The following is a 144,179-nucleotide window of genomic DNA, read 5'->3' on the forward strand; positions in this document are numbered from 1 at the left end:
CATGAAAAACTGTGAATATTTCAGAGTACTCTTAGTAAAGTAATATGGGTATTGAAAAAAATTTTACTATCTTTTTTTGTCAGGGATAAATATTTCTTTTAATTTTTTTCATACAGGTATATAGGGTAATAATGTCTGTCTCATTCTACTGTCCTTCCTATCCCCACAACCCCATAACTCCCCTCATTCCCCTCTGCACAATCTAAAGTTCCTTCATTCTTCCCTCTCCACCCACCACTACGGATTAACATCTGCTTATCAGAGAAAACATACAGCCTTCAGTATTTTGGGATTGGCTTATTTCACTTAGCATGATATTCTCTAGTTCCATTACTTACCTGCAAATACCAAAGATTTCATTCTTCTTTAAGGTTGAGTAATATTCTATTGTATATACATAACACATTTTCTTTATTCATTCATCTTTTGAAGGGCATCTAGGTTGGTTCCATAGTTTAGCTATTGTGAGTTGAGCTGCTATAAACATTGATGTGACTGTATCACTCCAGTATGCTGATTTTAAGTCCATTGTGTATAAAAGGAAAAGTGGGATAACTGGGTCAAACAGTGGTTCCATTCCAAGTTTTCTTAGGAATCTCCTTACTGCTTTCCGTAATGGTTGCACCAATCTACAGTCCACATCCTTTTCCTCCACATCCTTGCCAACACTTAACTATTGCTTGTATTCTTGATAATTGCTATTCAGACTGGAGTGAGATGAAATCTTAGAGTAGTTTTGATTTGCAATTCTCTAATTGCTAGAGATGATGAACACTTTTTATATGTTTGTTGATCAATTATATTTCTTCTGTGAAGTGTCTCTTCAGTTCTTTTGCTCATTTATTAATTGGATTATTTGGTTTTTTGGTGTTAAGTTTTTTGAGTTCTTTATATATCCTGGAGATAAGGGCTCTATCTGAGGTGCATAAAGATTTTTTCACATTATGTAGGCTCTCTCTCCATGTTATTGATTGTTTCCTTTGATGAGAAAAAGATTTTTAATTTGAATCCATTCCATTTATTGATTATTGCTTTCATTTCTTGCACTCTAGGAGTCTTGTTAAGGAAATCTGGTCCGAAGACAACACGATGAAGATTTGGGCCTACTTTTTCTTCTATTAGGTGCCGGGTCTCTGGTGTAATTCCTAGGTTTTTGGTCCATTTTGAGTTGAGTTTTGTGCAGAGTGAGAGATAAGTGTTTAATTTCATTTTCCTGCACATGTGTTATCTTTTCTCCAATGTATATTTTTGGTACCTTTGTCTAGTACAAGATAACCATATTTATGTAGGTTTGTCTGTGTGTCTTCAATTTTGTGCCATTGGTCTACATGTCTATTTTGGTGCCAGTGCCATGCTGTTGTTGGTACTATTGCTCTATAGTATAGCTTAAGGTCTGGTAGTGTGATGCCTTTTGCTTCACTCTTCTTACTAAAGAATACCTTGGTAATTCTGGTTCTCTTATTTTTCCAAATGAATTTCAAGAAAGCTTTTTCTATTTCTATGAGGAATGCCATTGATATTTTAATAGGAATTGCAATGAATCCACAACACTTTTGGTAATATAGTCATTTTGACAATATTAATTCTGCTCATCTACAAGTGTGGGAGATCTTTCCATCTTCTAAGGTCTTCTTTAATTTCTTTCTTTAGTATTCTGTAGTTTTCATTGTAGAGGTCTTTTACCTCTTTTGTTAGATTGATTCCCAACTATCTTTTTGAGTCTATTGTGAATGGGGTAGTTTTCCTATTTCTCTTGCAGTGGATTCATTGATTATGTATAGAAATGAATTTGTTTTATGGGTATTGAGTTTACATCCTGCTTCTTTGCTGAATTCATTTGTGAGTTCTGGAGGTTATCTGGTGAAATTCTTTGGATCTTCTACATATAGAATCATGTTATTAGCAAGTAGTGATAAGTTGAATTCTTTTCCTATTTGTATTCATTTAATTTTGTTCATCTGACTGCTCTGAGTAGAGTTTCAAGGATAATGTTGAATAGAAGTGGTGAAAGAGTGCATCCCTGCCTATTCCAGTTCTTAGAGGAAATGTGTTCACTTTTTCTCCATTTAGAATGATGTTGGCCATGGGCTTAGTATAGATAGCTTTTACAATGTTGAGGTATGTTCCTACTATCCCTAGTTTTTCTAGTGTTTTGAGCATGAAGTGGTGCTGTATTTTGTCATATGTTCTTTCTGCATCTATTGAGATAATCATAAGATTCTTGTCTTTAACTCTGTTGATATGATGAATTATGTTTATTGATCTCTGTATGTTGAGTGAACCTTGCATTCCAAGAATGAACCAACTTGATCATTGTGCACTATCTTTTAAATATGTTTTGTATGTGATTTTCCAGAATTTTATTGATAATTTTTGCATCTATGTTCATGAGGAATATTGGTCTGAAGTTTCTTTTTCCTTGATGTGTCTGTGGTTTTGGTATAAGGGTGATACTAGCCTCATAGAATAAATTTGTAAGGGTTCCCTCCTTTTCTATTTCATGGAATATTTTGAGAAGTATTGATGTTAATCCATATTTGAAAGTCTTATATAACTTGGCTAAGAATCTGTTGGTCCTGGACTTTTCTTGGTTGGTAGGCCTTTGATGGTGTCTTCTGTTTCATTGCTTAAAATTTATCTTTTTAAATTGTGTATGTCCTCCTGCATCAGTTTTGGTACATCACATACCTAGAAATTTGTTGATGTCTTCAAGTTTTAATATTTTATTTGAGTATAACTTTTCAAAATAGTTTCTACTTGTCTTCTGTATTTCAGTAGTATTCATTGAGATATTTTCTTTTTCATCATGAATTTTAGCAATTTGAGTTTTCTCTTTTTCTTTGTTAGTGTGGCTAAGGATTTATCAATTTTATTGATTTTTTTCAAAGAACCACATTTTTGTTTTGTCAAGTTTCCAATTCTTTATTTTGTTTCAATTTCATTGATTTTAGCTCTGATTTTAATTTTCTCCTGTCCTCTGCTGCTTTTGGTGTTGATTTGTTTTTATTTGTCTAGGGCTTTAAGATATAATGTTAAGTCACTTTTTGTTGACTTTTTATTCTTTTAATGTATGAACTTGATGCATTGAACTTTCCTCTTAGCACAGCCCTTCACCCAGAGATTTTGATGTTGTAAAGGTGTTCTCATTTACCTTTAAGTATTTTTTCTTTTCATCCTTGATTTATTCTACAACCGATTCATCATTCCTTAGTGTATTGTTTTGTCTCCATGTGTTAGAATAACTATTTTTTTATTGATTTCTAATTTCAGACCATTCTGATCTGATAGAATGCAGAGTATAATCTCCATTTTTTTATATTTACTGAGAGTTGTTTTGTGGCATAAGATATGGTCTATTTTAAAGAAGAATTCATGTTCTTCTAAGAAAAAAATTATTCACAAATTGATGGATGAAGTATTCTTTATATTTCTGTTAAGTGTAAATTATCGAATGTATTATTTGGTTCTAGTGTTTCTTCATTTAGTTTTTTTTTGGAAGATCTGAGAGAGTAAAAGTCACCCAGTAGTATTGTGTTGTGTTCTATTTGATTCTTGAAATTGAGAAGGGTTTTTTTGACATACATAGATGCTTCATAGTTTGGAGCAAAAATATTTATAATTGCTATGTCTTGCTGATGTATAATTCCCTTCAATATAATGAAACAACCTTCTTTGTCCCTTCTGATTAACTTTGGTTTGAAGTCCACTTTATCTGATATGAGGATGGAAGGCCCTGCTTGTTTACACACTCTATACTGGTGATATGGTTTTTCCCATCATTTCACTTTCAGTCTGTGGATGTCTTTGCCTATGAGGTGAGTCTCTCTGAGACAGCATATTGTTGGGTCTTGCTTTTTTTTTTAATTAAATGTGCAAGTCTATGTCTTTTGATTGATGAGATTAGTCCATTAATATTTAAGGTTATTAATAAGATATGACTTGTATTCCTGGTCATTTTGGTATATTTCTGGCTTTTAATATGATTTAGATTATCTTTTAACTATTCCTTTAGTGTAGTTTCTCCCTTTGTTGGTTTTCACTTTTTTCCCCCCCATTTCGTCCTCATGGAGTATTTTGTTGAGAATGGTCTGTACTGTATGCTTTTTATTTGTGAATTCTTTTAACTTTTGTTTATCATGAGAAGTTTTTATTTCATCTCCATATCTGAAACTTAATTTCAGTGGATATAAAATTCTTGGTTGACATCCATTTTCATTCAGAGCTTGAGATATGTTGAACTATGACTTCCTATCTTTGAGGGTCTAGGTTGAGATATCAGTTGAGATTTGAATTAGTTTTCTCTTCTACATAATTTGCTTTTTTTCTCTCATGGCCTTTAAGATTTTTCTTATTGTGTATTTCAGTCATTTTCATTTTAAAGTGTCTTGGTGTGTGTCTGCTGCAGTTTTGTACATTGGGGTTTTATAAATCTCATGTATTTGATTTTCCATTTCATTCTTTAGATGTGGGAAATTTTCTGATATTATATCATTGAAAACCTTGTGCATTCCTTTGGATTGTGTCTCTGCTCCTTCTTCTGTCCAAATAACTCTGATTTGGGCTTTTCATGTTACCCCATAATTCTTGAAAGTTTTTCTCATGAATTCTTACCATGTTCTCTGCATGATCTCTTCATTTTCAATATTAAATATTTTTACATGATTATCTAAGGTTCTGTCTTCCAAATGGTCTAGTCTGTTGGTGATGCTTTCCATTGGATTTATAATTAGAATTATTAATCCAATCATTTTGAGGATTTCTCCTTTTTTAACAATTTATAACTCTTTTTTGAAGTGATCCTTCACTTTCTGTATTTTCTGCTTGATTTCACTCTTTACACCATCCTTTACTTTGCATATCAGGTTAACAATGTATATTCTAAACTCTTTCTTGGACATTTCTTCTATTGTGTTGTCAGTAGCTACTGTTATTGGGGCATGTTGGTTTGTTTGTGGCACTTTGTTCCCTTATTTTTTCATCTTGCTTGTGTGTTTTTTCATCTAGTTGTAGGTCTGAGGCAAAACAGATTCTACCATGTAGGGCTAAATTTTCACTGAAGACATCCAGTAGGCTTCCTTTAAGAGGGAGACTGATATGAATAACACCCAGTGCAAACAATACACAGCCTCAAATTGAATAGCTCCCTGAAAGGTGTCTATTGCCCTCTCACTATAAACAGCAATAATGAGTTCAATCACTGTTCACAATAAAAACAGAAATTTGCCAAATGGATTTAAAATCTCAAATAGTGGACAAAGAAAGAACAGAAACAGTGCAGGACATGGTGCTTTTGAGTGAGAAAGAGAAAAGCCAGAAACAAGAATCCATAGGAAGAGTGGAAGAGGAACCAACAGAGAACGGCTGCTATATGGAGAAAATATAGAAAGGGAATCTAGGAAGACAGACAAGAGGAAGAATATATATAAAGAGAATAAAAAATTAAAAATATAAGAATATACAGAATATATAGCAGAATTGCAAAACACCATGCATATATTTTCATCTTCAACCAACTGATGCACATAATATACCCTGCTCCAAATATGGTGGAGTTAAATGCCAGAGAAGAAAATAAAATAAAATAAAATAAATCTCAATGGAAAATTGAACAACTGTTTCTGTTAGTGTCCAAAAGCTTCTCAGTCCTGTGTGTGAGTTCCCACAAGCCTCCCTGGCCCAGACAGGCCCTGGGGGACTCAGCCACTTTCTCACCAATCTGGGCCTCAGATATCCTGAGTTTGGCCATGTTGCAGTCCAAAGATCTCAATTCCACTGGAATTTGGAGAGAGACAACCAAGGATGAGCAATCCTGAGAAACAGTAACCCACACACCCAGGAGGAATACCCCAGCAGAAGTCAAACTCATAGGCACCCTGAAACTGAACCTCCAGGCCCTGGCTGGTGTCCCCAGGCAGGAGAAGCTGCACCCTTATGAGTTGCAGCAAACCTAATGACACACAAAACCCCAGGCTCTATACATCATCTCAAAATAGATATGTCCATGTGCAACTAGATCCAGAGTCTCCTTGATTGTGGACCTCTGGGCAGTGGTGATGTGATAGTAGCAGGAGTCAGTGGCAGCAGGCAGAGGGTCAGCAGCAGCTGCAGACATCTGTGGTGTTGGCAGCAGTTGGTGGGTCTGTGGCACCAGTTGGACTGGCACCAGCTTTGGCTACAGCTGCAGCAGCATCTGAGAGGAGACCTCCAGGGAGTTGCAGCTTTGGCTACAGCTGTGTCAACAGTAGCAGCAGCAATGCAGGTGGCAGCCAGGCATCCAAGGCAGCATGGAGAACAGCAGACCTCTGGGTGATGGTGACTGAGACAACAGTAGTAGCAGCACCTGGAAAAAAAAAAAAACACAGAGCACCTGCAGCAGCAGTGTCAGTGATGGCTGTGTACCAAGAGAAAACCTCTGGCTGATGGTAGTGGTGCCCATGACAGAGACACCAGGGGAAAAGATCTCCCAGCATCCATGGCAGCATGAGTAGCAGTGGCACACAGAGAATACACCTCTGGGCATGTGCAGCAGGGGCCTCCTCAGAAATGTTTAGAGTACCCAGTCTACCTCATGTTCTGCAATTATCTAGTCTTTACTTACATGTTAAAAGGAGGAACATGGGGTTTTATCTTAGCTTCCATTCTTTCAGTAGGCATAGTGATCAAAGAAATGAGGAGGTCTCCCTTCTGCTAGCTTGATAACCCTGCATGCAGGAATCAGGAAGACTGTCACTGATTGGAAGGTCTTGCTGCTCGGTGTCTTGTTTTTGCAATATTTTTGGAAAAGTGTTGACCCTGGAGTGCTCTCCTGACAACATGGCCCTCAAGCATGTTCACATCCTCTAGGTTTAGGCACATAAATGTAGCCTAATCAAACCAGGCAGATGGTGCTCTGTAGTAGAAAGAGCTTGGGCCCTGGAATCAGGGAGATGGGATGAATCCCATGCCTTCTGGACACTTGCAAAGGACAAGCCAGCCTCTTCCTCACAGGTAGAAGTGGGTAATGACAGGATTGATGAACAGCATGGGCCTTGGGCATCTGGCAGATACTGTTGGACTTGATGGACAATGTTCTTTTCCAGTTCTGTGACTATATGTGTAAATTTAATGAGAATTCAATGCACATACACACACATATACAGATACATCCAATGAAGAACGTCATTCCAGCTACCCAGTACTGAGCAAAAAATGGTAGCCTGAGCTAAAGTCCAGTGAAGGGGCAGAATGTGTAAACCAAAGTTGTCACTCTGCAATCACTACAAGTATTTAATGCAAATTTTTTCTATACCAATATTTGGAAGCAATATTTCTTGGTGAAAATACCAAAGACTAGAGGAGGGTATGGTCACTTAATCTTCTTTACTTTCTTCTAATTCTGTGGTAAATGAATTAACCTCATTTAAAAGGTGAGCAAGTGAGAATGTGGACACCACTTGTCCCCACAAAGAGAGCACTGCTATCACTGTGTGAGCGCACAGCCTGCCTGAGATATGCAGGTGCACATGTTTATTCATGTGTGTGCACAGGCAACAGGACATCAGAATACCTTCCAAATGGAGGATTGTGTCATCATGGTAACTATCAATACCACGGGCCAGGTGCTCTGTCTCACCTTCCTATGTACAGGTGCTCAGGAAGTGACTGTGTGCTGTCCCAGGGATAGCGTCAGAGAGGAGACTGAGAATTTTTATGTGGAGAGAGTCACCACTGTACAGAGTCACCCATCCTAGGTTCTTTGGGAGAGGAAGGCGGGGCCCCACCTCCCACCTAATTCTGGCAGGAGGTGTTTTCATGGGGCATCATTCTGAAAGCCTCAAGTGCACCCTGGAGTCAAGAGAGGGCCTTAGAAGACTGAGCATGACCCTGCAGTTAGCCTCCCTGTCCACCCTGCCCCTGCTCCACAAGGGTGCCAGGTTGCAGAGGGACTGGTCTGAGCTGGCAGAATTTCTTGGGGTCAGGAATGCAACAGTGTCTCCTGTGGGCCAAATGTGGCCCATCTCAGGTTCTGCCTAATAGAGCCACCAGCAGAGGCCAGTGGAACTGCACTACATGCCAAGGACCCAGAGGAAAAGCACACTTCCCCCAATCCAGAAAGCAGTAGGGCCAAAAATTCAAGCCTCTGTTTTAACCATCTACCAGACCCTTAGTCCCCCCAAAGCCAGCTATCTAACCATGACTCAGTACTATTTCCTTACCTCTCTCCATCCAACCCTGGGGGCAGCCGTGAGTGAGTGGGGAGCAGGTCCACCCACCCTCTGCAGTCTTCCAGCCCAATCAGCCCAGGTGGGCAGGGTGTCCACTTCTCTGTGGCAGTAATGGGAAAGACCCAGTATTGAACTCATTCAACTTGATGGAAAGAAGAATTTAAGCAGTCTTATAATTTCTTTGATCCAAAAAAAGATCTTGGTCTTGGGTTTTTCTTCTTGTCCAAGAAATCATATAACTCTCAGGCATGGAGGGAGAAAGGAAGGTGCCTTGGCCTCTTCCTAGTGTCAGGCTTTTGCTCAATTGAAGAGTAAACCAACTGCTGCTTCTCCCTCCTCAGGATGAGAGCCTTCACCCCAGTCACCAATCTGAGCCATTGGATGCCCATGTGGGAAAATTCTTCTGAGTGAGCTCCTTGTCTCTGAGCAGCACTGGTGAGGTATACAACCCACCTAGCCCAGAATGGAGTGTAGCATCCTCCTGGACTTCTGGGTGGCCTTCAGAGTGCTGGATGACACAACAGAGCCCACCCCACCAAGGCTTCAGGAGCTTCCAGCTCTAGTGGGAGGCAAATGTAGAAAGTGGCCATAAGCCAGGATCTTCTAAGTGTCCTAAGCACAAGGGCCATGAAGCAAGGGCAGTGCCACATGCTTAAGGAGTCCCTTCCTGTCTTCTCAGAGAGAGTGACACTTGAGAGGAGTCAAGGAATGACTGAGGATTGGGGTGGGTGAGGGTGACAGAGGAAGAGATCAAGGAGGAGTAAACAGCAAGAGAGAAATAGAGGTGACCTTAAGGTAAAATCAGACATTTTCAGATCAATCTGAAAGCCAGCACCCTAGCTGGTTCTCAACTGCAAGATTCCCCAGGGACCATCCACACCCAGTGCAGTAGCATGGAATCAACACCATGGTCATCTTTTAGATTGGACTTGTGCCATTATGTAAGAGAAGCTGGCCCTGTCCAAACCAGTGACCCTTCTTTCCACAGAAACATGTGTACCCATGCTTTGCTTCAGATGGAGCCCCCACTCCATCAGACCTGGACCATCATGTGGAACCCTGACTGGACATGTGGAACAGATGCCTCACTCTAAGGCCAGTGTTCTTCTCTAGAGAACACCCAAAGGCCTCTGTCCATCATGAGCTTTCTTTTCTGTGAACCTCCTTTGCTGGTAGGTGAGCAACCTAAGTTTGAAGCCCTGAGGACCATGCAGCCTGCTCATCTTTGCCCCTGGCTAGATGGCCAGGTGTGGAGTCAGGGTCCATCTCTGGTCCTCACAAAGCCTAGCATGGGGTCCAGTCTGTGGCAGAGCCCAGAACAGGTGGTGTGGGGCATAAGGACTCTGGAGGGCCTCCCTGACCTCAATCCCAATGCCTCAGAGACTCGTCACAACCCCAACACCCAGGCTAAACTTCATCATCTACCAGAACAGTCCAGCAGATCTCTGGAAAATCAGAATATGCCCTTTAAGCAAGCAGTGAACACTCTTCCTGTGAGGTGCCCAGAGAGAAGGTGGATTTTTACACAAAGACTTAATTTTGGGGGGGACAGTTTTGCTTGGGGTCAGGTTTCTGGAGCATTACGGGACACTGTACCCTTGGACTCTGGTCCCAAACCCACGGCATATGGTTTTCCTTTCCCCAACTTGGCTGGCGACTATATGCAGGCTCCTGATGGCCTCACTTTACTTCACCATGGTGCATGTGTGTAAAGAAATCAATAAACATTCATCACACCAATAGTCTTAAAGACAAGAATCATATGATCATCTTAATAGATGCAGAGAAAGCATTTGACAAAATACAACAACTCTTCATGCTCAAAACACTAGAAAAACTAGGGATAGTAGAAACATATCTCAATATTGTAAAAGCTATCTATTAGCCCAAGGTCAACATCATTCTAAATGAAGAAAAACTGAAAGGATTCGCTCTAAAAACTGGAACAAGACAGGGATGCCTCTTTCTCCACTTGTAGTCAACATCATCCTTGAAACTCTCCTCAGAGCAATCAGATGAAAGAAATTAAAGGGATACAAAAAGGAAAAGAAAAACTCAAACATCACTATTTTCTGTTAACATGATTCTATATTTAGAAGATCCAAAAAGAAAAAAAAAAAAAAACCACCAGAAAACATCTAGAACTTATAAAAGAATTTTGCAAAGGAGCAGGATATAAAATCAATACCCATAAATCAAATGCATTTCTATAATAAAGGATAAATCCATTGAAAGGGAAATTAGGAAATCTACCCCATTCATGATAGCCTCAAAAAAAAAAAATACTTGGGAATCAATTTAACAAAGAGGTGAAAGTTTTCCACAATGAAAACTATGGAACACTAAAGAAAGAAAGTCTTCGAAGATGGAAAGATCACCCACGATCTTGGATAGGCAGAATTAATATTGTCAAAGTGGCAATACTACCAAAAGTGCTGTACATATTCAATGCAGTTTCTATTAAATTCCCAATGATATTCTTCACAGAAATAGAAAAAGCAATCATGAAATTCATTTGGAAATATAAGAACTAGAATAGCCAAAACAATCCTAGCAAGAAGAATGCAGTGGAAGGCATCAAAATACCACACGTTAAAATATATTACAGATCAATAGTAACAACAGCATGGTATTTGCACCAAAATAGACATGCAGACTAATGGTACAAAATTGAAGACACAGAGACAAACCCACATAAATATTGTTATCTCATACTAGACAAAGGCACCAAAAACATGCATAGGAGAAAAGATTGCCTATTCAACAAATAGTGCTGGGAAAACTGGAAAGTCACATGTAACAAAATGAAATCAAACCCTTATCTCTCACCCTGCACAAAAGTCAACTCAAAGTGGATCAAAGACTTAGGCATTAGAATAGAGACCCTGCACATAATAGAATAAAAAGTAGGCCCAAATCTTCATCATATTGTCTTAGGATCTTAGTTCCTTAACAAAAGTCCTGAAGTGAAAGAAGTAAATTTAAGAGTCCATAAATGAGATAGATTCAAACGTAAAGGCTTCTTCTCAGCAAAGGAAAAATCAGTAATGTTAAGAGAGAGCATACAGAATTGGAGAAAATCTTTTCCCACACACACAGCTCAGAAGCAGCACTAATCTCCAGGATATATAAAGACAAAAATCTTAACAACAAAAACCCAAATAACCCAACCAAGAAATGGACTAAGAAACTGAAGAGACACTTCACAGAAGAAGAAATACAATTAATCAGCACATATATGAAAAAAAATGTTCAACATCTCTAGCAATTAGAGAAATGCAAATCAAAACTATTTAACATGTCATCTCACTCCAGTCTGAATGACAATTATTAAAAATATAAGGAAAAAAACTTGGTGAGAATGTGGGGAAAAAGGTACACTCATACAATGCTGGTGGCCTACAGATTGGTGCAACCAATATGGAAAGCACTATGGAGGTTCTTCAGAAAGCTTTGAATGAAACCTCCATTTGAACAAGCTATCCCACTCCTCTTTATACCCAAAGGACTTAAAATTAGAATACTACACTGATGCTGCCAAATCCATGTTTATAGCATCTCAATTCACAATACCTAAATTATGGGGAACCAACCTAGATGCCCTTCAACACATAAATGGATAAATAAAATGTGGTACATATACACAGTGGAATATTACTCAGCCTTAAAGAAGAATGAAATTATGGCATTTGAAGGTAAATGGAAGGAACTAGAGAATATCATGGTAAGCAAAATAAGCTGATCCTTCAAAAACAAAGGCTTAATGTTTATGATAAGTGGATGCTGATTCATAGTTGGGGATGGGGAGGGAAGAATTAAGGATTATGCAGAGGGCAGGGGTGGGGCAGTGGGGATGGGAAGGACAGTTAGAATAAGACAGACATTATTACCCAATATACATGTATGATTACACTGTGTGACTCAGCACCACGTACGGTCAGAAGAATGGGAAGACATGCTTTATTTGTGTACAGTGTGTCAAAATGCATTTACTGTCATGTATAACTAATTAGAACACATTTAGAAAAAATTAAAGAAAAGTTAAGACTAGTTAGCATAGCTAGACTTTCAGCAGTCTAATTAAATAAAGTTGATTTCCTGTCCATGTAAAAAACTTACAGCCAAAGGCAATCACCAAGTGTTGGGATCCTCCTCACATATGACCATCAGTCCTGTGGCCCAGCTGGGAGGCATATCATTCTATCTTTGTTACCACGCCTAGCAGGAGACTCCAGAGTTCAGGCACTTGTCTAGGACACACCCAGAAGTGAGTTGCAGAACTGGGCTAGAAGGAGGGGACTTGAATCCAGGCCTGTGTTTTCCCATGACACTTTCCAGCCTCTGAGGACTCAGGAGCCCATCCAAGATTACATTTCCCAGGGCAATCAGAGGCAGGGAAACTCAGGTTCACAAAAGCATCACTGTTTTATCAACTCTCCCTGCAGCTCCAGCCGCCATGGGCCATGAATGCTTTGCAATTTCATTGGGTTCCATGTTCCTATGCAAAACAGCAGGCTCTTACAAATGAAAAACAGTCTCTAAGGTCACTATTAGGGCCATTTCCCTTGTCCAGTAAGAGCCAAGGCACTCTGGGAAGAGCACAGGGCTCATGTGCTGAGTACTTAGGAGTCTTCCAGCATAGAAGGTCTAGGCTGTGGAGGATGGGCATGCTTATCACCAGCTGAGCCAGGCAGGCCTGCTAGTCAGCATGTCAGTGTTTAAGGACTTCCGTCTCTTACAATTGCACTAATACAAGTTATATTTAAAAGATGACTGGCCCCTTTAACAAATGAAAAAGAGAAGAGGGTGGATGTTAATGAGAAAATCATAGCACAGTTCCTACTGGGCCTACTTATGATGGCTTACCCTCACAGATGCTGAAGATGCTCCCTCAGCTTTGCTCTAAATACAACATATGTCTTAATGAAATGTGTGATCCCCTTAATAAGGAAAACCAGAGGACTGTGCAGCAATTCTACTTATAATCCTCTAAATCTAGGTAAATTGCACACATTTAAAATTTCTCTACAAATAAAGCCATGAGTTACTAAACCAGTCTGTTTGTTCTCCATAATGAGACCACTTAACAGAGAGCACCAAGGTGTGCCCAAGTGCTAGGCAAAGACTGGGGAGAAAGGCTGTTGGCATAGATGGTGCAAAACCCATAGCTGGCTTTCCTGATCTTCCTGAGACCATTCAAAACTGAGAAGAGACAGGCAGAAGGGGTGTGACACCTGCACCTCCAAGAGGAGTTGTGGACACCCTCTGCATCCCCTTGGTTTTTGAACAGTTGTATTTTGGAACAGTCATATTTTTTAATGTCTAAATTGAAATTTGGGTGGAAATGTTTGCTGTTTGCAGTATTTGCTTCCTGCTTTCCAGAAACAGTGGTTTTTCAAAGCAAGTCAAAGTAATAAAGGATTTTCCTTTTTTAATATTGAGGCCTCTTACACTGGGGGGGAGTCCATTTCCTCTGTCTCCCCAAAGCATATTCCTTTCTCACTCTAATTGGATTTTCTGAAAGGACCTCTTTCCCCTTCTCTCTTCCATTTTCTGAAGATACAGCACTTTTCTGAAGAAAAGCCCATGGCTAGTGTCGCTCTTGTCTTTTTCTGCCACACTAACATGGTAGAAGATTTAACAGAGATTTTGAAAAGCTGCTGTCAAGTCATGAAAGACCCCAACAGTAACTTATATAAATGGCTATTAGCTGGTGGTAAATGTCCCCTGCATTCTAATACCTCCATTTAAATAACAATAATAAAGAAAATAATAACAATAATAGTAAACTCCATGCCTTTATAGGCATGATTATACCCTACCACTCACAGTCTGCTCTGGGCCTTGTGAGGACAGGGCTTTTGGCTTGGTGGACATGCCTGATTTTGCAGACAGTGAGCAGGGGAAGCCCAAGTCATTGTGCAGCTCAATCTGAGCTTCCATGACATTGTGGATAATTTCTAAGACATAGACAAAAGAGCCAAGGGGATATCTTCCTCTATTAAGAGCCCTGAAATACATGTATTTGTTAGATGGACAGATGCAGAATTAATTCAAAAGGGGATGGAATTTGTATTCCTCAGTTCCCTTGGGGTTTTATAATTAATAGATATTTGTGAAGCCTTTGATAAGTATGAAGTGCCGTATACACACTAAACAAAACACGCATCTTTATTACCCTTTTGAGCAAGGGTAATAAGAACTGAAATTTCTGCAGGGTTATTTTTATTGCATGAATTGTAGAAATATTAAATGAAGAAAGGCAGATGCCCCTTGAGTGGAATCACTAAAACTCTGAACTAGGTCCTCTCCTGGCTGTGCAGTGCTGGGCTGGTCATCTGCCCTTGGCTGCACAGAAGCCAGCGGCCCTAGAGTATAGGAAGGAGCTTACAGGGGCAGCTGCATTTGTTTTTGACTTTCAATGATTAGAAAGAAAAGGAAAAAGAGGGCAACAGTTCCTAGAAATAAACAGAAGCAAACTGTTTTGGAAAGACAGGTTTTACCAGGATAAAGTGCACACTGGTTCTTTAGAGCACAAGGTAGTGCCACTGAGGGACACTTGATTTTAGGGTTCTTAAGTATATATGATATTGGCACAGTGGCCCATGCCTGTAATCCCAGTGTCTTGGGAGTTTGAGGCAGGAGGATCCTAGTTCAAAGCCAGCCTCAGCAACTCAGGGAGGCACTTTGCAACTCAGTGTGGCTCTCTGTCTAAATAAAATATAAAAAAAAGGGCTGCGGACATGGCTCAGTGTTTAAAGACCCCTGGGTTCAATCCTCAGAACCAAAGGAAATAAAAGAATATATCAAAAGATTCTTCTTATTCTTATTTTAAATATAAATGTGTACTGATGCTTATTAGCCAGGAAAAGGCTCAAATAATTTTCTGATGTATTTGCAGTGTCTAAGGGATGATCAGGGTTAGAAACTACATAGGGTCCCCATTAGGGAAGAAAGGGCATATAGGCAGGGTATTAGCCCTCCTGAAAAGAGGGCAGGATGTATTCCTGCAGCTGTTCCACAGGATCCAGAAATGTTGTGATGAACTAAGGGGGAGGAATGATGACACGAACCAAAGGAGGGGCTGTGGTGATCCCAGGATGGCCAACGTGTGGGAGATTGCTGGCCCAAGTGAGGACTCCTAATGAGTAGCTTGGACTGATCTGCAGACATGGAGACATCAGGCTGAACCTGTCCTAAGAGTTCACCTGGGTTTGGGGTCATCTCAGTTGGAAGCTATGTGTGCCACGTGCACATTGTAAAACAAACATTTGTGGCTGCAATGTAGAATTCCAAATGCGTCATTTGAATTGTATTCTAAAGTCACCATTTGAGCCATATCTCTGGTCCAGATAAAAGGAGGAAGGGTTAGGGCCAAATCAGGGATGAGATGGGGTGTTGCAAAGGACAGAGCAGCAGGAGAATGGAAATGGCCTTCAACCCATCCATGTGCCATCATATCCCCTGTGCATAAGCGATCATCCTGATGTGCAGCCAGACACCATCCATGTGATCCCTCCAGCACAGATCCACCACCATCCCCAACCCAACTTGTGTCACTCTACACCCTTGGAATGTTTCACCCTCTAGAGAGCCCACATCTCTCCCTGCCACTATACACTGCTTAAAGTGAACCTGCTCCATGAAGACCACCCACACCCCTAAGCCCTATTGGCTCTGAACATACAGATTCTTTCATCTAAACTGCAGCATTCCAGGGTCTGATCCCATAAAATCTCAGTTCACTTCCAGCCCTCACCTACTATCCACAGTTTAACAGAATAGTTAGCTGAGAGTGCACCCACAGTGAAGAGGGACCCCTGACTTTGAGTCCATTGCGCAGTGCACACCCCACTGCAGATCTGAGATGGTCTCATACCATCACATCTGTTGGTTTGAATACTTCAGTGAGTCTGGCACTATGGGATGGTGGATAAAGCAAAGACAGCAGTGTGCTCATTGTGGAGAGCACTGAGAAACAGGTACTGAATATTCGTTCATTCATTCCTCAAATATTTGCTGAGTTCCTTCAAAGTGGGGTCAAAGTCATAACCTGACACAGTCTCTACCTTCCTGCAGCAGGTATAGTATGTATAGAAAAGTGATCTATGGGTATTGGTTATATATCCTGATACTTTGCTGAATTCATTTATTATTTCTAGAAGATTGGGGGTGGAATTTTTTGGATCTTCCAAATATAGAATCATATCATTGGCAAATAGTGATAGTTTGATAATGTTTCCTTCTGGAATATTTTTAGTTTTCTCAAATTTCAGCTATGGACTATTATGGAGTTAATTTTCATTGGAGGTTCATTTTGTGTCTACATACATTTCACTCCATACAGTTTGCAAACACTTGTTGCACCCTCTTCTTTTTGAAAATTATCATGGATAATTGGTTCATTTGAACTTGAATGCTACTTGTGTAGCAGTCCCTCACTAGAAAATTGTGTACTTAGCAAAGACTAAATAGTATGGTTACAAATGTGGGCAAGGATATTATAGTAAGATGACTTTCCTCCTCTCTCTCTATTGGCAAGCAAAGAATTTATATGACAAGTCTTTGAAATATTTACATCCCTAGCATGCTGCTATTGATGGCTCCTGCTGCTATCCTGAGATCCATGTGGTTCTGCCATCTACAAGAGCATCTGCCCCTCTGCTGAAGAGACCATTTACACAGAAGGATCTGACTCCACACTTCATAATGTACTTCTCAAAAGAAATGAAGGTTCACTGGTACCACAAGTGAGTATGTGAGCAGCACCTGTGACCCAGGCAAATGGCTAGAATAGGACTTGGTGGCCAGTGCCACAGCATTGCTTGGGTTCTCACTTCAGTTCTGAGCCATCTTGACAGTATTGAACTGGGGCTAGGGCAGAGCTGTCAGTAGGGAGGGCTTGCAAGTGGTGAAGGAAAAATGCCTGTAGGTGAGAGAGTGTCTTCATGTCCAGGGCTGCTCCCAGTGTGCCTCACCTGGAAGCAAGCAGGGAGAAAAGACAGAGTACCACCTTGAAGCCATGCAAGTTCCCAGCATGTTCCATTAGAAACACAAGGTCCCAAACATGCCCAACAACTGAAATGGTGCAGAAAGCAGCCAATCAAGCCACATAGGAAGCATGGTCTCACCCCATTCTCTGGGTGGGTCCCATAACTGATGAAAGAACTACATGGAGCTGTCCCTCAGACAAACACAGGTTTCCCTGTCCCCCAGGTTTTGCACCTTCAGATCTGAGCTGCAGGCTTGCACCTGAGACCAGTCAAGTGGCACCTAAATCCCATAGATTGTGTGTCAGGAACACCATTCCCCAAACACACAGCTGCAGATATGAGGACCTGAGGAGGGACAGATGGAGCCCACACTGCCTTGCTGCCCCTTGAGAATCTATTTCCCTGTACCCATGATCATGACTTCTGTAAATCTTTCACTTATCCCCAACTCACAATGACATTGGGAAATGGTCTATGCATGCCTGTCCAAACAGGTTGGCCTCACAAATGTGACAAAGAGCTCATGATGACTTGGGAGGCAGGACTGGCACCTTGTCCTTCAGTCAAGCTTTAAGAATCCATGTGAGGTGGAGTTTACCATTTCACCCATTTCCCAGTACACAGCACAGTCACACTGGAGTGTGGCTGGCCCAACCATCTTCCTCCAGTTCTTTCACATTGTGAAACTGATGCTCTATCCCCACTGAACACTGGCTTCTGGTCCTTGCCAAGTCCCTGGATGCACCAACCTACCCGCCTCTGGGTCCTCCTCTGAGTGGGACCCCACTGTGGCTGTCTTCCTGTGTCTGCTTCTTTCACTCAGCATGGCATCTTCAGGCTCATTTATGCTGTTTCTGGGTCAGAATTTCCTTTCCCTTTAGGGCTGTGTAAGTTCTGCCATATGCACAAGCCTTGTGCTTATCCAACCTCTCCCAGTGCACATAGTTGCACACATCTGCTTGTGTGCATGGTGCTGCTGTGAGCTTGGTGCACACATACCTGCTTGCATTCCTTCTTCCAAGTGTTTTCAGTATATTCCAGGGAGTGCAATTGCTGGGGCATATCAGTTTTATTTTCAGGTTTTTGAGGAGCTGCCATTCTATAAGAAGTATTTTTAAGTTTATTAAGTTGTGACAAGTTGACAAGTGTATTATATACTAATGTATTTTTTAAATTAACTACAGTTTAATTTTAGCAGTCTGAGTTACAGATGTTCTTGGTGAAATTATAGTAGCCAGAACGTCTCCTATGACATTGGCATTAGGAAGCAAGACCACACCACAACATTTGTAGTGTTTCCTCAGCACTGTGCTTCTGACATGGAAAACAAATTAAAATGGTGTTGTGGTTTCTCTACAGAGATGCTAAGATCTCATCCAGGGAGAACATGCAGATATGAGGTAGTAAGGAGATATCCTGGCTGCAGATCTGTGAGCCCCTGAAGAAGGACAAAGGGAAATACACTTTCAAGATTTGTGACAGTATAAAGAATCATCATCACAAACTCAACATCTCTGGACAGGTGAGAGACATGTGTGTTAGCACCCCATGCTTTGTTCTCAGGGATTCATCCAGATCCAGAAATAGAGAGGTATGCCAACAGTTGGGATTTTCATTCAGAGAAAAATCACACCTGGACAGTCCATAACTCATTAGGCCAAAAATCAATACAGAAACTCATCAGTCACTGTAAAGGAAGGACACCTTGTCTCCAGGGTGAGAGATTAAGATATCTCTGGGGTTCACCTGCAGCATGCAGAAAGCAATCTGAGTGAGAGTGGAAGTCACTGTATGTTTGAGCAGAGTAACACCATCTATTCTTAAAAGGATCATTCTGACTACTGATAAAGATGGTAGTAACTGAATAGTAACAAGGGGCCAAGTCAGGACCACTGGTACAACATACTGGGAGGCTGAGCTAATCTTGATTAGAAAATAGCTTTCAATCTGAACTGGTCATAAATGAAGCAAGCTGCCTCAGGGGATGGTAAGCAAGTCCCTGAGTCAATAGAACCATGGGAGTTGGGTTACTGAGTAGGGAAGTTGTGCCATCAGTATTCAAGCATATGAAAGGAATTAGATTAGACAAATCTCCAAGTCTCTGTCAACTGGAGATGATGTTCTGGGAAATCACCTGAAGGAACCGTTTGCCTCAGAGTAGGGATAGCTGACTACCTGGGATGATAAGGAGGTGTTCAGTGGTGGAAAATGGGGAGAGTCAATACTGAGTGAAAGAAAAGCATGAGCCAAACTCCAGAGGTGAATGAACAAGGTCTTGGGGAATTTAGCATAATAAGAGGGGAGAGGTATATGAAGAATTGGAAGGGAAATGAAGCTGGAAGAAAATGCAGGACCTCATAGGGGAGAGCTCCCACTGGGCCTGATGCTCAGAAAACACTTTGCCAGCCCTTGTTGAAGAAGCAAAAGATAGACTGTAGGAGCCAAAGAAGGAGGTTTTGACTACTTGGTTCCCCTAAACAGTTTTTTCCCTGACAGCTTGGTCAGAAACTTCTTGAGGGCAGGTCTCCACAATGTTCACTGTATTCCCTACCCAAATCCCTATGGGAAAAGGTATACAGAAATGACTCCCTAACAACCAATAATGTAAATGTAAGCTTGTGAGGGCCCTTTCCTGGTGGCTGTCTTGTGAATTCACCATAAGAAGTTGGGAACAGACAATTTTGGGGACAATTTTGGAGAGAACCAGTGTTTGATGGAAGGGAACTATGCTCATGAGATGCCACAAGATGGAGTCCTTATCTTCCATCAACTCAGAGCCACTCCACAAGCACCAGACCTGGAATGCTCAGTGCTCAGAACCCAGTGACATCATCTTTAGGCAACAACGGGGCTTGGGTCTTCTGAAAACTCCCATTGGTGGACAGATTCATGGGGCAGTTGATTCTTTGCTGAGCCATGGGTCTGGTAACAAGTCTCAACAGTATGGATCCTCTAATGGAGAACCTGGGTCTTCCTGGTAGTAAGTATTCCTTCAGTCCTTTAAGTGTAGAGACAAACTTTCAGGGAAGATGCTTTGTATCAATGGAGTGATGGCTGCCTCCATGGAGTGCTAAGTAGTTAAGAGACACACTCCTCTAGGTAACCAAGGAGTTTTAGAAGGCAGAAACCATGTTCTGCCCAATCAGAAAAGATACATTGGTGTCCTTGTAAAGCGGTTTCTTCAGGGTCTTGCCCTTAAATTTAGTTTATCAATCTGATGAATTGGATGGGTCCTGGACTGGAAACTAGAGGTCTGACTAAGTCTGGGCTGGTCATGTTTTCTCAAGACCTAGTGTCCCTTATCTCTAAAAGGCTAATGTGGACTCTTACACTCCCTGCAGACCTAGCTATAATGGAACAATAAAATGATGAGGTAGGTCTTTAAAAAGGGAGGGAGGGAATGGATGGATGAATGATCCAAATCAAGGAGAGGAATGAGAAACAGTTCAGGTCCCAAGCTAGAGCTGTCAATCAGCTGCCTCTTTTCTTTCTTTTACTGCCTCAGCCTTGGTCTTACTATACTTTGGATTCATGGGACTGTGTTGTGTGGCAACTAGTGGCTGCATTATATTTATTCACTGGAGGAAGAAGCTGCAGTGGGACAGCTTCAGTGTGCCCAACAGTGGATGGAAGTGATGAACGGTTCCACCTTCATTTACAATTCACTCTTGTACTGGATAAATATGCAGAGACACCATTGTATCAATGCAGCTATCAAAATTGACCCTCCCACAGCTGTTACCAACACTGAGATAAAAGACCATATTCCAGATTGTCTGTGAGAGTCAGACACCCCTGAAGCCAGGGTTTATAGCCTCAGAGGCAGCATCCCCAGGGCAGAGACACCTGTTGCTATGCAAGCTGCTCTGGTGGTCTCAGGGCAGCCCATATCTAATCATATACTACAGCACCAGACCAGATCTCCATTCCTGATTTCCATCTTTCAGGAGATACCCTTTGCTCCACCCCTCCACAAAATGCCTCTGATGCTGGAACACACAGTCTCCTACCCGTTGGACATCTATCCTGAAAGGAATGGCCACTACCATTCCCTTCCCACACTAGCCCTGAAAAGAACTGTTTCAATGCGAAGCTATTGCTTTATATCTGTAGCCTCCACTCACTGAAGGTGGGAGTTTCAGGTACCAGGGGTATGATTAGAAAATGGAGCTAACTTCATGGCAGTCATGTTGACACAGAGGGCCCACTTGGATGTTATGTTATTAAAGATTTTTGGAAAAGTCAGTCTGTTGTGTCTCATTTGGAGTAGGAGGGCAATGTCCCTCCCGTTTGATGGTGGAAGAAGTCTAACCAATATAATGAGAACTGGAGGTTAGCTTTGAAGGGACACATTGAATCAATACTTGTGAATGAGCTCAGTTCCCTCCATCCAGGATTTAAGCTCAAATGTGTGCAAGATAGTGGGCTAGTTAAAATTTATTTCCTACTAGGGAAAAAATCTCATCTGAGAAAGTTGTATCAACCTTGAAAAACAATGTAAATATGATTTATTTAAGAATGTAAGCCAAGTGCCTGTAATCCTAGCAGCTTGGGAGACTGAGGCAGGAGAATCTTGAGTTCAAAGCCAGCTTCAACAAAAGTGAGGCACTAAGAGCTCCATGAGATCCTGTCTAAATAAAATACAGAAAAGAACTGGGGATGTGGCTCAGTGCTTAAGTGCCCCTCTGTTCAATCCCCAGTACACAAAATAAGAAAGTCTAAGTCACTAAGGTTTTAGCATTTGATCTTTCTAAAATTGTCAATGTAACTCAGACAGATAGTAAAATTAATTCATCAAGCCAGTTAAGTTACTCCATATATTACCCTATTTTAGTATGTGGGATACTGCTATATGTATTTTCTTTTAAGACGGAACCCTTTCTAGTAAACTGTGATCTTCTCAAGGATGAATGCAACTTTATGCTTATTTTCATCTCCAGTACCTAGGCAAAATGTCTGGTACAGTTTAAGTAGCCAACTGATTTAAGAATGAGGGTGTGAAAGGTCAACAATTACAGTGAGTATATTTTGTACCAGGAGATGTTTTAAAATTTTCACATCAATGTTTCTTGAATTCTGGCCATAAACCATCAGTCAGAGCATCACCTGAAATTTTTCTGAAGTATAAAATCTCAATCAGAAATCCTCTTACCATCATCTGTTTTCCTCATTCTCCCAGGTCAGTGTTGAATTAATGTTAATAGTAACTGTTCAATGCAGAGAGGAAATATATGGATGCACTATAAAGTTCAATGAAAGGTTTATTGCCTTAAGATTTTTTTTCTGTGATGTTGGGAATTGAACCCAGGGCCTGCAGAATGCCAGGCACTGAACTATATCCTGAGACCCTTAAGATTTCTTTTTCCAGAAAATATAAACTTTATTTTTTTCAAGTTTACAAGATAGTTCTCATTACATATAACATTATGGTCAAGAATTCTACAGCCACAAATGCCCACAGTCACTTAAATATATCTAATCCATTTGATGCCTTTCTAGCTAAAAGAGGCATCTGAAATCCAGAAAATTATGTTTGGAGTACAGGTCATCCTTAATGGGATGGCACCTGTCTGTGCATTAGGGAGCATCCAAGGAGCCTTGTTTGATAGAGCTGACTCAGAGCAGAGGAAGGGACAGACAGCCCTACAACACAGTCTTTTTGATCTCCTGGATTCCCATTTTAGAATGGGATTGGAGAGACAGGGCATGCCATGGGTGTGATTACAATCTGATCTCCAGTTCCAGGCAGGCAGAGATCTGGGTACTTATGTGCCTGGGATGCCCTGCATGTGGCTGAAGGGCTTCCTTGAAGAAGCAGTTATAAGTCTGTGCTTAGACTTAATTTGAGTTGAGTCTAATGGGAAGGGACCAGCTGGAGATGCACTAAAGTGGATGTGAAGTGCAGAGAGCAGGAAGGGGCCAGAGCCCGGCATCTGAAGACCAAAACATAAAAGGCTGCAGGGTGACCATCTAGTTGGAAGGGTGCTTCTCCTCAGAAGGAATAGATGGAGTCTTCCTATATCAAGAGCAAGGAAGGAGAAATTCCAATAAACCTGTGTCCCTTCTCTCTGGTTTGGAGGCCAAGCCTCTTGGGATTAGCCTTTCAACAAAGTTGAAGGCTTAGGATTTACTCCCTGAAGGAAGGAGATTCCAGGGTTGTGCTATATGGTTAAAAGGAACAGGGGCTGGCAAGGGGGCTGAGGCATGAAGGATGGAAATGCCAAAGTCCAGAGCTCCAGAGACAAGAAGAAACCATCCTGGAGAGCAGACTATGGAGTGGCTGTGGAGGGAGTGCTTACAGAGAAGGTATTTTAGGTATTTCAACAACTATCTTAATGAAAACACTACATGACCTGTTCTTGCTAGATAAAGAAAAGTGGGGGGCATCCTGCTTCAGACCCTTACCTATAAAAAAGACAGGTAAGAAGATCTAAAGACTGCAAGAGAAGTTCTTATAAAACTCTGTTACATTTATCCTATCAAGAATAGCCCTCAGTCTGGTCATAGACTAAGGCTACAAGTCTGCCCACAAGGATTTCCTTTTCATTTCATTCTTTGAAACAAAACAGAAGCAATAGTACTGTAGCTGAGTAGGTCCACCGTGCTCTCATCTGACTCTCTCCTGCATCTGTACAAGGATAAACACAGGGCTGCTACTCACTCATATCAAAAATTGCAGTTGTTGGTTCTGGTTTTCTGGTTGTGTTCTCACCAGCATTCCATACAGAGAGAAAATAGAGAGAGGTGGTGGGAGAGAAGAATGGAAAGAAAACTTCTAGTTGGTTCTTCTCTCTACCTCCCTTCAGGAATGAAAAGGAGTTCATGAGGAAGACTCCTAATTTCAATTCTTAGAGAAAAATCAAACTCCAAAGTCTGGTGAAAGGACACTAGGTCTCCATGGTTGTGATCCTCCAGAAATGAATGTTGTGCTGTTTGGTTTTGAGGGCCATCTTGGACCAGATAGTGCCTGGCAGTGAGCCAAAGGGCATTGGCTACCAAAATAAGGAAGTACCTAAAAACATTGCTTGCTTACTAGTTCCTTGGAGACTTATGACGTGTTAACACCAGGCTCTAGGATTGGCTATCTAATATCATGCCGCACGTGGACAGCTCGTGATTCATATAGTGCTATGCTGACATTCCTCTACATGCTCTCCTGAGTGAGAGAAAGCTTTGCTATAATTGGCTGATAAGCTAAGAGTCTGGGGGAGGAGAAAGGGAGAGGGTAGGAGAAGGGAGATAGTGGCAGAACAAAGGAGGCAGGAAAACAGGGAGGATGCAATAAATCTCATCAACTAAAGATTGGTGGTGTCTCCTTTCTCTGCACCAGTTCTGCTGGATGGAACAAGTGGTGGCCCGTATGGGGAACTTTTTTCTCCTTCTGTGTCCTCCCAGATAATTAACTTAAGGTAAGCTATAGGAAAACTGTAGGATAACCTCCCGGAAATCTCTGGCCAGAGTGTATAAGGGGGAGGTCACACAGTCCCGGGGAAGGGACCCCACAGTCCTGGTGAAAAGGACACACAGTCCTGGTGAAAGGGACCCCACAGTCCCAGTGAAAGGGACCACACACCTCGTTAAAGGGAGTCTACATTACCCCAGTAAAGGAGGCCACATAACCCTTGTAAAGGGAGGTCTCATAACTCCAGAACGGGGTCACAAGTGTCTAGAAATCAAATGATAAGAATCATACAAGATGTATTTAAGGCTAATGGGACTTCAGTAAAATGATCTACTGTGACAGCACATGTAACCATGTTGGCCAAGGTTAGTCCTTGGCTTTTGGAAGAGGGAGTCCTAAATATTCCACAATGGGAATATGATAAAGAGGATCTTATTAAAGCAGAAAAGCAATCCCCATTACCTAGAGGTACTTTTCCCATGTGGCAGCTCATTAAGGAATGTCTAACATCTAAAAAAGGTAAAATAATAACTTTAGTAAAAAAAGGAAATATGTGTCTGGAAGAGATAAAGAAACAACTTCTCATAAAGAGGAAGAAGAGGAGGAGGGGCTTACTGGGGAGGAATTAGAAAGAGCATCAATGACACAGTCGCCCCCATCAGTTATATCAGGAAGGAATACCAATCCCTTCCTGGAGGCAGCAGCTCCCCTCCAAGCAGCCTGCCCCTTATATCCCCCAAGGTACCCTTGGGAGGAGTTAGCTCATGCTATAAATCAGATGAGTTTTCCACCACGGGGAGAAGAAACCCCCCTTAAGGAAACCTCAGCAGTCCCACAATTCTTCCCTGTACTAGAGAACCAAAATGGACAAAGATTCCACCAACATCTGGATTTCAAAACAGGAAAAAATTTTAAGGAGACAGTGGCTACATACGGTCCACAGGCCCCATTTACAATTAATATGTTGGAATCAGTATTGGGACTAAATCTAGTGCCAGAAGATTAGAAAAGGCTATGTAAAGCTGTGCTATCAAGGGGGCAGTACCTAGTGTGGAAAACTGCATGGCAGGAAGCCTCATTAGAAACAGCACACCATAACACTGCCACAGGCTTTCCCCAACGAAATGTAGAAAAGCTAACAGGAGAAGGAAACTATGAAGGTATTCAACATCAGATTATTTATGATCCTGTGGTGTATGCACAAATTGCTGCTGCTGCCACTAAAGCCTGGAGGTTAATTCAAGGGATAGGAGATTTACAGTGACAGTTGTCCAAGGTGATTCAGGGGAGTAACGAACCATTTGCAGATTTTGTTGATAGATTAATCCAAACTGCTGTTAGAGTATTTGGGGATTCAGAACAAGCTATGTCCTTAATAAAACAATTAGCTTATGAGCAAGCAAATAGATGGTGTAAAGAAGCTATAAAACCATGGAAAAATAAATATTTAAGTACCTATATAAAGGTCTGCAGGGATATCAATGATGCAGTCATTACAGGACAAGTAATAGCTGCTGCTCTTCATGGGCCAAATCAGGGGCAATCAAGAGCTAAAGGAATAATATGCTTTAAATGTGGGCAAGGAGGGCACTTCAGAAAAGACTGCCCTGAAGGACCCATAGGATTAAAGCCTAGGGGAACACCTAAGACTGGAGAACAACAAAGGACAAATCAACCTGCCCCAGGTCTATGTCCCTGGTGCTGAAAAGGCAGGCACTGGGTGAAATATTGTACATCAAGATTTGATAGAGATATATCCGATGCTAGCCCCATCAAAAAATGTCCAGGGGGGCCCAACCTGGGGCCCTCAAATATACGAGGCCTTTCAGAATTCCATAGTCCAGATCCCCACTCACAATCCTTTCTGACTATCTCCTCATTGTCCCAAAGAACATCAGGGAGAGGGAGATTGGACCTCTGTGCTTCCGCCCTACTCGTTCTAACCCCAGAGATGGGAGTACAAGTGGTCCCCATGGGCATACATGGACCACTCCCTGAGGGCACAGTAGGATTATTGTTGGGGTGGAGTTCCAAAACTCTGTCAGGATTACAAGTATTTACAGGAGTCATCAATTCTGATTATTCTGGGGAAATAAAGATCATGTTATCCTTCCCTCAAGGGATATCTGTTGTTTCTCCAGGAGATAAAATAGCACAAATATTGATATTGTCTAGCAATCATGGGGCCTTTCCCAGTTCACAAAGGACTGGAAAAAACAATGGGTTTGGATCCACAGGATCAGGTGCCTTTTGGGCACAATCAACAAAAAATAGACCCATACTTAAATTAAAAGTTAATGGTACTCCCATAGAGGGTCTAACAGACACAGGTGCTGACATCTCTATTATAAGACAGAAGGACTGGAACAAATCATGGCCTGTTAAAACATCCAGTACTACCTTACTGGGACTTGGATTTGTCCAAACCCCATTACAAAGTTGAGCTGTATTATCTTGAGAGGACCCTGATGGGAAAAGGGGAACATTCCAACCTTATGTATTAGCTCACCTGTCTGTCACTCTTTGGGGAAGAGTCATTTTAACACAGATGGATGTCATTGTTTCTTCCTCAGTTGAGCAAAATATGTCCTGTCTAAACCCAACTGTTTTGCCAGTCATGGTGAGACAAGGTTATATCCCTGGAAAAGGACTAGGCAAAAATTTGCAAGGTGTTACTTGCCCCATTCAAGCTGAAGAACAAACAGGGACTGAGGGGCTGGGTTTTCTGGAGGGCGGAGGGGCCACTGAACCATTAAAGATAACATGGAAATCCAATAATCCTATCTGGGTCCCCCAGTGGCCCCTTTCTAAAGAAAAAATAGAAGTGGCCCAGGAAATAGTTTATCAACAATTGAAGGAAAACCATATCATTCCTTCCACTTCCCCTTGGAATACACCCATTTTTGTCATAAAAAAGAAGTCGGGAAGTGGCGACTTTTGCAAGATCTGAGAGCCATAAATTCCAGTTTGCAGATTATGGGCCTGGTGTAACTGGGTCTCCCCTCGTTAGCTGCTGTTCCAAAACATTATCATATCATCTCTATAGATATAAAAGATTGTTTCTTTTCCATTCCTGTTCATCCTGAGGATAGCCCTCAATTTGCTTTTCCATTCCTTCTTTAAATAATGAAGGGCCTAATATTAGAAACCAATGGGTGGTCCTTCCCCAGGGAATTGCAAATAGTCCCACTATGTGTCAAATATATGTTGGCCAGGCTATATCACAGATTAGACAAAACTATAAAGAACTTTATTGTCTCCATTATATGGATGATATTCTTTTGGCTCACAGAAAACAGGAGACTTTATTTAGGGAATTTAACAATATTATTGATACCCTAGAAAAATGGGGATTACATGTGGCCCCAAAAAAGGTGCAAACCCACAGCCCTATTACCTTTCTAGGACATCAAATATTAGATTCCTGTGTTAGGCCACAAAAAATTCAATTAGCCACGGAAAAGCTTAAGACTCTAAATGATTTCCAAAAATTATTAGGCGATATAAATTGGATAAAGCCAAATTTGGGAATCACCACTGGAAAACTTAAGCCTCTGTTTGATATTCTCCAAGGAGATTCAGACCCTACATCCCCCAGAAATTTAACTTCTGAAGGTAGAAAAGCCTTGAGGTTAGTAGAACAAGCTTTAGAAAATGCTCATAGTGATAGAGTTGATCTATCCTTGCCTTTTCATCTCGTAGTATTAGATTATGAATATACTTCTACAGGTCTATTGTGGCAAACTGGACTCCTGATATGGATCCATTTGCAGTGTCCCCCAAAAATGTTGTTTCCCCATATCCTGTGATGGTAGCAAATCTAGTTACATTAGGACTTAAGACAGCCCTTCGAGTTTTTGGAGTTCATTCTCAGACAGTTGTTGTCCTGTGCACGGCAAAACAGATTAAAATACTAGTTAACAATAATGAAGATTGAGCAATTGTCTATTGTTCCACCAAGGCCACATTTGATAATCACTTGCCAAGTTCACCTATTGTCAGCTTCTTCAAAAGACACCCTGTTATTTTCCCTCAGGTTGTTAAGGCTCAACGTATCCCAGCAGCAAATACAATCATTACAAATGGCTCCTCCTCCGGTACAGCTACAGTAGTTTCTGATGAAGTACAGACTATTATTATTTCTCATAAGTCTGCTCAAAAACCTGAACTGGAAGCAATAATAACTGCCTTACAAACATTTCCTGAGGAACCTTTAAATATTTATACTGATAGTCTCTATATTGCCCAGCTTGTGCCATGGCTTGAGACATCTGGACACAATAGTCCTCAATCTACCTTACAACAATGCTTTTATCAAGTACAAACTCTTCTGTGGGCTCGCAAAGAACCTTTATATATAGGCCATATCAGAGCACATTCATGCTTACCTGGGCCTGTAGCTCAAGGAAATTCTACTGCAGACTCAGCTACTCGAGATCCTTATGTGTTTAATATTGTACAAGAAGCAATTAATTTCCATAAAGATTTTCATGTCAATGCTACTACTCTCAAAATAATATATAAAATTACAAAAAAACAAGCCAGAAATATAGTAATGCAGTGTCCTGCTTTGTGTGCCTCATTTATCTGTTCCTCATTTTGGAGTCAATCCTAGAGGACTATTTCCAAATCATCTATGGCAGATGGATGTCACCCATATCCCTGAATTTGGTACTTTAAGATTTGTACATGTAACTGTAGATATCTACTCAGGATATATATTTGCTACCGCCCATACAGGGGAAAAGACAAAAGATGTAATCAGTCATTGCCTTCATGCCTTTGCTACTATGGGAAGGCCAAAATCATTTAAAACAGATAATGGGCCTGTGTATACTTCTTCATTTCAACAGTTTTGCTCAAAGTTTAATATCTAATATTCTACAGGATTGCCCTACAATCCACAAGGACAAGCTATCGTGGAAAGTTCTAATCAAATATTGAAAGTCTGCTTAACTAAACAAAAAGGGTATAGGGGCATTAGCCCCTCCCAAGAACAGACTTAACCTTGCTGTATTCACCCTCAATTTTTTAACTTTGGATGCTATGGGCTGTACTGTGGCTGATAGACATTTTAGTGAAAAGTCTGGTGGCCATCCACAAGCAATGTGGAAAAACATCTTGACTGGGTCCTGGAAAGGACCTTACCCAGTATTAATTTGGAGGTGAGGATCTGTTTGTGTTTTTCCTCAGGACCAACAACAACCTATTTGGGTCCCGGAGCGCTTGGTAAGAATTATCCATAAGAAAGAAAATATCACTGAAACACAAAATGATGGTGATGGTGGTAAGCCTGCTGTCGTTAGCTCTTCCTAAAACTTTTGGAAATATATCATTCATGGCACACAACTTTATTTCCTAGTACAGAACTTCTAGGTATCCCTTACCTACCAGCTGGTTCCACTGTAAAGCCAGGTATTACTAGTCTAAATTTCAAGTTAAGAGGTAGTCTTTGCTTCCTCTGGTTAGCCACCTCAGAAACCGCCATGATACTGGGAGGCAATCTCTCTCTCATTCAATAAAGGTGCAGTCAAAAGCAAGTCTACATAAAGGGAAGTAATACACCTGTTTATAGTTATACAGGGTGCAAGGCCAATTACTCTTCCTTTTATCAGTCTTTCCCCCCTACTCCTGTATGTGTCACATCTCCATTTGTGTTCATTCTGTCTAACAGTTCTAAGTTTAATATTAACATTACTACTAACAATGATAATGATACTGAGGTCCTTAACTGTGCTAACCAAGAGTGTTATGTGTCTAGTTGTTGGGATGCTTCACTATTTCCTCTGGCTGTGATTGCCAGGATTCCAAAATTCATTCCAGTCCCAGTGACCTTAATTCATAGTGTGTGGAATTTCCTACCCGTGAAAGCAAAAAGAGATTTTGGTATTTCAGTCATTATAGCCATTGCTGTTGCTGCGGCGGTGGCTGCGGCTGCTACCACTGCTGCTGGACTTCCCTAGGAACTGCTATTCCTACTGCTCACATGCTCAAAAATCTGTCACAAGCCACTGCCAAAGCATTGACAGTCCAGGAAAACATCAATGTGCATCTTGCCATGGGAATCCTGATTCTAAACCAAAGAGTGGACTTACGACAAGAATAAGTGGACATGTTGGCTGTTACCACACAGATGGGCTGTCTAGTGCATGCCCAAGCACTATGCATTACCCCAATACCCTATTCTAATATTACTGCTGCTGCCAATCTGTCCAAACGGCTTGGTAGCATGCTTAATGGGACATGGACTAAAGAGTTTACTAATTTGACTACCCTATTAAGAAATTCTATATTTGTGGTAAATAGTACTCAGGTCAAGGTCCCAGGTATGCCAGAAGCCATTAGTTTCTTACAGTCAGGGTTACAATTTGGTAAACAATGGATGCGAAGTTTTGCTATGATGGGATTGTTGTTCTTGCTGTTATTATTGCTCCTCAGATATCTGTTGTCTCTAAGGAGTCATCAAAGATGGCAAGCCTTAGTGGTATGGCAAACCCTTATGGCCATGGACCAAGGCTCTGATCCTCAGATTTGGCTCTCCCAATTACAGAACTGGTAGTCAAAGATGAGTAAGCACAGGGTGGACTTTATATCAACCTAAAACAGGGATCAAAGCATGCCAACAGCTCTTTGACTCCCAGTGATGGGTAAGGATAAAGTCTGACTCTGGCACCTAAGACAGGCACGTCACTGTCCTTTCCTATTTATAACTAAAAGGGGGAGCCTGTGAGGGACATCTTGGACAAGATGGCACCTGGCAGTGAGCCAAAGGGCACTGGCTACCAAAATAAGGAAGTACACAAAGAGGTTGCTTGCTTACTAGTTCCTTGGAGACCTATGACGTGTTAATGCCAGGCTCTAGGATTGGCTATCTAATATCATGCTGTGCATGGACAGCTCATGATTCATATAGTGCTATGCTGACATTCCTCTACATGCTCTCCTGAGTGAGAGAAAGCTTTGCTATAATTGGCTGATAAGCTAGGAGCCTGGGGGAGGAGAAAGGGAGAGGGTAGGATAAGGGAGATAGTAGCAGAACAAAGGAGGCAGGAAAACAGGGAGGACACAATAAATCTAGTCAACTAAAGATTGGTGGTGTCTTCTTTCTTCGTGCTGGTTCTGCTGGATGGAACACTTTGGCTGCAATTTCTTCATCTTGCCCTCTCCAATCTCTACATATGTGACTTTCTATTCAAATCTTGACACAATTCCTTCAAAGCAACTCTCCTTACTAATTTTAGTAACACTATAGATGCTTTAAATAGGAAATATTTCTCCTAATCCATACAGGGAATTTTGGCCAGGGCTGGAACCAGCTGGTGGGTGTGATCAGAACATTTACACAATTCTTCTGAATTGGATTGAAAGTAATGATTTTAATGCATTTCCTAACCAGGAATCAGTTAAAACCTCAATTTCTGCTCTTTGTCTCTGTAGTGCTTTCTTTCTCTGTGGACTGAGGAGGCCACCCATGTTGCTTTTATGCTTATCATAAATTTCTCTCTCACTTTTCTGTAGTGCAAAGAGAGAGTCTTTTCATCCAGTTCATAACTCCCTGGATACCCACAGAGGAACCACAGCTACTAATGCCTCCTGAGCCACTGAAGTCATCTGTTGAGAAACTGTAGTTACTAAATTATTGGTCACTGTCATCAAATGACATATTCTCCACATGTACCTGGTCACATTCTTGTAAGTCACGGAAAAATAGATGTGTATCAGACACTTCAAAAATCATTTCTTCCTGTGCTAAGCCTGAGTCAGTCACTACTCTTGGGTCCTTTCCAAACTTCTGGGCACAGGATCCAGTAGGAAGGGAGTGGAAGTGTCTGCCAAGTTCCTTGGTCCATTTATTGATTGGGTTCTTTGTATTTTTGGTGTAAAGGTTTTTAAGTTCTTTATAAATTTTGAAGATTAGTGCTCTGTCTGAAGTGTGTGTGGAAAAGATTTTCTCTCATTCTGTAGGCTCTGTTTTCACATTATTGATTGTATCCTGTGCTAAGAATAGGCTTTTCAGTTTGAATCTATCCCATTTATTGATTCTTACTTTTATTTCTTGCACAATGGGGGTCTTGTTAAGGAAGTCTGGTCCTAAGTCAACATGATGGAAATTTGGGCCTACTTTTTCATCTATTTGGTGAAGGGTCTCATGACTAATTCCTAGATCCTTGATCCATTTTGAGTTGAGTTTTGTACAGAGTGAGAAATAGGAATTTAATTTCATTTTACTGCATATGGATTTCCAGTTTTGCCAGCACCATTTGTTGAAGAGGCTATCTTTTCTCCATTGTATGTTTTTGGCACCTTTGTCTCATATGAGATAACTGTACTTATGTGAGTACGTCTCTATGTTTTCTATTCTGTACCATTGGTCTACTTGTCTATTTTGGTGCCACTACCATGCTGTTTTTGTTACTATTGCCCTATAGTAGAGTTTTGCAGTCACATCAATGTTCATAGCTGCTCAATTCACAATAGCTAGATTGTGGAACCAACCAAGATTCCCTTCAATTGATGAATGGATAAAGAAACTGTGGTATATACACACAGTGGATATTACTTAGTCATAAAGAAGAATAAAATTATGGCATTTGCAGATAAATGGATGGAGTTGGAGAATATATGCTAAGTGAAATAGGCTAAGCTCTGAAAACCAAAGGTCAAATGTTTTCTCTGATAAATGGATGATGATACATAATGAGGTGGGTGGGGGAAGAGAAGAGTAGAGGAACTTTGGATGGTATAGAGGAAAATGGGGTGAGGGGATGGGGGAAGGAAAGATAGTAGAATGAGACAGACAGTATTACCCTTCGTATATGCATGATTACATGAATGGTGTGAATCTACAATTTGTGTACAATAGATCAAAATAAAGTCTGTAAAAGTAAAATTTTAAATTAGAAAAAGAAAAAAAAGGGAGTGGAAGACGATGATGATTTCATCCAAGTCCCACAGAAATACCCATTCTGATTCACTGTATTGGGAAGAACTGATATCAGCTTTTCTCCTGCCCCCAGGTTCTTCCCAGTCACACTTTTCCTGGACTGGTCATCAGCATCTTACTTGATGTAGTCTGAGAATATGACGGGCTTGTGGAAGCATCTCCAGAGGAAAGTCTCTGTGCTATCAGTGCAGGTATCATAATACTAGGCTTTTCCATCTGGCATGGGGTAGTTGCTAATGTGGTACTCTTAGCATCACTATTAGTCTGGTCTGTGACTTCAAAGCTGGAGTTGGGGTAGCAGATCTGGTACTGACTCTGACAAATAGTACAGGAGGGTAGTCCTGGTTTAAGATGCCTGCAACTGCTGCTGGTGGAATATTGGCAATTTGGGATGAAGTGGATATCAGACTGGTGTTTGAACGTGAAAGATGAATAGAATAAGAATAATGCACTGATCTTGGCTGGCTTGTGGTTAACACTATAGTGCAGGTAAGAACACAGTGTTGATTTGGAGATGGAGTCTGAATCACACCACTGTCAGGTTTTATACCTGGCCCCAAGGCACTAAAAAGAGGCAGTCCATACATTTGTGTTACCTGAGGATGGACAGCATAGGGTTGAGCCTGCAGTAGGGTCTGGTACTAAGTCTGCCCAGGATAAGCTATTTCCTAAACAGGAACTGACAGAATAAATGCATGAAGTTTTGCAGAATACATTTGTGAGGTAAGGTCATTAGATGAGCAAGTGATATACCTGGAGCATGTTATAATTTCCCCAGACATGGTAAGGTCTGAAACAAGTCTTGATGTTCCAGATTTCTGGTCACTGACATCCAGGCTGCTCACTTGACTTCAAGTGTGTTCTTCTGGTTCCTTCATCTGACCTTTTTTCACTGGTACTCTGGTAAATCCTGTTTTTCTTCCATGAGGGCTAATATTTCTATTTTATACTTATGTGATTAAATTACAAGTCTCTTCCCACAGTCTTCACAATCCAAAGGCTGCAGAAGCTCCACAGCAAGACATGGGGACCAGTCCAGACCCAGGGTAAAACCAGCAGAGAGGAGGAAATCACAGCATTACCATAATCCCTACCCCCAAGATTTCTTATTAAAGGAACATTTCTTAAAGTAATTGAGAAGTAAAAAAAAAAAAAAAAAAAAAGAGCACAGGAGAATGAGCAGTGAGCCACACCACTGAGTGCCAGCAAGGGAGACCAGCCATTGAACTCAGCCTCCTCCCTCAAGCAGGAGCCCCAACCCCTCCCTTGATCTCATGCTTCAAGGGTAGCACAAGGGATGGAGAGCAGGGTAGTCAAGGAGCACTGGGGGAGGCAGCCTGGCAAGGGGAAGCCACCTGCCACCCCCTCTGCCTTCCCTTCTTTCCCCTCCCAGTTTCTGCCCAGATGGAAGAACACCTTGGTGTAGGCATCACAGCCAGTCAGCAAAAAGAGCTCAACTCCAACCATGACAGTGCAACAAAACCTCATAAAAAGAACAAGCAGCAACTGAACATACTGATGAAGTATAAGATGAAACAGACAAGACTTGATAAAGTCAGAGAGAAGACAGTGCAAGTAGGACAGGAATATCACAGACTCTGCCAACCAGTTTTTCAGGCAAGATCAGAATTGATCACCAAAATCCCAAATTTGAGGATAACATTTGTCAACCATCCACTGGTGTCTGTATTGCTTGGGGAGAAATATGAACAGGTGCTGCATTATTTGACTAGAATTGAAGTGGCAATTTGAAGCTATCAAATCAGGTTAAAGAATAGGTTTTTATTTTGATGAAAATCCTCACTTCAAAAATAAAATTCTCTCCAAAGAATTTCATCTGAATAAGAGTGGTGATCCCTCTTCAAACTCCACTGAAATTCATTGGAAATCTGGAAAGGATTTGGCAAAATGCTCAAGTCAAACAGAGAATCAAGATAGCAGGAAGAGGCAGCATGAAGAGCCAGAGAGCACCTTTACCTAGTTTGTTGAGCATTCTGCTGCAGGTGCAGATGAGTTTGGAGAGGTCATCAAAGATGATATTTGGCCAAATCCACTCCAGTTCTATTTGGATTCTGATATAGATGATGAAGAAAGGGAAGGAGAAGAAGATGAGGATGAAGGATTGGAGATATTGATGAAGGAGATAAGGATGAAGGTGAAAATGAAGATGATGATAAAGGGGAGGAAGGAGAGGAGGATGAAGATGTCTACTTAAATACTGAGGATTCCAGCCCTGTTTTCTTTAGTTCTTTCTTTAAAAAAAAAAAATCAGTCCCTGAGAACAAGTTGCAGTCTCCTTCCACACTCCTTGTTCAGCCCTGTTCTTGGGCTCTCTTTACTCAAACCATGGTTCTCAACTTATTTGGGGGGTGGGTGGAAACACCTTTAGCAGAATAAAATGGGAAAAGAATCTCTATTCCCTTCTGTTCTAAATTCATTTTTATCCGTTTTTTTTTTTTGGTACTGGGGATTGAACTCAGGGGCACTTGACCACTGAACCACATCCTCAGCCCTAATTTTTGTATTTTATTTAGAGTCAGGGTTTCACTGAGTTGCTTATCACTTTGCTTTACCTGAGGCTGGCTTTGAACTCTGGATCCTTCTTCAGTCTCCCAAGCCACTGAGATTACAGGTGGTCACCACCATGACTGGCATTGTTTTTTCTCAGTACTGGGGATTGAACCCAGGGCCTTGTGCTTGCGAGACAAGCAGGCCATTTTTATCCCTTTTTATCTCAAAAGAAAAAACTCTATGGAATCACCACCACAATGCTCTCTTAACTCTGCTGGAGTTAATAACCTGCTCTTAATAACCTGCTCTAAATAACCTGCTCCCTTCACTCTCCTGGAATCAGGAGAGTGATAGACCTCTGTGTTGCAGTGTATAGAATGTTAGCTTTTTTCCACCTTTCTCTGTATATTGGGCTCAGAGATTACTCTGTGTCTCTATGTGAATATGCAGTTAGCATTTACCAACATGTACTGATCTACTTTTTATTTTTTATAAAAAGAAAAGAAAACTTTAAAAACAGGGTTAAAGAAGGTCAGTAAAGGGTGGTTTTGAGACATTTGGTGGGTTAAGTGGGTATTTTGACAATGTGGCTTCTCCATTGGCATGTTTAATTGTGATGTTTAATGGACATCCTTGCAGTTTAAGATGAAACTTTTAAAATAAAATTCTCTCCTAATGATGACTTTAGCCCTGCCACTGGATGCAAGAAACAGCAGAACCGCTTATTTGGAACTGACATTCTCTATTATAATTTCATTTGCTTATTTTTAAATTTTATTTCTTTTGTTTTCACTAGAAAGGAAAGATGATGTATAGTTTTGAACATTAAAAGTGTACAAGTTGCTTTGTTACAATAAAACTAAACGTGTACACAAAAGAATCAATGATTTTCTCTCAGAATATACTTTTAATATGACCTTCCAAGTTTGACTTGTATAATAACATTAGCATCAAACTTTGTCACCCTAACTGTGCTTTTTGATATATATTTTGCAGGATGACCTCAGGGCAATGTGGATTGAGTAAAGGGATTTGAATCAAAGTCTTAATGCCACCATAGCTGGGAACCATAGATACAACTTGCTATTGATTTCTGAAAATTACATGTCATTTGGGATACTAGAAACTCAAAACTGAGTTCTGAATTATACTGATTTTTATCTGAAATTGGCAGTTTTTAAAGTGGGCCTTCATTTACCTGGATATAGTAGCACCTGTCACCACCATCAAACAGACCTGGTGCTGTAATGTCAACTTGTACATGGGACTGTTGCTGGCATACCTTCATTGGCTTTTAAAAGTGTGGTCCAGGAGATGGGCCTTCAGATTAAGAAGTTCAACCCAGGAACCAGGAAGATGTTTTTTTTCTGTTAAGTCCCAGGTACCTGGCATAAAACTCTCCAACACCAATGTGTGGATCTGGGTGGGATGATGGACTCCGCTCTGTCTGCTGAATGCTGCTGTGCAGAGTAGAATTTTGAAAAGCTACCTAATGAATAAGCTTTTTAATGTAAAATATAGCTGAAAATAAATACTTTTTTTTGGAGGTGAATTAATGGACAGTCTGGTCAAATTCAAAGATTTTGATGTATAAAACTTTATATATGGAACTGTTCCATCAATAGGTAAAGTGTAACAAAACCTGTCTAGATGGACAGTGTATAATTTCTTCACAGGTGCCTGCTTATAAATACATCACTTTATACCAGGCAGGAATCTTGCTCCAGTACTGAAACATAAAGATTTGGGGGTGGGGGGAAGAAAAACAGGGAAAGGGAGGAAATAGTGGTAGAAATTTATTTATATGTATGTTGTCTCACCAACTAACACTAGAGCTATAGCCTCTAATTTTTATATTCTTCATAGCTGTCTGGGGAAGCAGAAAAGTCAGATGCACTTAAAATTTATGCTGTCTTTAGTTTTCAAAAATTCAAGGTAAAATAGTAGTTATTTTGAGAAAATGTTATACACATGAACCAGACATAGTTAGCAAAATAACTAAGAATAATATTAGATTACTCTTCTTTTTCCTTTCTTATCTACAAATTGAATCATTACTATTTTGAGCATGTTCTATGTGTTAAATGCCAGATCCTTGTCTCGCCTATCCCACCTCTATAGAACTTTTTCAGTGAATTCAAAGGAATTTCTGTGGTCAAGAAGGTATAAGCATGTATAAGAGAAAAATGAGGCTTCATTTTTATTTGGTATAAAGGAGATATCAATGGAACAACAAAGATAAAATAAAAGGAAATGGTTCATCATTGCAAATGTAGGTACTGGTACACTGTTAAACACAATGAAATAAAATATAAAATAAGAACCTAAACTTTTAAGGCATAAAAGGTGAGTGTTTTATGCTAGTGTTAGTTTGAAAATATACTTATGTATCTGTTTTTCCATGGCATCAAAATAACCTTGAATGCAGTAACACAATAAATATTTGATTTCAATTTGGACCACAAGCAAAGTAAAAAATATTTCCAATTTCAATTTATATTGTTTTCTTTGAAATATATTAAATTAATAGCCATTTTACCTTTTCCATTTAATAATTTTTAAAAAATAACCAACATTCTTGTTTTAATTTATTCTTTTTTAGTTTTACCTATTCCAGAACTTTACCAGAAGCTTATACCTGGATTTGAGGAACTGTGGTGAACAATATCAATAAGATGTTCATTTTCCATAAAGTTGAATAGTGTAAGGCTCCACCCTGAAGTGATTGTAGCACACAGGATTCAGCAGCATCTCCCAACATCTTGCAATATGTTTATACAATGATACAAATAAGAGGTAAGCAATTCCAAGACACAGGAATCTTATTCCCTCTCTTATGTTTAATACATTAGCATACATTTGATAATAAAATTTTGATTTTTTTTGTTTATGCTAGCCCATTTTATTTTTAATCAATTCTTACAGGAAATAATAATTATATGAAAACTCAGTTATTATTTCTTGTCACAGAGGTGAGGGGTGACGATAGATGCTTGCTAAAAAGTATTATTTTTAGCTGGCACAAGTTCTGTTCTGGCACAAGTCCATTTTCTTTCAAAAACAAATATTATTTCTTAAAATAATATTGACTACTTGCTACAAATTTCTTGAAAACTGTTTTTAAAAATAAATGGTTTTAAGAAAATGAATCGAATCTTATGGGTAATTTCAAACACTATAAAAACTTTTCACCTTTCATGGAATTTAAATTATTTACCATGTGATAATATGCAGTCCAAAAAAATAAATAAAAAGAACAACAGAAACAGTCTATGTTGAACTAGTGATTAGTACTCAAAATGTCCACGCTAAAGAGAGTATTTCCTTTGTTTTATCTATATAACTTATTTAGTTGTATGGACTATAAAATGTTTCTAATTTTGAAATATCTATTTTTAAAATCCTATGTTGATGATTTTCTTAGTCCCAATTTTGATAACTGATTAGCAGTATTCCCTGTGTAAAATGTAGCACAACTTAATTCATTGCAAAATCAATTAGTCTTACTTCTTTTCTTCAAAATAATTAAGAGGCAGTATAGAGACAATCTCCATTGACCAACTTAGTTCATACATTTCAATTTAATTTCTCTGTTATTTCTCCCCCTCACTGAACAAAATACAAGAAAAAAGTAAGGATTATTCTCAAGTTTCTTTTCTTTCCTATATTTGTGGATTCAGATGAAAATCAATATTTAATAATTAATACAAGTACTTAAAGAAGAAAAATTATATTAAAAGAGTTTGATTTATCTTCTACATGAAAGAAGCCAGACTCAGAGAGTCAAAGTTTGAATGTGGAAGCTCAGGATTGGGGGAATAAGAAAAAAGATATCTCAGGCAAATAGAAAAAGGCCAATAGAAGAGAAGATGAGAATCAAGATGGAGGGAGGAGAGGAGGACATAAAGAAGTCTTGGGTACAAAATCTACCAAATGATGCTATGTTCATGTATAAACATACTACATTGAGTCATTGTGTGTGTGTTTATAACTATAATGCACTAACTAAAATAAAAGCAATAATAGAAGAGAGATCAGTAGAGTACTGCAAAAAGGTTGGGAGGAAAGTAGGGAGGGAAAGGTAAGGTACTGGGGAATGAGATTAATCCAATTATGTTATGTGACTATACAAATATAGTGTAATGAATCCCTATACTACCCATAAGTAAAATGTACCAAAATGTTTTACAAAAGATTTTGACTTAGATCTCTTCAAATTCAACCACTGACTTATGTTATGACTTTGTATGAGTCACTTAGCTTTTCATATTGTTTTCCTACCCTAAAATAAGATACCCCCTCTTCCTCTATTGAGGGATGTGAAAATTATTCCATGTTGGCAGAACACTTAGAAATTATCAGAAAGAAAATGACATAGGAGAATTGAGCAGCTTTATGGGGTAGGTTACTCTAAGTACAGACACTGAGATGGAGACAAAATTTCCACTAGAACTCTCAAAAAATAAAGCCAGAGGAGTGGTTTTATTCCCATGCCCAGGATAGTAATTGGCATACAGTAAGTGCTAAATTACCCACAAGGTGTCTTTTACAATGCTGTGTTCCAAATGAAAGAAGAAACTGCAACTATATGCTGTATATAGACACATTATCATGCTTATGTGTTTATAGCAGTGCATTTCATCACAAATACTGCTCAAGAAAATTAAATTGAAATGAGAATAAGGTATATCATTAAAGACCAATGTGAGAAATTTATATCACATTTGGAAAAGCAGCATCTAAACAATAAAACTTGGGGCTCTTTATATTTGTCTTTCACCTGATAGTTCTCATTTTAGTGATGGGTCAACACAATTCACTGTCCAGTTTTTAAAAACATAGACATTAGCCAGGCGTGGTGGTGCACACCTGTGATCTCAGCAGCTTGGGAGGCTAAGGCAGGAGGATCAGGAGTTCATATCAACCTCAGCAATTTAGTAACTCACTGGGACCCTGTCTCTAAATAAAAGATAAAAAAGGGCTGTGGATGTGGCTCAGTGGTTAAGCACCCCTAGGTTCAATCCCCTTTACCAAAAAGAAAAGTAAATCAAATAAAATAGACATTAGTATTTTGAACAACTGAATCCCCATTTTTTTTAATATAAGAGAAGGAGAGGATTCAGGAAGACTGTATAATATAAAGGAATAAGATGATAACTTTCTAAGGGCACAAGAAAAAAATGAGTGAAAAGAGCACCTGAAAAATGAGAAAAGGACAATTAGAATAATTGTTATCTAAACATCCATGCTCACCAATGAATGGGCTTGCCTTCACTCCTAAAGGATACTTACATATGTTAATAGGGAAAAAAGTTTTCTACTTGGTTAATTACACTTTCTCAAAGAGCAAATTCAATTGAGACACAAACTAGAGTCAATCTTCAGCATTCAAATAGATTTCATTCTATTGTTTTATAAACTTTTTTTTCAGAGAAAACATTTGGCCTTTGGTTTCTTGGGTTTGGATTTTAATAAAAATATTTCATATATTTTAATTTTTGCATTTTTTTCTAACTATTGCTTTTAAAGTGATATCTTAGAATTACTAGATTTAGGCCTGGAATGGTGGCACACATCTGTTATCTCAGTGGCTTGGGAGACTTAGGCAGGAGGCTCACAAGTTCAAAGCCAACCTCAGCCATTTAGCAAGGCCCTAAGCGACTTAGTGAGACCCTATCTCAAAGTTAAAAATTAAAAGGATAGTGATGTAACCCTGTGGTTAAGTGCATCTGGATTCAATCCCCAGTATTAAATAATGATGATGTTGATAATAATTACAAGACATATCCACACAGATTTATTTTTTCATTTGATCTTTCTCTAGAATCTATTGATTTCTATCAGTAAAATCACTAATTATGGCAAAATTAAAATGGAAAGTGGATTACCAAATTGATCTTGAAGAACAGGCTCATTAATTGTAATTAGTATGCTCTGAAAATGAAAGGTTTATTTCTGCTAAATAGAGAAAAGAGCTACAGTGCCAAGTTGCCATTTAATAAATTTTGCTGTCCAAATGGCATTCTCCATAAGAGTTCTCAGAAACAGGCCCCTTAGGTATATCATACCTACCCCCCGCAGCCCACTGAGCTGCCTGCTCACTTTGCGCCCCTGGTGCCAATCCAGCAAGCAGCGCCTATCAGGGAAGCAGTGTCCTCCACTCTGCATGCTGGACCTTGGAGGCGGAGGCAGCGGTGGCTTCAAGTTACTGAGGCTGCATTGCTCTGCCCAGCCGGAGCAGGAGCCCTGTGGAGGCAGGTGATGATGCAAGAGTGAGGAGGCAGAAGCCAGCACCAGCAATGTGAGGTGGCCTGTTGGGTGTGGGGGGTGTGTGGAGCATGAGAGAGAGCAGAGGGGCTCTGGAGCTGCGGTTCTCCCAAAGTTTCCAGCACTGTTCCCAGCCCCCAACGTGGAGTTAGCCTCCCACCTCAGCTCAGGCCGTGTGCCAGTCGCCTCTTCAGTGCCCTCCACCTCCGCCTGTGCTTTCCAGGAGCTTGGGGCAGAAAGCCAGGGTAAAGATTGAGCGTCGCTCTGCTCTCTGCTTCATTCATTCCCCACCAGCGGGAACTGCAGAATCGCTGTCCTACAGAGAAGAGTGAAGAGGGGCTAGCCTCTGATGAAGAGCCAGACACAAGCAAGCTGGCCTCCACTGAGCTTGGAGGCACCAGGCAAGAAGGGGCTGAGGGAGTTGGGATCTACCCCATGTCCTGCTCCCAGGCATGCACTAGGCACCCATCTCCCCTGGAAATGGCTCCTTTTTTATTCTCAAGAGGATAAATCCACCTAGCACAACCTTCTCTTTCTCCTCCTAAGAGAAATAGTTGAATTATCGGCATCATTGAAATATCTTTGGTAAAGGATGGGGGGGGGCAGTGAAAAGCAACTGTGAAGTAGCAAATGGAAAAATTCCTTTGGAAGTTATTCCATAGCATAGTAACAGAAACTCCACAACAGGTTTTCATTGGGTAAAGTGGGGGAAAACCTATCTTCAGCACTGGAACTCCTGTCTTCCAGATTGACCCAAACATAAAGAAGAACTGGGCAACCACCAGCAAGCACACAGTTACTGTGACTTATTTTTATGATGGCACAAGAAAAGTGTATATGATAATCAGTTTAGATGACTGAAAGGCAACAGTAAATAGCACCATTGCTCCAAACAGGACACTTACTAAAACATCTCAGAAGTTGGGCCAGTGGGACTTCAGCTCTGCAAACACTTTTTATGGATTGGAATTCTCTTCTGAGCATCCTCTTTCAAAATTTGTAGAAAAGTGTCAGGAGTTTAAAGAAGCTGCTCCACTAGCAAAGGAGAAATCACAAGAGAAGATGGAACTTACCAGTACACCTTCACAGCAATCAGTAGGTGGGCTCTTCAGTTTCCTTTAACACCATGAAGTATCAATGGACAGAAGATGAAAGAACACTTGATGGGACATAGAACTCAGAGCTAAGGGCTGAACCAACTCAGAATGCATTGTCCTTTTCACATAGGTACAGATTCCATTCACCAATCATGGTTCAGTATAATGTGTAAATATGGAAATGTATTTTGTTTCAGAAACTCTGTACTTACTTCAGAATTTATAAACTTTGAGTGAAAAATTCCAGGTCAAACTTCTTTTAATTTATTGTTTATAGTTGCCTGGATGGGCCAGAGCAAACATTTCCTTAGCCTGTGTAGAAAAAGGATTATTGACCTAATTACAGAAGAGTTGTTTTTCAGTGAAACAAAATACTGTTAATCCCTAATATTTTTAAAAACATTGACCGTTAAAGGCCCCCTTTGTTAGCCTGCTTTCTATTAAATTGTATTTTTAATAGGTCTTCCACTCTGAAATTAAGCATTACCTAAGTCTTAGAGGTGACATTTTCCCATCATTTCAAAGAAGGAAAGATTATATAATTGTAGTATGGCAGATTTATTTTTGGAAACCAATAGGAGATAAATTCAATTGCCTTTCTAAATTTTTAAAATAATTTGGTAATATAAAATGACAGTTTGTCCTAAATGTGTCCCAAATCAGTTACATAAATTATTGGTCATACTGTGGTAGTTTTAGAATGTAAGGAAATCTATGACATTTTAGTATTATAGACAAAAAACCAAATATCTATCAGTTATCTGTCTTGAAGTTAATTTATATCCTTCCTTGAATGCTTTTCATTAGGTTTTGGTTAAAATTAAGGAAAGATTTATCTAGGGGCATGCTTCCAAACAGGGCAATAATAGTCCCATTAAAATCAATCTCCATTAAATGAGCCATTAAAAGCATGCAGACTAAAATAAAGGGGAGCATTCAATTTAAATCCAAAGGCCTCTTTAAATACACACTCTATCTTCATTCTTGGAATGCTATGCTAGGGCAATGGATCAGGGTCCCTCTGCAAATAAAGGGGAGATTAAGGAGGTAAATCCCAGGAGGTGGGGAAGTGGTTCAGGCCAGAAGCAAAGGGAACCAAGGTTTATCCAGTGCCCACTGCATGCCAGATGCTTGGCATACAATTCTTTCATTTGGTCTCTGCCCCAGTCCTAGAGGGAGGTATTATTATTCCCAGATTACAGGGGCAGTATAAAGCTGCAGTTGAGAGCTTAGTGCCTGCAGCAGAGTGCCCCCATTTAGATTCAAGCTTCACTTTTTACTAACTCTTTGAGCTTGGGCAAGAGGCCTTATCTACCTGTGCCTCAGTTTCTTCTTTAAAATAGGAAAATTCTAGTTATTCTCCCCCAACAACATAGACTCACTGGGAGATTCACGTAGACTCATAGACCCTGCAGACAGCAGAGGCAAGGGCCTGGACTCAGCAAGAGTTGGCTGTTACTAGGGTCAGAGAATGGGACTGGTGAAGGTCAAGGCCACAGGTATCAGATAGCCCAGTTCAGTCTGAGTCCTGAATTTGTCATTGTACCATGTTACAGGCCAAGGGGTAATCTTTCCTCACAACAATCATACCAAAAGCAAGTCCAACATCTTAATAAATCTTTTCAAAGGCACCAAAAATTGATCAGGCCATGGCAACACTGCCAGTGGGAAAGAGAGCACTGACATGCCCCCCCATCAGTTCCCAGATCCCTGGCTTGGAACCACCTCTGGGCTTCTCCAGCTGTCTGAATCCCAAAGGATTTAACATTGAAGAAGTTGCTCCCCACTGACATTCTGGGACTCTCTTGACCATCAGCACCTTCCCCAGCAGTCCACTCCAAATTTCCCAGAGTCTAGAAGGGCATTGAGAAGCCATTGGATTGGAAAGCTAGGGGTGAGGAGGCTAAAGTCCCCCACACCACAGCCCCCTCCCTCACCAGCTCCAGCCTCTTAGGGACTTCACTGCACATTAAATCCGGGTCACCATCACAAACCATAACCCCAGCAGGAAAATAATATTCACAAGTAAAGCAGGCAAAAAGAAGTTTCCATCTAGAAAGCACCTGTGAGGGTTTTTCAGGTGCATTGCATTGAGCTCATTGCACCTGAGCTCAGAACTGACCCATCCAGGCAGCCATCTTGCCTCTATCAAGGGCTCTAGGCACAAAACAGGGTCCACAGACCCTTTAGGGTCAGGCTGCCAATCACAGCAGGGCTGGAGACAGGTGTCAAGTGTCTTTAAACAAGAACTCTACATGTAACAAGTCAGACATGAAATGAAGCACACTGGGTAGAATCTGGCCCTCTCACAAGATTTTTGAGTCCACGTACCTCCCCAAAACAAAACAACAGCTTTGAAATATTTTTTGAAATATGCAGCTGTATTCGATATCACCTTCACCCCCAAGGGCAAAGAAGCCATCTTCTATCACCAAATGGGAACTGGAGCTGAATTCAGGGAAAGAAGAAAACCTTCCCTCATACCTCTCTGCAGTGGGGGTCTCTGAGATCCCCCAAAGCCTGTGAGTACCAAAGGGAGCCTTCTCCTGTGCCAGGAGTCAGGCTGTGCTCTTCCTCTCCAGAGTCTCACGCCCTCTTGCTGCCAGCACCACTAGGGTTCCATAATGAAGGTTCTTAGTGCCACTAAACTGTACACTTCAGAATAGGTGAGATGATGTGTTTATGTATAATGTATCAAAGTAAAAAATAAAATTTCCTCTTTCTTTTCAAAGGTTTTAATTTAATTTCTATTGGGGCTTCTTTTCAATGTTTTATGGGATTCTGACTAAAATATTTGTAAACCCATTTGAGGAAATTTCATTTTGGATCACCCTGGACAGGCCATTACCTGTTGCACTATCAATTAATTCAAGATATTTGAGGATACTGGCAGATTTGCTGGATGTAAAACACAAAATAGGGCTGGTGATATGGCTCAGTAGTTGAGTGCCCCTAAGTTCAATCACCTGTACGCCAAAAAAATTCCCACTGTCAATAGAATCAAATGCAGATTATGTGCCCATTACAAAATATACTCTACCACAGTTGCCTTTATGTACTAACCATATACCATGAGATAGAATAAGGGCAATGTTTTATGTCTATTTCATTCTTTACCATTCCACCATTACCACTATCAAATTCCAGAAAATTTGTATCACTCCAAAAAGAAACTCCAGGTCCATTGTTCATCATACTGTAATCTACTCTCATCCCTCAGTCACAACTAATACACATTTCATCTCTGTGGATTTGTCTCTTTTGAACAGTTCTTATAAATTGAATCACCTAATATGTGTCTTTGTGTCACAGAGTGTGAGCAAAACAGGGGCTCAATAAATATTTGCTGAACCAATGGAAAAGCACTAAAAAAAAGAAAGAATTCATGGTCTAGAAAAAGATCACAAAATTTTAGAGGTTGGAGGAACTTTAAATGTCATCTAGTACAAATATCTAATTTTCTAGGTGAGAAAATCCATGAAAATACTTGACTAACCCACGGGCAGTCAACCATTTAGTGACAGAAGTGACTTAATAATATAAAAGTTTGATTCAAAATGTAAGAATTTTACTGGACTGACTCCCCAAAATAAAAGTTCCCTTTTTCTTTCACTTCATCAAATAGGATGCAGTGACCTTCACCTCCCTAGGTATTGGACTTGCTTACTTGCTTGTGTTTAAACATGTTTGGAGCACATGCTCCATATGGTGAAAGAAGAGCACAGACTATCCCAGGCGACTGGCAGCCATGTCATTGGTTTCTTGGTCTGCACCAGGCATTGGTGACAGGGAGACACACCAATGGCAGATGGAACCTGGCCAGGTCAAGGAAACCAACCCCAAAGCCCCACAGGCGGCTCCTCCCAGTGCACAGCCTTGCTGCCTGGTGGATAATGATGGCTGTCACGTTCTCACCCACGCCCATCCTGCAGCCCCTCGAAAGTGAATCTTAAGCTGCTGGACGGTGGGATGTGAGTGTCCCTCTGCATTTCTATTTCCTTCTCCATCTCCTTTTTTTAATGTGTGGAATTTTTGTTCTGGAAAGTCAGGGTGGGGAGTAGTCACCTATAAGCCTCCCTTCTGCTGCCTCCTCAGCCTGAAGTTTTTATTTCTCAGAAAATCTTGTACCCCCTGTGAAAAATTAAACTCTCAACATGAAGAACTTGGGACTAACGAGACCCAAGCACCTTTCGCCAGAGGCCTGGACACTGCACAGCGCTCACTTAGTGCTGGAGCCTCCAACTCACCAGACTCCTAGGCCTTTTCCAGCCCCAACAGCCACCCTCAGGCTCATGAATAATGAGCCTGGCCTTCCTGGGCGGGGCAACACTTCCTGATGAATAATGTATTGTCTCTCTGCCTTTCCCCAGCAAAAGGTGGAGCTCAACCTCATGAATATGCAAAACAGAGGCGAGTGGCAGATAATTCTCGGTTGACAGGCGGGTCCCCCATGACAGGCTCTGGCGCCAGATTGGGCTCCTAGTCTGAAGTCCTACAGCAGTCGGCCCAGCATCTCTCCCGCCCTTTGAAGGGCTCACGCTGCTCCAGGGCTTGAAGGACCCTCACGGAGCTCGGAGTTCATGCTGCCTCTGGAATCAGGTGTGGTCAGGAACTCCCAACACATTCATAGGGGCCTCTGGAAGCTTGTGCCCCAAGCCTCCCTGCCTGGGAAACCTGTATGAAGATGACAGCCTCCTGGGGCTTCCTGAGGTGGTGCCTGCCCTTTAAGGTGAGGCGCTGGCCTGGGCACGTGAGGGTCCCAGGGACTTTGGGGCTGATAGAACCGGCTGCTCTGTTGGGGTCCCAGAGATGCCAGAGGCCAGTGCAGGGCAGTGGAGGTGGGGCAGGCTAGACCCTGCAGGGACCTGGGGTGGAACAGAAGGATGGATTAGGGATCCAAAGCAAATTTGACCCAGAAATAGAAATGGAAACAGAGAGAGTAACCAAGAGAAAGTGTCCAGACCATGGGCTTGGTTTGAGCACCTATGGCCAGTAAGACAGGCACCTCATCTGTGTCCAGTTATCAGTGTTCACCAGGACCACCAGCCCTCCACTCTAGAGAAGCCTTCAAGGAACTAAGAGTACATACTGGACATTGAACGCTCAGGCCTAGGAGTCAGGACAGCTAGGTTTCAATTGAGATGACCTAGCAATAACTACATGGATTTGTCCTTCAAAAGCTAGACTCTTCAACTTGTTGGGAGCTGGTTTTATTCACCCTTTTTGGTTGAACAACTTTGAGAATCACATGCAGGTATGAATTTAACCTGAGAAAAAAATACAGTACATACAAAATTTAGCATATCATTTTTGAAAAATCACAAGCCTCTGGTCTCTGTATCATCCCAGGCAAAACATCCTTGAAAGTTTTGACTCCACTTTATCCAGTCTCCAAAGCATCACCATTGTTAAAACTAGTGCCTTGACTGAGAGTTCTTGGTAAGGGGATCTCTGCCTACTTAGAAACAGGAAACAATGATTTTGTTAAATGAATCTAAGTGGTGATTCCTCTACAAGGAAGACTCCCTCCCTAGTGTAGTGATTTTTCTAATGACTGTGTGCTTTGTATTGCTGTTTTCTGGTTCATCATGTTTGCAACTTGGTAGGAGAGTAGAGGGCAAGGGCCAAATGGGGGTAGAAATGAAGATTCTCAGGTTCTCTGCCTGGGCTTTTACTTACCTTGGACCTTACTGGTACCCTAAGTACAGTGTTTGGCGAGTAGTAAAATTGAGTAAATGTTTGTTGAAGGAATTAATTTGCAGATGTATTTGTATTGTGAATGCTTACAACAAGCAAGAGAACCTTGTTGTTAGTCAAGTTGAAAAGTTTGTGTGATCAGTATTTAGTGATCAGTACGTTAGTACATGTTGTCATAGTATGATGACTTTTGCTCCCTAAGCCTCACAGTTCCTGGCATTTGGATTACAAAAATTGTTTTGGTACTGGGAATTGCACCCAGGGGAGATTTATGACTAAGCCATACCCACAATTTTTTTTTTTTTATTTTGAGACAGAGCCTTGCCAAGTTGCTAAGGGTCTTGTTAAGTTGCTGAGGCAGGCTTCTAACTTGTGATCCTCCTGCCCCAGCCTCCTAAGTCTCTAGAATTGCAGGCATTGCCATTGCACCTAGCTGGATAACATATATTTTGATAATGAAGATTCCTTGTATTAAGATTTTTTATTTATTATTCCTCTTATTATTGTAATGCACACATTCAGAAAGTGTACAAAAACATGCACAGTATCAATTATAGAGCAAATAGTGATATAACCTCCACCCAGATAAGAAACAGAATATTACTAGCAATATTGACACCACTCATGTCCTTTTCCAGTTACAACCATCTCTGTTCCCCATAGGTAAACATTATCCTGACTTTGGAGTATTTTCCTTGCTTATCTGTATACTTTCACCAGCTATGTGTCCTTTCCTGAATTTACTTGAACGTCACACTATTGGTATTTTGTTTTTCTTATGCATTCTTTTGAGTTTTGCTTCTTTATTTTAAAATGTTTGTGATGTTCATCCATTGAGTATGGTTCATTTTCATTATTGTATTAAAGTTCATTTTATGAATATGCCACAAGTTATTTATTGACTTATTGTCATAATTGAACATTTTTGGAGCTTTGGACTATTACAGTGTAGGTATAAAATTCTCATTTATGTGTCCTGGTACATGATTACTTGTATTTTTTTAAATGGACTATGAATCTAGGAGTGAAATTCCTGGGTCAGAGACTATGCGTATTTTCAGTAGTGCTGGATGTTCCCAACTGTTTTCCAAAGTGGTTGTACTAATTTGCACCATCACGCAGAGTATGAATTTCTGTTGCTCTATATCTTCACCACCACGTGCTGTTATGGAGTTTTTAATTTTTGTCAATCTCATGGGTATTTCATGAATGGTATCTTATTGTGGTTTTCATTTGCATTTCTCTGGTTACTTATAACTTTGAGTATCTTTTGTATTTTCTATTTTTGTGAAGTACCCAGTCAGGTCTTTTGTGCATTTTCTATTAGATTGTGTATCATTTTATCTCATTAATTTACAGTTTCCACATTTTTTTTTTAATTTCTTTGTTGTTTTACATGGGTTTTCAATATCTTCTCATTGGTGTTTTTATTTTTTTAAATAATTGTTCCTTGGATAATGATTTTAACATGCTAAGATTTATCAATTCTTTTTGTTTATGGTTTGAACTTTTTTGATCTTATTTCACTTAGTGTCAATTTTTGTTAAGTGGAAGTAGGGGTCAATTTCATTTTTTCTCCAGACAGATAAGCTGTTACTCTAGCAGCATTTATTGAAAAGAACACCTTTGGTCAGGGATGGTGGTGCATATCTGTAATCCCAGTGACTTCCAAGGCTGAGGCAGGAAATTTGTAAGTTCAAGGCCAGGAAGGGCAATTTAACTGGATCTTGTGTACAAAAAAAAAAAAAAAAAAAAAAAAAAAAAAGCCCCTCTATGTACTGTTCTGCTGTGCCATCTGTTATCTATAAGTATTTGTGAGCATGTTTCTTAACTCTTCTCTATGCTTTTGTAGTATATTCCTTTGTGAACAAGATGTTTTCTCAGTTAACCAAAGCTTTTAATATCTGGTAGAGCAGGATGTTATACTTTATTCTCCTACCAGAGTATCTTAGTCAGCCTTATCCTTTACATTTTGTAAATAGTACTATAAAAACTTTTTTTCTGGATTTCTAGGAGTATATTTTGAATATTGTATTGAAATTATAAACTAATATAGGGAGAATAAATACCATTACAATAAGAAGTCTTCTGATACATTTCTTTAGGTTTTAATGCCTCACAATAATATTTTCTAATCTTTTTCCTGAAAGATTCTTTACATTGTGAAGTTTATTTTTAGGTATTTCATAATTTTATGGTATTATAAAATGTTTTTAATTTTTGTTTTCTAATTATGTATAGGGATTGATTAACTTTTTCCATAGTGGTTTTTATATTAAACTATCTGCTGAATTCTCTTACATATTCTAATCATTTATTTGTACAATTATTCTACACATGTGATCATATTATCTGGGAAGATGGGCTATTTTTGTTTCTTTCCAATCATAATAACTGTGAAAGAATGGACATTTTTTTAAGCTGTCTGAGGTCACCCTCCCAGTTATCTTAACTCCCTAAGGTCACCCTCCCAGTCATCTCAACTCCCTAAGGTCACCCTCCCAGGAATGGAAACAAAGCCCTTAAAGCTGTTCCAAGAAACAGCCCCAAACAGAGAATAAAAGGGTAAATTGAGCCAGATAGCCAGATAGTGATCAAACAGAATGATTACCAGAAACTATTGACCAGAATCTACGCCCTATTGTAAAACATTGTGAAACATGTTGTATGTTATCAGCAAACCCAGATACCCCTTTGAAATTTCACGGCAGCTTTGTCCCCCCTTTTCCCCCTTTCATGTGTGACTCCTCCCGATGTGTGGCTTCTGCCTTTATAAACCTACAAGATTTTCTGCTAGGGACTAGACTCCTGGAGTTGGGTCCCAGCGCGCTGGAATAAACACCTCTTGCAGTTTGCATCAAGTGACACCTCCTGTGGTTGATTGGGGTTGCAGTCCATCCATGGGACAGAGTTGGGGTTTCCTTTTTTGGGGGCCTTACAACTGCTATTTGATTTTTCTTGCCTCATTGTTCTGGATAGGATCTTCAGTACAATGATGGATAGGTGTAATATTGGATATTTGGGCCTTGTTCCTTATCTAGGGATAATTTAAATTTCACAAATAATTATTTTAAAGTTTTTAATAAATACATTTCATCAGATCAACAAGGTTCTCTTTCAGTCCTAGTTTGCTAAGTTTTTCTTAGATATTGATTATCAAATGAGTTTTCTGCATTTGTTGGGATGATCATTTAAATTTATACTTTTACTATGTTGATGTGATGCATTATATTAATTGAGTTAAGTTTGTGTTTAACTTAAAATCAGTAATATGCTCACATATCTCTGAAACCTCTGTCCCTTTACTTTTTCCACCTGCTATTGGTAACCAATTTTATTAATTCTGCTTATTCAAAAGTGTTTTTTTTTTTTTAAATAGAGGTATACATATGTATATGGCCTTATTTCCATCTCTTCATGTTAATGTGTTTTATAATTAAAATCAACCTTGCATTACTGGGATAAGAAAAGTTGAGGTATGTCTTAAAAGTGTATGTACTTTACTACATATAAATTATATCTAAATTATATATATATTTATATACATATATATATAAATTATTGCAACCTCCCACAGAGGCTTTGTATTATATCTAACAAATTTTACCATTTAGAAATCAAAGTGGAGAAATTTTAAAGTTTTTTAACTCATTAAAAATAACAATAACAAATTTATCATATGTTAACATCTTTATGAAAAATAACTATTTTCTAAAACAAAAAGAAAGTGAACAGTAACATTGATATTCTCTTTAGTGAGCAGAGTGACATTATATTTTTGCAAATTTCTTTAATGTCCACCTTTAAAAAAAAAGACAGCTGGGTTCTTAATCCTACTTTTGCATCTAATTTGTTAAAAACTCAGGTCATGCAACCTTTGAAAACTTTAGTTTACAATTGTACAAAAAAGCAAGTGGAAAGATGATAGCTTAGAATTATTAAAAAAATAGCTTAAACCTCAAAACCCTCTTAAGAGAAAAGGGAGATTAATATTTGTTGAGCACTTTCTACACAAAACTCTATGCTAGGTGCTTTCCATATTTTTTTTGCTTCTCGTAAGAGATGTTATTAGTTTCTCTCTATCATAAATGACTAAAGGAAATTAGAGAATCACACAACTATTAAGTGGCGAAGTTAAGATCCAGGTCTCTCCCATATGTTTCTGTTGACCTTGAACAAATTACTTCTTGTGTAAAGTGGGATAATTGCTTTTCATTGTCTCTAGGATGATGAAATAATGGATATTAAATCTTCTGAAAAGTTCAAAGTCTCCATCAACCCTAACTTCTGGCATCCTTTCATAATCATTGCCCTGGGTAGTATATGCCTAGAGGCATTATGCAGAATGCTTAAGAGCACAGGCCTAAAACTCAGTTGTTTGAATGGAGTTCTGGACCTTTTCATTTATCAGCTGGTGAGTTTGTGTAAATTTCTTAATCTCTTTGTACTCAACTGTAAAATGTGAATGTTGCTGTATATAACTTCTAGAAGGATAATACCTGTAATATTCTTAGTACAGTGATAGGCATTTGTAAGCTCAATGTGTTCACTTCTAATGCTTTTATGTTTGTCACTCACTTAAAGGTAGAATTTGAAAGCTGGAAACATAGTTCATAGATTAACAATTGAAGCCAGAGTTTCTCACAGTAGTAGTAGATCAGCAGAAATAACTATGATTTGGTTTCTGTTTAGGGCTAAATAATTTACACAGATCCATGATGAAATAAGATGACACTAGTTAGCATTATTTTAGCAGTCATTCACTGCAGTTCCTGTGCACTCAGTCTCGAGTATTTCCAACACACCCTTGGTAATGGATGCACAACAATGTGATTGTGCTTAATGCTACAGAACTGTAACTTTAAAATAGCTTAAACTAAATTTATTTTATGTGTCATACAATATATTCTAATTCATGCTCTTGAAATGCCTATGAGGTATTATTTCTACTTTATAAGTGAGGAGACAGACTTAGAGGAATTTAATAACTTGCCCAAAGTCCCAAAGTTAGTTTGCTGCAGAGATCTGAACACTTGTGCAGCTGTGCTCCTAAGAGGAGACCCTGTGGTACTCTGACTCCTTTAAGGTGTGATTAGAATGGATAAGGTATATGAAGTTCAAAGACTGTCATAGATGTAATGAACTGAAAATGTGAGCTTCTTAGAAGCTGTGTAGCAGTCATTTGGATGTAAAACTTCATTCCTTGATTTAGGAACATGACTATATTAATAAAGATAAATTTCACATGGCCTAGACATATACACCAATTACTGATTTATGTTCCTTTGTCATTTGTTTTTACTTTTAGAGGTCAGTTTTGAATTTTTCAAATTTGGTAATGAAATATATTTTGATAATTCCTACTACTGTCAGGGTCTTAAGCCCCCTTGCTCTTCTCGACCAGTGACAAGGAAAGGGGACACTACCCAACAAGGCCAGACTGGGATAGGTAGGGCAGACTGACCACCCGCTCCCAGCCCTCCCGGCAGAGGACAATCAGATGCGTCAGGGGACCCATCACAGCAGGAACTCATTTATTGAGGAAGTCACACAGCTTTTATGAGGGGTGGGGACTAGGTGGGAACCAATCAGCTTAAAGGTCAGCAAGGCAGGGGGGTTCAGGCAGGCGAGAGTCCCATTGGACTATATGGCAAGCCCGAGCTTATCACGTTTGCAGAACTGTTGTTAACCAATCCCTGATGGTGGTCTGGTTTATCATCATTAACTATCGAAACCGCCTTTGAGGCCTTGATCTTGCTCACTCGCCAGGGAGTAAGGAGTCAGCCTGAGTTAGTTAACGTGTCATTAGTCCCAACATACTACCACTACAGTTAATATTCCAGATGTTATATTTTACCTGTGAATTTTAGTTCTTCTGATTGCAGATGGCAATTGCTATATATATTTGTTCTCCAGTTGACTTTTTAATTAGTATATCTTTTATTTTATGCCGGGGACCAGCCCTAGCAGCAGAGTCCAGGGGTCCTTGATGGCCTGAAATGTAAAAGCCCCAAAAGATTAGGCGGCGCAGCGTCGGCGATGGACAGCAACCACACAGACTCAGGTCAGTGTTAGGTTGCTGACAAGTTTATTGAATTCACAAGCAATTTTTATACCCTTTACAAACTTACTGAGAATAAAGCAGGGAGTTTCAAGGACAGAAAAAGAATTTGGGCATTTAGCTTGGGCATTTAGCCGACAGGCGCCATCTGGTAATATCTTATCTTACTTGACACTTCCCCACAATGAAGTATCCTTGACTCGAAACTTACAAAGGCAAGTTGTTGTATACCACCTGTTTCTCCTTGAAGTTTAACTTCTATTTGATTTCTTACTGCTAAGATTAATTATAACTTCTAGTAATTTGTTATTAATTTTTCATGACTATAATTACATGTCTATGCTATGTTAAATCATATCATACTATTAAGAACCAAGTTATTGTCTTTAGAGTAAAAAATCTTTATCTAAAAGAACTAAAACTTTTTTTTGAACTAAATATAATGTATTTCTGTGGGAGGCTCATTACTTTGCAGAAGAAACCAGATGTAACAAATATGTTGATCACTGAAGCTAAGAGAATCACTTATATGCGACTAGATGTCTGGGAATCTTGTAAAAGTTAGCAAAAACATCACAAGACATATTGCTTCAGAATGTCCACCATTCCCTATAGGAATATTAGTGCTTTGTGTAAACAAATGAACTTTATTTTACTGGAATTGAGTTAACTCATATGAACTGTTTGTGTTCCCATCATCCTTCAACCGAAGAACTTTATTAAACATGATTAATCCACATAATATTGTGAGTTCTGGTGAAAAACAAAAAAGGAAGAGAGATTAACACTCTGAGGAAGGGGCTCCAGCTTTACTCAACTTACGACGAGTCCTTGCTATCGTCTTCCAGGGAAGGCCTTGGCAGCACCCAACTTATGACGAGTCCTTGCTATCATCCTCCAGAGGAAGATTACCAACCTCTGGCATGGGTCTTTATGCGCCAGGCACACTTCCCTGGCATGAGTTTTATGTGCTAGGCGCCCCCGCAGTTCCCCCTTTTTTGTTTTGAAGATCAAAAAGACCTTTTTGAATTTGAAGGCCCTTAAAAACCTTTGTTAAGAGTCGAAGGATAACTGGAAGACAAAAAATTAACATAAAGATACAAAATCCAATTAGAGCAAATTGTAAAATAGTGTTAAAAAGGGTACTATTAGTAATAGTTTTTTTAATATTATTAAAAATATCCATTGGAAGGTTGGCATCTGGAGCAATAGCGAGGTGTGCTTGGCTTATATCTTTTATTTTATGTTGTAAATCTAAAATATCCGGAGCTAAGTTAGTATTATTCCAAATTCCTTTAAGATGATTTTGAACTTCAGACCAACGAGTAATATTATCAGCTTTTAAAGGGGTAACACAAATCCATTTGTAATTAGCATGACATCTAGTGGTTATTTTAGTCTGAATATTTTGAATTTTATTTCCTATAAAGAGAACTGCTTCCTCAAGAGCATTAATTCGAATTTCTAGCTTTTTATCAATTTGTTCCTGAGTGGCCAAGGCTACAGAAACATTATGTGAAAGATCATTAACATGAGAAGCAGTATGAATTTCCTGTACTAAAGCAGTGGTTGAAATTGCTAATGCCGTGATGATACTGATTAAAGCTGTAATTCCCAAGATTAACGTTGCTACAAAACGTTTTGGTCTCATTAATTCATTTAGCTTTCTTAAGATTTCAGTCCCTGGATCATCGTACCAAGTTTCCTTTAAAGTTACAGGTAAAATAACATAAGAAGGCTGATGTACAATAAAAAACACCTTTAAATCCTTATTAAATGTAGAGTTAATACAATTAGTTAATGTACAGTTTTTACACTGTATATCATAAGCATCATCGTTTTTTGTGACTTTAACATTAGAAATGGAACCTAATAAAATAGCATGTGGAGCATTAATACAAGCTCTAACATTATAAGATTCAACTTTAGTAGTTTCTGGTCTATTTAATTTTACTATATCAATAGCTGTAAGCAATCTATATAAGTCTGGAAAATATGAATGTTTACCATGCTTAAGAATAGACTGAAAAGTTGGAGTTACCCAACCGGGAGTAAACCACCTATGTAAGGGCTCTCCAAATCCCAATTCCCTTGATCCAGAAAAAATATATTTTCCATCTGACTTTTGACTTTCCTCAAGTATTTTTGGTTTATAGTCGGTCCAGGGAGAAGATACAGAAAAATCTTTAATTAAAGTGTGAGAATCCCTTGGATTAAATACCACAGCTGATTGTGAAAATCCACAAGTGATCCATTTGGGAAAATCAATATTAATATCTATAGTATTCCAATAAACATCTGGATGTTGAGCTTTTGGTTCACATTTTTTAACCATTTCGGGAAGACTTTCATTTATATAAGTTTCATTGTAATTATTATAACCAATTGAGACCATTTCTAGAGTCCAAATATATCTTTTAATTGGGTCAGACTTGGGAGAGTCAGTCAAATAAGTTCTATAACTGAGGGGAAGACATCCCAATGGCAAATGTATATTATCCAGAGAAAAACATAAAGGAGTTTCCTCAGTTAATCCATGAAAATTGACTGTGTCTGTCATCTTATGAGGAATAAAGGAATCAGATATGCCTCCCATGAGTTCTGGATGACTAGTAAATATTTTTACATTGGACCGACTCCATGAACTTGCATGAAGTAATGGAGGGTTAGGAAAATAGGTCCAATAGGCCTTTTCAGAGTTAATTTGAATATTCAAGGCATGTACAGGCATTACCTGAACAGCAAGCAATGAAAGCATAGCCAGAAAAACTAGTTCAGGTGTTTTAGCTTTACCAGAATTAGTCACCATACGTTCAGCCTCAGAAGTTAAGCGTTTTAATTGTCCCCATGATGGAAAGGGAGAATGACGAGTGGAGTGAGCTTGGGGAAGATGTAATCCGTTTAACCTCCGTGTTAAAACATCATCCGGGATCGAACTGGTCGGGTAAGGTGTTCGAGAATTCCTCTTCCTTCTCGAGTGACGTCTTTTGTTCGTCTCCATTGGCATTGATGTGTCTAATCAATCTATCAGGAATCCACAGTGGTGTTTCTGCATCCTGTGGGAAAACACAAGCATAACCTCGACCGGATGTTAAAAGAACATCAGGTCCTTTCCATTGTCCTGTAAGTAAGTCTTTCCATTTGACCATAACAATTGGATTGGGACTTTGTTGTTCCCAATGTCTCATCATAGAAGTTATTCCTTGTTTATCAGCATTTAAATGATTAAGAACAAAAAGAGCATGTTGTAGAATATGATGAGGGGAAGAATATTTTAATTCCCCCTCTTTAAGTTTATTAATCTGTTGTTTTAGGCGTTGATGACTCCTTTCTACAATAGCCTGTCCTTGAGGATTATATGGAATACCTGTAGAATGGCTAATATTAAAACGTGAACAAAAATCTTTAAATGCTTTTGAGGTATAAGCTGGAGCATTGTCAGTTTTAATCTTTTTAGGCATGCCTAACATAGCAAAACATAGGAATAAATGCTGAATGACATCTTTATAAGCTTCTCCTGTCCGAGCGGAAGCTACAATAACATGAGAAAAGGTATCAACCGTAACATGCACAAATGACAATTTCCCAAATTCTATGATATGAGTAACATCCATTTGCCATAAAACGTTAGGGAGTAAGCCTCTTGGATTAACCCCCAACTGTGGAGAAGAGAAATATTGAGGACAAACATGACAAGAACGAACAATCTGTCTAGCTTCTTCCCTGGAAATATGAAACTGCTTTTGTAGAGCAGAAGCATTTTGATGATGATTCTTATGTGAAAGAATGGCTTCTTCTTTAACTGTTAAAATAAAAGGTTTAGTCAATAAGTCAGCTTGAGCATTCCCTTCAGTTAAAGGTCCGGGTAATTTAGAATGTCCTCGAATATGACCTATAAAAAAAGGTAAATGTCTTTCTTGAATTAATTTTTGTAAGAGAGAAAGTTTAGGCGCTATAGTTGAGGAATCTGAAATGGATGCAGTTTCGATAACAGGAAACAATTTCACAATGTAAAGTGAATCAGTATAAAGATTAAATGATTGACTAACATTATTAAAAGCATAAATAACTGCTTCTAATTCAGCTCTCTGTGCTGAAGTCTCTGTTGTCCATTGAACAATGGGTCGAGTGCCAATTAAAGTTACAGCCTTGCCATTTGAGGATCCATCTGTAAAAATTGTAATAGCATTAGATAAAGGGAAAGAAGAGGTCCATTTTGGAAAAATAATGTTAGTTTCCTGTAAAAAATGTAAAATAGGATCATTTGGTAAATGAAAAGAAATCTTTCCCAGAAAATTACAGAAAGCTACAGTCCAATTGTCATCAATTTGCATTAAATGCTCAAATTGCTCCCTAGTATAAGGAATAATAATTTCATGCATTTCCTGAGCAAATAATTCTTTACTTCTTTGTCTAGCTTTAAGTATTAATAAAGCAACCATAGTAGGATAAGCGAGAAGACCTTGGCTGATTTCCTTGAGTGTTTTGGGGTTTTCCCTGATTGATATCTTTTAAATATTGGGCATAAGTTTTTCCTTGAAAAGCAGCTGCCATGATCATCCCTTGAATATGAGCTGGACTCGTGTCCATGCAAGTTTTTATATAGTCAGATAATGTCCCTGTCCTTCTAATAGGTCTTAAGAGGGCCTGACAAGTAGGATTAGCGTTTTCAAATGCTAATTGTTTTAACAATATTTCGGCAGCTTCAGGATTAGTAATTATTTTTGAAATATTTTCCTCCAATTTGGCCAAGAAATCTTCATATGGTTCCATACCTCCTTGTTTAATATTACTTAAAAAGGATGTTTTTGTATCAGAGGACGGAAGGCGTCTCCAGGCAGCTACAGCCAATTTTGAGACTTCCTCCAACACTTTTCTTGGTAATTTAATTTGTTCAGCTGGGGAAGCCCAATCATCAGTTCCTAACACTTGCCCCAGTAACATTCTATTTCTATCTTTAAGACCTTTAGCCAATTGAGATTGTAAAGTCATTTTTGCCTGCTCTTCGTATTCGGTTTTCCATAGTAAATAATGCCCGGGAGTTAAGCAAGAACGAGCAGTTTGTTGCCAATCAAAAGGCGTAAGCCACTGAGAGCCAATGTTTTCTACTAACTGGAGGACATAAGGGGATGTTGGTCCTAAATCTTTCACAGCTGTTCTTAACTCTTTAATTATCTTAAATGACAAAGGCTCCCATTGAGGTTCTCCTCCTTCATCAATAGCCCAAATTACTGGGCAACAAAGACTAAGATCTCCAGCCTTTTGTGCCTCTGCTACAGCCCCTAGAAACCCTATTTTTGCTACTGAATTTTGTTTAGATGATTTTTGCTTATGAGTAACAGGAGCCACAAAAGGAGGATAATCCTCATTATGATATCTAAAAGCAGCCTCCTCCAAATCTTCCTGATCTGAGGGTGACAGTTGATCAGGGTCATTACCTTCTTGAATTTCCTCATTCTCATCCTCATCAGTATCACGATTTCCTTCCTGTGTTTCTTGATTATCTTCAGCTGAAACTGCTATAACCTGATCATTGGCTGGCTCCTGATCACTAAATGGAGATAACAATAATTTTTGTTCCAATTGCTCTGCAGGTGGTTTTGTATCAAAACAATCTCTAAATAAGCCCCATAATGTAAAGGCATCCTTAGGAACTCTCTCATTTCCATACAACTTATAATAACTTTTCATATCATGACCCACCTGCTTCCATATTTTTAAATCAAGAGCACCTCTGTCTGGAAACCATGGAGAACATTCCTGTATAAACTGAAAAAAGTGACGTAATTGTGCAGAACTTACTGTAACACCTCCTTTCTTTAATAAATGCTTTGCTATATCAAGAAATAAAGTTCTTTCCTTAGATGCAGTATTACCCATTTTATCCAATCCCTGCCCTTTCTTTCTCAGTCTCTGTTACTGAGGGGACCGCGGCTCCCCGGGCAGTATCCTAGCTGCCAACCGCCTGAAAAAAAGAAAAGAATAAGATACTTACCAATCAGGTCCCTGTTCGGGCGCCAAACTGCCGGGGACCAGCCCTAGCAGCAGAGTCCAGGGGTCCTTGATGGCCTGAAATGTAAAAGCCCCAAAAGATTAGGCGGCGCAGCGTCGGCGATGGACAGCAACCACACAGACTCAGGTCAGTGTTAGGTTGCTGACAAGTTTATTGAATTCACAAGCAATTTTTATACCCTTTACAAACTTACTGAGAATAAAGCAGGGAGTTTCAAGGACAGAAAAAGAATTTGGGCATTTAGCTTGGGCATTTAGCCGACAGGCGCCATCTGGTAATATCTTATCTTACTTGACACTTCCCCACAATGAAGTATCCTTGACTCGAAACTTACAAAGGCAAGTTGTTGTATACCACCTGTTTCTCCTTGAAGTTTAACTTCTATTTGATTTCTTACTGCTAAGATTAATTATAACTTCTAGTAATTTGTTATTAATTTTTCATGACTATAATTACATGTCTATGCTATGTTAAATCATATTATACTATTAAGAACCAAGTTATTGTCTTTAGAGTAAAAAATCTTTATCTAAAAGAACTAAAACTTTTTTTTTGAACTAAATATAATGTATTTCTGTGGGAGGCTCATTACTTTGCAGAAGAAACCAGATGTAACAAATATGTTGATCACTGAAGCTAAGAGAATCACTTATATGCGACTAGATGTCTGGGAATCTTGTAAAAGTTAGCAAAAACATCACAAGACATATTGCTTCAGAATGTCCACCATTCCCTATAGGAATATTAGTGCTTTGTGTAAACAAATGAACTTTATTTTACTGGAATTGAGTTAACTCATATGAACTGTTTGTGTTCCCATCATCCTTCAACCGAAGAACTTTATTAAACATGATTAATCCACATAATATTGTGAGTTCTGGTGAAAAACAAAAAAGGAAGAGAGATTAACACTCTGAGGAAGGGGCTCCAGCTTTACTCAACTTACGACGAGTCCTTGCTATCGTCTTCCAGGGAAGGCCTTGGCAGCACCCAACTTATGACGAGTCCTTGCTATCATCCTCCAGAGGAAGATTACCAACCTCTGGCATGGGTCTTTATGCGCCAGGCACACTTCCCTGGCATGAGTTTTATGTGCTAGGCGCCCCCGCAATTTTACTTATTAATAAAAAAAGAAGGGTCTTAAATTCTTTTTTTCCTCCATTGTACTTTGGTTATTATTTTTTGGGGAGGTTACTGGGGATTGAACTCAGGGGCACTCAACCACTGAGCCACATCGCCAAACCTATTTTATATTTTATTTAGAAACAGTGTCTCACTGAGTAGCTTAGTGTCTCAATTTTGCTGAGGCTGGCTGTGAACTTCCAATCCTCCTGCCTCAGCCTCTGGATCCACTGGGATTTCAGGCCTGCACCACCGCACCTGGCTGATTATCATTTTAACATTTTATTTTCATCGTATTGCTATTTTGGAGGCCATACTCAGGAATAGCACTGTGATGTATTTACCTCCTATTCTGCCAACACTCTGATAAAGGAATTTCTTGAACAGTCAAAATTGTCTTCTGTAATAGAGATACTTTTGTTTATTGGTACTGGGGATTGAACTCAGAAGCATTCAACTACTGAACCACATCCCCAGTCTTATTTTGTATTTTATTTAGAGAGAGGGTTAAACCGAGTTGCTTAGAATGTTGATTTTGCTGAGGCTGGCTTGGAACTCCTGATGCTCCTGCCTCTACCTCCCAAACCACTGAGATTACAGATGTGGGCCACCATGCCCAGCTGAGATACATGTTTTAAACCAGTGTAGACTATCTTGATTTTTCTTTACACCAGTATTTGAGAAATGATAAATGGTTAAGTTTAGAGATTATAATTTCTTAACATTAAAAATTGATAACTATGAATATTTAACTTCTCATCTTGAAGGTTTTTATAATGGACTTTAAATATAAACTGATTAAATATCTGATTAAGTTGATAGTCTCAAAATATTTGACTGGGATTTTCTCTGAGAGGAGTACACTAGCACTTTACCCTTGATCCTAACATTATTGTAACAATATAACAATAGCTTATGTTATTAATAATAATAATATTTATTATATAATTACAATGTGCCACACACCATTCAAGGCTTCTCATGTTTTAAATAATTTGTTTTATTGTATAATGCTGAAATAGATACAAATACTATTCCAAATTTTTGTGTATAAGGGAATTGAGGCACACAGAATTTAAGCTAATTTGTTAATGATGTCATTGCTATTATATAGTACCAACATTTGAATTGGCTCTGGAGCCCTCACTAGTCTTCACAAGATAGAAAATTAGAAAGAATAGTCAACCTGAGACAGATGCAATTACAATTCAAAACATTTTGGTAGGTAGAAGCACTACACTTAAACAAATGAAAGACTATTAATAGGATTATTAATACAGTGTTATAGTATTGAAGTTGTGTCAGTGGTTCAACACAAAACCTGTTAGGAATGCAGCTTTGAAAAGCAAATTAAATAGCCAGTTACAGTGTTGCACTCCTGTAATCCCAGCCCTGAGTCAGAATCCGGGACACTAAGTCTCTAATGATCTTCGCTAGTTGGCAACATCTCACATATGTTGCTATAACTCATTGCTGGAGGAATTAAACATTCCTGCATGATTCTGCTGGGAGAAGACTTTGGAAGCCTGAAGCTGATTTCCTCGGAGCTTCACCTCCTATGACTTTTTCCTTTGCTGATTTTGGATTGTTTTTCAGTGTAATAAATCTTAGCAATGAGGGCGACTATATTTTGATTCCTCTGTGTTCTAGCAAATCATTGAAACTGGAAGTGGTCTTGGGACCCCTGAAACAGATAGATTAGTGATATTCTTATTTGTGAAAAGGCAGAATTAGGAGCAGTGGATAGGAATTAGAGGAAATAGTTGATTGATTGTAAGGATAATTTTCTGCCACTTAAGCTTTCTTCAGTAGTGGATCAGGCTGCTTTCTGGTAGCAGATTCCTCCACTGTTTAAAAGGTTCCAATAAACTGGGCAAGGGATACAAGAGAAGTAATATGTGAATTGAGTATGTAAAGATAGAAAGAGCCGGCACCTGTGTAAACAAAAGCCTCTTCCCTAATTGCCCTCAAACCCCTCATAAAAGCTGCAAAGAATCTTCACCTCTTATCCATAAAGGCCAGGCAGCTGACCTTGCCGGTGCCAAGGCAAACTTAAAAGATAATGATAACACTCCTCTCGGAGACTCAGAACTTAAAATAACATCATATATATAGTTTTATGTCAGCCAATTAAAAAGAACACTGTAAAACTTTTCGCCTTTTATTATAAATAGGCCTGTTGAACAAAGGCTCGGGGCCTCTTAGCATCACCGGGTTACCGTGTGAGCAGAGGACCAGGCTCGAGCCTGCCAATAAATGACTCTTTGTTGCTTGCATTGATCGTGGTCTCTGGTGGTCTTTGTGGGGTCTCGAGCCGCTGGGCATAACATATGGGGGCTCGCCCGGGATACCCCAAGCCCACCTAGACACCTGATCATAGAGTCATAAGTGACATCATTGGCCGGTGAGTAAGGCATTGCCGTATTTCTGTCTGGATTGCCTGCAGGTTCTGGTTCTGGGCTGGCAAAGTCCTGGCGGACGCGCTATAGGACCCCAGCAGGGTCTCGGGAGACGTCCCCTCGACCCATCTGGGCAGCCTGTGTGCTGCATCTGGGCGACTTTGTCGCATCTGGGCGGCCTTTGTGCTGCATCTGGGCAACCTTTGTGTTGCGTCTGGACTTTTGTTTTTGTCGACAAAATACCAACTAGCCAATTGTAATCTAGCGCACAATATATATATGTCTGTCTGTTTGTGCATTTGTGTATTGTCCTGTATGGTCTTTTCTCTTGCCTCCTATTAAAATTCTTCGGTGTGTTAGTCCACTACTGTTCTGTTTCTCATTCTTAAACTTCTCATCTCCAATCTGGAGGAAAATGGGTCTATAAATCTCCTGACGGAGAGGAGAAATACTAACCAATGGTCAAATTCACTTCATCCTTTTGGAATTATACAGGAAACAGGATTTCAACCGGATAGACAACCAGCGGAGGCTCTCTGCTGTAACGACATCTCCAACCCACGCCGGCGTCGTCTGATCCAATTTCTTTTTTATCTAACCTTTACATTTCTCCTCCTCTCCATAGTGGGATATCTAGTTGCTGTAGAAATGGGCCAAACTCAGAGTACCCCTTTGGCCATAGTAGTCAGCCACTTTGGGGAGGCTCAAGCCAGAGCCCGCAATTTGTCAGCTGAGATCAATAAAAAAAAATTTGTAACCCTTTGCAGGTCGGAATGGCCCACCTTCCAAGTGAGATGGCCCCCAGAGGGAACCTTCAACCTTCCAACCATCCGAAAAGTCAAAGAGAAAGTCTTCCAATCAGGGAAAATTGGCTACCCAGATCAAATTCCATATATTCTGACCTGGGAAAGCTTAGTAGACAGTGACCCTCCAACCTGGCTTTCTCCCTTCCTACCGCCACCGCCCTCCCCCACAACTGAAATGCTTGCCCTAAAGAAGTTAGGCTCCTCAGAAAAGCCCACAGCTCCTCACCCCATCCTCCCAGAGGAAGATTCAGACCACCTTTTCTCTAACCCCCCTCCGTATATGCAAGCCCCTATTCCTCCTCAGGACCCAGGACAGGAGGCTGCAGAAGAAAGAGAAGCTGCTGCAGCCGGAAATGAAGAAGAAAGAACTGGCTCGGGAGGGCCGGCAAGGAGAACGCGAGGCCGAGTTCAGCGGGCAGCCTACCCCTCCCAACCAGAAGCTCCAAGATTCTACTATCGCTCTGCCGCTCCGAGAAACTGGGCCGCCAGACAACACTGGCAACACCCGGCTTCAATATTGGCCCTTCTCTACGAGCGATTTATATAATTGGAAGAATCAAAATGCTAAGTTTTCTGACAATCCTAAAGACTTAATTTCCCTTTTAGATAGTGTCATGTTTACTCATCAGCCTACTTGGATTGACTGTCAGCAGCTACTCCGGATCCTGTTTACGACCGAGGAGCGTGAAAGTATCCAGATGGAAGCCAGAAAGTTGGTCCCAGGGGACGACGGACAGCCCACTGTAAACCCTGACATAATGCTTCTTTTCCCTTGTCCAGGCCGCCACAAGATGAATGGGACTACAATACGGCTGAAGGTAGGGAGAGGCTCCGGGTTTATCGCCAGACTCTAATGGGGGGTCTCCGGGCCGCAGCTCGTAAGCCCACCAATTTGGCCAAGGTATACTCAGTAATGCAAGAAAGGCAGGAATCACCTTCAGCTTACTTAGAAAGATTAATGGAAGCATTTAGACAGTACACTCCTATGGATCCAGAGTCACACGAGAATCAGGCAGCAGTAGTAATGAGTTTTGTTAACCAGGCAGCACCGGATATAAGGCGTAAGTTACAGAGAATAGAGGATTTAGAAGGGAGAAGTATTCAAGACTTAATGAGAATAGCCCACCGGGTATTCAACAACAGAGATGCACCAGAAGAAAAACAGCTTAGGGCTACTAGGGAAATGACTAAAGCATTAGCAGTAGCAGTGCAGGGCGGGAGGACAGAGAGAGAAAGAAACAGACTCCCGAGCAATCGGCCACCACCTGGGGACTCCAGGGCACATGAGCTGGGTCAGAATCAGTGCGCCTACTGTAAAGAGGAAGGTCATTGGGCTAGAGAATGCCCTAAAAAAAGAAACCACAGATCTAGAGATAGTAGAGGAACGACTAGGAGATCTTCGGTCCTGGTCACCCGAGATGAAATGCACGATTAGGGGCGACGGGGTTCGGAACCCCTCCCCGAACCCAGGGTAACTCTGAAAGTGGAGGGGACTCCAGTGCAGTTTTGGTGGATACAGGAGCTCAATATTCAGCTTTGACTGACCCTCAAGGAAAGATTTCAACAAGCGCCTCGTGGGTACAAGGGGCTACGGGGATTAAAAAGTGCCCCTGGACGACCAAAAGAACAGTAGACTTGGGAACGGGAAAAGTGTCCCACTCATTCTTAGTCATACCTGACAGCCCCTATCCCTTGCTGGGAAGAGATTTATTAACCAAAATCGGGGCCCAAATTCATTTTAATCCCGAAGGCGCCCAGGTAACAGATGGACAAGGAAAGTTGTTACCTATGCTAACTCTTACTTTGGAGGATGAGTATCGGCTACACCAGCAGCCGCAATCCCCTGATAAAAACATTAAAGACTGGGTACAGCGGTTCCCAGACGCTTGGGCAGAGACTGGAGGAATTGGGCTAGCTAAACATCGGCCTGCCCTCTATATAGAGACAAAACCAGGAGCTAACCCCGTTAGGGTTAAACAATACCCCATGACCAGGGAGGCACGGACAGGAATAACCCCCCACATCAGGCGACTGCTGAACCAAGGGATACTATGACCTTGCCGGTCGGCATGGAACACCCCCCTGCTTCCAATACGGAAGCCCAACTCAAACGAGTACCGCCCAGTACAGGACCTAAGAGAGGTAAACAAAAGGGTGGCGGACATACACCCTACTGTGCCTAATCCGTATACACTTCTGAGTGCGCTTCCTCCTTACAGACAATGGTATAAGGTGCTGGATTTAAAAGATGCCTTTTTCAGCTTGTCTCTAGCTCCAAAAAGCCAAGAGCTATTTGCCTTTGAATGGACGGACATTGATATGGGTATCAATGGACAACTCACCTGGACAAGATTGCCGCAGGGATTCAAAAATTCTCCCACTTTGTTTGATGAAGCTCTACATGAGGACTTGGGTGAGTTTAGGAAAAACCATCCCAACCTAACCTTGTTACAATATGTAGATGATCTCCTTGTAGCCGCTGAAAACTGGGATGAATGCATCCGAGGAACAGAAAATTTACTCCAGACACTGGGCAACCTGGGATATCGGGCATCAGCAAAGAAGGCCCAAATCTGCAGACCTGAGGTAACGTACTTGGGCTATCTCTTAAAGGGAGGAAAACGATGGTTAACTCAAGCCCGAAAAGAAACTGTTCTAAGAATCCCAAAGCCTCAGTCCCCACGTCAAGTAAGGGAATTCCTTGGGTCAGCTGGCTTCTGTCGACTATGGATTCCAGGGTTTGCAGAATTAGCCAAACCACTGTACGAGGCCACAAAAGACAAGCAGCCCTTTAATTGGACAATAGAGGCAGATAAAGCATTTCAACAAATCAAGGATGCCCTCTTGTCAGCCCCGGCCCTGGGACTCCCCGATGTTATTAAACCATTCTTTCTCTATATAGATGAAAGTAAAGGGATAGCAAAAGGAGTCTTGACTCAATACCTAGGCCCCTGGAGGAGACCAGTAGCATACCTGTCAAAAAAACTGGACCCGGTGGCTGCAGGCTGGCCCCCATGCCTACGTATGATTGCTGCCACAGCCCTAATGGTAAAAGATGCTGATAAATTGACTATGGGACAAGAATTACATGTGATTACTCCACATGCTATTGAGGGAATCCTGAAACAACCTCCAGACCGATGGCTCAGTAATGCTCGGCTCACACATTATCAGAGCCTATTGCTTAACCCTCCCAGGATTATTTTTCAGGCACCCTCAGCTCTCAATCCTGCTACGCTGCTGCCTGACCCTGACCTGGACACACCCATACATGACTGCTCAGAAGTCCTAGCCCAGGTTCATGGGCTTAGAGAAGACCTGCAAGATCATCCGCTGCTCGATGCAGATGCAGTGTGGTTCACGGATGGGAGCAGTTTTTTACATCAGGGTCAAAGGTATGCGGGCGCAGCAGTAGTAACTGAGACAGAGGTGATCTGGGCTGAGCCCCTACCAATAGGCACCTCTGCCCAGAAGGCAGAATTAATAGCTATGACTAAGGCTCTGACGATGGGAGAAGGAAAAAAATTGACCGTATACACGGACAGCCGTTATGCCTTTGCAACTGCCCATATTCATGGGGCTATTTATAGAGAAAGGGGAATGCTAACAGCAGAAGGGAAATATATTAAAAACAAGGAAGAAATTGTGTCCCTGATAGACGCCCTTTTGTTACCCAAGAAATTGGCTATCGTACACTGCCCTGGGCATCAAAAACCAACTGATCCAGTATCTAGGGGCAATTGTTTAGCAGATAAGATGGCACGAGAGATAGCCCTTCAGAGAGACTTGATTATGGTTGCTCAACTCCCAGACTCTGGCCCACGAACCCTTCCAAAAGACCCAACCTACACAGAAGAGGACTTATCATGGATTCACCAGCAGCCAAAAGCCCAATGCTTAGACGGATGGTGGAAAGACTCTGAAAGCCGGATAATACTTCCAGAACTGTTGGGACAGAAAGCGTTGTGCAGGCTCCACCAGACCACCCACCTGGGGACAAGAAAATTACAGGACTTGATGCAGCAAGCAGGAATTAGAATTAAAGGTGTGCAGAATAAGATAGAACAGATTGTCAAAAGTTGCAGGGTTTGTAAGTTAACAAATGCAGGATATAGTAAGTGGGAATCAGGAAATAGATTAAGGGAAGATAGGCCGGGGGCATATTGGGAAGTTGATTTCACTGAAGTAAAACCTGGAAAATATGGGTATAAATATCTATTAGTCTTTGTAGATACTTTTTCAGGATGGGTCGAAGCCTTTCCCACCAAGCGAGAAACAGCGCAAATAGTGGCTAAAAAGATTTTAGAAGACCTCCTGCCAAGGTATGGATTTCCTGTAATGATAGGGTCGGACAATGGGCCAGCGTTTACTTCCCAGGTAAGTCAGGGGCTGGCTACAGTACTTGGGGCAAATTGGAAACTACATTGTGCTTATCGACCCAAAGCTCAGGACAGGTAGAGAGAATGAACAGAACTTTAAAAGAGACCTTAACTAAATTAACCATGGAGACTGGCGGTAACTGGGTAGCTCTCCTTCCCTATGCCCTATATCGGGTGCGTAATTCTCCCTACAAGATGGGACTCACCCCTTATGAAATCATGTTTGGGACCCCACCTCCAATACTCCCTGATCTGACTGAGCGGCTCCTAAAAGAAGAAAATGTAGATGATTTTGAACTTTTATTTTCCCTCCAGGCCCTGCAGAGGGCCCACAGAGAAGTTTGGCCAAAGCTCAGAGGCCTGTATGAGTCAGGCCCGCCTCCTGTTCCTCACAACTTCCACCCAGGGGACTGGGTCCTAGTGAAGCGACACCGACAGAGTAACCTGGAACCTCGCTGGAAGGGCCCCTACACGGTCATTCTGACTACACCCACAGCTCTCAAAGTCGACGGCATCGCCTCCTGGATTCATCACACCCACGTTAAGCCGATTGAACCCCTTGCTGACATTGTGCTTCCTGCCCTAGACGACTCAACGTGGAGAGTGGACAGGTCCAAAGACAGCCCGCTAAAGATCAAGCTTTGCCGCCACCGACTGTGATTATGTTCTTACTTTTGCTTTGTTGTTTTGCCCTGGCCACAACCGTGGCTGTGGCTCCAGTTTTTGGAGCCACCAACCTCAGCCCACATCAGCCTTATGAAATCACCTTGGAAGTAACCAACCCGGCGGCAAGAGTTCCCAGCCTGACTGTGACTGAATACCACCCTTTATGGACATGGTGGCCTGACCTGCAAGTAGACCTTTGCACTTTAGCAAATGGGGCTTTTTCTGTGGGAACAGGCAGTATTATCGTTAATGAAGAATTACACCTAAGTAAACGGGCCCTTTCAGATACAGTAAGTGGGAGAACAAGGAGATTTAACTGTGTTTATACTCGGGGGAGGGAGGAACTCCAGCATCCCATCCCCCCTTCTATGTGTGTCCTGGTTATTCTCACCAGAAAGAATGTGGAGGGGAAGAATCGTATTTCTGTGCTAAATGGGGATGTGAAACCACAGGGCAGGCTTATTGGATAAAAGCCTCTCGTGATTTAATTGAGGTCAAGCGAGGTGAAAAAGCCTCATGTAGCAGTAATTGTAACCCCCTGTTAATCACCTTCACTGATAAGGGGAGGCGGGACAAACAATGGACAAGAACCCGGTCATGGGGGTTACGCCTCTATGCTGAGGGACCTGATTTAGGGGTTGTGTTCACTGTTCGGATGATTATAAAGCCATTCACCCAGTCATTAGGGCATAACCAAATTTTACGCCCCCCAGCCCGAAGAATTCCGGTCATCCCCCCTACCCGAGGTCCAAAAATTATTAAATCAGTTACCTCACGACCAACCACCCGCTCCTTAAGTGCCCCCTACTTAAGGATCACACAACCCCACAAACAGTTGATTGTAAATCCAATTCAAACAGAAGTTCATCCCCTTCTGAGTCTTTTGTCTTGGTCCTTCATGGTGCTCAATGCCACCCACCCTAATATGACCCGGTCCTGCTGGCTCTGCTATGACACTGTTCCCCCGTATTATGAGGGAGTAGCAGTACAAGCGCATGTTACTATCTCCACCAGCCTCCAGGACTGTCGTTGGCGATCCAAACAGTCCCTAACCCTAGAGCAAGTGTCCGGGCAAGGGCTCTGTTTAGGAAAAGTGCCCCATGCCAGCCGATCCCTCTGTCACTCGACTTGGGGAATCCAACCTCAGGCAGAAAACTCTTTTATAATACCCCACAATGATACCTGGTGGGCTTGCTCCTCTGGACTCACCCCCTGTGTCCACTGGAGTGTGTTAAAACGGTCAAAGGATTACTGTGTTCTAGTCAGATTGGTTCCGTGGCTAATTTACCATGAGCACCAGAGTTTTATGACTATGATTGAACAAGGATGGGGCACGAAACAGAGCCCCATTCGACAAAAACGGGAGCCTATTACTTCTCTAACTCTCAGTCTGCTGCTCGGAGCTAGCCTGGGAGGATTAGGAACTGGAGTAGCATCCTTAGTCACTCAGAGCCAACACTATTCTAATCTAAGAGCAGCAATAGATGCGGACATAGAGCGTTTAGAAGATTCAATCTCTCATTTAGAGCAATCTTTAACTTCCCTAGCCGAAGTGGTCTTATAGAATAGAAGAGGTTTAGACTTAATATTTTTACAACAAGGAGGCTTATGTGTTGCCCTAGGGGAAGAATGTTGTTTTTATATAAATCACTCTGGGACAATCAAGGATAATATGGCAAAAGTCAGAGAAGGACTCACAAACAGAAAGAAAGAACGAGAAGCTCGTCAGAACTGGTTTGAATCTTGGTTCAATTTTTCCCCTTGGTTAACTACTCTAGTGTCTGCTATAGTGGGACCCCTAATATTGTTGCTACTAGCTGTAACTATAGGACCTTGTATAATCAATAGGTTAATTGCTTTTGTTAAACATAGAATAAATACGGTACAACTAATGGTGCTGAGGGCCCAATATCAGCCCGGGAAGCAGTAAGGGTTAAAACTAGAGATACTCAAGATTGGCTCTCTAAATGTTCTTGGAAAGGGGGGAATGTAAAGATAGAAAGAGCCGGCACCTGTGTAAACAAAAGCCTCTTCCCTAATTGCCCTCAAACCCCTCATAAAAGCTGCAAAGAATCTTCACCTCTTATCCGTAAAGGCCAGGCAGCTGACCTTGCCGGTGCCAAGGCAAACTTAAAAGATAATAACACTCCTCTCGGAGACTCAGAACTTAAAATAACATCATATATATAGTTTTATGTCAGCCAATTAAAAAGAACACTGTAAAACTTTTCGCCTTTTATTATAAATAGGCCTGTTGAACAAAGGCTCGGGGCCTCTTAGCATCACCGGGTTACCGTGTGAGCAGAGGACCAGGCTCGAGCTTGCCAATAAATGACTCTTTGTTGCTTGCATTGATTGTGGTCTCTGGTGGTCTTTGTGGGGTCTCGAGCCACTGGGCATAACAAGTATAACAACAGTGGATCAATGTTTTGGATGCTTTACTCTAAAAATTTGATTACACAATATCTAAACAGGATCCATGTTATGAAAATCAAATAACAGTTTTTAAAAGCCCACCTTGGTTGCTTAATTCCTTGAGCCTATCAGACCCCTTTCTGGAGAGAAACCATTGATATGCACCAGTCCTGTGTATCCTTTCAGTCCTTTCTCTGGAGATAGATACAGATAGGTAGATAGTAGTGTTTTAAAAATACAGATAACACTGTTCTGTGTGTATTGTACAACTTGCTTTTAATAACTTGTCTTAGAGATTTTTTTGTGTCAGGATACATGATGAGGCTGTTCTATAGATACCGAGAGTATCAGCTTTGAGCCCAGAACACCTGTGTGAGGATCCCTGCCCCCCCCTCCTTCCCTTCTTTTTTCTTTCAGTGCTGGAGATATTAAACCAGGGACTTCAGCATGCAAGGGAAGTGCTCTACCATACCAGTCCACTAATACTTCTTTCTAAAAATAACAATAAAATGTATTGTGATGTGTTCTGATGTAGTTATCTTTGTTCCAATTTCAGAAACAGTTATAACTTCATGGGGTTGGGTGTTTTGTTTTCCCCAAATATTTGGGATTTGAGGATTGTGTATGCATTTTTCCCTATTACTTTTAAATGATTTTGAGTGACCAGAGGTTTTTTGGTGTGTGGACAATCTTCCATCTAGCTCAAAATTCTTCCTAATTGTTTTTACACTGTGAGAGAGAAGCACCTGGGGTCAGAAGAAGTGTTTCAGTGGACAATTGGGAGGTGCTCTATGTTTCTTTTCTGACTTTACCCATAAAAATTCTGTTTTTATCTAATTAACATATTAGGGTCCCAGGTAAGAATTTTTCTTGGAAACAAAATTTTAAAAAATTTTAAAATAAAAAAAATGTTAAAAAAATAGTTCAATCTAAATGATTCATCTAGAGTCTGTTCTAAGAAGCCATCATTTCTGGATATTTATTATGAATCATGGCCTAAGAATGTGTGAGTATAAATTTCCATGTGTAATTTTTGTTACCTATAAGAAAAACCAAACTTGAGTTTGTAAGTGAATTTGATGTTAGAGTCTAGTTAGAATCTAGTCATGAGTAGTTATTTTAGACATATGATTGTCTCTTAGGGCTTTATTCCTCTTATGATAATTTCAAATATCAGAACAGGATTTTAATATTAAATGATCTTAGTTTTCCATATTTGAAATGTTTTAAAAATGTTTTACATAGGAATATCTTGTATAGCATTCAGTGTGAGAGAAGATAGAAAAATGATATTTTAGCATACCATGTAGTTAATAGTCATGATCATGGCTTGGGTCATTAGTAAAGATTGATATCATCAGTATGCTCTTTAAAGACAGCAGAAAGATCATAGCCTAAGGAGCATCTCTTCCAGGAAGCACACCACAAGGTTTTTCCCATCCCATAGCTGATTTTGTTAGTGTCAGTTAGGAGTTGGGAGGGGGAAGTTTCTAAGAGCTTTTAGAGATGTGTTTGCCATCTCTGGTCCAAAAACACACTCCTTAATCCCCTGTCTGCCTTCGCTTGCCAGTATAGCATAGCCCATGGAACAACGGCTTTCAACAACAAATGCTTATGAAATGATGAAAAACATCAAAACTCATTTTATAAGGAGAGGGTATCTGGCAAAACAGGAGACAAAATTTGTATTCTTATCACCATAACAAATCTCATAGCTGTGTGGTTTAAACAATAGAAATTCATTTTCTCACAGTTATGGAGAATGGAGGTCCCGTATGTGAGCATGAAGGGTTTCTCATGAGACTGTTTTTCTGGCTTCATATAGACACATTTTCACTGTGTTCACCTGGCTCTCTCTCTATGGAGAGAGACAAAGAGACAGAGAGATCTTGTGTCTCCTTATCTTGTAAGGACACAGTATTATGGAAATGGAATGTCATCCTTACAATTATCCATTTAAGCTTAATTACCTCTTAAAATAACCATGAAAGGAATGTGAGATTGCTGGACAATTAATTGTTACCAGATCATAATTCTCTTATAAAGGTTTTGACCAGGATTAATTAAGGAATTTGGGTTTAGTTCCTTAGACTTGATACATCTTAGTGAGCATGCAAAATGAGTCTGTCACAGAACTAGAATGTGAACCAAGTTTAATTGCATTACTCAAGAAGTATTTTACCTATGTTAATTTAGTATTTGGAGGAACTTTGAAGCAAAACCATGGTATAAAGAAAGAAATCATTTGTCATATGCAGAATCACTCCTTCATTTTTCTTTTTATGTTGAGATAAACAAGTGCCGATTTTACAGGTCAATTTTGTATCTCAAAAAATTCCAGGTCACTGCTGCTGCTGCCACTGCTGCTGCTACCAAGGCCAAGAGCAGAGCGGTTAGTGCGCACTGGGCCAGTGGCCCACACACCCAGGAGCAGCCCAGGGCCGCCCGCCTGTGTCCAGATTTTTAAGAAATACAATGTTCTAAAGGTTGTGAAGGCCACATGGCCGAAGACTGCAGGGAGGACATTGGGAGAACAAATCTGATTGTCAACTACCTCCCTCAGAACATGACCCAGTATGAGTGCGAAATGTATTCAGCAGCATTGGTGAAGTTGAATCTGCAAAACTTATTCAGGAAAAAGTAGTAGGGCACAGCTTGGGCTCTGGCTTTGTGAACTACGTGACTGATAAGGATGCAGAAAGGGCGATCAAGATGGTGAATGGCCTGAGGCTCCAGGAAAAAAAAAAAAAACATGCAGGTGTCATATGCTCTCCCAAACTCAGAGGTCATCAAAGATGCCAACTTGTACATCAGTGGGCTCCCAAGGACCATAACCCAGAAGGACATGGAGGACATGTTCTCTCGGTTTGGGCGAATCATCCCACATCCTTGTGGATCAGACCACAGGTTTGTCCAGAGTAGTTGCGCTTACTGAGTTTGGTGAAAAACAACTGGAAGCAGAAGAGGCTATTACCAGTTTCAATGCTCATAAATCCCCAGGTTCCTCCAAGCCCATCACAGTGAAGTTTGCAGCCAATCCCAACCAGAAAAAAAACAGGGCACTCTTCTCACAGCTGTACCACTAGCCTGCAGGAGATTCGGAGACCCTGTGCATCACCAGGTGCAGAGGTTCAGGTCTTCCTGATAGGTGAAGATTACATGAGTGGGCTTTCTGGTGTCAATGGCCCAGGAAATGCTTCTTTGGGCTGGTACATCATCTTCTACAACCTTGGGCAAGATGCTGATGAGGAAATCCTCTGGCAGATGTTTGGCCCCTTTGGCGCAGTCACCAATGTGAAAGTGATTCGTTATTTCAACACCAAGTGCAAAGGGTTTGGTTTTTGTGACCATGACAAACTATGAAGAAGCTACAATGGCCATAGCAAGTCTGAATGGCTACCGCTTGGGGGACAAAATCTTACAGATTCCTTCAAAACCAACAAGTCCCACAAATAACTTGCTCATGCTTTTTTTTTTTTTTTTTTTTTTTTTGTACGGAATAGGTAATTAAGAGTGAAGAAGTTGAAAAAAAAATTCCAAGAGTGAAAAACTTTAATCATTTGACTCTTCTCATATAATTTAATGCTGAAGTATCTGCATGTGAACATCTAGCCACTCTCCCAATCAATAAGGATTATTGAGGACTTACTACATTCAGACAGGCTGTGCCAGGATCTAGGGTAGAGACACAGGGGAAGAGAACCATATTCCAAAAGGGGGCTTTTAGGAAAACAGAACTGGAACATCTCTGTCTTTGTGTCTGATTAATGTCTCCAAAAGAGTTTAGGGTTTAAAATTTTAAGTCCAGTTGTTTACTTCTCTTTGTATTATTGTAATTTTTGCTATAACAAATAAATTTAATATACTTTATACTTACTTTATACATATAGCTATATCTGTAGCTATTTATTATTAAAATTTGATTATACACTACATAGAAAAAAATATTGAGACTGAGGACTGAACCCAGGGGTGCTCTACAATTAAGTTAACTCTGAGTCCTTTTAATTTTTTGAGACAGGGTCTCGCTGCATTGGAAAGTTTAGCCTTGAACTTGCCATCCTCCTGCCTCAGCCTTACAAGTTGCTGATTATAGATTATAATAATAAAAGAATCCACTCTTTTATTATTTTTTTGAAAACTATGGCAATATTCCATTCATTCTTTTGAATGATTAAATATAAAATTGTATTACCTATAATATACAAATTTTGTCTCTTTGATTCTAATTCCTATGCCTCTACACTTTTGTTCAAGTTTATATGTATGTGCATACACATACATACTAATTCTTGTTCATTACATGAAGTCATGTTGCAATTTGAAAGTATTAAGCTTATCTTCTGCATTTATAAAGACTAAAAAATGATGCTGCCATTTAGATCTTTTTATATAATGGACTCTATTAATGGATTTCTTCATACTGACTCACTTTTGCATTCCTGGAATTCATCCCAGTTAAGGGTGATATACCATATTCCTCAATGTATTGTTTAATACAACTTTGCTGATGCAAGATATTGAGGACACTTATTCCCCTATCTCAAGTGTATATAGAAGAAACTGGCTGCCACTCAGCTTGCAATGATGGCAGTGAGCAGGTGCATCTAGCTTTCCATTTTTCACTTTACTGTGTGCTTCCTAAAGTAGGAAGGGTCTGCTAAACAGACTGCCCCTTCAAGAGTGGAGAAGATGCTGTGTTGCAAAGCAGAGATGTCCCTATTCTGCTGCCTGGTTCAAGGAAAGGAACATGAACACCCCTCTTGCTAGAATTTCAGGCATGGCAGAGACATCCTGTGAGAACCTGGAAAGGAGACAATACCAGGGTGAAATTTACTGTCATATTATGGTTCTCTTTCTCTCCTTTGTACTCACCCTTTTTACTGAACCTCAAAAATTGATTCATCCAGCTTTTTTTGCCACCAGAACACAGGTGTCATGAAAACCACTGCTAAATTAAAGCCAAAATGGGAAAGGAAAAGACTCATATCAACATTGTTGTGATCAGACATGTAGATTTGGGCAAGTCTACCACTACTGGTCATCTGATCTATAAATGTGGTGGGATCGACAAAAGAACCATTGAAAATTTTGAGAAGGAAGCTGCTAAGATGGGAAAGGGCTCATTCAAGTATGCCTGGGTCTTGGATAAACTGAAAGCTGAGCATGAGCGTGGTATCACCATTGACATCTCCCTGTGGAAATTTGAGACCAGCAAGTATTATGTGAATATCATTGATGCCCCAGGACACAGAGACTTTAGCAAAAACCTGATTACAAGCACATCTCAGGCTGACTGTACTGTCCTGATTGTTGCTGCTGCTGTTGGTGAATTTGAAGCTGGTATCTCCAAGAATGGGCAGACCCGTGAGCATGCCCTTCTGGCTTACACACTGGGTATGAAACAATTAATTGTTGGTGTTAACAAAATGGATTCCACTAAGCCACCCTACAGTCAGAAGAGATACGAGGAAATCATTAAGGAAGTCAGTACCTATATTAAGAAAATTGGCTACAACCCTGGCACAGTAGCATTTGTGCCAATTTCTGGTTGGAATGGTGACAGCATGTTGGAGCCAAGTTCTAATATGCCTTGGTTCAAGGGATGGAAAGTCACCCATACAGATGGCAGTGCCAGTGGAACCACACTGCTTGAAGCTTTAGATTGCATCCTGCCACCAACTCATCCAACTGACAAGCCTTTGCATCTGCCCCTCCAGGATGTCTACAAAATTGGTGGTATTGGTACTGTTCTTGTGGGTCAAGTGGAGACTGAAGTTCTCAAGCCTGGCATGGTGGTCACCTTTGCTCCAGTCAATGTCACAACTGAAGTAAAGTCTGTTGAAATGCACCATGAAGCTCTGAGTGAAGCTCTTTCTGGTGACAATATGGGCTTCAATGTCAAGAACGTGTCAGAGATGTTCATCGTGGAAATGTTGCTGGTGACAGCAAAAATGACCCACCAATGGAATCATTGGTTTCACTGCTCAGCTGGTTATCTTGAACCATCCAGGCCAAATCAGTTCTTGCTATGCCCCTGTACTGGATTGTCACACAGCTCACATTGCTTGCAAGTTTGCTGAGCTGAAAGAAAAGATTGATCGCCATTCTGGTAAGAAGCTGGAAGATGGTCCTAAATTCTTGAAGTCTGGTGATGCTGCCATCGTTGATATGGTTCCAGGAAAGCCCATGGGTTTTGAGAGCTTCTCTGACTATCCTCCTCTGGGTCATTTTGCTGTTCAAGATATGAGGCAGACAGTTGCTCTGGGTGTCATCAATGCAGTGGATAAAGAAGGCTGCTGGAGCTGGCAAGGTCACCAAGTCTGTCCAGAAAGGTCAGAAGGCTAAATGAATATTGTTAGGTTGGAAAAAAGGCATGCAGTTATGGTTCGTCACTAGCTCCCAGAAACGCTCCACAGATACAGGTCTCATACAAGGAACCATTTATTTGCCTAGACGAATTCACATCTGCACGGGGAAAGGGAAAAAAGCAAAGAGGGAGGATGGTGTAAGGTTCATCTCAGACATAGGAATTTCACGGGCTGAGAGGAACCAATCATGGAGGAGAATTCTTACAGACTGACTGATGGGCCAATGACATAGTGGGACGTAATGCTGGAGGGAGGAAGCAACGTAAGCCGGAAATTCCTGTAACATGAGAGGTGGGCTAATGCAAATTGACAGGTGGTGGGGAGGAGGGGAAATTCCTGTAACTGGAGAGGCAGGGAAGCGCAGATTGACAGGTCATTGGGAGGTGGGAAATTCCTATCACGGGAGAGAAAGATGGCTTTATATAATACCTGCTACCCCAGTCTTAACCAGTGGTGGAAGAACTGTCTCAGAGCTGTTTGTCTCAATGGGTCATTTAAGTTTAATAGTAAAAGACTGGTTAATAATTACAATGCATCGTAAAAAGTTCATAAGGAAAGGAGAATGTTTTGTAGATCATTTATTTTGTGTGTGTGTGTGTATGGCAGTTTTAAGTTATTAGTTTTTAAAATCAGTACTTTTTAATGGAAACAACTTGACCAAAAATCTGTCACAGAATTTTGATACCCATTAAAACAAAAGTTTAATGAGAAAAAAAATAGACTCATCAAAATTTTGATCCCAGCTTTCTCAAAAGTCAAAGACTTCAAGCAGAAAAAAAAAATATTAATATTTCTGCTAAAGGTATAATTCTCAGATATAATTCAGGGTGAAAGTGCTTTGGCCTCCTTGTTTTTCTTTTCTTTGCAGTGGTACTTCATGAGAACATTTTGTAATTTATTTTGAGAGAAAGAAGGGGGTATTTTCCTATTGTGGAATCACAATAGGAAAGAAGAATGTTTTGTAGATCATTTATTTTTTTGATCATTTATTTTATTGTAGAATCACAATAAGAAAATAACACAAACTCTTCTTTGACACAGAGATGAGAAAATGGAAAATATGGAACACATGGACTTAATATCCATTCCATTTCCAAAACTCAGGGCTCCTTAAATCCCAGACTAGGAAAGTCTTTAAGAACTAAAAGCATCTTTGCCTTCACATTGATTTTTGCTCTTTTTCCTACTGCTTCAACTTTTTTCCCTAGTCAACTGTCTTTCACTCTCTGCCAATCATCAGCAGATTCTCTCTCTCCTGGAGAAATAATTCCCCATTATGAGCAAATGCCATCAAGCACTTTCAAAAGACAAAGATGTACAGTTTTTCTCTAGTCACATTCCTCCTTAATTGGAACAGTGGTCTTGTGTAACCTCCAGTCATTCCTCAGCTGGACCCAGTATCCAGCAAACCCAGAAATTATGACAGCAAAAATGATTGATTCATGTATTAAAATTCTATACTACTTGTTCCAGTAACATTTAAGGAAAGTTATTTGGGGGTACATATGCTTAAAATTCTGGAATAATCCATCTCTGATGGGTCTTGGACAGACATGGATGTAATTCCCTAAGCATTTTTATAAATATTTATAAAATATCCTTGGGGTATATTTTTTAAAACCATCCATCTGTTACTTTCCTGACAGAGCTGCCCTACCACAAGGAATCCCAGGACCAGATACTGTCTTGCATTTTAACTTTGTCTTAAGGGAACTGAAGCCTTGAATAGTTCAACTGTACCTGGAGAGGCTGCAGAACTGTGGTGTGTGGCCCCAGGAGGTGAGGTACACAAGCAGAGAGAGAATCCACTGCCAGATACAAATACACACCCAAAGCCAGTCCCCAATTCCCACCTCCTCCAGCCACACCTCACCACTTCAGTTACCACTCAGTTAATCCCTATCAAGGGAGTAATTCACTGACTGGTTTAAGACTTTTAAAACCCAATAATTTCTATTTGAACCTTCCTGCATTGTCTACACATGAGGTTTTGGGTGACATCTCACATCCAAAACATAACAGTCAGTGATGCTGACAGCATGTGTTTCTGACTTGTGCTTCATCTGACTGAAGGGGCACATGCATGTGACTATCATGCATCAGTACAGGTTTCTAACAAATGGCTCATGAACTGCTGACATGCACACTTTTGCCTAATTTAAAGCATCAGCAGTCAGACCTCAAGGACACTCCACATGTCTTCTGCCACTTGATTTGCATGGCTCTAATTCTCTAAGAGCATTACCAGTCCCTACAACAGCATTTAACACAAAGAGTCATTATGCTTTTTACATCCTCTGCAACACACTGAAACTTTTCAGGTCTCCTCTTCATTTTAAAATCATAGTTATGTTCCTGGAGCTTATACTTTTTTTTTTTTTTCCCAGAATTAGGTTGGCTTATTTCTTTTGTCGCTTTTTTCAAAACAGCTCTTTTTTCTGCTTATAAAATTAATGACTGTTCATGAAAGAAGATCACATATATAAAAGTTATTTAATATAGCACCTACTATTCCAAAGTTTTTATACACACATGTACTCATACATGCAACTACAAGGTGGGTGGCAGTGAATAAACACATCTTCTCTGTGTGAGAATCTGGAGGAGCTGGCATTGGTTCACCAAAGCTTCCTGTTTCCTTCAGCCTGCACATCTCCCTGTCAACTGCTCCTACTTGTTTCCACCTCTGTAGAAAAGCAGTGCAGTCACCCCAGAAAATGATGGCATCTACCTTTGTTTCCTTGTGTCAGCTTTACACCACATGGCCCTGGCCCATCAATTCTTAAGAACCTGGCTTCTAGTTCTGCTCTAGATTTCTTACCACCTGCCTTATTAGTGACCTTGTTGTTTCTCTCCAACAGGGCTCTGAGTTTCTGCTTTCCTGAGTTCTTGCTGGAGCACAGCTAACCTCCACTGCTAAGATTCATAGCTGACATGGATGTGCCATAGCCCAGCTGTCTGCTTTAATCACATGACCCTGGAGCTCTGCCTGCTTGACTCACAGCTTCCAGAACCTGCTCCAAGAGCAGGGCTTCTCCATGGACATGTTGCTCAAATCTCACATCCTGGGCCTGTATCTCTCACTGGTTTACGACTCTGACACAAACTAAGCATTTTTACGGAAATTAGAAATGAGATGGAAACAAGCCTCTGAGGCAGTGTGTTAGCTTTTCAGAAGTGTCACAGCACATTACCACATGTGTGGGTGTTTAAAACAGTAGAGCTTAATTCTCACACAGTTCTGGAGGCCAGAAGTCTGAGACCATGATGCCAGTACAGTCATGCTCCCTGCAAAGGTGCTGGGGAAGGATTCTTCCTGGTTTCTTCAGTGTCCAGTGATTTTAGGTGACCTCATCTTTTGGAGGTGTCACTTCAGTCTCTGCCACATCTTCACGAGATCTTCCCTATGTGTCCCTGTGTCCTCTCCTCATTTTATGCAGACCTTTGTCATCAGCTTTCAGGTTCACCCTGACCCAGGAGGACTTCCTCTTTAGATCCTTAACCAACTACACCTTCAAAGGTCCTTTTTCCATGTGAGATCAGTTCTAAGGTTCTAAAATACACAATTTTGGGGGGAAACCATCCAACCCACTACAGATAGAAATTTATATTTTCACACCCATGACCTGAACAGAATTTATAGAGAACAAGGGGAAATTAAGGGCACGTCCTCAGATTTGAGTGCCATGTGTTTTTAAAGTAAATGCATCATCCCATCCCAACCACAGAGCAATTTAGACAATCATTCCCTAAGACCATTATGTGAAACTGGGAGAACCTCTGGTCTGTGTGACATTTTGGTTTCAAGATCTGGGTAGGTATTGAGACTGAGCACATGAATTCACCTCCAGTGTGTCCCAGCACCTCTAAAATGACATTCAAGCAAAAGCCAGAGTGGATACAACTGGAAGCATTCACAGAAGTGTGGAAAGTGGAAGGTGGATGATGAGGGATCACCAACATAAAACTCTGAATGCTGTCATCAGGCACAAGCAACAAGACACAGGAAGCAAGTGAAGCCTCACCACAAGGCCATAGAAAGGTCCAGGAAGCAAGGATGGATTGTGGGTGGGGCAGAAACATGAGGACTGGATACAAGTCTACACGAGAAACAGAGTCCCAATCACCTTCCTCAAACTTCACCACCAGATGAACACCAAGGCACCCAAGAAGTAGAAGATTGGAGTCCAACATCCTGCCAGTTGAACCAAAAAGGCCCTGGACACAGGGACCAAAAATCACTAAGTAATGCAGGTCCTTAGGGAAACAGGGAAACTGAATGGAATTTGCATATCAAATGTGGAGTCATTCCCATCCTCCTTCCTGCCTAACTAAAAATGCTGGGAAAGACCCTTGAACTACCCCACCCAAACCTGAATTCCTCTCTTGGGGAACACCTGACCAAGTAAAAATCCCACATGTGAATAGTATATTTTTTGTTTCATCCACAATAAAAGCTTTGGAGCCCTAAATGACTATTCTTTGATGTAATTCACCTCTTTTTTTTTTTTTGTATTACAGTGCTTGTATTAATCTTTTATTTTATTTAATAATGGCCCCAAAGGACAATAGTGATGCTGGCAATATATTACAGTATATTGTTATAATTACTCTAATTTATTTTTGGTTATTATTAATCTCTTACTTTCCCTAACAAATTACATTTTATCACAAGTATGTATGTATAGGAAAATTATATATATTTATATATATATATATATATATATATATATATATATATATATATATAAATGGTTTGGTACTATCTTGGGTTTCAGGCACCCAATGAGGGTCTGGGAACATATTATCTAAAATTTGAGTAAAAAGTGACACATATATAATTGTTTTCATCAGCAAGTTTAGCGGTTACTGTGTAGTATGGTATTCTTTATTTTGAAAATGTACATAGAATGATTAAGAAATATATAATTTCTTTTCTCCCTCATAGTAATGAAGGTTCCACTAAAGTACTTTCTATATCAGTTTAATCTTCATAAATAAATTGCTATTAAGACTACTGAGAAATGAAATTATTTGAGCTTTTTTAAAAAGACAGAGCCCTTTTTAGCAATTTGATTTTAAGTGAATTTTATCTATAGTGTCTTATGTATAAAATCCTTAGAGAACCATTAAAACAAAAAAGTCAGTCACAAAGTATTCATAAAACTATATCATAGGCCTCAGGAAATAGACATTCAGAAAAGATTTCAAGGCTACTCAGCAACAGCCTCTGATAAAACCCAACAAATCTTAAAATTGCAATTAGAATTCAAATGGATCAAAATATTAGTTTTTAACTGAGCCAAGATTAGGAAAATCTTCCACTGTTGGTATTTTCATGTTCTTAGTTTTTCAATCAAATAATTTGTTGTGAAAAACCAGTAGGAATTTATTCTATAAACCAACTTGGATAAGAAGTCAAACTGACTGGCTGGTGCCAGAACATGAAGTTGCAAGTGAGAAATGGAACAAAATGGTGGTACATGAAAACTCATCCTCATATTTAAAAAGTCAGTGAAATCATTCTTTTTAGGAATGCTTTTTCCAACAGTTACCACGTCCTCCACCAATTCTATTTGATCTCTCTTTAGATCATTGCAATTTCTAATATACTTCTTTGGCACTGCAAGACAATGATGAGGTGCTGCTGGTTTTACATCTTTGAAGCACACAAGTTCTTCATTCTCACAGGGCAGGAGTTCAGTGCTGGTCTCACGCTGCCTAGCAATCCGACAGAACAAGCAGTTGCTGTTGTGGTCCCAGGACTCCGGGACTCTTCGGATCTTGGAGGTTTTCTGTGAGTTACTGTTGGAGGCTGAAGGTTTGTCATCGATCACCTGTTCCTCCGCCATGGTACCTGGCCCTGCAGCCAAGAACTCTGGCTTCTCCAAGAATACTGCGCTGGCGCGGGCCCGCCTCCCACACCTCCTCGGTTTAGCCTCCAGGCGACGTCCCTGGACCGGCTTTGGGTCAGGCAAGAAGTGAGGTGCAGGCACCAATCCAGACTGACAGAAGCAAAATTCACCTCTTAATGAGCCCTGTCACTGCCCACTGGAGGTCCCTGCAGCTATTTGTGTCTCCCTCTTTGATATAAACAGGTAACCAAGGAAGACTTAAGATTTTAAGGAAATCTACAATAAAAGAAGGCATGAAAGACAACAAAGAGAAAACAGAAAATTCAGACAATTCAGGGAACATAGCAGAATTGTGTAAAAAATAATTGCTTCCGAAAGAAAAGGAAAAATGAAGAGCCATAAAACAAAATAAGGTGTTTAAAAACAAAATTAATATTTTGAAAGAAAAGCACAAAGTGCTTGCAAAATTTAAGAGCAGAAACTAAGGTATTACTTTAAGCTCTCACCATGGTCGGGCTGGGGATAATTGTGAAACAAGTAGGGAACTTTGGTCAATATGGCTACTCTGGGCAGGCAAAGAGAGATCAAGCACCTCTTTCAAGTACTGACATGAGCTCCGGATTTAAACAGAAGAATTGGGCAGGGGCAATAGATCCGTACAACTAAGCATTCTTGGTCAGACAGTGGTCTGGATAATAATATCAGTTCTGGCCTAAGAAGGGTTTCCTGAGAAGCCTTATCACTCGAGGGGCAACCTCCATTTGCTCATCTAGCAGACCTGTGATCCTAAATGGGGAAATCGAACCACCACGAGGTGATTGCTCCTGCTTAGAGGGCCAGTCTCATGGTAGGATGATCTGCCTGAGGCTTCGCTGTTCATGGATGGGGCAGGACATGACCACAAACTTCAATGTGCCACTCCAGGCATCAGGACCAGGACATAGAAGCAGGAACCTTTAAAAACCTTAGTTATTCTTGTCTTGGTGCCCTCAGTCTTTAAGGGGATAAGATAGGCTAGATAAAGTTAGGGCTCCTAACCTTATATTGCCAATTTCTAGATAAGCACTACTTGAATGATTAGTGTGCCTACATGCAGAGCTGAGTGGGAATCTGAAGACAGATGCAAAATGACGACAGAGATGCCAGGATCTCTCCTGCTTCTACCCACTGGGCATATCCAGGTCAAATGAAACACTGCTTTTAGCAAAGGCAGTTTCTAATTCTCTGTGATGTTCCAACTTTACTTTCTACTATTTCCATATTTATTTTAATTTGATTTATAAATATCACATTTTAAAAGAATTTCAGAAAAATTTTGCTATGATTTTAGTATTTTTTTACATATTTAGAGATCAGTCCTCTCCACCCCCCTGAAGTTTTGTCTTAACTTCAATTCTATTTTATCCAAGCTGGATTTTGTATTGTCTCCAAGCACTGGAGTGAAAACATGGTAGAATTATTAGCTAAATATTAGTAATTGATGTTTTTAAACTCTAAGTCGTGCCGTCAATCTTCAGTTTTTCCTCCTTCATTGTGTTAGGAAATATTCTCAGAGAATCTGAGAACATAACATTTTTCATTTCTTAGGAATGTAAAATTTCTATGCACCTGCCATTTCATAATTTCTATGAGGCCAAAAGTAATTTTTACAAGGGCTTGACATTAAAGGTAACATAATTCTTCGTGGACTCTGTAACCCTGAGAGCTGAAAAATACAATATAAATTTTATCCCTCTTCAGAAAAAAAATGTGTTTTCTTATGCTTTTTTAATTTTTAAATTTTTTATCCAAATTGTTTAAATTTTATTTGTTCTAATTAGTTGTACATAAGAGTGAATGCATTTGTGCATTTTGATAGATCACACATAAATGGAGTGTAATCTCTCATTTTTCTGATTATATATATTATAAGATCACTTTGTTCATGCAATTATACATATAAATGAGGTAATAATGTCTGTTTAGTAAAATAAGTAAAGCACTTTCTTACTGGAAGAAAATGTTACATAAATTCAAAATTTTCTATAAAATTCAGTTATCTTTAAAATTATACCTGTTGATGTAAAAAGTTACCAGAAAGTACCATTGTAAATAAAATAAATATTCTGATGATAATGCAACTCTTTTAGAAGAAACTGATCTTTCCTCAGTGTCTCTGTGTCCTCTCCTCATTTCATGTGGACACTTGGCATTGGTTTTCAGGTGCATCCTGATCCAAGATAACTTTATCTTGAGATTCTTAACCAACTACATCTTGAAAGTTCCTATTTCCATGTGAGATCAGTTTTAAGGTTCTAAGTAGACATTAATTTTGGGGGGGAATCTTTCAACCCACTATAGACAAGAATATATATTTTTCACAGCTACAATATGAACAGAATTTAGAATATAAGGGAAAATTAAGGGCACTTGTAAACAGGTGTGAAGGTCATGTAAAATTTTGTCATTTGCAGTAGCAGGCCCGGAACTGGAGGCAATGATGTTAAGTGAAGTGAGCAAGGCACAGAAAGACAAACACTACATGATCTCTCATTTGTAGAATATGAAAATCAACTGCAGAAAAGAACAGAGCATAATAGTGCTCACTGGAGCCTGGGAAGGGAAAAGGGGAGAGGAGTTGGAAAGAAGTTAGGGTAAGGGACAACCTAATATTTAGAAAGGACTAACTAATACTGGCTTCTACTGCACAGTAGGATAATTATTAGTTGTATCTGTCTCAGATGTATTTCACAATAACTCAAAGAACACAAAATTCCTGAAACAGATGTGATTGATGTTTGAGGAGACAAAAGTACTTATGACCCTGTATAGATCATTACATGTCGGAATCCTTTCCATTTTTTAACTACATTTTTGATAGCAGAAAGAGTTTAATTGTAATCAGTCCAATTCACCATTTCTTTCTTTATTGGTTATGTCTTTTGTGTAAACCAACACCACAAAGAAGTCTTTTTATGCTTCAAAGAGTCTTAACTTCTGAATTTAAGTGGGAAATGCATTTTGAGTTAATTTTTATGTTATGAAGTGTCCATCATACTTCATCTTTTGTGTGTCCCTCTCCTCCTGTGCTGGCACTATTGGTTGAGCAGATGGACTTCTCCCCACTAAGCCACCTCTGCAGTACTGTACATGGAAGACACTCACCATGGTCTACTCTGAATCCACTGCACTGACTGCTGTCTTCAACCCTTACTTGGTGTGTGCTGTGGTCTTACACTCTCTGACATAGTTAAACCCACAACATGTTATTATTAAACACAAGGTTTTTGAAGAGATTTAAAAATAACCATAATAAGGTCTGAGGTTGTAGCTCAGAGGTAGAGTGCTTGCCTCGCACCTGTGAGGCACTGGGTTGGAGCCTCAGCACTACATATAATAAATAAATAAATAAATAAATAAATAAAGGTTTTGTGTCCATCTAAAACTAAAAAAAATGTCCACTGTTATCCACATACTGAGGGTCTCCAGTAGCCCCATTCCCCTTTTTCTCATGTAGTTTCATGTTTCCATCAGCATCATTTCTTCTTTGTAAAGTTTCTATTAATATTTTTAGTGCAGATCAACTGGCCCTGAGTTCTCTCAGCTTTTGTTTGATCAAGAAAAATTTTAAGAAGAAACACCTTTATGTTGCCTTATTTTCAAAATATATTTTGTTTAAATGAGAATTTGACATTGTTTGTTATTACCACAATCCCACAATGCTGGGGACTCGAATGTGGGCCTCCAGCATGCGAAGCAGGCACTCTACATGATGTGATATATCGCCAGCACAGAATTTGACATTGTTTTTAATTCCATTGCTTTAAAAATAGTCTGCCATTCTCCTGCCTTATGTAGATGCTGACAAGAAATGTGCTCCTCTGATATAGTGAATAATGTTTTAATTTCAAATATTGCACTTGCTCTCTTTGCTATATTAATATAATGTGTGAGAATTACACATAACCTGGCTATTAAACCAAATTGAAAGGGGAAAAAGATCCTTTAGTGAGCAAGCCAGGCAAGCAATTGGGAGCAGGCTATAGAGCCTCAAATAATTCCCAGAACCTAAATTTTGAAAGTACAGAGTTTATAAAGGTAAAAACCTCAAAAACCACAGGGGCAATTGAGGTACATGTCGGACAGAAAAGACCTTGTTGAGACATATTTTTATTGCATAAGAGAATTGTTTTGATTTCACATTTCAGAGTCATTTTTGTTATACATCAGAGTCATAGGGACACAGGAAGGTCCTGCTGTACTGTCAACATAGATATAGCTGTCAGGAGACTGAAAAGAAAACATTACAAGCAAGCATACAATGGAGTCAGGTTAGAACAAAATCGTACTACTTACGTTCTTTTTCATTTCATTGTGTCATTGACTTTTTTGAGAATATTGACACCACCAGCTCCTCTGATAGGAAACTTCTAACCAGATTTGGTTTACAGGCAAGTGATGCCATCTTTGTTTCTCTGCATGCATGTCTGTTTCTATAGCTACTTTCAGATAGTCTCTTTATTACTGGTGTTTAGAAATATGATTGCAAAGCTCTTGATGTAATCTTTTTCCATTTTCTTCTGCTTGAAATTATTGGTTCTATAGATTTATCAGTTATATTTAATTTGGGAAATTTCTGGCCATTTATTTCTTCAAATATTTTCCATTTCCTATACCGGTCTTCTTCCCTGAGGTTCTGATTCTATATGACCACTTCATGTAGCCACCACTGTCCTGTTCAATTCTATTACTCTCTCTTCTCTCTTTGTTTAATTTTGGATAATTTCCATGAGTACACTATATTTAATTCTGGATAATTTCCATGGGCCCACTATTTCTTTTACAGTGTGTAATTTGTGAATATTTCTTCACTTTCCAGTATTGCATTTATTCTTATCTGGGGGCCATTTGGGATTTTTAGAAAGCCTTTATTATCATGTTCATATTTTCCTTTATAACCATGGGCATATTATTCACAGTAGCTCTTTAATATCTTTAACTGCTAATGCCATCATTTCAAATTATTGCTATTTTTATAGTTTTGAGATCATACTTTTCTGCTTATTTGCATATTCAATAGATGTGAATGCTTTTCAGGGATTATGAGGTTTGTGTTGGTTGAGTGTTACAATTTTTCTAAGCTTTCATAAGGAGGTACACTTCATTTATTAAGTTTATTTAGGTCCACATTCTTTTTTAATGGATTTGTTTTTAAGCATCATTTTGATGGGCTTACATCAGCCTTTAGTCTACAAAGACTAGTTCTCAACACATTTAGTGCTAAGTACTGTAAGAACTCCAAGTGGCTGCATATCCAGGGTTAGAGGCTCTCTGTCCTACGGGTTTCTGTTTTCAAAATAGTTCACAAGCAGAGCCCCACATGAGCAGGAATTCCTATAAAGGGTGGGCAGAGGATTTGGGGATCAAGGTTTTCTACATTCTTGCCTTAAAGTTTGGTTCTACCCCCATCACAACTCAAGAGGTTACTGCTTTTCAGGACACAGGCATCCAGCACCTCAGGCAGTGTCTGTCTCTGATCCCTGCTGTGAGGTTCTGATCCCATGTTCAATATTCTCAGGACCCACCCAGGCTTTGGCTTCAAATCTGCTCTCATTTTGGTGCCTCTGTTTTATTTCTCTCCTGCAATCTCAACTGTGCTTTGGTGCTTGACATTGACCAGAGATCACTCAGTATTAGCCTGTTTTGACCTGTGTATTTCAGAAGTTCAGGGAAGGACACTTCTTGTCCATGCCCTCTCCCACAGAATGAAGTCCCCATGACACCGCCTACAGAAGATGGTCCAGGGGCTCATGGGGAGGTGTCTCATGTTTTAGAAAGCTTTTTCACTACTGTGACTAAAAGACTCGACAAGAACATAGAGGGGTAAAAGTTTATTTGACACACAGTTTCAGAGGTCTCTGTCTATAGATGGCTGATTTCATTCCTCTTGATCCAAGATGAGGCAGAATTTTATGTCAGAAGAGTGCAGAGCAGGAAAGTGGCTCAGGACAGAGCAACAGGAAGCAGAGAGAGAAACTCCCCTCACTATGACAAAATGCAAACTCCAAAGGCATGTCCCCAGGGACTCACCTCCTCCAACCATACCCTGCCTGTCACCCCGTTAACACCTGTCAGAAGATTAATGCGCAGATTAAGTTAAGGCTCTCATAACCCCATCACTTCACCTCTATGCCTTCTTACACTGTCTCACACATGAGTTTTGAAGGGAAAACTCACATCTAAATCATAATATTCCATGGTTACTGGAAGGACCACTAATCAAGGAATTTGGATCTGTATGTGAACCCTCATGTGCATCAATTGGAAAGTGCCTTGTTTTCCTCAGTGTCCAAAATAAATTCTGTGTCTTCTTGTAGTACAGGCTGTAAGTGCTGTGTCAGAAAAAAAAAAAATACACAGAAAACTCAAAAGTTTCATGTCTGTTAATTATTACTCACCCAAAGATGCCCTCTTGAGGCTTCCCCCTGCTCCTCATTTTAATTATACAAATCAATAAAGCAGTAGCAGACTAAACACAGAAAACAAAACACTTTCCTCAATGTAACCCCTCTGCCTTCCTTGCAGTTAGCAGAACCTTCTGTTTTTAAGAGATTTTAGGCATTTTTTCATAAACCATTCTTTGTAGTGAAGTTTTGGGTATCACAATGTCTTCTGTAGTTTTGTTTTCCTTTTAGCAATTCTGTGAGTATCTGTTCTGGGGTCCCCCATCACAGCACTTTGGAAGTGACAAAAGAATGTAGATAACTTCCCCATAAGAAATGGTTTCTGTTCTCAAACCCATCTCTTCAAAAAAGGGGGGAACATAACATAATTTAGCACTTAAATAATCTTCTTCCAAAAGATACAATACTTGCCAACCTTCATCCCAATGAAACCAATTGAGTTAGAGATATTAACTTGACTTTCTACTTCAGACTGTCAAAATTTTTGAGAAGACCATGTGCAGCTCTGGCAGGGAGAATGCAGGATTGGACATGTCCTGCATGTATATCCTCAATTCCTCCTCCAAAGTTTCCAAGAATCTATTTTGTTTTTCTTTCCACTTGCAAAATCAGATTGGGAACAGTGGACAAAGTCCTGTCTTCACCTGAGTTGAATAATACCTAACTTGGCTTCAGGTGGCTATATTCTCACAAAGGATGACTTTTACACGTTCTGAAAATTCTACACAGTCTGAAATAGGTCCCATCTTAATATTGTTTTGCTGGTGAAAACTGCTTTCTGAAAATCTTCTAGAAAATAGCCTGACTAAATGTGGAAGTTAACAGTGATGGTTATTCAGATAGACAAGGCAGCTGGCTCTTTCCTAAGCCCTGAGCAGTCACTTCTACATCCTCACCTCCCAGCTTAGTGGGCTGTATTCTGCTGACTGCTAACAGCATAGTCCCAGACTGAACTCAAGCTCCAGTCCCCTGACCAACGGGCCTTCAACAGACCATCCTATCTCCACACACCTACCATCTCCCCTCTTTCTCTCTATTACAACCCTGTTCCTCAGCCATGCTGTAGTTTCCACCCAAGGCCATGAATGGACAAACCCTCCAGGAACATCTCCAGGTGCTGATTCCTCAAAGCAGCCCTGGATTAGACTGGGCTGGCAGCCACTTCCAGGGCAACAGCTCAGGAACAGTGGGTCTACCCCACACTGCAGCCACATTTAGTCCCACCTCTAGTTGTTTGGTGATGAATTTTTTATTGTAAAAAGAAAGGGGTCCACAACTTAACAAAAAGGAATTGAAACCATTAGGGAGAAATGTTGTTTTTGTTTTGGGAAAGGCACCCAAACCTTCTTGTTGTCCTCTTCCTGATTCTTTTGTCTTCTCTCCTTTCACAAGAACGTTCTTTGTTTTGCCTAAAATGTGCAGCTACTTACTGTCATCTCTGTCCTTTAGGAAGTGCTTGGTCCCCACCTTTGATGGTGAGCAGTCTGCTATTCCCATCCCCTGGGCATTGTTAAGCCCCAGCTGTGTCACAGCATGGTTTCTCCTCCATCATGCCCCAGAGTTGCCCAGAGGACACCATGATGCCTCACCTGCTCCTGCACACCTGAAAACACTCAATACAGGCTGGCTTGCAACCAGCAGCTGGTTAATTTAGGATTCTAAATTCTTCCTTTCTGCATAATTTAGATTATGATTTGAAACTTGAGAGGAGTATCTTTCTATAAGATTGCCTCTGCAAGAGTGGATCCAGAGCTGCACTTCAATTCAGGTACTGTGAAGCTGCTGCTTCTTGCTGAATCACCTTTATCTAAGTCAATTCAGATATTTGGGAACAGTCACTCCATCTAATCTGACAAGTGGCCTCCACTCTGGGAAGGCAAGCAGATATGGGTGAATGAGAAGAGGAGAAAGGACAGTGAGAAGAGCTTAGCTTGGGCACTCTTTAGTGAATTTGGCCATGCCTTGGCATCAGCTTACTAAAATGCCTCTGAATGCCTGCCGTGCTGGACCTTATCTGTCCAGCCATTTCCCATGGGGCCTCAGCTGTTGGAAGGGGTTTTTCCACCTTCCTCCCTGCATGTGTAATGATTGCTCACTCTGCCCCAGGACAGATCCTCCCATGTTGGTTCCACAGGCATCCAGAACCCAATCACACAGGCTTGCTGGTCATGTCTAATCAGATGCTGACGTTGTCTGACCCAGCTAACTCCTGGGAGGGGGCAGGAGGACATGGGTTGTGGTCAGTGTGCTCCTGCAGCTGAGGGCACCAGAAGGCTCTCCTTCATGTCCCCACCTGCCCTGAGGTGCTCCTGCCAGGTGCCCGAGCCCCAGTGCTACATGCCTCCAATGTCCATGGGTGGGAGATGGATTCACAGCCTCACCACAGAAGGGACCCTGTTCTCCTCACCCAGGTCAACTTCCCTGCACCTGTAACAGCTGTCCCTGGAGTCACCACCACTCAGTCCATCCCTGTGAGAAAGCCAAGGGTCTCCTCAGTGATGCTGTCCCATGTTCCCCAGACTGGGAGGTCTCAAGGGACAGAGAGCTCTGGACCACACACAAGTGGGAGCAGGTTCTCCCCCATGTGTTCACTCCTCACTGTCAGAAAAAACTGCTTCAATTTCCCCAGAGACTCACAGACCTCACATGGAGAAGTCTCCTGCCATCTAGAGTCTCCCACGGTTTCATACGTAGAAGACAAGCTGCCAAACCAGTTTCCAGGCTGGTGTCATCTGTGCCAACCACCATGTGGCCCAGATTCCCCACACTATCTGCATTCACATTCAAAAGCCATGAAAAGTGAACATGAAAACAGATATAAATGAAGTTTTTTTTACCTAAAAGCCACCAAACTTGGTTTCCATCATTGTTTCCAAAAAGAAAACAGAAAGAAGAAAGAAAAAAACTGAAGAGCTACCAGGCCTTGACGACTCCTGTGTCTCTTATTATTTCAAGTGTGAGAGACCAAGTAAGTAACCTTACAAGCACTGCATGTCCATGCTTTCCATGATTCACCAGCAAAGTGAAGCATCCCACACTTCCTTGAGGGCTTCCTGCTGATGAGGATGGCACTGTCCCAGTTGTAAGGAAAGTCTTCCTTCATAAGAGCTGTACTCTCACATACATTGGAGGAGACCCCCACCATCATCCAAGGACAGGAAGTGGCCTTGCTCAGCAGGTGAATGGTGTTCCACAGACCTAGCAATGGAGAAAACAAACTGCTTCTTCCCATTACACCTCCACAGTGCATCTCTGTGTGCACTTGCTGACCACTTAAAGGCCCTCAAGAGTAGGTGCCAAAAATGAGAGCCTTTCCTTTCTGGACATGAGTTTTGAAGTACCCTTCTACTCTTCAAATTCTTAATGTTTTGTACTTTTTAACTGTATAGCAGTCCAACTACCACAAGAAGATTTTGATCAACTATTACTTCTTGAAATATTATTTACACTTAACCTAATAATAGTGAACTTACATTTCTATCTGGCCAGAAATCTAAGGAATACATAAATATATATAATATTCAATGAGTCATCAAACTGTTCCTGTAAGATAGGTATTACTACTGTACCCATTTTACAGATGGAAAGCTGAGGCAGAGACATTAGTTAGTGTCCCAGGCCACAGCAATGGCAGAGGTGGAGCTAGAACCCAGGCTGTCCCCTCCTGTTCACGTCCACTAATCTTTATTCCTACTTTCAATTATGAGCTTCCTTCACTATTTACCAGGTTATTCTGATTATTTTCAGAATTTAAATTCTTAAGAGGCAGTGGGGCACACCTATAATCCCAGTGGTTCAGGAAGCTGAGGCAGGAAGATTGTGAGTTCAAAACTAGTCTCAGCAACTCAGTGAGGCCTTAAGCAACCTAGGGAGACCTGTCTCTAAATAAAATATAAAAAAGGACTGGGGATATGGCTCAGTGGTTAAGTGCCCCTGGTACCCACCCCCCAAAATGGGCAAGGACACATTTTGAAAAATTTAAAAAACAATATGCAAATACAATATCTTACTTTCATATTTATAGTCAGTGACTTCATTTTCATTTTTTCTCCTCTAATATTTATATGGTGAATGATCAGTTAAATCATTTTAAAAGAAATATATGAATATAACAATAGGGATATTTCAGAATGTGTGGTCATAATCTTAAACTATTAAAATGTGAACTATCCCAAAGAACTGAATTCATTTCAAAGGCAAAATAGTGTAGGAAATGACTCTAGGCAGCTTCCAGCCAGGCCATGGCCTGGTGGTCAATTCCCTAGGGCCTGTTTTCCTAACTACTGTGAGCTTGCTGAGGGCAGAGAGCTGGAATCCTTAGCTTGGCTTCTGTGTCAACCCAGCATCTCCGGCATTGGTAGGAGCTGGTGACTGACCTCTCTGCTGTTGCTGGCTCATTCCAGCTGAGGGGAGAGCTTTCCAGCACTCACACAGCAGCGGAGCCCCCCTTCAGATGAAACTTGGGGCATTTTCTCCATCTCTACTGCTCCAGGCACTTTGCTGCCATGAGCTCGTTTTCCAGTTTCTTCCAATTTACTCAGGGTGAAAAGGCCACTCAGAAGCAGTCCCACACATGGACTTCATGATCGGTGGGGCTGACCTTGCCTCAAGCAATCGGCTTCCTCTCTACATTGCTCTTTTCTTAATACCACCTCAGTTTCTCTTCCCATCTTCAACCCACCCAAGTACATTTCCCAGTTTCTGCCACAGCCGTCCCTCATGAAGCCAGAGCTTCTCAAGGGGCGCTGGGCTGATGAAAGGCCCAGCCTGACCACTGCTCACCTCATGAGTCCTCAAGTGCTCTGAGGCTCCCTCAGTCACTTTGCACACAGGCCTGTTCCCTAGACTGTACCTGGGTGTCAGGAGTGCTGCTGTTCTTCCCCTTTGTCCCCTCTGCCTTCAACATGGCTATGATCTCAGGAGTCTGACCACCCTGAAATTTTGCCCCCTCCCCATCTTTAGGGAACATACTGATCCTCCAGTCCTGGAACTCCAGCCGCCCTGCTGACCTGCACCCTCTAGGAACTGGTGCTTGCATCAGATGCATCCCAACCCCAGACCTTTGGGTGGCTGTTCTTGCACTGTGTGGACTGCATCTGGGCTCTCCCATGAGGGCACTGAACCAATGTCCAAAACTAGGGCTGGGGTTGTAGCTCAGTGGTAGAGCACTGGCCTAGCACGTGTGAGGTACTGGGTTGATCCTCAGCACCTCATATAAAATAAATAAATAAAATAAGGGTATTGTGTCCATCTACAAATTGAAGTAATTTAAAATATAAAAAACGTCCAGACCTAGAAGATGCTCATGTCTTCTCAATAAGTTGTCCCCTGAGCTTCCTTTAGCTACTATGTCAACCTCATAAATAATTACATAAAACTAGCATTTTTAAGATTTTTCATTTTTATTAAATTTTTATTTGCTAAAAATGTACTTATTTATCCTTTTTCTTTTTTGTCTTCACCTCTCATCTCCTGATATGAGAAGCGAACATTCACTGTGCCTACTGTCACCATGCTCATCACAGTCACCTCTTTGTGACTGTGCATTTCATTCTTTATTTAGTTTACAATTCTCATGTAAAATTAGTCCATGCCATCTTCCAATGCCCCATGTCAGGATCTGTAGAGCAATAAGCAGGATGTCCATGTAGGCCTTGAGGGTTTAATTTACATAAAACAGAGCACCTGCCCTCCAGGTGGGCAACTGCCTCACCTCGCACACACAGACAGAACATGTCTCAGTCATGCTCTTCAGTCTGATCATCTGCAAGGAAGAGGACCAAGTGAGGTGGAAGAAAAGAATCCCTCATCAGTTTCTTACCTAATGACATCAAATTTACATTTGACCAAGTCAAATTAAGTACTGGGGCTACTAAATCAGAAAATGCCTATCAAGCAAAACTCAAATTTTCTTTTCTCTGGCCCACATAAGTCCTCTGGAGAACCTGTCTTAGGACTGTTGTGCTATCACAGCTGATCTTTTAGGGCTAGGCACACTTTCTGGACTGCTGTAGACAGAGTGGCTGTCCATCTTCACTGAAGCTTCAGGAGAAGAAGGCATGGGTCTGTGTGCCATGATCTCAGGAGAAATGCTGCTAACACTGCCTGACTTGATGTCCCTTGGGCATGGGTCTCTCAGACCTGAATGGCACATGCATCTCTCCTGCACCCTTCTCATCCTTCCACATCAGACTGCTGGACCTAGCCTAGCCATGAAGTGCATTGGCATGTGAGGGCCCTTGATGCTGCTCTCCTGGGGGTTGTACCAGAGAGCAGACCAAGGAAAGAGAGTCCCCTGAGCCCAAAGGCCTGGAGAAACTCACATCCCATCCCAGACCTGATGACCTTGAGAGAGCTCTCAGACTGAATTGACCTACTGCCAGTCCACTTGTTCATTTCAACACCCTCAACACAAAGGTGAGGAAACAGGACTGAGAAAGAAGGAGGCAGAGTGGGAGAATAGGTGTTGTGGGGCAAGAGTGAGACCGTACAGGACAGAGAGGTTTAGAAGAGATGATCACCAATGGTCATCACTGATGTGATGCTGTGGAGGAACAGGCTACGTGATGTCCAGGGATTCATGGAATGTCTGCTTCAGCTCCACTTGTCACCAGCTCCTTCCCCAGAGTCCACAATCCCACTCATCTCTCTACTACCTACCAGGACCACCTGGTCAAAACCCAAATGGAACTGTATGGGCATCAAGCAGTTAAACTCTGTGAAATCTCACCTGTAATCAGAGAGAGAGAGAGAGAGAGAGAGAGAGAGAGAGAGAGAGAGAGAGAGAGAGAAGAAGAAGAAGAAGAAGAAGAAGAAGAAGAAGAAGAAGAAGAAGAAGAAGAAGAATAAGGAGGAGGAGGAGGAGGAGGAGGAGGAGGAGAGAAAAGAGAAAGAGGAAGGGAGGGAGGAAGGATGAAAGAAGAGGGAAAAGGGAGGGAAGGAGGGAGGACAGGAAGCCAAGAAGGGTGGCTATGAATACTTTACAATTACTCTTTATATAAAACAATAATGCCAATGACTGCTTGGATATATTCATAGCATGGGCAGACTAATATATTTTTTAGGTTATGATTCATTGTGCACAAATGGGGTACAACTTTCATTTCTCTGGTTGTACAGGAGTGGAGTCACACTGTTTGTGGTGTAGTCACTCTGCAAAGTGGTGTGGAGATTCCTTAGAAAACTTGGAATGGAACCACCCATTGACCCAGCTATCACACTCCTTTTCCTATACTCAAATGACTTAAAATCAGCATACTACAGTGACACAGTCACATCAATGTCTATAGCAGCTCAGTTCAAAATGACGAGAGTGTGGAACCAATCCAGACTAATTTTTTTATCAGTCGATATTTGAAATGCTAAATGAAGATGATGAAGCTGTTTCCACCACCTGATTCATTCACCAAAGTGGGAAAAGGCGAGATGTTTAAATTTTGATGTAGAAACTTGGTTATTTTTACTTATTTAATTAAGTGTTTAAAGTGCTTAATATCTTATAATTAATGAATTGAGGGTTTTTTTTTTTTTTTTTGGTGTGTGTGTGTGTGTGGTGCTGAGGATTGAACCCAGGGCCTGGAACTTATAAGGCAAACACTCTACCAACTGAGTGAAATCTCCAGTCCATGAATTGAGTTTTTAATCAGAAAATAGCAGGTGTTATTGCCTCTTTTATGATTTAAAACAATTATGATCAAGTCTTCAAACAAAAGCACTTCATTTAAAAACAAAATGAGAGGGTGGGTGGCTCTGCTGAGGTCACAATATGCTAGAACTCCTCACTGGGTCTTTGTGCCTCCTCAGCCTGGGCGCCTGCACTGCTGGTGCTCACCCAGTCCCACAGCCCACTCCTGCCTGTGAGGGTGCCACTCTAGGACTGGCAGAGGCTGGAGCCAGCTTGCTTTCCTTGGGAAGAAGTGTGCAGAGGCCTGACCCCTGCACCTAGGTCGGTGCCACCACTGGGGTTGGTCGCAGTCATGGAGTGAGTTGGTGGGTGAATCAGGTCGCTTACATCGCAGAGGTAGCAGGCGGACGCCCAACTTGCCTGCCTTGCAGAGCTGGGCAATGGGTAGCCAACCCACCCAACCACCAGGCCAAAGACAGATGCCATAGTTGAACAACCCTGCCTGCCAGCACTCAGAGGTTTGTCGCCAACATGGAGCTAGACAGAGGCTTCTTTTTAAGCTGGTGCAGGCATTTTGAATTACTCCTGAGGGCCTGGCCATCATCATTGGAAGGGCAACTCCCTTCCTCAGATACCTACAGGAGGCTAGAGGACCTTTGACAAGACCCAGGAGTCAAGAAGAGGAGTTATTGAGAGAATTGGGACTAACTCAGAGCCACCAGGGAATATACCCCACCTGAAGGCCACCACCCCTAGAAGGCCAGCTTCCTAGGGGAGCACTACATTATCAAGTTCCTCCAAGACTTCAAGATACTGAAGGCTAAGAGGTGAGATATTGGAAATCTACAGAGACAATATTAGTCAATAGAGGAAATCTGCAATATCCCAGAGTTTTACTACTAGAGAGGTGGATACCTGAACAATATGAGAAAACAAGGGAAGAAAATGTCCCAAAAAACCTAGATGATATAGCAATAAAATCCAATGACAACATGGCAGAAGAAATGTCAGAAAGGGAGTTCAGAATGTACATAATTGAAATGATCAGGGAAGCAACAAGGAGATGAAAGAACAAATGCAGGCATTGAAGGATGAGATGAAAGGGCAAATGCAGGCATTGAATGATCACACCAATCGACAGTTAAAAGAGCAAATACAGGAAGTAAAAGATCATTACAACAAAGAGTTAGAGATATTTGAAAAATCCAAACAGAAATCCTTGAAATGAAGGAAATAATAAACCAAATTAAAAACTCCATGGAAAGCATAACCAATAGTTTAAAATACCTGGAAGACAGAACCTCAGATATTGAAGAAAAAATATTTTATCTTGAAAACAAAGTTGACCAAACAGAGAAGATGGTAAGAAATCATGAGCAGAATCCAGAAGAAATATGGGATATCATGAAAAGGCCAAATTTAAGAAATATCAGGATTGAGGAAGGCTTAAAGAAATAAACCAAAGTAATGAACAATCTATTCAATGAAATAATATCATAAAATTTCCCAAATCTGAAAAATGAAATGGAAAACCAAGTACAAGAGGCTTATAGGACTCCAAATATACAAAATTACCACAGACCCACAACAAGGCACATTATTATGAAAATACCTAACATACAAAATAAAGACAGAATTTTAAAGGCCGTGAGGGAAAAGAATCAAATTACATTCAGGGGGAAACCAATAAGAATATCAGCAGATTTTTCAATCCAGACCCTAAAAGCTAGAAGGGCCTGGAACAAGATTTACCAAGCCCTGAAAGCAAATGGATGCCAACCAATAATTTTATACCCAGCAAAACTTACTTTCAGATTTGATGATGAAATAAGATCCTTCCATGATAAACAAAAGCTAAAGGAATTTACAAAAAGAAAGCCAGCATTACAGAACATTCTCAGAAAAATATTCCATGGGGAAGAGATGAAAAACAACGATGCAAATCAGCAATGGGAGGAACTAGCCTAAAGGAATAGCCAAATAAAGGGGAAACCAAATCATGTCAAAAACCAAAAATGAGTCAAATGAGTGAATACAAATCATATCACAATAATAACCCTGAAAGTTAATGGCCTGAACTCATCAATCAAAAGAAATAGACTGGCAGATTGGAATAAAAAGAAAGATCCAACAATTTGTTGCCTGCAAGAGACTCATCTCATAGAAAGACATACCCACAGACTAAATGCGAAAGGATGGGGAAAAATATACCACACGCATGGACACAGCAAAAAAGCTGGAGTATCCATCCTCATATCAGATAATGTGGACTTCAACCCAAAGTTAGTCAGAAGGGATAAAGAAAAACATTTCATATTGCTTAAGGGAAGCATAAATCAGCAAGGCATAACAATCATAAATATCTATCTCCCAAACAGTGGCTCATCCATATATATCAAACAAATCCTTCTCAATGCCAGAAATTAAATAGAACACAACACAATAATACTAGGTGATTTTAACACACCTCTCTCACCACTGGAAAGAACCTCCAAACAAAAATTGATAAAACAAACCATAGAATCTCAATAACACAATCAATAATTTAGACTTAATGGATATTTATAGAATATACCATCCAACAAAGAGCAAATACACTTTCTTCTCACCAGCACATGGACCCTTCTCTAAAATAGACCATTTATTATGCCACAAAGCTACTGTTAGCAAATACAAGAAGATAGAGTTAATACCTCGTATTCTATCAGATCATAATGGATTGAAATTAGAAATAAATGACAGAATAAAAAACAGATACTACTCCAAAATCTGGAGATTAAATAAGACACTATTGCATGATGAATGGATAAGAGAAGATATCAGGAAGAAAATAAAAAAAAAAAACTCTTAGAGGTAAATCAGAACAAAGAAGCAACATATAAAAATCTCTGGGACACTATGAAAGCAGTTCCTAGAGAAAAATTTACTTCATGAAATGCATTCAATAAAAGAAGAAAAAAATCAACAAATAAAGACCTAACACGACGACTCAAAGCCCTAGAAAAAGAACAGAGCAACACCAAAAGTAGAAGAAGCTAGGAAATAGTTAAAATCAGAGCTGAAATCAACAAAATTGAAACAAAAGAAGCAATACAAAAAAATTGACAAAATAAATAGTTGGTTCTTTGAAAAAAATAAACAAAATTGATAAACCCTTAGTCACACTTACAAAGAGAAGAAGAGAGAAAACCCAAATTAAGAAAAATAAACAATGAACAAGGAAATATCACAACAGACATGGTTGAAATATAAAACATAATTAGAAGCTATTTTGAAAATCTATACTCCAATGAAATAGAAAATCTTGAAGACATCATCAGGTTTCTAGAGACATATGAATTACCTAAACTGAATGAGGAGGACATACACAACTTAAATAAATCAATTTCAAGTAATGAAATAGGAGAAGTCATCAAAAGCCTACCAACAAAGAAAAGTCCAGCCGAGTCCACAAAACCTTTAAAGAAGAGCTCATTCCAATGCTTTTCAAAGTATTTAATGAAATAGAAGAGGGGGGAACCCGCCCAAACTGATTCTATGAAACCAATATCACCCTGATACCTAAACTAGACAGAGAAACATCGAGGAAACAAAATTTCAGACAAATATCCTTAATGAACACTGATGCAAAAATTCTCAAAATATTAGCAAATTGCATATAAAAATATGTTAAAAAGATAGCGCACCACGATCAAGTGGGTTTTATCCCAGGGATGCAAGGTTGGTTCAACATCTGGAAATCAATAAATGTCATTCGCTATATCAACAGAATTAAAGTAAAGAATCACATGATTATTTTAATAGATGAAGAAAAAGCTTTCGATAAAATACAGCATCCCTTCATGCTCAAAATATTAGAAAAAATACGGAGAGTGTGAACATTCCTTAACATTTTAAAAGCCATCTATGCTAAGCCCATGGCCAATATCATTCTAAATGGTGAAAAACTGAAAGCATTCCCCCTAAAAACTGGAACAAGTCAGGGATGCCCTCTTTCACCACTTCTATTCAACATTGTCCTTGAAATTCTAGCCAGAGCAATTAGACAGACAAAAGAAATTAAAGGGATACGAATAAGAAAAGAATAACTCAAACTATTCCTATTTGCTGATGACATGATTATATATTTAGAGGAACCAGAAAAATTGACCATGAAATGTTTAGAACTCATAAGTGAATTCAGTAAAGTAGCAGGATACAAGATTAATACTCATAAATAGAATGCATTTTTATACATAAGTGATGAGTCTTCAGAAACAGAAGTTAGGAAAACTACCCCATTCACAATAGCCTCAAAAAAAAATAATAAAATACTTGGGAATCAACCTAAAAAAAGAGGTGAATGATCTCTACAATGAAAACTACAGAACACTAAAGAAAGAAATTAAAGAAAACCTTAGAAGATGGAAAGACCTCCCATGTTCTTGGATAGGCAGAACTAATATTGTCAAAATGGACATACTACCAAAAGTTCTATACAGATTCAATGCAATTCCATTTAAAAGCTCAATGACGTACCTTACAGAAATAGAGCAAGCAATCATGAAATTCATCTGGAAGAATAAGAAACCCAGAATAGCTAAAGCAATCCTTAGCAAGAAGAGTGAAGCAGGGGGTATTGCAATACCAGAACTTCAACAATACTACAAAGCAATAGTAACAAAAACGGCATGGTATTGGCACCAATGTAGACAGGTAGATCAATGGTACAGAACAGAGGGCATGGACACAAACCCAAATAAATACAATTTTCTCATACTTGACAAAGGTGCCAAAAATATGCAATGGAGAAAAGATAGCCTCTTCAACAAATGGTGCTGGGAAAACTGGAAAACCATATGTAGCAGAACAAAACTAAACACCTATTTCTCATCCTGCAAATAAATCAACTCACACTGGATCACGAACCTTGAAATCAGACCAGAGACCCTGCATCTTATAGAAGAAATAGTATGTCCAAATCTTCAAGTTGGTGACATAGGATCAGACTTCCTTAACAGGACTCCCATGGCATAAGAAATAAAAGCAAGAATCAATAACCGGGACAGATTAATCTAAATAGCTTTCTCTCAGCAAATGAAACTATCAGCAATGTGAACAGAGAGCCTACAGAGTGGGAGAAAACTTTTGCCACTCATACTTCAGATAGAGCACTAAATTCCAGAATATATAAAGAACTCAAAAAACTTTACACCAAGAATACAAATAACCCAATCAACAAATGGGCTAAGGATATGAACAGACACTTCACAGAAGACCTACAAGCAATCAACAAACATGAAAAAGTGTTCAACATCTTTAGTAATAAAAGAATGCAAATCAAAACTACCCTAAGATTCCATTTCACCCCAATTAGAATGGTGATTATCAAGAATATAAGCAACAATAGGTGTTGGAGATGATGTGAGGAAAATGGTACACTCATACATTGCTGGTGGGGCTTCAAATTAGTGCAGCCTCTCTGGAAAGCAGTGTGGAGATTCCTTAGAAACCTTGGAATGAAACCACCATTTGACTCAGCTATCCCACTCCTCAGCCTATACATGAAGGATTTAAAATCAGCTTAATACAGAGATACAGCCACATCAATGTTCATTGCTGCTCAATTCACAATAGCCAGAATGTGGAACCAACCTAGATGCCCCTCAATTGATGAATGGATAAAGAAACTGTGATATATATATCATGGAATATTACTCAGCCATAAAGAATAATGAAATTATGGCATTTGCAGGCAAAGGGATGCAGTTGGAGAATATCATGCTAAGTGAGATAAGCCAATCTCAAAAAATCAAAGGACAAATGATCTCACTGATAAGCGGATGATGACACATATAGGGAGTGGGAAGTGGGCAAAAATGGTGGGAGGGACTCTATAGAGGGATAAGAGGGGTGGGAGGGGTGGGGGAAGAAAAAAATAATAGAATTAATCAAAAACTATTACCCTATGTAAATGTATGATTACACAAATGGTATGCCTCTACTTCATGTACAAACAGAGAAACAAGATGTATCCCATTTGTTTACAATAAAAATGATTTTAAAAATAAGAAGTGTATGGACACTGCGGGTGGGAGCTGGGGCTGCACACAGAGTGGCACTCTCTGGGGCCAGCATGGAATCCAGGTGAACACAGGTGTGGTGAGCAGTGCAGTTGATGGGTGCCTGCAGGGCTTGATTGGAGGCTGAATCAAGTGCGTGGACCACCCTTCTATCTTCATGGAATCCTTGGCCATGATATCAGATGCACTTTTGTTGAAGTATTTTGAGGATGAGCATTTTCAAGTCATTTTGAAATTTCCAAGCACTACATACATGGGATGCATTCTGCTTTCAACTTGGCGTTTACCTCTGTGGCTTGGATTTATCACAGGAGTATTTGCCTTCAATCTGTGTTAACTAGAAATCAAGTAAAGATATGAGGAGACAGGTTTACTGCAAGGTGGTTCTGACCACTTCACTGATGTGGGTCCTTGTGGATGTCTTCTTTCTACTGTACTTCAGTGAATGAAACAAATGTGATGACAAGGAGAGGGCCCTGTTGCCTGCACTGAGGGCTGTTATTTCAAGAAACCAGGAAGGCCCAGGAGAAATGGGAAAGGCTGTACTGATTCCTAAGGGTGACCAGGAGAAAATGAAAGAGATGTTCAAAATCAATCAGATTAACCTTATGGTCTGTGATTTGGTTGTCTTTAATAGAAGTCTGCCAGATGTAAGATGGAAGGATGCAAGACAAAATTCTACCCTGAAGAACTTCAAGACACAAGGTAATCATTGTGCTTCATCATGAAGCTTGGAGCATTCCCCTTAGAACTGTTTAGTGTTCTAAATCACTCCCCACACTACCTGCTCTTTGAGAGGTCATCTTGGTAGATTATGCCAGTAAAAGTGATTGTATCAAGTTGTCATTACAAAATTACATGAAAAATTTAGAAGTAACAGTAATAATTATCAGGGTGGAAGAGCACTCTGGTTTAATATGCTCTTTTTTTATTATTTATTTATTTTAATTAAAAATCATGAATTTAAATAGGGCAATATTGCTTGATTCATTCTGTTATTTTTTCCCTTCCCCCCACCATCTCACCCACCTTTTCCCTCTATACAGTCCTTCCTTCCTCCATTCTTACCACCCTCCTTATCCCTAACCCTAAATCTAACCCTAACCCTAACGCTAACTTCTCCTATCCCCCTTATATGTCCTCACCCGCTTATCAGCGAGATCATTGGTCCTTTAGTTTCTTGAAATTGGCTTATCTCACATAGCATGATCTCCTCCAATTTCATCCATTTGCCTGCAAATGCCATAATTTTATCATTCTTCATGGCGGAGTAATATTCCATTGTATATATATGCCACAGTTTCTTTATCCATTCATCAACTGAAGGGCATTTGGTTGGTTCCACAATCTGGCTATGGTGAATTGAGCAGCTATGAACATTGGTGTGGCTGTATCTCTGTAGTATGCTGATTTTAAGTCCTTTGGGTATAGGCCAAGGAGTGGGATAGCTGGGTCAAATGGTGGTTCCATTCCAAGCTTTCTGAGGAATCTCCATACTGCTTTCCAGAGTGGCTGCACTAATTTGTAACCCCACCAGCAATGTATGAGTGTACCTTTTACCCCCGTCCTCGCCAACACCTATTGCTGCTTGGGTTCTTGATAATCGCCATTCTAATTGGGGTGATATGAAATCTTAGGGTAGTTTTCATTTGCATTTCTCTTTTTTTTTTTTTTTTTTTGCGGTTCTGGGGATTGAACCCAGGGCCTTGTGCTTCCAAGGCGAGCACTCTACCGATTGAGCTATCTCCCCAGCTGCATTTCTCTTATTACTAGAGATGTTGAACATTTTTTCATATATCTGTTGATTGCTTGTACATCTTCTTCTGTGAAGTGTCTGTTCATTTCCTTAGCCCATTTGTTGATTAGATTATTTGTATTCTTGCTGTAGAGATTTTTGAGTTCTTTACAGATTCTGGAAATTAGTGCTCTATCTGAAGTATGAGTGGCAAAGATATTCTCCCACTCTGTAGGCTCTCTCTTCACATTACCGATAGTTTCCTTTGCTGAGAGAAAGCTTTTGAGTTTGAATCTATCCCAGTGGTTGATTCTAGCTTTTATTTCTTGTGCTATGGGAGTCCTGTTAAGGAAGTCTGATCCTAAGCCAACAAGTTGAAGGTTTGGACCTACTTTTTCTTCTATAAGATGCAGTGTCTATGGTCTGTTTCCGAGGTCCTTCATCCATTTTGAGTTGAGTTTTGTGCAGGGTGAGAGATAGGGGTTTAATTTCATTCTGTTCCATATGGTTTTCCAGTTTTCCCAGCACCATTTACTGAAAAGGCTATCTTTTCTGCATTGCATATTTTTGGCACCTGTGTCAAGTATGAGAAAATTGTATTTATTTGGGTTTGTGTCCATGTCCTCTATTCTGTACCATTGATCTACCTGTCTATTTTGGTACCAATACCATGCCATTTTTGTTACTATTTCTTTGTAATAGAGTTGAAGATGTGGTATTGTGATACCCCCTGCTTTGCTCTTTCTACTGAGGATTGTTTTAGCTATCCGGGGTTTCTTATTCTTCCAGATGAATTTCATAATTGCTTTCTCTATTTTGGTAAGGTACATCATTGGGATTTTAATTGGAATTGCATTGAATCTGTATAGAACTTTTGGTAGTATGGCCATTTTGACAATATTAATTCTGCCTATCCAAGAACATGGGAGATCTTTCCATCTACTAAAGTTTTCTTTAATTTCTTTTAGTGTTCTGTAGTTCTCATTGTAGAGGTCTTTCACCTCTTTTGTGAGATTGATTCACAAGTATTTTGTTTTTTTGGATGCTATTGTGAAGGGGTAGTTTTCCTAATTTCTCTTTCTGAAGATTCATCACTTATGTATAAAAATGCATTGGATTTATGAGCATTGATCTTGTAACCTGCTACTTTGCTGAATTCACTTATGAGTTTTAAGAGTTTTCTGGTGGAATTTCCAGGTTCCTCTAGGTATATAATCATGTCATCAGAGAACAGGGATAGTTTGATTTCCTCTTTTCCAATTCATATACCTTTAATTTCTTTGGTTTGTCTAATTGCTCTGGCTAGATTCTCAAGAACCATATTGAATAGAAGTGGTGAAAGAGGGCATCCCTGTCTTTTTCCAGTTTTTAGGGAGAATGCTTTCAGTTTTTCACCATTTAGAATGATATTGGCCATGGGCTTAGTGTAGATGGCCTTTAAAATGTTAAGGAATGTTCCCACTACCCCAATGTTTTCTAGTGTTTTGAGCATGAAGGAATGCTGTATTTTATCAAATGCTTTTTCTGCATCTATTGAAATAATAGTATTCAATTTATTATTGAATAATAAATAGATTTCTGCATCTATTGAAATAATGTGATTCTTAACTTTTAGTCTGTTGATATGGTGAATGACATTTATTGATTTCCGGATGTTGAACCAACCTTGCATCGCTGGGATAAAACCCACTTGATCGTGGTGCACTATCTTTTTAATATATTTTTGTGTGTGTTTTGCTAAAATTTTGTTGAGAATTTTTGCATCGATGTTCATTAAGGATATTGGTTTGAAATTTTCTTTCCTTGATGTGTCTCTGTCTGCTTTAAGCATCAGGGTGATATTGGCTTCATAGAATGTGTTTGGGATGGTTCCCTCATCTTCTATTTTATGGAATACTTTGAGAAGTATTGGAGTGAGCTCTTCTTTAATGGTTTTGTGGGACTCGGCTGAGAACCCATCTGGTCCCGGACTTTTCTGTGTTGGTAGGCTTTTGATGACCTCTTCTATTTCATTGCTTGAAATTGATTTATTTAAGTTGTGTATGTCCTCCTCTTTCTGTTTAGGTAATTCATATATCTCTAGAAACTTGTTGATGTCTTCGAGGTTTTCTGTTTTGTTGGAGTATAGATTTTCAAAATAGCTTCTAATTATGTTTTGTATTTCACTGGTGTCTGTTTTGATATTTCCTTGTTCATTCCAAATTTTAGTAATTTGAGTTTTCTCCCTCTTTCTCTTAGTTAGTGTGGCTAAGGGGTTATCGATTTTCTTTATTTTTTCAAAGAACCAACTATTTATTTTGTTAATTTTTCCGATTGTTTCTTTTGTTTCAAATTCGTTGATTTCGGCTCTGATTTTAACTATTTCCTGTCTTCTACTACTTTTGGTGTTGGTCTACTCTTCTTTTTCTAGGTCTTGAGCTGTAGTGTTAAGTCGTTTATTTGTTGATTTCTACTTCTTTTGTATAATGCGCCCCATGAAATAAATATTCCTCTAAGTACTGCTTTCATAGTGTCCCAGAGATTTTGATATGATGTGTCTTTATTCTCACTTACTTCTAAAAATTTTTTTATTTCCCTCCTGATATCTTCTTTTATCCATTTATCATATAATAGTGTATTATTTAATCTCTAGTTATTGGAGAATTTTCTGTTTTTTATTCTCTCAATTATTTCTAATTTCAGTCCATTATGATCTGATAGAGTACAAGGTAGTATCTCTATCTTCTTGTATTTGGTAACAGTAGCTTTGTGGTATGAGACATGGTCTATTTTTGAGAAGGATCCATGTGCTGCTGAGACGAAAGTGTATTCATTCTTTGTTGGATGGTATATTCTATATAAGGTGGTTAAGTCTGAAGTGTTGATTGTGTTATTGAGATCTATGGTTTCTTTATTCAATTTTTGTTTGGACGATCTATCCAGCGGTGAGAGAGGTGTGTTAAAATCGCCTAGTATTATTGTGTTGTGGTCTATTTGATTTCTGGAATTGAGAAGGATTTGTTTGATGTACATGGATGAGCCAATGTTCAGGGCATGGATATTTATGATTGTTATGTCTTGGTGATTTATGCTTCCCTTAAGCAGTGTGTAATTTCCTTCTTTATCCCTTCTGACTAGTTTTGTCTTGAAGTCCACATTATCTGAAATGAGGATGGACACTCCAGCTTTTTTGCTGTCTCCGTGTGCATGGTATGTTTTTTCCCATCCTTTCACCTTTAGTCTATGGATATCTCTTTCTATGAGATGAGTCTCTTGCAGGCAGCATATTGTTTGATTTTTCTTTTTAATCCAATCTGCCAGTCTATTTCTTTTGATTGATGAGTTCAGGCCATTAACTTTCAGGGTTATTATTGTGATATGATTTGTATTCACTCATTTGACTCATTTTTGTTTTTTGACATGATTTGGTTTCCCCTTTATTTGGCTATTCCTTTAGGCTAGTTCCTCCCATTGCTGATTTGCATCGTTGTTTTTCATCTCTTCCCCATGGAATATTTTTCTGAGAATGTTCTGTAATGCTGGCTTTCTTTTTGTAAATTCCTTTAGCTTTTGTTTATCATGGAAGGATCTTATTTCATCATCAAATCTGAAAGTAAGTTTTGCTGGGTATAAAATTATTGGTTGGCATCCATTTGCTTTCAGGGCTTGGTAAATCTTGTTCCAGGCCCTTCTAGCTTTTAGGGTCTGGATTGAAAAATCTGCTGATATTCTTATTGGTTTCCCCCTGAATGTAATTTGATTCTTTTCCCTCACGGCCTTTAACATTCTGACTTTATTTTGTAAGTTAGGTATTTTCATAATAATGTGCCTTGTTGTGGGTCTGTGGTAATTTTGTATATTTGGAGTCCTATAAGCCTCTTGTACTTGGTTTTCCATTTCCCATTTTTCAGATTTGGGAAATTTTATGATATTATTTCATTGAATAGATTGTTCCTTACTTTGATTTGTTTCTCTAAGCCTTCCTCAATCCCCATAATTGTTAAATTTGTGCTTTTCATGATATTCCATATTTTTTTTAGATTCTGCTCATGATTTCTTACCATCTTTTCTGTTTGGTCAACTTTGTTTTCAAGGTTAACTATTTTTGTCTTCAATATCTGAGGTTCTGTCTTCCAGGTGTTCTATCCTATTGGTTATGCTTTCTATGGAGTTTTTAATTTGGTTTATTATTTCCTTCATTTCAAGGATTTCTGTTTGGTTTTCTTTCAATATCTCTCTTTATTGAAATGAACTCTTGCTTCCCGTATTTGGTCCTTTAACTGTTGATTGTTGTGATCTTTTATTGCCTGCATTTGCTTTTTCATCTCCTCCTTCAATGCCTGCATTTGCTCTTTCATCTCCTCGTTTGCTTCCCTGATTGTTTTAATTACGTGCATTCTGTACTCCCTTTCTGACATTTCTTCTGCTGTGCTGTCATTGGGTTTTATGGATATAGTATCTAGGTTTGTTTGGGACATTTTCTTACCTTGTTTTCTCATATTGGTCACATGTCAGTAGTACTTTGTGATATTGCAGAATTGTTCTGTTGGCTTATAGTGTCCCTGTAGATTTCCATTGTATCACCTTTCTGCCTTCAGTAGCCTGAAGTCTTGGAGTAACTTGATAGTGCAGTGCTTCCAAGGAAAGCTGCCCCTAGCCTGCTACTGTTTCCAGGACTTGGAGCTGCCTGTGTGTAGAAAGGCTCTCACTAAGGGACCTGTTCCAAGAAGCTAGCCTGGAAAGGCATTTCCCGCCGGAGGGGGCCGGGCTGCGGGCTTCTTGGGGAAGTCCCTGGCTGCCCTGTCCTGTTTCCTGAAGCAACCTGCAGGCAGGAACTCGCCACCCTGGTTCAGGGACTTGAAGCTTGGTTCTGTGCAGAAAGGCTCTCACTGGGGTTCCTGCTCTGAGATGCTGGAGAATCTGGCCCTGTGGGAGAAGTCCACTGCCGGAGTGCACAGAGTGCCTGGGGAAGACTCTAGCTGCCCTACCCTATTATAATAAGCCACAGAATTCGGGCCTGCCTCCCGGGCAGTGCTTCACCGGGTTGGGGAGTCTCACCCCGTTTCTCTATTTTAGTCCAAGTCTCTCAATGCCTCCCCTTCTTGAATCCTGGGTTCTGGAGCGACTGGAGATGCAGACACCCTCTAGTCTGCCATCTTGGATCACCCCATGGAAAAAACCTGTGGCAGGGGTGCTGGGTTGGGTGGCAGTTCTGCCTGGAGAGGTCTCTGGCTGCCTTGCCCTGGTCCCAGAGGCTGCTTGTGGGCCGGAGGTCTCTGCTGGCTTGGGAATTTGTGGCTGGCTCTGTGTGGAAAGGCTCTCACTGGGGGGCCTGCTGCAAGAAGCTAGCCTGAAAAGATGCTTCCCGCTGTAGGGGGCCGGGCTGCAGGCTGTTTGGGGAAGTCCCTGGCTGCCCTGTCCTGGTCCTTGAAGCAACCTGTGGTCAGGAACTCGCTGCCCTGGTTCAGGGACTTGAAACTTGGTTCTGTGCAGAAAGGCTCTCACTGGGGGTCCTGCTCTGAGATGCTGGAGAATCTGGCCCTGTGGGAGGAGCCCACCACCGGAGTGCACAGAGCTGCCTGGGGAAGAATCTAGCTGCCCTACCCTACTCTAATAAGCCACCCGAATCCAGGCCTGCACCCGGGCAGGGATTCACCAGGTGAGGGAGACTCACCCCATGGCTCTATTTTAGTCCGAGTCTCTCAATGCCTCCCCTTCTTGAATCCTGGGTCCTGGAGCAACTGGAGATGCAGTCACCCTGTAGTCCGCCATCTTGGATCATATGCTCTTTTTTGAGGAGCAGCTTCTTCAAATGGGCAGGTCATAACTTTTCTGGATGCACGCTGTGAATGTGCTTTAGCGTGGCTGGAGCCCTTGCTGGAAAGAATAAAGGAAGACAGGAAAAGTCATATGCCATATTATTGGTGTGTTAAGCAATGATGCCTTTGAACACATGGCTGGGTCAGATATGATTTACAGGGGTTTTAACTGGAAGCTAAATTTCTGCTGGTATCTTTTTTCCCAAAGAGAAATGGATAGGAAGAAAGGAGACAGAACATTACCTGTCAAGACCCCTACTATTACTGGTGACTTATTTTCTGTTGCTAGAAACTCTTTGAACAGACAGGAATTCATGATTCAGAAATGGATATCTGGGATGGAGAGAATCTTGAAATGTCTTTTAGGATTTGGCAATGTAGAGGATCTACATAAAAAATGGATGGAATTAGAGAATATCATGCTAAGTGAAATAAGCCCATTGCAAAAACCCAAAGGCCAAATATTTTCCCAGATAAGTGGATGATGATACATAGTGGGGGTTGGGGGTGGGGGTTAAGAGAAGAATGGATAACTTTGGACTGTGTAGATGAAATGAGATGGGGGAGGGAGTGGGAGTATGAAAAATAATGGAATGAGACAGATATCATTACCCTATGTACATGTACGATTACATGAATGGTGTGAATCTACATCATGTACAACCATAGAAATAAAATGATGTCCCATTTGTGTACAAATAAAAAATAAAAAAAGAACTTCATTGCTATGCCATCACATCTAACATTTTAATCACCAGGGAAATGGACCCAATATACATTCATTAAACTTTTATTTTAATTGAATTGCTAAATATCAGTCACTTCAAGTTACGGCCCAAGGAATTGAGTCATAAGTAGGGAAGCTTTACATGCTTTTCATCTTAGAACACCTTATATTCAAAATACATAAGCAGTAGACAAAAAAGAAGAAAAATCAGTCAATGAGATTCTTACTAATAAGTTTCTGTATTTGAAATTATTTTATGTGCCCACAAATGTGCTTCACACTAGTGTTTTATTCATAATAAATGTATTAAGAAGCTCAAAATAATTGGGTGCTGGGAGTGGGGCAGAGGATGGAAGACATGTCTTCTGGACCAGATGATTCCATTTTTTTGGCCCTCATCTTTACTATAAAAGCTCTTATATAAAGTGTTAATCATTTTGACTACATGCAACTGATCCCTCCACCTACACTCTTTTATAATGAAGATACAGACTTTTTCTGAAGGTTTTTAAAAGCTTGAATGGTTTTCATTGATAACATTCTTTCTACTATTGACTTTGTATTGGTTCAATTCTAGAGAAGAAATCTACAAACTGGAGCATTTCAGATTTACTCCTAAAAACATAGACATCCACACTTGGAGGTCTTTGGGAATCCCTGAATTTTTTAAAATTGTAAGCAAAAGTTTGAATGTCAGGACATTTCTTATGAGGATAGACTCTGTAGTTGAAATCAAATTTAGAAAGGTGGATCTGACTCCCCAGAGGCAGTGAATTACTACCTTAAATTGATCATGGCCTCTCGGATCAGCTGAGACCTGACAACAACCCCATTTCACATTTCTTACTCTTCTTTCCCTTCATTTTCTTCTTGTCCTGACTAAAATGCCCTTCTACAACATTGTTCATTGTTGCTTAAACTCTTAAGAATTCTTTTTTTTTTTTTTTTTTTTTTTTGGTGGGGGTGCTTTGTAATTATAATAGTGAGGTTCACTATGTGATATTTGAACATGAACATAACATGATTAGATCAATCTCATTCCCCTGTGTGTTCCTTTTCTCACTCTACCCCCCTGAAATAATTGATTCTACTCTACTGATCTCCCTTCTACTATTGCTATCATTATTATTTTAATTAGTACATCATAATTGCATATATAAGCCAGATTAACTGTGGTATAGTCAGACATGGACATAGCATAGATTGATAGACTTCATTCCTCAGCACTTCCCCATTTTTTCTCTATCGCCTTAATCTTCATTTACTCTATTAGTCTCCCTTCTATTTTCATGAGATCTTTTTTAAATAACTTTTTATTTTCTCCTTCTTTTTTTCTTTAGCTTCCACTTAGAAGACATTTGATGCTTGAGTCTGGCTTATTTCTCTTAGCACGATGTTCTCCAGGTCCATCCATTTACCAGCAAATGACATAATTTCATTCTTCTTTACACCTGAGTAAAACCCCACTCTCTTTATATACCACATTTTCTTTATGCATTCTTCTATTGACAGGCAGCTTGGTTGATTCTGTAACTTGGCTGTTAATTGCACTACTATAAACATCGATATATACGTATCACCATAGTTTGCTGATTTTAGTTCTCTAGGATAACTATTGAACAGTGGGATAGGTAGGTTATATGGAGGTTCCTAGTCATTTGAAGAATTTTCATACAGCTTCCCAGTGTGGTCATACTACTTTGCAGTCCCACCAATGATGTGTAAGTTTTCCTTTTCTCCAAGTTCTTGCCAGCAATGACTGAGATTTTTGTTCTTTATGATTGCCATTCTAATTGAAGTGAGATAAAATTCCAGTGTAGCTGATATGCATTTCCCTTATCACTAAGGATGTTTAAATTTTGTCATATATTTGTTGACTATTTGCATTTCTTCTTTTGAGAAATGTCTGTTTGGATCATTTAACTATTTATTGATTGGGATATTAGGAGGTACTTTTTGGTTTGTCTTAAGATTTTTGGGTTCTTTATATAATTTGGATATTAATGTTCTTTAAGAAGAGTAATTGAAAAATATTCTTTTATCACCCACTTTTTGATTTGTTAATCAAAAGGCATATGTCAGCTAGTAAATGGTTAATGATATTTTTTTAAAAAATATAGTTACTTCATGTAAACTGAATTTGAAATATTTCAGTAGCACTTTAAATGATTGAAAGCTTATTATTGTCCCAGTGAAAATTCAAGAAAATGTAAACCTGCAAGAATTTTATGCTAGGGAAGAATTATCAGACTATTCATATGGTTTGGATATATAACATTATAATGCCTAACAAATAAAAAAACATTAAATATTATAAAACATTCCATACCATAAGGAAATGAAAACACTCAATTTTTCTTTCAAAAATATTTCCCTATGATATAGAAAATGAAAACCATGATTGAATTTACAAAGCATTCCTTATTTCAAAAAACCATCTTCCATGTTCTTTCTCATCTGAGCTAATGCAACTCTAACCTTCTAGATGCTCAGGTCAGAAATCTAAGATCACTTTTGGCTTCTCTCTTTCTCATCTTTCTATTATCACATTTATTTGGTGCTACCTTTGAAATACAACCAGAAACTGATGTTTCCCACCGTGTTCACTGTGGGTCACTGATTCCAAACTTTTTATTTGCAACATGCTTATAATTTGGTTTTCCACTTTTGTCACTCCTTGCCTCAGTCTTTTCTCAATGGAACAGAAATAGTGATTCTCTTAAATATACATGATTGTGTCAGTTCCCTGACCCAGTCTTCCGATGATTTTTCATTTCTCCTCAGAGGATTTCAAGGTATTCATGACAACAGCCCTCTTCACAGACCCTTGCATCTTTCCTCACACATGAACACAGCCTCCCTCTCATACATCCACATCTGAATGTTTTTCATCTCTTACACCTCACTTTTAGCTTCCTCTAACAGGTTACCAAGCAAATTCCTACATTAGTGTATAGTTCTCTCTGGGGACAGAGCTCTTACTCTCTTCAGATCTCTGTTCAAATATGACCTCATCAGTAAGGCACACCATTGTCCTGCTGCCCACTCTATCCCTGTACCTTTGACAAGTTATTTAGTTCCTCTCTTCTGTCTGCCCTTCCACCTCTCCCAGTCCCCCACTCCCATCATACAACCTAGAGTATGTTTTTGTTTGCCTTTTTATTTTTTGGCTGCATTTGGGGATAGAGTCCAGGGCCTCACCCATGTTGGGTAAGTACTATTACTAAGCTACACCCCCAGCCCAGTAAGTTCATTTTAAAGGTAATGTAGTTGTCAGTTTTTTTCACTGGGTATCCTGGTTGTCTGGGATAGTTCTTAGCACATAGTAGGCACTCTTTAAATATTTATTGGACTAATGAACTAAAAAGTGGCTAAGTGCTACTGTATAATTTTTTATGTTAAATTTTAAGGTGCAATAATATATTCATACAAGATTTGCATAACTTCATCTTCAAATGATAATATTCTTCCTAATATACTACATATTAAAATATGGACTACATGTTGTTCTCTGTAATACAATATCCTGCCTCGTAGAAATAAAATATGACATTTTATATAAATACTGTGATATTAAATAAATTACTTCATTAAGCTAAAAATAATTTTAACATTAATTTGCTGGATGTGTTCAACAAACCCCTGAAGGTCTTAAGATTTTCAATTTTAGAGGGGGTATTACATTTTCTCAAAATTTTTATGTGTTTTCATAGTCTAATAATAGTTGTTACTAAATTTATTTTGTAAGTGCAAGTCTATGAAGAAAAACAATTACAGAAAACTTAAAAACTTTAGAAATGATCTGTCCTTAGATTCTGTGTTTCTGCACAATAAGACTGAGACCCAAATAAGTAACAGTTTGCCTTGGGATCCTATGGCTACAAACAATGATGCCAGGACTTCTCATTGTCAATATATAACTTCATACTCTTGCTCTAAAATATTATAAAAAGGACATAACAGTGAGAAAAATCTTATTAAAATTTTTGTTATTAGAACATTGATTATTTAGAATTATTTAAATTCTTACAATCTTCCATACTTACATAAAATCAGTTCTACAAAATAATAGCACAGGCAATAAGACCTGAAGCAAAAAATAATAACAATAATAATAAAAGAAAGAAAGAAAGAAAAATAAATTTCCTAAAAACAGCATGATTACAGAACAATAGGACATTCTAGAATCATTGAGTAAACTGGGTTTCAGGGAAATAAAGCTAAGTCTCTTAAAGTAGCAAATTATGGAGCAGTCTCTTCCATTTTATTCATAAGCGTCTTCAAGTTAAATGTAGATAGCCTGCAGTTTTCACAGAGAATTAAACCATCTATTATCATGAACATTGGTTAGTTTTATGTTACTAAATTTCAAAGGCTGCAACGTAATCAGATTTTTCCAGGAAGGGGAAGGTCCAAGACTCAGGTCAGCATCCTTGGGGCAGGAGAGTCTTCTGGGTATGGGTGCTGGGGGTGAGGCACCCTCCCTCTGTCCAGCTGAGTTATTCCAGAGGCCACAGCAGCAAGAGTGGCCACCAGAAGGCACCAAGGCCAAGGCTCAAGGTAGGTGTGGGGACATACAGTGTCCGTGATGGAACAAGTCATCTGGAGAGTTAGTGAGCTTCTCTTCTTGAAAAGAGCTCGGTGACACCATGGCAGGTCTTTTGGGCTGTCCAAGCATCAGAGAAAGAGGAAGAGTGACAAAGCCTTAGGGCTGCAGGCCATCCAAGCCCAGCCCTCTGCTCAGTACCTGGGAGAACCTGGCAGTTCTCTAGCCTCCCTGGGCCTCAGTTTCCTCATTGCAAGATGGGAACCATGATAATGACCTTGAAGTTGTGCATTCCCCATGAGACAAGACAGAGCTAGCACTTGATCCGGGCCCAGGATTGCTCCTAGCCAACCTTGTCTGTAGAGAGGGTGCCTGTCCTTGCTCACGGCATTGGAGGTCCCCTCACCACCTGCTGCTCTTTCAGGCACTGAGCCCAAGCCTGGCCTTAGGGATGTGGAAAGCCCCACCCAGGGGAAGGTCAACCAGGGACGGTGGGTGGTGTGCAGGACACTCAGGACAGATTCTGATGGCTGCCAGAGCTGGTGTGAATAACTGATCAAGTCAAGCTGTCCATATTCAGCCTTCCGTCATGCAAGGCCACTGCCCCATGTCACTCACCAACTGTGAACTTGAGTGAGTCCTCTCTCTCCCTTGTGCCTCAGTTGCCCCATGTGGCTCCTCACAGGGACACACACAGCATAGCTTCTAATTTACACGATGCTCATTCGAAATGCCATATACTTAGTGGGACTCCAGGACCAGCCACTGATGACTGCTGTCATTAGTCCCCTCTGGCTGGTCACCCCCACCCTGTGGAGTTGTCCCCAACTGCCACCAGGGTCCCTGTCTCCTCCACCCAACAGCAGCTGGAGGTTGTGCTAATAAGTAGCTCCTTAACTAAACAAATGAACCAGGCAGGTCTCTGCCCATGTGAAGCTTGGGAGAGAACACTTAGACACTCCATATTCAAGCAGGATATCATTTAAATCACCAGGATGCCACCTGCCTGTATCCCCTCAGGACCTTGGTTTCAGAGCTCAGAGTATAATTGCAAACACCACATCTTCACCCAAGGCTGGTGGAAATCAATCTCCTGCCCGCCTGCTCATTTGCAGCTCATCACCCCTGCCTGGCACACACCAGGGGATGGAGCACTTCAGGGACAGGAGCAGACCCCTGGCAGTGGGGTAGGGCAGGACCATCAGTTACCTGCCAGCCTCCTTTTCTGCCCTCCACTGGGCCATTCTCCTGCCTCAGCCAGGATGACCCTGCACTACAAATCAGGGGTGTCCTCCAGGCCACTTGTGACTCCCAGGTTCCTGCTCATGCCGGTTAAATGCTGAACTCCTTGCTGGGTTCACAAAGTCCTGAAGGACCTGAACCCACACTCTCTCCATCCTCCTCTCCCATCATTCCCTTCCACTTTGCTGACCATGTCCCAGCCACACGAGCCTCATTGCTGTATCTCGAATTAGTCCCTCCTGCCCCAGGACATTAGCACATACTGCTGGCTCTTCCTGGCTTGCTCATACCCCAGGCTTCACATGGTAAGTTCCACTACCTGCTTCAATTATCTGCTGTCAGAGGCCTTATTTAAAAGATTTCCCTTGTCTTGCACTGTCTGCTCTTGCTTTACTTTTCTTCACTAAATTTCTTACTGTGGATAGCATTCTTTGCAGCCACTGTCATACGATAGTCCCTCTGATAGTCCCCTACCCCATGGTGCTGATGTCATTCCAGAAGGACAAAGGCTTTGGAGAAAAAAAGAGTGAACTAAACACAGGGTCTTGCCTTGTGCCTCCGTGGTAAGCATTCAGTGCCTGAATTGTTATTCTTGGGTCCCACTCTTGGACCTCCTTTCTCATTTAGAAACTCTAAGTTCTGTCTCCTGTTCTGCAGAGGCTTATAGAGGAGCAGGTAGCTTTGGACCACTTGACGGAAGAAGAAACTGAGGCTCAGGGATGTGACATGACTTCCTAGATCACACAGCACCCCTTAACTCTCTGCCAAAATTGTGCCATCTGCCCCCCACCACAGGGCCTCTGCCAGGCTGTTCCCCTGCCTGGGACCCCTTTACACCACCCTATGAATTCTTGGCCATAGTTGGATCTTGAATGCTCCCCAAGGCCCATGTATTGAAGGCTTGGTCTCTAGGCTATAAGGAGGTGGGGCCTCATGGAAGGAAGTTAGGTCATTGGGAGTGTGCCCTTGAAGGGGACAGTGGTAGTCTCCCCGAACCACCTCCTGCTTCCTGACTTTGCTCCAGCATGCTTTCCCCAACATGTAGGGCTGCCTCACCACAGACCCAAAGCAACAGAGCCAACTAATCTTGGACAGCAACCTCTGAAACTGTGAGCCAAAATAAAACTTTCCTCTCCTTAAGTGGATTATGTCAGATGTTTTGTCACAGTAACAGAAAGCTGACTACCACACTGTTCTTTCAGACTTCTTTTCAACATCACCTGCCTGCAAGAGTCTAGGGCACATTTGCTTTTTGGAAATCCTCAGCACTCCTGTTCCTCTTGAAACTGTCCATCAGAATTTATGATGTAAAATGGGTGGATTAAATGGCCTCTGTGGGATGCAAATATAAGCCAACCTAGGGAGGCAGGTGCTTCCCAGGTAAGATGAGGGAAAAAAGAAAACCAATGCAGGTGTATTGATGAGCAGGGGATCAGTCCTGTGGGGGTGCTTTGGAGGTTGTGAATGGTGCTCTGAGGGGCAGGAAGCTAGGACATTCCTCCACAACCTCACAAGCCATTGTATACAATTTATTCCGGGGCATGAGCTTCCTGGCACTTCCAGTCTACCTGTGTGGTTATTGGAAAGCCTGCAGCCCATGGAAGCAGGTGTCAGAGGTAGGATGCCATTGACACATTTGAGAAGTGCCCTCTGAATGGTCCAGAGTGGGATGAGAGATGTGTGTGGTGACCAAGCTTCTCCTGCAGCTTCTTGCTGTAGCTGCAACAGGTATCTTCATAAACTGTCAATCCACAACACTCCACTTACTAGCCCTGACCCTTGAGTGTTCGAGAAGCCCAAGACCTGTGTTCTGCCCTCTGGATCAGAAACCATAGTTATGGAGTCCAGACTGAAACACCAGGATGGCCCAGTGAGGCAGGCACACTTCACAGATGAGATGCAGAAGCACAGAGAGGTGAAGTGATTTATCTATGGTCACACAGCTAGTAATGTACTACATGATAGTGCTGAGATTTGAACCCAGGGCCTGCACCCTAAGATCCTTCTTCTGCAAATTCCTGGTCCTTGCACCAGTAGTCATAGCTGGTCACATGACAATTACCCTTCCTTCATGTGAGGACAGCTTCTACATCCATCCTAATCATTCCCATAGGATGAGGAAACTGAGGCCTAAGAGAGATGTGATCAGAGAGCACATGGGAGCCAGATCCTGGGGTGGAGACTCAGGCCAGCTGTCTGCCAGGGAGTCAGCCTCAGTCACTGCCTCTCACTAGTCCCTGGAGGCCGGCAAGCAGAAGCAAGTTTGGGAAATATGGATCACTGCCATTTACCGGGCAATGCTATGGCCATACTGTGTAGCCTCCATGCAGTCTGCCTGTGAGGTCAGACTGCATCCACATCACTGAAGGAAGCCAGTGTTGCTCACTGAACATGGCAGGGCCAGGATTCAAATCCAGGATAGTTGGCCTCCAGGACCAAATCCACTTTTACCCCCAAAACAGGAATTTTTTTAGGGCATCTGAGCTTGGTGGCCTATGGTCCCTGGGGCTCCCCACCTTGCACATATGTAAGTCCCCTGTGAACAACTCCAGCTGTGCCCTGTCCCTTCTCAGAGGAGCATCCTGAGGTCAGATACAGGCCCTGCTCTGCTGAGCTGTGTCAGAGCCAGCTCCTGGCCCAGCCTTTGTGGTTGGCATGACACCCCAAAAACAGGGAGCAGACATTCTTCCCGGTATCTTTGAATCTGCAGCAGCAGCAGCAGGCCTGCTTTACAGGTGCCAGCTGGAAGCCACCACAAGGCTCGTCCCCACTCTAAATGCACCCCATCATTGTGAAGAATAACTTGGGGGGATATTGTCACTTTTCTACTGATGTGACTCCCAATGTTGATTCTGAATGCTGCTTTCACTCCCTAGAGTGACACTCCCACTCCCACCTCAGCCCTCCAGCTCCAGGGGTCCAGGTGGGGAAATGGAGGCTTGGCTGCTGCCCATCCAGTCCCACCATGGCTCGGTGGAGGGAGGGACAGCCAATGGGCAGAGGGGGCTGGGCCTGGGTACCCGGGTCTGTGGTAGCAGCTCAGGCTTGGCCAAGGTGAGGGGCGCAGGCATCTTTCTCTCCACTGGTTTCTTTCTGGGTGAGGAGGTTGCAGGACCTCCCAGAGCTGCCTCTAGCGGGTCTGAATCAGGACCTCTGGATCCCTACTTCACATGCAGCATAAAAACTCCAAAAGCAACCGTGTCATTAGCAGATTCTCCTCATGTGATGAAATGATTTATTCAGAAGATTCCTCTCCTCCCCCCACTCCTCTTTTTCCTTCTTTCCTTGACTGAGAACATATTAACCAGAAATTAAGGCTGAGCAGGGACAGAGGTGAGTGTGATGGGGTCAGTAAGAGGAGACTGTGGAGGGAGGTGCCAGTCTGCCAGCAGCCATGGGGTCAGGGAAGGGAAGGGGCTGGGGCTGGTAGGGAGGATGGAGGGGGATCCAGGAGGGAGGAGGGGAGCCAGGTGGGAGGCAGGGAGAGATGGAGGACAGAGCAGGGGGAGGCAGGGAGAGGGAGGAAGGCCAGCAGAGGGAGGAGGAGAGAAGTTAGAATGAAAAATATCTGAGTTTAAAAAAACAAAACAAACCAGGACTGAGGAAGGAGGGCAGACGAAGTGAGAAGAGTGAGTGAGTGTGGGAAAATCTGCCCTGTTCAGACAAGTCCCAGGTACGGCCACCTGGGTGCTTGCCCCCACTCCAGATCCTGCGTCCTGTGCAGCCAGCCAGCTGGTGGTGCAGAGTGGAGCTTCCACACACCCTGTCCAGGCAGAGGCCAGGGCTGCCCAACTGGTCCTGCTTGGTGTCTCCCCTTTGTTATTTCATGCATCTACATAGATTTATATAAACATCTATGAAACATAAAGATTTATGTATAACCCACTTTCCTCTCTCTCTCTGTCTCTCTGTCTCTCTCTCTGTCTCTCTCTCTCTCTCTTGCTCTCTCTCTCTCACTCTCTCCCTCTCTCTCCCCCTCCCATCTCCCTTGCAAGCCCACGAGATAACCAGGCCTAGGAGCAGAGGCTACAACCATAAGAAGATTAGAGAGGATCGCTTCATCTGTTGTAAGATTTCCAGGAGGGATATTTTATTCTCAGAAGGCCATCAGAATTTTCTAAATAGGCTGTGTCTGAGCAAACACAGAGCTGCTCCCCACTGGGGCATTAATGGTACAAAGAGTGAAAGACAGGCGGGTGAAGATGAGTGTTAATGGTTATTTGATTATATTGAGCTTTAACAAACCCAGCCAGTTCATCTGGGTGTGAAAATTAGCTGTTCTCACAGCGGCAAATTTCACAGCAATTGGCATTATATATCTTTTTCTCCAGAGAGGAAGCAGTCTCTGTGCTAGGGCTCAGGGGTGACAAAGACAACCCAGTTTCTCTTGATATGACACAGGGGTCAGGTTCTCTGGATGAAGAAAAAATCTGCCAATGATGCAGGGCCTTTTCAAAGAATGTTTTGTATCAACATCTCAAAGTATAAACATAAACTGGCTACAGGATGAACTCAAGCTCTTCCTTAAACTAGAGAATTAAAAAAAATTAAAATAATTAGTTTATGGCCCAGTTGGGGGGGCATTTTGGTCTAGAACTGTGTCACCTGAGGCTGTGGCCATTAGCCACACATGGCTGTGGAGTTGAGACATGGCAGGTCTGAACAGAGATGTGCCATACATGCAAAACACCCACCAGACCTCAAGAACTTAGCAGGAAAAATATGAGAGGCAAAGTCAACTGAAGACATTTCTATCTCGATGATGATGGAAATGAAGACAGGGTGGACACACCAAGTAAAGCCTGTTATTAAAATAAATTCCACCTGTTTCTTTTTGCTTTGATGCTGGCAGTTTTAACGAAATATGTGATTCCCACTCTACTTCAGGTGGGTGTCCCTGCTTTAGAAGCTGGGTTGTGTGCACAGTAGGAGTTTTAGAAAGTCTTGGGGTTTGGTGTTGGTGGAGAGTGCAGCAGGTTAATGGAACTCATTCCAGCTCATGGGTGCTGAATTGGCCCACAGGTTAACAAGAGGCCCTGATTAGGGGACCTATTGTGGCCCTTCTGCCACTCAGGCCTCAGAGCACCTGCTGTTGGTCCAACCCTGCTCTGAGCAGGTCACTCAGGTGATCTTGCTAAGCCCCATGATGCCCTAGGAGGGAGGATCCATTTAGTCCCACTGTGGTGGGGTGAGGATGGCTTGGAGAGGAGCTGTTTATTCAGCACTTCCTGTGTCCTGAAGGGCTTGTCCTTTGTCCTCAGGATGGTCGGTGTTGGGTTCCCCATCTCCTCCATTCAATCTACGGACCGTCTGACTCACTGGCATGTCGTGACCTCCAGCCAGTGACAGCCAGGACAACTCTCTGAGTTTGCCCCTCCCCTTCTCTCCTTGTATCAAAGGGCTACTATCTCACTGGGCCCCACTGCAGCCCCCCACACATGAAGATGATTCATTAGGAAGCTATCAGGGTGAAGGGAAGGAACCAGCAGAAACCTGGAGCAGGGTGCTGGGTCCAGTGCAGCCTCTGCTGAGTGGCCTCGGGCATTCCCTCCAGCTCTCTGAGCCTCAGTCATCCCCACTGCAGAGCAGAGGCCCACGTGCCTCTCTTCCAGGAGAACACCTGCTGTGTGGGTTACTCTGGGTCAGGGGACATCATAAATGATCAAGTACTGCAAACAGCTGCTTGCCGCCGGGGCTGCTCCAAGTGGCTCCACTTACAGAAAACCACAGCTTCTTTGCCTGACTGCTCCAAATGGCTACACTTACGGAAAACTGTGGCTTCTTTGCCTGGCTTGCTCCAAGCGGCTCGGCGCCGCTTCTGGCGCTTACAGTCTGACCAGCGGGACAGAAGACATGTACACTTCAGAGGTTCATGAAGCAGCTTTCCCTTTATTCAAATAACACCCTCAATATATAAGCAGTCTCATGCATAAGCAATTGTAACCAGATATGTCCATCCAATCCTGTTAAAGGTCACGTGATCACTTGCTCTAGCGATCACTCTCTGAGTTTGCCCCTCCCCTTCTCCCCTTCTGTACATGTATATACAGATATACATGTAAAGTATATCTGTCCACGCACTAGGCAGCTGAACTGATTATCATACAGCCAATTGTAAATGCATCCTGCCATTCTCCAGGCATAATTAGGATGCCATTTGCTCTCTGCCAGTCACCATCTTTAGATGCACGTGGTGTAACCCTGGGCCCCGGTTTCACCAACCACAATCAAGAAAGGCTCATAATAAAGTAGTGAGTGATTAAACAATAACAAAAATAACTTTTGGCAATGAAATGAAAATTAAAGCATTAGAAATTCTCCAATTTGACAAAATGCATTTGAATGAAAGGCATCATATGAGGAAAACATGCCGCTAATTATTTCAGATCATATGCTACCCAGTTCAGCATCTGTGGATCCTCTGCTGCAATTGTTCTGTCATCCTGGGAGAGATGTTGAATACATTCAAGAGAATTGCAGGGTTTTGTGGTTACCGTGGTGGGTGGGATCTTTCATTTCTTTGAAACAGAGCAAAGGAACCATTTGCTCCACACTTAATACATATTTATAGTATGGTCATTAACTAAAGATTTATTTAGAATAAATCAGCTGGAAATACTCATTTTTAAATCATAACTACATAGGAAATAAGGGCGCTACTCTAAATGATGATCCAGACAATGATAGTTCATTGAACCTAATTGACTGATTCTACCAAGATACTTTCCAGGCCTGTGAGTTCCAGAAAGCAAACAAAAGTTGTCTGTTTTGAATTTGATACTATTTTTACATACCAGAGGTTGGCTTAGGACACACTGACTTTTTTGAGCTCTTATTGTTTATTTCATCTCTACCAAACATGGTAGTTATTCATCATTAAATATCAGACTTCACGAATAACCATTTGAAAATTCTCTCCCTCTTCCCATAAAACTGAGGCAAGGATTCTCCTCCTCCCAGAATATCCAGCCCATGTGGCCATCCAGTTTTCCTGGACAATGCCACCTACCATCTCACTTAGCAGGTCTCTGCAAGTTCCTCTAGGCTGAGTTGGCTCATTCTTCCCTGAAATCTCAGTCTGTGAGGTGTTTGCCCCCCACTGTTGATCTTACATTGGCGGCTGCTCTGTGGGGGCAGCCAGGTGCTCTGCTTGAGAGCAGACTTCTAGTTCTGAGGCAGGCTCCAGGCTCGCTCAGAATGCAGGTGGGGCCCTGGCCCCTGCCATAACCCCAGAGACAGGCCTGGCCTCACCCAGACCCACGCAGCCTGGGGGCAAGCAAAGGACAGGATTGGTCCCTCCTAGTCCTGCACTGGAGCAGGAGAAGATGGTGTCCTGCTCCTGGACTGTGCAGTTCTCAGGCCTCAACCTCCCAAGGAGATGGGGCATGAGGTGTACCCGCCCATGCCAGCATGGGTCCCATCATGCACCCACCCAGGCCTCCCCACCACCCAGTGTCTCCTCACCTCCTAGATTCGGTAGGATTTCAACAAGCAATTCTGGGGGTAGTGAGTATGGGGGTGCAGCTTTTCCCCACTGCTGCCTGTCATTCCTTCATTGGACAAATAGCAAATGTTCCATGGGACTTGGGAGAGCTGGGCAGGTCACTGAACTGTGTGTGATGTGGGTCAGTCAGCCTGTGCAAGGTGGTTTATGTTGTAGAATAAGACCGAGATAATCAACAAAAATTCAAAACCAATATCTAATGATTACAGAGATTGGCCCTGTAAAGCTATCATTATGGAAATTCATAAATATTAAGCATTTATAATTTATGCATACAGTTACAGTAGTAGATTTTTTCTAATACTGAAGTAATTTTGATATCAATAGTGAAGAATGTAGATTAATAAAAATGAAATAAACAAGAAATCTTGATACTAAAAAAAAAAATGAAGGACTGAGCAAACAGCTGAGCACCCACCCAAGGTCCTCTCCCTCCCTGCCTTCTTTATCCAAGACCCTGGATTCTACTCTGGGCAGCACTGGGTCCAGTTCTGGGCTCTCCTTGAGCCAGGAGCAGTGCAGGGCTGCCTGAAGTCCCTGGGTGGGGGTCTTCAGAGATTCTTTAAAAGGAGCCATCCCAGCTGAAAAGAACTCCTTGCCCCTTCCCAGCCTCTCACCTTCTCTGAGCCTGGAAGGAGGCTGGAGGCTGGAAATAGGCCCTTCTGACTGGGGGGACCACATGACACAGACCTCCCACCCACTTCAAGACCCCATTCAGGGTGGTTTGTAAGGGCAGTGGGGGGATGATCATCAGCTCAGTCCAAGCCACTGGGGCACCACTGGGAGCTGGTGCAGTGTGGCCATTATTATCATCACCATCAGGGCTGTTGTGGTCATTGGATAAAGCCTACCTAGGGTGCTCTGGGATGAGCCCCAGACCTGCTCCCCAGCATCCCAGCTCCTCCATCTCCCCAGCCCTGCTTCCTTTTATATCCTGTGCCCCTGCAGCATCCTCTCTGCTTTCTCCTTCCTCTTTATTTTAACTCAGTTTTCGAACCATCTGTTCCCCTACATGACAGCTGCCATCTTTATTCTGGGCCACTACCCAGAGTGGTCCAAGCGGGGTAGTATGGCCTGAGCAGGGCTTCCAGGCAGTTACCAGGCAGAGGAGTGCATCCAGGCTGATCCATCGCTGCCACCTCACACCATGTAGGTGGCAGCTGGAAAGCCCACTTGGCCACACTCTCCACTGTCCCTCTGCATGCAGGACCAGATGGGCATGGGGGGACCCAGGATAGGCTACAAGGTATTGACCTCAAGGGTCTCCCTGACTTTGTCCTCACTCCAGTTCTATCAGCGAGGGTGGCTTCCTCTTTCCTGTTTTACAGATGTACAACTGAGGCTCAGATAGGCCCTCACTTGCCCAGGGGCACAAAGCAGAGTGGGGACACAATGGGGACTGGAACCCAGGTTTGTTGACCCCAAAGTCTGTGATCTTTGAAGCACCTTCCCATGTTGCTCCTGGAGCCTCCTTTTTCAGGGTAGCCATGTGATTTGCCCCTATAGGACAGGGACAGAGGCCCAATACCTGCAGAATTGTCTTCTAGACTCAGATCAGGGAGCCCCTCCCCCCTGGAGTGGGTGGGTGAAGTGGGAACAGGAAGAAACAGTCATCATGGTAGGCCAGAGAGCACAGTGGATCTGAGCAGGGGCTCCTGGGCTCACCCCAAGCTTATGCCTCTGCCTTTCCTGCTCTGTGACTTTGTTCAAGTGGTTTCACCTCTCTTGCATCAGGTTCCTCATGGTGGTAAAGGGAGGCCCTCCATCATGGGGCAGCTAGGAAGATTCAGTGCATAACAGGAGGACTGACATTTAGGAAGCAGCACATAAATATTATATATTTTATTCATTCCAATCCTACTTGGGGCTGGTGTTTTATTCCCCCTGCCCATCATCTACCTCTCCAAGGAACCCAAGCAAGGTACGTACGATTATTACTCCCATTTTACAGGGGCTGAAACTAAGACTCAGATCCTTGCCTGTGACCATTTAGCTAGAAGCACCACGCATTTTTCTTCCTGCCTCTTTTAGGCAATATTTGAGCACCTACTGTTTGCTGGGATTTTCCCTGGGTGCTGCTGCAGTTACAAAAAGATGACTTCATACCAGCACTGGTTTGTTAGAGGTCCTGACCTTTGCTAGGCTTTAAGATGCCTGAGCTCAGCTGCCCCAAGAGGGAGGCTCTGATACTCTCATCTTGAAGTGAGAACACTGAGGCCCCAAGTGCAGTAGGTCTCAGCCTCATGAAGAGTTCAGCCATCTGGGACAGGCAGTCTGGGACAGAAAAAGGCCATGCATGAAGACACTGGTCACATTTTATCGAGGAGTTCAGGTAACAGATGGCCCTTAGTTTCATTTCTTAGTTTCAACAAATATACGCCCAGAGGATGGCAGCATTGGGCTCGGCATGGTGCAGAGAACATGAGAATTCCCTACACACTCCACACACTCAATACACTCTTAGCAACTTCTCCCTGAATCTAAAGTTCTTCCAAAATTAAAAGTTTATTTTTAAAATTTAAATCTCGGTTTAGAAAGAAATTTGACCACTGAAGTATCACATCAGAATCCATTTCCTAAGAATTCTCTGTTCATTTCCCCACAGGTTTGATCATTTTAAGTGAGCTCATTTTTTTCTTCTCTTCAAAATTTTTATTTTAAATGAAAGTACACATCACTATCATGAATGGAAAGTCAGTTTCTCCTGCTGCGAACCAATGGTAACCATAAGGACAGGTGTACACAGCAGACAGATGCTACTTCATGTCAACAAACACATCATCCCCAGGGAAGGCTCTGGGCCTGCTTCTGCTTCCTCTATGTTCACAGGGAGGTGAGCAGTAGGGCCAGGTGCTGAAGACCTACCAGCAGCTTAGGCCAGGGACCTGTGGGCATCAGTTCTGGCCCTGGCAGGCTCATCAAAGAGCCCTCTCTCCTCTTGAGGCCCTACTGCACCCTCATGGCTCTTGAGCATTTGAAGTGTGGCTACTATAACTGAGGAGCTGAATTTCAATTTAACTTGAGTTTAAAGAGCAAATCTCCATTTTTTGTATTGCTATAACAAAATACCTGAGTCTGGAGAACTTATAAAGTGAAGAGATTTAGATGGCTTATGATTCTGGAGGTGTAGGGCCAAAGTAGCATGGTGTGAGCCAGCATTCTGGTGAGAGCCATCTGGCTACATCACTGCATGGTATAAAGGAACTGTCAAAGGCACAGGCAAGTGAGAGGAAGCAAGAGTGGGGAGGAGCCAGGCCCACTCACATTAACTTGCTCTCCCAGAGAGTAATCTGCTACCAAGACCCCCTGCTGCAAGTCCAGCAAAGGTCATCATGACCTGGTCATCACCTCCCAGTCCCTCCTCAAAGACTCCCATCTTTCAGTGCTGTGACATTGTGACCAAGCACCCACATGTGAGCCCTTGCAGAGGTCAGGCCTACTCCTTTCATGTCTCAGATAGTCATGGGGGGCTGCCATCAGCACAGATGGAGTCCCTTCCTCCAGTCCATCACTCCACTTCCAGAGTTTCACCCTGGAGAGATCATCAGAAGCATGGAGGCATTTGTAACTGCCGAGGTTGTGCTGCAGGGCTGTTGAACACAGGGAAAGGCACTCCCAGCGGGGCACAATAATACTGGTGGAGTGCCAGAGGGTTGACAGAGGGCCTGGGGGCTCCACAGACCAGGATGCTGAGGGAGGGGCTTCTGCTGACCTGAGGGAAGGTAGCCAGGATGGGTGGCAGGGGTGCAACCACCAGGCAAGCACACTGTGCACTTGTGGCAGCAGCAGATGGGCAGGAAGGGTACCCCTGGGGAGGGATGCCGCATTAGCACCAGGAGGAGGAACATGTCTTCCAAATGGGACAGTAGCCTGGGCAGGGGCATGCCCCAGGTGCTGTGGTGCAGGCTCAGGACCCAGCGGGCCTTTGTGTCCTCTTCCCCAGCCATGCAGCCCTGGTGTCCAGTGCCAGCCCCTTCCAGCATCCAGTGATCTTTTCTGTGTCCAGGTCAGGACACTGTAGTTTCAGAAGTTTTTTGCTGATGGCATTGCTTGGAGTCTCCCTGTTAGCAAGTCAGGTCTGCTCTCAGCAGTTCTTGTCCTGCTCCTAAGACTAACCTCACTGCAGCATGTTTGAGAAATTGATGGAGGACCATATGCCACCCTGAGCCCCACCCAGCAGGCAGAGCACGCATGTTCCCCATCCACCTGCCTCCCTTGGGGGCAGGAAATAGTGTCACCAACTCACAGATGGGAGAGGAAAAATGGAAAGGGGAGGTGACTCTCTGAGGTCTCCCTGATGGTTAAGTGAGAACCTGGCCAGGTTTCAGCCTGCGTTCCATGGCCCAGGAGGCGAGGTCCCCTGTCCATGGGCTGCAGCAGACCTCTGGCCCTTCCATCTTGAGTTCAGCTCCTTGGGCTGCTGCATCCTTTACGGGACTTCACTATGGAAAGTAGATGCAGCGTCATGGGCCCGGTCACTCAGCATGCACACTGTCACACGCAAACCAAACAGGCTGAATGATGACCAGACCCAGAAGCGGAGGCACAGAGGCCTCTGCAGGGAAAGGAGAGGGAAGAGGCAGGAGTCCTGAAGGTGTGGACCAAGAGCCTGGGGCAGTTGCACTCTGCTGCCTGAAATTGACATAAAATCCCTGAATGGCCTTTGTCCACCCTGGCCTGAGCCACAACCTTGATTCTCAATATAACCAAATGGCAGCTTTAGTCCAAAGAGTTTATATATTGAAGGACAAAAGTTTCAGTGAATTTGTTTTTTAATGTCCCCTAACCTCAGCATGGCGTAGAGTGTTCTCTGACATTTGCAGAGGACTGTGCCCTCAGGTGACTGAACACTGCTGCCCTCCCTTCCTCTCCAGCCTTCTGTGCCTGCAGTCCATCCCCCTCCTTCTGGTGAATTGTGGAGAAGTGCTGATGTTGGTTCTGGGTTCTCGGTCCTCCCTGGGGCCTCTTTGTGCCTTTCTGAACAAGTCGTGCTAATATTGACTTCCCTGTGGGAGAAACAGCCCAAGTTGTTGGAAAGCATTCACCTTGACAAAAACAGCCAGCAGCCCAGAGTGGCAATGGGAGGGGGCAGGCAGGGCGAGAGGTGTCCTGGGAAGCAACTTCCCAAGTGGGTGCACAGCAAGTCACCCCACAGCTGTTTCCTGGGGGAGACACCATCCCAGGTGCTGTATCTAGGAGTGGCCACATTCCCTCAGGCATGACCTCAACCCCCCCCCCCAAGTCCTCGGGTCCCCCTTCTAGGGCAAGGTATCTTCCTGCCAGAATCGTCTGAGTGTGCCCAGTTGGCTTTTGTGTTTTCAACCAGTGTCCCCATGGTCACTGTGGCTTCTCTCCAGCATCCCCAGGCACCCCCACAGCACTCAGAGCCAGTGGGCTCAGAATGGCAGCACATCCCACTCATGAGAAATCACTCATTTGTATCTCATTTTTGAGTTATTATTGAGCTGCCACTTGTGAGAGTGTTTTGACAGCAGCTGTCAGCAAGGTGCAAGCAGCCACCAACGCCTCCAACTGACTGAAGACTCCTGTGGCAGCCCATGGAATAATGGCCAGGCCCACCCCACCCTGCCCAGGAAGGCAGGGGAACACACAGGGTGGGGGAAAAGAGCCTCCTGATTCCTAGCCCCCCAGCCCTGGACCCCCAGGCCCCAGCCCCAGCATCATTAGTGTTTTTCTGACTCCTGCTAGAGAAGGCAACCATAAAAGACTGGGATGGTGTCTTGTGTTTTATTTAATTTATTTTATTTGAGGTTCCAGTCAGCCAGGGAGGTGGAAGGAGAGAGGATCCATCCAAACAACCATTTAGGCTTGTCAGAGTTCATTTACTGAATTAGTGAGGTGACCGCTCCTGGCTCCTGGTTGCATGGCTGCAGCCCCCAGGGTGGGAGCCAGGCACTGGAGAAGGAGTTCAGATGCAGGAGCCAGGTGCTCTGATCAGTGGTGCAGACCCCAGGAGCCAGGTGCCCTCATCGGTGGTGCAGGCCTCGGGAGCCTGGTGTCCTCATCAGTGACAGCCCCTCCCTCTCTCCCTCCTCCCCCTACTCTCTCTCCCCCTCTGCCTAATTGAAGTGCAGTGGGATGCCTGTGTTCCCTCCTTCCTTGAAGAAGGAAGAATGCTGGGGAATGTCATCATTGTGCACCACAGGAAAGAAGCTGTGTGTTGCTCTAGTTTCCACCCAGAAATTTCCAGAGCAGCTCAGCCTTCCACCATGGGTCTGACCTCCCCTCCTGTGTTGGAGATTGGGCCTGGATTGTCCTTGCCTGTCATTACCAGAGAGCTGAAGAGGGCAGTGTTCTCAGGATGCAGCAGTCAACCAGGTATCCTTGTCAGGGCACACACGGCAATGGTCTAGAGTCACATAGGGTTGTCAGGATATGGGGTGCTGCCTGCCTCTAGGGTTAATGTCCCTCAAAGTGCAAAACCGCTGAGGTTGGTCCTTGTGTCCATGAGGAAAGGGCCTAGTCAGTGACAGAGGCAGCAGCGAGCTCAGAGGCTCCAGTGTCCTAATCAGGGTGTGGTTGGCATGGGCAGGAGCCTCGGGGCATCTCACAGGGGAGGCTGCTGCCCAGTAAATCCTGTAATACTCCTGGTCATTACAGTCACCAAAAATGGCCCCATAGATCTCTCCAGGAAGTGCCACCCAGGAAGACCATCCACTGTTTATTTCTTATTCTGCGACAACCCTGTGCCAAACGCCTTGCTAAGTTCACGCATCCCTTTTGATGTTCAAGTGATGGTTCCACCAGGTGGAAGTTTGCCTCCACTTAGAGGCAGGGCAGAGAAGAGTAGCTTTCAGATGTGCTGTTCTTACAGCTGAAGAAGGGGAAGGTGGAGTGCCAGCTGGTCGCGGGTCTTCAGGAACCTCCGTTTCCTTATCTGGTGAATGGGGCATTGATGCCTGTGTGCCCTCTCCACATGCATCGCTTGAGAACCCTGTGCACATGAGGGACCTTTGAAAAGATGAGGCATCAGCACAAGGAAATCATGGCAGTATCATACCTGGAAGAACTTAAACGCATGTGCATGGTGAAAAGCTTGGCAACCACCAGGACAGAACGAGGTAGATCAAAGTTTAAAGCCTGGCTGGGTTTGGGCTACAGTCTAGTGATGCACAGCAGAGGCAGATATGCTTGGACTGACACAGTGCTGCTTCTTCAGGATGCTACTTGTCATGTCATTGAGCAGACTGGTTATATAATGTCATTTCAAACAAACTTCTTTAATTGTTAAGGTTTTACAGAAGGCACCCGGCATAATGGTAAAGGCCCCGACCCCAAATCGCAGTACAGTAGCCTTCTGTGTGCCCCACCAGTCCACCAGCCTCCCTGAGAGCCTGGCTGCAGATCCAGATGGCCTCAGGGACTTTTAAAAACTTGGGGTCCAGGTGCCACCCACATCAGCTAAATTAGAGCCCCTGTTGTTGACATTTTTAAGCACTCTGTGCACAGCTGACCATGCGTTTGCTTTTTCAGCCAAGAGTGAGGCGCCACTCCCTGTAGGGCAAGTGTGAGGAGCCCACTTTGTAGGTGGAATGTTCTGTATGTCCTGCTGAGCAGAACTGGAGACAGAGGTGAACAAGTGGCCTGGGCTGTTCCAGTCAGTGTTTATTTTCAGGATATAATGAAATGTTCTGTCATTTTCTGTGTCATGAAATGTTATTCTTAGGATTCTTCCCAGTCATTTAAAGCCATAAAGCCATTGTCACTGATGGCCATACCTAAGCAGGTTGGCCCAGCGACAGTCATGGTTGGGTCTGGGTGAACATTCCCTTCTTTTTGAGTGCGGAGTCAGAATTCTCTGAGAAAACAGGCTTTCTTCCCTGAACCTTACATGCTCCCATGCCAGTCACCTTTGTCCTTAGGGCTTTGTGGCCTGTGTGATGCTCATTCCTCTCCACTCCGATCATTAAGGACACCCCAGCCACCTGGCTTCCTGGCCACTAGTGCCCCTGAGTCACCTCCTCCTGTGCCTGGAACCATCTTTTCCTGATACAGATACCCTCCTGTCCCCTCCTTCCCAGGCTTCATGGTCTCTTCCCATGTCTCCTCCACAGTGAGGCCACCATGTGAGATAACACCATAAGCCTCCTGCTGTGAGAAACTGCACACTGCACTGACCTCCCACTGGCCCTGAAGAAGAGTCTGAGGGCCCAGCTTCTCCTCTGTGAGCATCCCTGCAGAAGAGGCTCCACCTCCCATTTCTGTTTCCTCCACCCCTAGACCAGAGCTTGGTACATAGTAGGCACACATGGTAGGCACCCAGGAAGCATTTGCTGAGTGAATGAGCAGACACATTGACAAAGAAGGAGAGGAGCACACCAGAGTCCCTCGCCTCGGGAGCTGGGGTCAAAGCCACCCCATGGAGCCTCTCAGGTGGCCCTGGGCCTCCATCAGAGGAGCGTGGCCGTTGTGCCTGGACTGAGACAAGGACAGATCTTTGACAAAACAAGCAAATGTGCCATGCCCGGGGTACTGCCTGTGTGAGGCCCTGGTGTTCTGCTCGGAGCCATAGGTGTTGGGGACAGGGAGGTGTTGGGGACAGCGAGGCCTCTGTGCAGCTCTTTATGAGATGCTTTTTATTTTTTTAAAACCCCTGAAGGACTCTGTGACTACCTGAATGTGCCCAGGTCTGTCCCAGGTTCAAATGCAGAGCCAGGGGTGGGTGACAGAACATTTGGTGGTAAATATTTTTTAAAACCTCCCAAAAGAGAAAAGTTGCAAAGAAAACTAAGAAGCCATGTCTGGCCCTGAATGTGACTGTCTTCCTGTTCTGGGCTTTTGCACACACATGCTGGGTTCTTCTGAACCACAGAGCCAAGACTTGCTATGTGGGAGTAATGTTGGTGCTTCTTCACCCCTAACTATTGAAGAATTTTTAAAAAAGGCTTTTTTCAACCCACAGTTCCATAATGAGAACCCAGCAGTTTTAATACAGTATTATTATCTCACCTGCAGACCTTCCTCAAAATTTTGCCCATTACCCAGAAAATATTTTCTTTGGGACCTAAGGGAGGAGCTGGGGGCAGTAGGGTGGATGTCAGAGCTGCCATCATCACAGAAGGGCTGTCAGGAACCCCATAGCAGGAGGTCACTGGGAGGAAGTACCCCACTTCTATGCTCAGGCTCCAGCATTCCCTGTGGGTGTCACCATGTTGCCCTGCCCGGGGAGCCGGGTGCCCGGCAGATGCCGTCGTGTGTGGGGGTGAAGGCTCAGGATCCACACCAGAAAACTTAGGCCAGGCAGGGCTCCTGGTGGGCATGCTGGGTGTGGCCTGGACACCCTGGCATCCTAAGGAAGAAGGGCAGGCAGTGGTCTTGGGGTCTGTGGTTCTCAGATCAGGCAGGACCCTGACCTCTCGCCATGCTCCCGTAGGAGGAAGAAACAAACTAGCCCTCTGATCCTGGTGGAAGGGGCAGTGTTTGGGGCTTCCATGGGCCTTTTCCTGTTTAAAAATGCTGTAAGAGAGGTGGGTTTTTCACAGAAGTGATGACCTAGTGCCAAAGCAGCCAGGGCATGGAGCAAGTGCTGAGGGCCCTCTGACTGGGTTCTCCAGAACCAGAGCCTGAGGGGACACTTGGGCACAGGTTGCTTCCTGGCAGGTGACACCAGGGTGCATGGTGAACAGGGCAGGGTGAGGTCTCACACAGTGTGTGCAAGCCACCACTGTGGGTGATGTCTGAGGAATGCCCAGATGCCACCCAGAGGGTCCCCAGCCTGTACCCTGGCGCTCAGCCCAGGAGTGCCCCAAGGCGTGCCCCACCCTGTCCTGCTCTGGACTGAGCAAGTTCATCAGGGGGGCAGAGCACTGGTGGGACAGGAGCTGACCTCTCAGGACACTGCGCCCAGGCCAGGGCCCAAGGTGGCCAGAGTTACAAGCGTTTCCTCACACAGTGGGCGAGCCCCCTCCTGAGTTGTCCCTGCCCCCACACATGCCTTGGTGACTTTCTGGTGCCTGACTTTTGTTTTCTTTTCACTTGGTCATACATCTCAATGGTTTCTCTGGAGAGCCGTTTCCTGGAGGGCCTCCCCCCAGGGTGTGTGTGAGAGTGTAGCCAGGAGAAGGCCCCTCATTATGAGCCCTGCCTGGTCACTCACAGGGCAAAGCCAGGGTGGTGTCCCTCTCCCCTTCACTGTGGAAAAAAGCCAGCTGGGGAGTTTTGTGGGCAGTGCCAGGCTCAATCCTGGCTGCATGCTCATTAAGACCCTTAGGTAAATGGTGCCCTGGGAGGGTGAGGCTGAGAGGCCTGAGGAGGCTCACCATGGGCCTCCCTAAGTGCTGCCTCTCCTCAGCACCCCGTGAGTCCCTGATGAATGAGAGCACACCACCAGGGGGTGAGGAATCAGAGAGGCAGATTTACAGGGGGCAGGCCAGGATGCAGTGTGTGGGCAGGCAGAGTGGGTGCCAGATGCGGGCAGGGCAGAGGTGAGGGAGAGCCAGTGGACAGTTCCCGCAGGAGCCAAGAGAGAGAGCTGGGCTTGGTGGTCAGAAGCTCTGCCACCACAGCTCAAAGCAGCCACAGACAGAAGGAGGCTCCAGTAAAGTTCATGTAACCAGAGTGTTCAGTGGGTCAGGCGTGGCCACAGTTTGCTGACTCCGGTCTGAAAGAATCGGCTCTTCCTTCTCTCTCATCATGGAATGGGATCCGCCACCCAGCACTGATGGGCATGGACAGCACACAGCCAGGGCTCAGTGTCCCCCAGAGCCACTACCATTTCCTCCCACAGCTCTGCAAGTGGTGCCCTGGAACTGGCTGGCTTAGGGACAGTGGCAGTCCCACCCTGGTTGTCCTGCTGGCACTCTCACCCCTGCTGCAACCCTGAGGTCCCAGGTCCACTTCCCTGCCCCACAACACAGACAGCCACTGACCTGGGCAGAGGAGGCTTGGCTCTCAGCTGCTGGGACCATCCAGGCTGGGCCCCTCTTCCCCTGGCACAGTTGAATCAAGTCCCGTGTTGGTTGGTCTGGCCCCCAACAAATGGCCCGTCCTCCAAATCCATCTCAGCATTTCCTGGTGCCTTGAAATACACCAGCCATCCCAAATCTGGTTTTTTATTGTTGTTTTCTTTCCCAGAGTTTTAAAAAATAACACTGGTCCCCGCTGGGGTGGGCTCCCCTGTGCATGCTGCTGTTTGCAGGCCCAGTGGCATTAATCACTGCTGCCCACTGGCTGCCTCCTTAGTGCCCAGTACGGCCTCCAGGCCTTCCCTCAAGTGGCCCTTGATTGCTGGGTCAACAGTAGGCTGGTACTCTCTGGAAGCTCAGGGGTCGAGGCCTCCCAGTTATGGAGATGCGCCCCAGGCTACACCCCATGGGACCGGAAAAGTGGCCACCTCCGAGCTGCTACCTCAGTCCTGGGTCTTGCCACCAAGATGCAGAGTCTGTGAGCCTTTCCCAGGCATGGGTAAAGTCAGGTGGCTGTTGGGGGCTCATGTGATGGGGTGGGGGCCTCAAAGTGGGGCTCCCAGAGCCCTGGGGTCTGGAGTGCTCCTCCTAATGAGCTGTTGTTGGAAGCCTCGAGAAGCTTGAGCTCTTCAGAAGCTGCCTCTGCATCTCTCTTCTTCTCGACTGCCCCTGACATTCTCCAGGCAGCTTCCCAGTGACTGACTCCACTGAGGAGTGAGTTCAAGGGCACGATGCACTTACTTATTCAGAGATGCACAAAGTGGGAAGCCAGGGAACTTTACCAGCTGACAGACCGGACACAGCCCGACCTCAGAGGAGACCTTCCGTGATGTCCCCACGGGGTGGCTCTGGGTCCCAAGGAGCCAGGCAGTGCACCCAGCACCCAATGGAGGGCACAGGTGCTCAGCAGGTGCCCCTTCCACATCCCACACCAGTGTCTGATATTGAGGACCTGGGCCTGAGAGGGCCAGGAAAAAAAGCCAGGCAGAGACAAACGGCTATTGGGAACTCCATCGGACCCTGCTGTCAGATGTTTGTCACTGTGCACCTGCCACATGCCAGTCTCCATTGGCTCTGTTTGGGGTGCTGGCCATTTGGTAGTCCAGAGGAGACAGACCGTAAATACACAGGACAGAACCCAGGGTGGAAGTGAGTAGGGAGGCGCTGGGGAGGAGCACAAAGCAGATGGCATAGGTGCGTGTCCCCTGTGTGGACACTAGGAGGCACCCTCCCTACTGCCCAGCTCCCCTCACAATGACAGCCATGCATGGCCTCCATGGACAGTCCTCATGGGCAGGCCTCTTGGCCAGGGTGAGGTGTGTGGCCCTGGCCCTGGGTTTACACAGCCCTGTAGTCACACTCTGTCTCATCTCCCGCCAATGAAGGACAGGTTCTCCTGCAAGTGACTTTGCCACCTTCCACTGTCAGGCCTCTGTCCCTGTTGAAAACAGTGACCTTTCAGTGGGGATGCCCCTGAAGCTCACAGTGCCCATCCTGCCGCCAAGGGACACAGCACCCAGGCTGAAGCACATGCATGTGGGTGGGCAAGTTGAGATCTGTCCCCGTACAGTGACACTGGGCTGCGGGCTTCCCAGTCACCTCAATACTGGGGGTCTGGTTTAGTAGTCAGCAGTCTAAGGCTCATGGCCAACCACTTGTTTCTACAAATTGATTTTTCCTGGCACAGGGCCATGGCCGTTCATCACCCTGCTGCTAGCCACTGTTCTGCCACATGATGGAGTCGAGCAGTTGCAAAGCCAGCACTGGTGGCCGCCTCACCTTTGTAGAGGAGCATGTGTCCTGGTCTCAGGGTGGTGCCGGTCACCACGTATTGACGTTTTCCAGTGCCTGTCACCATCGACTCCTCTACCTGCTCCACTGCTCCAGGAGCAGGAATAGGTGTCTAGGCTTGTGAAGTAGGAGTAAACAGGCCTTCGGTTGGGTGGGCAGCTCCAGGCTTCCCTGCAGGCCCTGTGTGGGTGCCCTTCATTTCCTTACGGGCTCCTCCAGCCCAGGGGAGGTGGTGACCACACCTGTGCTGACTGGTGTGTGGGAGGTGGTAGCATGACTGGCCTTGCCCCATGCCTGCTCTCCAGGTTTATGTTCCAGCACCCACTGTGGTACTGGCTCAAGTTCTAGTGAGTTTCTGAACCCATTAGTGGCTCCCACAGCCACACAGCAGTCCCTGGAGGGTCCCCACCCCGGTGCTCTCAGGACACCTGCAGAATCATCTGGGTGCATCACTTGGTGCTGCTGCAGAGAGGGCCACATCTCAGCAGGCTCCCGCTCCTGTTGGGGCTCCCCAGGCTCCCCAGGGTTCCTTCCTCCTGATTAGGAAGCAAACGTGGTGTCAAGTCACCAGCCTGCTTCTTGGTGCTCCCATGAGAAATTTTCTGCTCTCCAGTTGCCAAGACTCTGCCTGCCCACAGGTGTCCCTCAAGGTTCCTGCAGAGCACACCTGTGACCCCAGTGACTCGGGAGGCTAAGGCAGAAGTATGGCAAGTTCAAAGCCAGCCTCAGTAATTTAGCAAGGTCCTAAGCAACTGAGTAAGACCCTGTCTCTAGATAAAATTCAAAAGGACTGGGGGTGTGGCTCAGTGGGGAAGCCCCCCTGGGTTCAACCCCAGTGCCAGGAAAAGAAAACCTGCAACACCCCATGTGCTCCCCAAGCACTCTCGGCCTTTGTGATGGCGCTTCTGTCCCTTCCCTGGTCCATCCTCTGGACTCCTCCACCTGCCGTCGGGAAGATGGAGGTCGTTGGAAGATTCACGCCTTTAGTTGGCATTAGAATGGCCACGCCTCGTTCAGGAGAACAGTGCAAGGTGATGTGGAGTGACTGTATCCACAGTGAGGTGAGGTCCTCATTCAGGTTCTGAGCATTGAAATGGGTCCCAAAGATGTGAGATGGACAGAGCCCTTTCTGTGTGCATATTGGGCAGGGTAGGAATGGGAACCCAGCAGAGCTCGCCAGGCCCTCGAGATGGTGCAGCCCTCGTGGGCCAACCTCCTGAGCCAGATTCCTGAGCCAGGCCTGAGGTGGAGGAGTGTCTGCTGCTGGGGTCAACTAGAGACTGGGCACAGCCACCTGCTGTTTTGGGGGTGCTCACCCCATTTCCTCTGCCACCCCACACATGGCTCCACATTCCTGGTACCCCAGTTACATAGTGGCAACCCCAGGCATAGTCTAATTGGTGTCAGAGTTTTTTGGATTCGGGGTGATGTGGAACAGTCCTGGGGGCCAGAGGCTCAGACTCCATGGTCCTTCTAGGAACAGCAGAGACAGGAGATGGGCAGAGCAAGGCGGGGCATGGGAGAGTCAGCCATTACCATGGCTGTGACCTCAGGATGTTTGTGGTTCTGGGAATTGTCCTGGTGAGGCCGGGCACAGTGCAGAGGAGAGCAAATGGCAAGGCATGCCACAAAGGAATTCCTGAGCTGTTTTTTTCTCCACCTTTCTTTTGATTTTTGTCCTTCCTCCTCCCAAATATTGGTGGTGGACAACTACCCCGAAGGGTGCTGAGTTGGGTCTCAGTGTCCACCTCTGCCTGGCCATGCTCTCATGAAGATTTCATCAGCCTGAATTATCCACTTTATTTTCTTGTAATGGGATCAGCCCTATGTGCAGCAGCAGGCAGGGCATCTCTTTGGGTCTCATCAACTCGCTCCGCGGAGTTGGGACCCACTGGCATGTGTGCCCCTGACCAGAGGGTGTCTCCATCTGCCTCATGGAAAGGAAAGGAGTGGGAGCTGTTCCCAGGCCTGGCTCAGCCCCAGGTCAGGCCAGGGCATGCCTTCTGGTGACAGTTTCTTCTAATTGTCTCACAAACTAGTCAGACAAGCATGCGAGATGGAGAACTGATCCTCTGCCACAGCTTGGAAATCGCCTCGTCAGGCTGGTCCCTTGAGCGTGGGTTCTCCTTGCTGGGGCCCCCATGACCCACCAGGAGGGGTCTCCTGTGCCCAGGCTGCTCCTTCTCAGCTCTCACCGAAAGGACCTGGGAGGTGTCGCTTGTTTGGCACCAGGGCATCTTCCTGGGGTCAAGGGCATTTGTAACAAGTGCCCACTAATGCGGCTCCTGACAGGTACCAGAGACCAGAGGCCATATGCAGTGAGGTGACACTGCATTTTTCAGGTGATTGAAAATGGGCCTCAGAGAGGTGGCAGCAAGTGTAGCTTCCTGCAGACTCTGAGGCCTCAGGGTTTTGAAGACCCACCTCCCTGTCAGAACCAGGCTCCCTGCAAAAGTCACCCACTGTGCAGCACCTGGCAGGTTAGAGACCAAGGTCTGTCACCTCTGCATGCCCTACCTGTCTGTCACAGTGGCCACCTTACTTCCTCCTCCCTCCTGTCTACTCAGCAGTGCCCTGAGAGGTACTGTTGGATTTTCTTGTTTGGGAAGGGGGGCTGCGGCCAGAGAAGTTTGAGGAACGCTGTGTCTGCTTGATTCTCAGGTGAACCTCCATGTTGCTCACAGCCAAGGCCCTGATGGGTCTGCAGCAGGGATGCACACTGAGCAGATAGCACCCAGGCTGCTGGGTCCCAGGGCAGTCCATTAGCATCCTGAAGGGAGGGTTGAAGGGGCACTTATTTAAATTAATTATCTTTTTAAAACCCACTTTCTGTGACGTTCTTCACCCAAGGGCTGCACTCCACTTCGGTGGAAAGTGCACAGTCTTTGACACCTCTTGGATCCTCCCCTGGTGCTGGGCTCTACTCCCAGCACAGGCCTTGGAGAGCATCAGGCCTGGCTGTGACTTGGGGCTCACTACCTGCACCTTTTGGCAGATCCATTAGGCAGCCTACACCTTGGCTTTTCTGTGCACAAAATGGGCCCACAGCCTCTCCACCTAATGGCTAGGGACAGCAGGAGAGCATGCTTGGATATGCCCGGCGTGATGCCTGTCCAACAGGAGCCCTAGATAGTCAGAGGGCAGCTCTGAAAAGGGCCTGGGTGGAGTCAAAGGGCAGGAGGAGTATTAGTATGCCATTTCTGTTCTGTTTTCCTCTCATCCTTTAATCTTCAATGTTTAAATAGTAAAGATTACATGGCCGGTGAAACAGCAGCATGTGCACGTGACCTTTACCAAAGCATCTGCTGTGGAGACACTCAGAACCCGTGAGGGGGACATGGAGGCCACTGACTCTCAGCACCCACTGCAGGTCCCCGTGGGTCCCTTCCAATGTTCTTTGCAAGCAAGGATTTTGCTCTGGGATATTTGCCAGGTGCATGCAGGATCCACAGTCCCCAAACCAGACCGCATCACAGTCCCTGCTGTGAGGGGGTCATTTAGTGCAGGCCCAGCCAGGAAGGTTTCTGCACCTGGGTGAATGTCATGCAGAGTCAGTGGCAGGGCCCCTGTGTCCTCCTGGAGCTTAGAGCCCCTGAGAAGCCACAATATGTGAGGACAAACCCCTGTGGACGCTGGCACATGCAGACACCCAGAGCTGAGGTCATAAAGGCCCACTACCAGACAAAAGGGAGTAGCAGAAATAGGGAGGTGAGGAAAGTCCTCCTGCTGGAAATGGACCAGCTCTTTGGGTCTCTTAAGACCAAATCAGAATGGAGCTCAGGCATGGAGGTGGCTCGCAGCATCCCTCATGTTTGGTGACATTGTTTAAAATGTGTGACTCTTGGTGGCATTCTGCAACCTCTTGTCAAGGAAGCTGGGCTGCAGGCTGATTCTCAAGGGGAAGGGCTGGTCAGCTGGGCCCATGTGTCCCCTGCCCATCCTGGTGAAGCAGTTGCCTTGTCCTGGAGGCTGGAACTCAGTTGGGGCCTTGCTGCAACCCCAGAGCTGCTGATGCAGAAGTGCTGGGCTTGGGTGGGGGGCATCTTGGACAAGCTCCCTGGGCTGCTTGTGCCACTGGCTTGTATCCCACACTCCCCTGCCCCATCCATCTTGGCTCACTTTCATCTTCCCTGCAGCCTTGGGGCCTCCACCTTGGACAGGGCCAGTCTCCCACTGTTCCTGCACAGCCCACATCCTTCCACACACTGCACGCTCTCTTGTTCTTGGACTGGGGAGTGAACCAGGGTCTCTCTACCAGGGAGCTGAGCTACATCGCCGACCCATTTTATTTTAAGTTCGGGTCTCTCTCTCCAAGTTGCTTAGGGCCTCACTAAGTTGCTGAGGCTAGTCTCGAACTTTCAACCCGCCTGCCTCGTCCTAGGAGTCACTGGGATTATGGGTGCACACCACCACACCCAGCCCTCTTTCTCTTGATTGGGAACTGCCTTGCCCCAAGGTCATCAGTTGGCTCTGGACAGACCAGGCTAGGAGACTCTGCCTTCCAGTGCCAGGTTCCCTCTGCCAGAGCCTCTCAGTCTGTCTGGAACATGGCCCAGCTCTGATTCAGAGATACCATTCAA

At 42.3% G+C, this 144,179-nt stretch overlaps 6 pseudogenes across 6 annotated transcripts; 5 read left to right on the plus strand and 1 right to left on the minus strand.

The window, feature by feature from the left end:
• Positions 1–6,224: 6,224 nt before the first annotated feature.
• LOC306646442 (protein phosphatase EYA3-like) lies at positions 6,225–34,477 on the minus strand (annotated as a pseudogene). The gene is made up of 6 exons: positions 33,528–34,477; positions 31,683–32,428; positions 23,994–24,164; positions 17,951–18,051; positions 14,027–14,164; positions 6,225–6,340 (listed from the first exon to the last, which is right to left on the minus strand). The product of its transcript is annotated as a protein phosphatase EYA3-like (transcript).
• A 470-nt stretch (positions 34,478–34,947) lies between these two features.
• On the plus strand, positions 34,948–35,940 carry LOC306646443 (protein SET-like; annotated as a pseudogene). Its single transcript has one exon. The product of its transcript is annotated as a protein SET-like (transcript).
• A 3,995-nt stretch (positions 35,941–39,935) lies between these two features.
• On the plus strand, positions 39,936–43,591 carry LOC306646444 (homer protein homolog 1-like; annotated as a pseudogene). The gene is made up of 3 exons: positions 39,936–39,971; positions 42,616–42,722; positions 43,026–43,591. The product of its transcript is annotated as a homer protein homolog 1-like (transcript).
• Positions 43,592–75,476: 31,885 nt separating this feature from the next.
• LOC306646445 (ELAV-like protein 1) lies at positions 75,477–76,432 on the plus strand (annotated as a pseudogene). Its single transcript has one exon. The product of its transcript is annotated as an ELAV-like protein 1 (transcript).
• Positions 76,433–77,943: 1,511 nt separating this feature from the next.
• On the plus strand, positions 77,944–79,328 carry LOC306647383 (elongation factor 1-alpha 1-like; annotated as a pseudogene). Its single transcript has one exon. The product of its transcript is annotated as an elongation factor 1-alpha 1-like (transcript).
• A 26,359-nt stretch (positions 79,329–105,687) lies between these two features.
• On the plus strand, positions 105,688–124,693 carry LOC306646446 (polypeptide N-acetylgalactosaminyltransferase 13-like; annotated as a pseudogene). The gene is made up of 3 exons: positions 105,688–106,268; positions 112,846–113,131; positions 124,641–124,693. The product of its transcript is annotated as a polypeptide N-acetylgalactosaminyltransferase 13-like (transcript).
• Positions 124,694–144,179: the final 19,486 nt, after the last annotated feature.

The sequence above is a fragment of the Sciurus vulgaris genome (assembly GCF_902686455.1).
Source record: "Sciurus vulgaris genome assembly, chromosome: 16".
Classification (NCBI taxonomy): Eukaryota; Metazoa; Chordata; class Mammalia; order Rodentia; family Sciuridae; genus Sciurus; species Sciurus vulgaris.